Source organism: Calonectris borealis, chromosome Z (genome assembly GCF_964195595.1).
Source record: "Calonectris borealis chromosome Z, bCalBor7.hap1.2, whole genome shotgun sequence".
Classification (NCBI taxonomy): domain Eukaryota; kingdom Metazoa; phylum Chordata; class Aves; order Procellariiformes; family Procellariidae; genus Calonectris; species Calonectris borealis.
The window spans coordinates 45,894,275-46,038,453 of record NC_134352.1 but is presented as its reverse complement, the minus strand read 5'-3'; the positions used below and the strand labels follow the sequence as shown (position 1 = coordinate 46,038,453).

At 40.9% G+C, this 144,179-nt stretch overlaps 2 protein-coding genes across 3 annotated transcripts; one reads left to right on the top strand and one right to left on the bottom strand.

The window, feature by feature from the left end:
- The first annotated feature begins 62,271 nt into the window (after positions 1 to 62,271).
- On the top strand, positions 62,272 to 99,094 carry APBA1 (amyloid beta precursor protein binding family A member 1). Of its 2 annotated transcripts, XM_075136578.1 has the most exons (12): positions 62,272 to 63,495; positions 73,226 to 73,327; positions 76,776 to 76,815; positions 79,829 to 79,974; positions 85,239 to 85,271; positions 86,382 to 86,468; positions 87,065 to 87,250; positions 90,689 to 90,868; positions 92,305 to 92,517; positions 96,319 to 96,438; positions 97,102 to 97,242; positions 98,749 to 99,094. In XM_075136578.1, the coding sequence occupies exons 1-12, from the start codon at positions 62,344 to 62,346 to the stop codon at positions 98,818 to 98,820; spliced, it is 2,472 nt and encodes an 823-aa protein (XP_074992679.1). In that variant the 5' UTR covers positions 62,272 to 62,343; the 3' UTR covers positions 98,821 to 99,094. The 2 variants fall into 2 exon arrangements, with proteins under 2 accessions (XP_074992679.1, XP_074992680.1); XM_075136579.1 differs by lacking the exon at positions 85,239 to 85,271.
- A 9,462-nt stretch (positions 99,095 to 108,556) lies between these two features.
- ENTREP1 (endosomal transmembrane epsin interactor 1) lies at positions 108,557 to 138,539 on the bottom strand. Its single transcript, XM_075136714.1, has 11 exons — positions 138,159 to 138,539; positions 135,515 to 135,571; positions 125,429 to 125,539; positions 123,442 to 123,573; positions 122,579 to 122,686; positions 122,341 to 122,459; positions 117,660 to 117,789; positions 116,962 to 117,034; positions 113,026 to 113,175; positions 110,908 to 111,197; positions 108,557 to 109,797 (listed from the first exon to the last, which is right to left on the bottom strand). Exons 1-11 carry the CDS (start codon positions 138,537 to 138,539, stop codon positions 109,591 to 109,593), a joined length of 1,758 nt encoding a protein of 585 aa, XP_074992815.1. The 3' UTR covers positions 108,557 to 109,590.
- Between the last annotated feature and the right edge of the window lie 5,640 nt (positions 138,540 to 144,179).

Below are 144,179 nucleotides of genomic sequence, written 5' to 3'. Positions count from 1 at the left end.
GGTAAATTAATTAAATATTTAGTATAGAGCCCCTCAGGGAAAGTAAATGCTTCAAAGCATAACCAGGGGTATACTGTCCCCTCAGTATCCCCCGATTGTTGTAACCTTAGAAAAGGGACAACCTGTTTTTAAAGGGTATGGGTGGGCAAGCTACAATAATTGCAACCCAACAGAAGTGAAGTTTTCTATTCTAATACATGGGATGCCTGCTCCAAAGCTTGCCCAATGGGATGATGGGAATCATCAGAAAATAAGATTTGTAGAAAACTGCACTGAACTTTTTGGGAGCAATGACCAATGCTTGAAACAGCACTAGGAGACTTCAAGGGATGTTGAATCCCAATTAACTAGAGGCTATCTTGCTGATGTGTCATAAGATATAATCAAAGAAAAAGGAGAAGAAGCATTTACAGAATAAAGCCTTTGAGATCTTCCAGTACTACCTACTTCCAGTATGCCTATTCAGGTGTTAAGGAAAATGCCAGGCATCCTCCTTGTGCACTTGTCTAGTGTGCAGGAGTACTTGAAGATATGTTAAGGTATCATTCTCTGACACGGGAAATCACTTTATGAAGGAAAATGCCTGTGGAACCTAAGTGTTTGTTGTGCTGCTAATGACTTACAGACCAGATGCAGAAACACATGGTGAAATTTTACAGGTATGTTATATGGGAAGTTGGGATAGTTGACAATACTGGTGACTTCTAGGCTTGAAAACCGTAGATCTGACTCCATACTCTTGACTTAGCTATTTCAGACCAAGCTAATCAAGAAGATAAGCTGGTTGAGTCTAGGAGATTTTATTCATAAAACTGCCTTCCTTCAGTTCATCGGTCCGGTATTGGAACTTGAAAACATTTCAATTTCTGAAAGCCACCTACTTCAGTACCAGCAAGCACCTCTGAAACAGCCCGCACTCTTCTAGCAACAGATAATTCACACACCACTAGAGTCAGAGATTAATGCTTTTTGACATATGAAAGCTGTAATCCCAAGTTTTCAGACAGTAAAAAGCATTCATTTCTGTCCCTCATGGATCTTGAGCTATCTGACCTTAAAACTATGTCAAGCTTGCACTCGTCTTTTCAGCCTGCGTGAGCTGCTTTGCCTTTGGCCCAAGGCTGAAAGTAGCAAGTATCAGACCTAAGACCATTGTAATGTCCCATTCCTGAAAATACATACAAGCTGACTAAATTAGTAGACTAGTGTCGTAAAAAGTGTCTGAGCTGCCATGGCCAAGGCTTTTATCTAGGCTAATGGGTATATAAATAGAGATGGAATGTAGACATGCTGAATCCAATTAATGTACTTTACAGAGCGTAGGTTTTTTCCTGAAAAGAGAAACCTTCAGCATAACTTCTTCCCCTTTGAAATAACCAGGCCCAGCTAACGAGATGTCCGTCTGAAACCTGGGCCAGGCTCTTCCCCATGAGATAGATGCTTTGCCGACACTCACACAGCAGCTTGTGCCAAATGACCCTAAAATATTACCAGAACAAAGGCAGACTGTGGCGTTGTGGAGTAGATTTAGAAACCCCGTACGACTCTGTCCACGAAGCCCAGAGGAGCTCTGTGTGTACGCAGGAACCGAGGGGAATGAGGGCTCTCTAAAACCTGACAATTTCCATCTGCCTTTCTACCTTGACGGCAGCGCTGAGCGGCAAGCATAATCAAAGCCCTGTGTGAGGCAGCGAGGCTGGTCTCAGCTGGTGCAGGACTTCTGGGACACCCATTTTCCCCTAAGGTAAGCATGTCTTGGTCACGGGGGGGCCACCGAGCCTTAAAAGCCATTGACACACGGGATGATGCAAATGCTTGTCTTTAAATTGAAATGGGGGGGGGGGGGGGACGGAATGGGACTATATACAATGAAAAATTGGTTCAGTGTAAATAGCGCTATTTACATAGCAAGTGTGTCTGAATATGCCAGAAGCTGGCTGATTTGCACTCGTTCCAGATTACCACAATGACATAGAAAACTGCCACCCTCACAAAGTTATCACTTAATGTCCAACAGATTGCATAGATTCATCCACAGCATTACTTCATTTTATAAATGTTACAGATTAGTCTTGGTGCTTTTGATACTAGTCTTTCAGTCAGGTTTTACTTACTGTATTTGAATGTGAACTGGTCAGTTTTAAAAAGGCAGTTTACATTTGTCCAGGAGGTTAATTTCACATAAGTGTGGTTTTACAAAACCCAAAATTGTTTCTACATTTTCAGAAAGAGCTAGAACAAAACTGCGTTGCATAAATGAAAGCTTTGCCTTGAAAACAAACAGACTGCAATTTCCAGCATTTTAATTGCAAAAATCGAAAGAGAAAAAAATTGACCGAATAATAATGATCAGATTGAAAACATGTGAGAGCCTGAAGGTCAATGCTAGTGCAGCATAGTAATACGCATTAGCAGTAGCATCTCTTCAGGTTCACGGACAACTTGTGCACTAGAAGACCTGTCATGATGAGCTGGGGTAAAATGGAGCTCTGGAAGAAAAATGCAGTTAGGATATGGAACTTTTCTTGGATATAATTTAGCAGTCATGAAGACTGCTATTATTAATCCTTTGAAATTGTAAGTATCTAACAGAATAAGGTAGATCGGGAGGGACCTCTAGAGGCCATCTGGTCAAATCTCCCTCTTGAAGCAGGGCAAATTTAGATCACTTTCAGGCCTAACTGCTTCATTATTTTGAGAGGGAAGAGAGAAAAAGGAATTTAATCACAAGTAAAGTGTTTTACCTAATGTAACTATCCAAGAATTAATAGCTTTGCAAGTCTCTCACACGCATTCTGTACACCCTAAATCATGGCACCAGGGCCATATATCCAGGCCACAGAAAAGAAAAAGGGAACAGAGCTCTCCTCCAGGGTTTGTTATTTTTGCTACAAAAGTTATCAGGTTGGAAGATGTCTCCAGGATAGGAAAGAAAAATGTCAATGAATAAAAACTATTAGCAAAGGAGGAAAAAAAATGAAGTGTCGCAATGTATTAAAAATAGAGGAAAGGACTTTGGCAGCAGTTGTCTAAGCAACAAAAGTCACTCATGTTTTCTTAACTTCTTCCTTCTTTTTCAACAATATTTTTTTCATACTCTCATTTTCGAAGTCTTCATTTGCAGACTACTGCAGCATTTGGCTAGGATATAAAAGTACAGCAGTGCTTACAGAGTGGCTGAACCATATCATAATAGGGTAATAGGTGCTACCCTATGTCGTGGTTTAACCCCAGCCGGCCACTGAGCACCACGCAGCCGCTCGCTCACCCCCCCCCCCGCCGGGTGGGATGGGGGAGAGAATCAGAAGGGTAAAAGTGAGAAAACTCGTGGGTTGAGATAAAGACAGTTTAATAGGGAAAGCAAAAGCCGTGCACACAAGCAAAGCAAAACAAGGAATTCATTCACTACTTCCCATCGGCAGGCAGGTGTTCAGCCATCTCCAGGAAAGCAGGGCTCCATCACATGTAACGGTTACTCGGGAAGACAAACGCCATCGCTCCGAACGCCCCCCCTCCTTCTTCTTCACCCAGCCTTATATGCTGAGCATGATGTCATATGGTATGGAATAGCCCGTTGGCCAGCTGGGCCAGCCGTCCTGGCCACGCTCCCTCCCAGCCCCCTGCACATCTGGCAGGGCATGGGAAGATGAAAAGTCCTTGACTAGCATAAACATTACCTAGCAACAACCAAAACATCAGTGTGTCATCAACATTATTCTCATACTACATCCAAAACACAGCACTACACCAGTTAATAGGAAGAAAATCAACTTCACCCAAGCCAAAACCAGGACACCCTATTACCAAGAACCAGAGAGAGTCTTTCAGGTATGTTTTTGGAAGGGGAAAAACAGAATTATATTCCAAACTAACACTATGTTATCATAGTAATTAATTACAAGCCTTTATATGTACAGATTACTTATGGGAGTTTGCAGTGGGGTATGCCTAAACACTTTACAGATGTTTACCACATTCTCTGAAGAGACAAATTCACAATACTGTCAAAATGTACCAGTTTAGGTTACAAATACTACGATTTTGCAGTAGTTGTTAGGTATCTTAAAGTCTGTTTCCCCTTTTTAAATGGAAAACTGATTTCCAATCTGTCTGTGGAAAAAAAAAGTGTATTTCTTCTGATAGTTTATTTTAGTTATGATTGTCCAGTCATATCGGTTTAAATATCATAAAATACAAGACACTATCTTGAGGAATTCAGGATTTTGTTTGTACGTGCCGAATCACTGAGGCAGTGATGTACGGGGAGCAGCAGCTTGGAGAAGCAGTAACAAGATACAATAGCTACTATAGCCTGGGCTACGGATGCAACTAATGCTAGTAAGGACTAATGCTATGTTTATATATGTGAACATGAAGTAAGCCTCCATACAGGCTGCTCGTGCACTTGAGTTAGGTGTGCAGCACCACGGTCTCTGCAGCTTCTTCGCAGCTGTGGAGGGTGCCCAAGGCCGGCTGGCAGCTGCAAAGAGGATGCGCTGCCTTGTCACGGCCACCCTTACACCTTGCAGCTCCATGGTGGGAGCCTGCTCCTCTCGCCTGGGGCAAGCCAAGGCTTTGGGCCCGTGGAAGGGAAGGTCCGTGCCCTGCTGGGCCTCCCTCGCTGTGCACGACCCACGCGAGAGCTGGCGTGTCAGAGTGCTGAGCGTTTTTTCAGGGGCCACTTCTGCGCCGCCCGAAAAGCCGCGCCCCTGGGTGCCGGGCACTCTCCGGGAGGAGACGAGCCGCTCCCCCCGCCGGCCGCAGCTCTGCCTCCCCGCGAGGCCGCCCCGCAGCCTGCCGGGGCAGCTCGGGCCTTCACCCGCCTCTGCGCCGCCGCCGTCCCGCGCCCCTGCCCGCCCCGGCTCCCCGCGGCGTGCGGGGCGGAGGCCGCCGGGCAGCGGGGGGGAGCGGGCGGCCGGGCGGGCGGGCGCGCTGACGCGGGGAGGGCGGCGCGGCGCGGCAGGAGGGGCCGGGCCGGGCGGTGCTGGCGGCGGCAGGAGGAAGATGGTGGCCGCGGGAGGAGCGGCTGGCTGCCGGGCTTTCCGCCCCGCGCTGCGCTGCCACCCCCGCCGGAGCCGCCCTGCCTGCTGAGGAGGCGGCGCGGACCCGCACCAGGTGCGGAGGGGCCGGGAGCGGGAGTCGGGGCCCGCCCCCCCCCCCCCGCCGTTGGGTGGCGGGGAGGCCGGCGGGCCCGCGGGCGGCGCGGGGTGGGTGCCCGGCCGGGGGGGCGACCGGCCCGCTCCCGCCCTGGCGGCGCCTCCCGGCCCCGGGGGGCTTCGGGCGGGGGAGGGCGGGCTGCGGCGCTCCGTGTGCGCCTGCACGGGCGTGCGCGCATCGCCGGGCGGAGGGGCGGTCTGCACCTGCCCCGGGCGGCGGGGAGCGGCATCGGCACGTACATGGGTCCCTCGATTCCAGCCCCCGGCGGGCAGTTACGCTTATTTTAGCTATTTAATTATTTTATTGAACGTTGGTGGGATATGCGTGGAATAATACTGCGTGGAGCTGGGCATACCCTAATGCACTGGTTTGCTGGTTTTGATTTTTTAGGGTTGTTTTTTTTTCCTACCCCACATCTTTTCTGTGGTGAAAAGGGAAGGGAGAAATGGGGGGATGTGGAGATTTTACAGTCGCCGATCGAGTGGTCACGGTCGCAGCAGGACGGGGAGCAAAGCCCACTCTCGCAGGAGGTGCTGCCGGCCTCTCTGGCTGCGTCCCCGTTTGCAGAAGGGAACCCAATGGGGCCTGGGTCTTCCCATCCTCTCTGTGGGGTGCAGCGAGTTGCCTGTTCTGCTCTCCATCCCTGGGATGGGAGGGAGGTGACATCTGCTACCATCACGTACGGGTTTCAGGAAAGGAAAGGCGTCTTGATCTTTTCATCCCACAAAAGCAGTTTGATACAATTGCCTAAATCACAGTTGTGGTCAGTGCAGCCGTATGTGCTGCATCTGCTTTCTGGAAAGATCAGTGTTAATAGGAGCAATTTACCAAGACTTGTTTTATTGCCAGCATCTATAAATTTGCCTTTTAAGAGAGATGGGAACTTGGGCCTAGGCTGGAAAACTACAACATCTTTTTGCTTTCCCCTGTTGTAGCTTTTTTGGGCTGTGAAATTGCAGTTTGCTTTAGAGAGCGCGTTGCAGATCCGGCTGTTTTGATAGCTGCTGGGGAGCTAGAAGGCAGAGATGTTTGCCTGACTCTGCATGTATTAAGAGTGAGCTAGTGTGGGTGTAGGGCAGATCGGGCATGTAGCATTTTTCTTGTCTTTGACGTGCATCATGTTACGCCAGCTGATAAGAGTACATCCAGGTGGCTGCAATTTTGCATCTGCCTCTGCGACTGTGGCCCGTGGGGTCCCAACCAGCTTGCCCTGGAAAATATTCCAGTCACAGTACTCCAGGTTCTGCTGCATTGCTGTTAAAATCCAGACCGGCTGCACCTGCCTTTGCAGCCTGTGGCTGGAACAAGCACGTGATGCCTGATTTTCCCAAACACTGACGGTGACATAGAATGTGTTTATTCTCTAGGTGCTACGTTTCAGTGGTATGCAGATAACCAAAAGTGAGGTGCATGTTTACCTTTTACTCTAATGGTTTGGGGGGAAGGGGAGACTGCCCAGAAACGCTGTTTGGGAGTGAAGGAGAACAGTTACTGTTGAATTCTGTGTGTTTGTGTGTATTTATACTGAAAAATTAAGTGCCCAGTAAATAATAATGGAAGGCCACAGGAAACTGCAAAAGCAGAAAATTTAGAGTTCTAATGTACCTTAGGATGGATGTTGTGGATGTCTAATGAGTGAAAAGTAAACCTGACTGAAAGACTAGCTTGCCTTCATTGGAAAATGTGATATGAGATTGAGAGATCTATGAGCTTTTAGGCCACACTGATTTCTACAAAGTAATGGCAGTTCAAGGTTGGCTGTGTAGTATGAATCATATAATTCACTGGTCTAAGTTTTCTTGGCCGTTTTTAGTTGTAGCTTGAAGCGATACTTTTATCTTAATGCATTGTCCTCACTTAAAATAGCAAATTTCCTGGCTACTGTGCTGTCTTCTAACAGATGCAAGGCCAGCCTTTTGGAAGGCTATTAAAATAAAGGTATTCCCAGATTAGCCCTTTGGTTATAAAATGTAAAAATGCTGGGAAGGTGATTTGGTATATCTAGGTAGAAAGGATAGTTTTGGTGTGTTGGAGAGGAGGGAGAGGCACCAAAGCTTTTTAGTATAACTTTTTTTTATTACTTTTCACGATTTCTTTGAGTTAGTAATTTAATTCTCAATCATTTGTTTATGGTAAGTTTGCAATTCCTTACGTGTTGGGAAGAGTGTAAATGCATTCCCAATTTTTTATTTGTTAAAACTGTCTTCATGTGTTTAAACCATAGGAAGTAATGCTTTGGAAGAAATTTTGTGATGCTGGATGTGGTGGCATGGATGACAGAGGTGAAAATCTTGGTGTAGTCCATCGTGCCCTTATCCTTGTGGGGCAGGGAAAGTGGGTGTGGACTTTTGGAGATAAGCCTGAACATCCTGTTTGCTCTGTGTGGATGTAAAGACTGCATAATGCTTTGAAATCAGAGACTACTAATTTTGAGGCTAAAGTTTGTGTCATCTGTCTAATAAGCAACACTAATCAGAAACCTGAATTCTTTGCGTGTGAGATTTGAATGGATTTTAATTGGGCCAGGAGTTGGTTTCTGACTTTTTTTATACCATTTTAAGCCACAGTCATATACAATGCTTATGTTCTTAAACTTAAAAAGCCTGCAATATGAGGATTATGTGCATCTTTGAAACGTAGTTAACCTTTTCTTTTTATAAGCACTGCCTTTATAAGCACTGGCGCTAGAGCTGACATGAAAGGTATGCGGGTGCAAAGAAATGGAATCTACTGTTCAGCTGCTTATTTTGTATTTTTAACAGGCCAACGTGGGTAGTCATTTGCAGTGGTTTTGTTGTTTGCCTTTGGGTTGTCTCAGTGTGTGGTAGTGTTTATGGCAAACAAAATCAGGAAGAACTAATAGTAAATTCAGAAAAGGTGGGTGGAAAAATACACACTACGTGGTTCTGTGGTGTTACTGCATGTGTGTGAGTTCACATACAGGGTTAGTATGCAAAACTATCATGTTAAAGAAAAAATTATAAAATAAACTTCAGAGTCATCAAATAGACAAAACGAAGGAAAAATCAAACAGAGAGCTAAAACTTTTAACATGCATCTCATGGCCTAGATACTTCAGACCAGATTCGGCATTTTTTCCCTCTCAATTATCTCCTATTGATCATAACTGTTCTGGATTTATATGAGGTTATGAATTAGAAGAATCAGACCTTTTCTCTTATGCTCAGAAAAAAAGAAAATTAAAAAAAAAAACCTTAGAGGTGCTTCAGATAGTTTAATACATGTTGTCCATAGGCAGTGCAGCTTAATTAATTGAAGCTTAACTTTGAACAAGATCCTATTACTGCAGGTTTAAGTCAAGCCTTGATGTTCCAGTAATGCATTTTTAAATGTGTTTTTCTGGTTTCACAGAAGGTGAAGATTCCTGCTTAATGAGAGATCTAGCAAACAACCCTCTGCTCATTTATTTCTGATAGATTGTGTGTAATACATATTGTATAGGGGTTAAAGGTTTCTGAAAAAGAGATTGATTTTTTTTGCTTCATAGTATTGATTGATTTGATAAGCCAGCTGCTCAGAGCACTGTGATAGTATTTTCCTGTTTCCACTGCATGAGATTGTGTTCTTCTAAAAAAGCTGTATGTTTGTTGCTTTGCTGAAGGGGCCTAGGGAAACATCTTTATTTGCTGCTTTCACATATGTGGGCAAATAATGATGACAATACCAGTCCTAATTCTGAAGAAATAAATACAGGAGCAGTGTAATGGGTACATGACAGCTGTGGATGGCAGAGGACTTAGCTAAGGATACTCTAGGACCATAGGATGGTATTTTTCCACGAGACCCTTTCTGCTGGAGAGGGTCCATCTAGACATGGGAGGAGGAGTGGGAATGGGAGTGCAAATCTGTTTCCAAGGAGTTAATAGGGAGATGCTGCTGGCAAAGTGGCATCTCACTTGGTCCGTCATATTGTCCTTACAGGATCATGTCCAACAAGATGTTTCCTGTGCTGTGTTCTGTCTAATTGCAAATACTTACTGGGAGAAGTTTCCATTATCCAATAAGCCTGTATAAGCAACTGTTTTTGGATAAGCAGTACGGTTTTGTACATCATCAAGGAAACTAGTTAAAGAAATGGATTAGAAGTGTTTAAAACAATAAATAGTCTAGGTGAGGTAGACCACATTGGGAGCCTCTGTTTTTCCCATTGCCTAGCGAAAGGAGGAATGTCACATTCTGTGACATTTAGCCAATTATTTCAGAACGTTTAAAAAATCTAGTGTTTAAATTTTTTTTTTTTTTTAAAGACATATACCCTCCCCCCATGCTGTCCAACATGTTCTTGGATTATCTATTTGGTTTGTCAAATCTTGCTCGTAAGCCAGTGATTAGGCATTACTTGCTTCATTCTTTTTAATGAGCATTTCAATAAAAATTACTCTCCGTAAGAAGATGACCACTTTGTCACCCATCTGAGGAAAATGTGAGAGTAGGAAGTGAGAGACTTTATTAGTAGTCTGTAGTTGAATGTGACAGATGAGCAGCACATCCTTGGAATTTGAGCTGAATCTTTTTAGTGGTGATTTCCTTTTTCAACTAATTAAACTCTTCTGAACCTCCGTGGCACCCTTTTTGTGCAACAAGAGCATCCCTGCTGAATTTGATATCAGACTTTCAACTCTAAAAGATGAGCACAGATCAGGAAAACACGAGGACAGCAGAACCATGGAATCTGCAAAACTTGGCCATTTGCTACCAAGATCGATTGAGCAACTACCCTACATTAACTCACTGTTGCTTTACTTTTGCCGTGCTGGGGACGTATACGAGGGGAAGAACTGCCTTTCTGTATACATGTGGTTGAGATACTGATTCGATATCTAGGAGATAGAGGTTTGGTGCCCTATATTGATCTGGATAAAGAATTTTGTTTCTCTGCAATTATTTTCATTTTTGTACGTAAGAGAAAAAGTTTCTGATCGTTCCTCTTCTGGTGATCATTCAGATTTTTTTTTTTTTACAAGAAACATTTTGCTCAAAAATTGGTGGGTATTTGGGTGGGCAAGAGCTTAGGGGCTGGGTAGAAGAAGGTACTTTTAAACAGAAGGAGGAGGAAAAAAAATCAGAACGTAATGGAAGATTTAAAACATACATGAATATGACTTTTTTTTCCCTAACATATGCTTAGGTTTTATTTGTGGATTTTTTATTTATTTATTCTAATATATGAGTTGCAATTCTTGCTGACAGTGTTGCCGTTGCCATGTATTTATATAGTGTCTATTCCGATGGGACTTTGATCATGTTTGAAATCTTGGTGCTTTGGAAATCTTAAATATAACTCTTCTTTAGACTAAATAAATTCAAATTAGAAAAACATTTTTAAAAGAACAAGTGAAAGTAGGATCTGAAAAAGCTCCTGCCAGAGCAGGGGGAGGAAGCAGAGGGTAGACGCTCTTGCTCTAGGTCTTCCCCAGGCTAACGTATGCAGAACGCTTTAACTAACACTCTTCAAATCCAAAGAACAGGCAAAACCAGTAGTTTTCTATATGTTGGCTGGTGAATTTTGGGAGGGTGGGTACTGCCTCCACTGTTGGAAGAGGAAATTGGTACGCTTTTTGTGGTGTGTGTGGGGAGCCGAGAGGTTTTTTCTTCTCTTTTCTTAACAGCTTTCTCACACCAGCTTTTTTATGATCACAGAGTAACTTGAGTTGGAAAGGATCCCTAAATGCCATCTGATCTAAGCTCTGCCCAAATCGGGTGACTAAGGCGAGGGCTGCATATGCCATGTTTGTAGCTCTTGGCTTAACTAAAGCATGAAGCTCTGAAGCCGAAGCGCTGTGCTTCTCGTGGGTTTCAAACACAAGAGTGTGCAGAAGGTTTTGCTTACCGCCCGGGCGGGATGGGGCACGGCTGCGGGAGGCAAGCCTTCCTCCGACCTGCCCTCCTCCTCTGCCGGCCGAGCCGCCATGCAGAGGGCTGCTGGCTCTGCCGCTGGGGCGATGGGAGCGTTGGGGGGAAGAGCGTCTACCGTGTGAGGGAAACGGCGATTACCTCCTGATGGGAGCTGGATTTTAAGTTCGTCTTACTGTAGTCATTCCACCCAGGAGAGGGCTGAAATACGGGTGTATTTGCTGTATTAGCTTATCCAGTGACCTGACAATTGTTTTCTTTTGTTTTTTTTTTTTTTTTAATTGGATTTTTAAGATGATCAAAATGAAGAAAAGTAACGTCCAGAGGTTTAGAAAACATTTTTTTTGTGTTAAATTATATGCAACAGTTTAAAAATTAGAGCGCTATTTTTAAAAAATGAAAGATTTATTAAGTGGCATTCCTACTAATGAGATGCTGTGCCGTTACCTTTTACCTAATGAAGAAAATCTCCCCCGGTAACTTTGTGGTGAGCTGACAGAAACTTGTATTAAATAAAAGAGTCAATGTAAAAGCAGTCTGTAGCTTTGTAATTCCATTGCATTTTCAGTGGACATTTTATATACCCTTTCCACAAACTTCACGTGTATTTCCGATATCCACAGCTGTTGTACCTTTTGTCTCAGAGTGATAAATAGGGATGAACTTAGGGTTCTGCTCTTGCTCAAGAATTATCTTCACTTGCTGATAAATGATTAATGTAATCCACTTATGAGCTTGCCATGACATCACTCAGATTTTGGCATGCTTAATTTTATTTCATAACAGTGAGAAAATCCCAAAGTCCTTGAGAGCTTCTTCGTGCAGGACGATGCTAGGGCTGCGAGGAGCGTGGGAGAGATGTTTGAGCTCGATGCCTTCTTGGCAAGGCGTTGGGCATCGGCCTGAGGGGACAGCGCTGTACTTCATAACGTTGGCTCTGTGTTAGCTTCAGCATCCGGGCTTTAAACTTTTAACTACAGCTTTATGATAATTAGTCTGATTGCTTAGCCCTAGTTTAAAGTCTTGTCCAAGTCAGGCAGTTTTAATAGGTTGTATTTTGAGTGCGGTACCCTTTGGACCACACCAATTTTGGAATTAGCAGATTTAGTTGCAGTTAAGTTGAGTTAGGGACTTAGCACACTCTCACATATCTTTATGTAAGAAGAAACTGTAAAGACTGAATGTCTTTATTTCAGCTTAGGTCAGGCTGCTTTTGAATGCAAATTTAAAGGTAATTGAGGCTACGGAAAACACATGTATATTTTAGGAGTTACACACATTTAATGCTTCGATATACAATACATCGAAACGTGTTCTGGATTCAAATCTAACTACTTTATTAAAAAGAACTAGTATTTCTAGGTAGCTACTCACTTGATTATTTCTGGTTTTGGAGCCAAGATATCCCAGCCTCTTGAACAAAATTTTTGTCCCAAGGAAAGCCAAATAAGTAAGCTGGAAGGAGAAGAGAAGAATAAATTGATTAGGATGTCTATAAGCTGCACATCTCACTGCTTATTTTAGATACAAAGTAGCCTCAGTAATGTATCAGGTAAGTCTTTGCGTTAAGTTGGTTATCACAGGTGACATGGAGCATCATCTGATGTCGTCTGCTGCACTGGTTATGAGAGTGCCTGTGTCACTGGGCTCCAGTTGTTAGCTGTCGTCGACCAGGAATAACAAAACACTTCTCAGAGGAGATCTGGTTCTCTGTCAGACCCCCCTCAGGATAAATTACCTCCTGATAGCCAATAGAAGAATTTTGAACTGAATGGCAGTGTGGAAATACAGCTGCATGAAAAGTAAATACTAAAAGTTATTAAAGCAATACAGTTAATATTCATATAGTCAATTTTCAAAAAAGTAGTAAGTTCTCTGCTCCGAAAATGATTGCCTTTTGGTGATCCTCTAGGAATTAAAACTATAATGTGCTTTTTTGTGCATGGAGCAAAGGCAATTTTTATATCACATTTCTGGTATGCAAATTCATATTTTATTGAAGATACTTCTTCTTCAGCATCTTTATCCATGAAGATAATCACTTCTTAGGTAGAGGTCCAAAGATATTTTTGATTTTTTTTCCCCTTCCAGTATATAACTGTGTTGAAATCTGAGCAGTTCACAACTCAGTTTTGACCTGCGGTGTTAAACTCTGTGTTAAGGTCTTATAAGCAGTGGCATCCTGTGGTGCAGGTTTATATATCCAGATACGCTCTGGATAACAGAATAGCACAAACAGCAGTAAGGTAAGTGTTCCTTTTTTATTAAGAAACAGCACTTCGTTTATTTGGAAAAAAAAGACTTTTTCAGCTGCCTGCCCAAGAGCCTTGTGTTTTCAAATGGCAGAGTGTGTAGAACACTGACTTTAGGGCCATTGGACATTGGAAACACCGCGGGATATGTACTGTACTTTTGCAGGTGTCTTACACCTGAAACCAGAGGGTGAAATTACTGGGAAGGAATTCACAGGGTGGGGTTGAATAATTCAGGGCTTCTTGTGATGCGAGGAAGAGGAAGATATTTTTTCAGTCAGTTAAGATACTTTTAAAGTCGGTTTGAAGGTTTAGTAATCATATGAACTGCAAGGACTTAATGACAGTACACAGAAAAGCTGTTATTCTTCCATTTTTATAATATTCTGTATCTCGGTTATTAATGCTTAGTGTGTCAAAAAATCAGGCACACCCCTCCCCCCCCTTAAAGACTAATCTCCTCCAACTAGGTGCACATGTACTGTCACTTTATTTACTGTGCCTGGTGAAGACTTTCCCTCTCTCCAATGTATGACAGGAATCCTGCGGCTTCATGGCCTTTTGCAATATCTCACACAGTTATTATTGCATAGTAGTGTACCAACCTTGGGGCATGCTTTTTGTGTTGGCTTTTCAGGTGTAGTGAGGTGCTGAATAGTGGGCATACCTGATAATCCAGGTAAAACTCACTGCTTTAGTGTCTCTGAGAAGAATCCAAGGAAGTCTTTGTGTGGATTTCATTGGTCTTCACCTGGCACCTGTGGGGGCTCTTGCTAGGGAGAGAAGACAGGTTTGCAAATACAAAGGTATCAAATCTTTCAAGTATGAAGTCGTGTGGTGTGAAGTCACTTATAATTATTCATACTTAGTTTGAACAGCATGGGAGACCCAGCTGAAATGCCGGTGGGTTTTTGGAAGGAAGATCCTTCTTGCAGAGAAGAGTCGCTCAACGCGAGGCAGCGGTCTGTCGCTGCAGCTTCACTGGAAACCTGCCCGTTTTCCACTGGTGCCACCCGAAGAAGAAGAGGCCTTACACGACTCTTGTGGTCGGTTTGTCCTGCAGCAGCAGTCTACAGATGACCTGTGCGTAAAGGGGAGAATACAGGAAAGGGAGGAGTCTAGTTAATTTTTTTTTCCCCTAAGAAGACAAATTCGGATGTTGAAGGTGCAAAAAAGTATCAGTCATCTGTTAAGGCAGTATCAGGGGAGCTTGCATGGGGTTGGTGGCAGGAATGGATTATTTAGGAAAAAATCTAACTTGCCTGAGAGTTTCAGTTGTGCATAGTTCTGTGTTCACCATGGTCAAACTTGCCCTTCCTGAGGAAACCTCGCAAGCACGGGGGCAGTACAGCTTTGTAAATGGTTTCAAGATCAGGATCAAATTTTACCATTAGTTTTGACTGAAGTAATTGGAGCAGTGAGTACACTTTGGTAGGTAAGTAATTATCACATAGGATTTTCCATGTTGGTGCCTGTCATTGCTCTTTGAAAGTTACATCCTGTTTGGAGGAGAGGAGTGGGGAAGCGAAGAGACTTTGTGTACTTGGAGCATCCATCTGGTGCGTTTTGATGACACAGCATGTTAGTGAGTTTAATTATCTCATCCTTGCTGTAACCAAGCCAATGCCAAATACATAACGAGGACTTAGCACGCAGTATAAAAAGCACCTGCTGTTGTGCCCGAATATTATATATTCAGACTGTTACAATTTCTGAAGTCTGTTTATTCTTGTATGCTTGTTTATTAACTGAATCCTTTGAAGACATCCTAAGATCCCATGACCACAACTGTTTAAGATACAACATTCATGAAATACAAACTTTTTTTACCAAGAGGAAGGAATCCCCCTAAAGATCTCCACTATGCTCTTATTATCCAAAGAGCAAATCTCCTGGCTGCAGTCCTGTCTAAAGAGAAAATGTATGGATCAACACGTTAAGCTTCAAGAGTGCAAATCTGGAAGACATTTTCTGCTGAGGAGAGACTAAAGCCTTAGAAGTTTCGTCTTTTGTTCTGTTGCTCATCAGCTGTGATACGATTTCCCCACAGGCAGTGGTTTCTGAATTCTCTTTTAGTGACTCCCAGATCTGTTCTTGATGATGTTTGTAGCTTACCCAGCACTGAGACAGAGAACTGATGAGATTTTTGACACTTTCACTTGTGAGGAGGCATTTGAGTGTCAGAAGCAAACATGGAGTAAAAATATACCAATTTCAATTTGCATTTTATGAGATGGCGGTGGTATTGTTGCCAGGTTTTGTCTGGGAACTCAGGATGGTAGCAGTGCTTTTATTTGTATTTCCAGGATTATCCTTCTGATCGCAGATTCTTTAGTCTCAGCCCCAGCTACCTCAGAGGAAACATTCCTGTGTGTTAGTTATAATTTTATTTTTCCTGTCCCTAAGTGTAGCATGTGAAAATTGAATTCCTTCTTGTAAGGCATAGCATTGTCACCCTTCAGCACCATCTGCATGTGCACGGCGCTTGTGACAAGGTCTGGAAGGTAGTCTCACGTACACACTTTATTTTGCATCTGGTGTGTATTTGTTCTAGTTTTGCTGTGGGTACTTTGTATTTTAAATGCATTTGAATTGTATGTGGTGAGGATTTAATCCTTTTTTCTCTTCCCTCCCATCTGTATCTGGTTTGTAAGTTACGTCATCATGTTTTCCACTTGTTCTTCTTTGCCCTGAGGAGGCTAATTCTTCTGCTTCTAAATGTAGCCCCATTCATGAGTTCCCAGTACATGTGACATATTCACCAAGAAAAAGCAATGATGTAATAGTGGATTTTTATCTGTGAGGGGTGGAGAAAAAATGCCTTTGCAAAGCATCTGATGAACCTGTGGAGGACACATGGGGAGAGAGTTGAGTGAGTGCGTGTCTGGATGTGTATTTAGTCTAGAAACATATGTTTCAGGAAGAAATAACTTTATCTCTTGGAAATTATAGGAGCGTCACGGACTGGGTTAATGGAAAAACCTTAGAGCTTAAAAATTGGCAGATGCTTCACCATTGTGATAGAAACAGCTTCACAGTCCACAGTTTGGAGCCAGTGGCCCACAGCATCTAAATAGATCTTTGCCTCTTCATGCTAAAGACTTGGCAGTGGGTGTTTACCATTCTGCATAGCTCTGATACTCCAGACTTGGGGAAAGCCTTTCCATTTTCTGTGGCCTAGTGAATTTACGGTCAAAGAAATAAATTTTTCTCAATTTTACTTTTTTTTTTTTATTAATGCTGAATATATTGTTGGGATGGTATCTGTACGTATATGAGTAAGATGGTGTCTGGTGTTCTTCTACCACACTAATAAAGGTGCTCAGTGAATTACAGAAATGGAAGACCTCATTGTGACAGACGTGGACACAGTTTCTCTTGTTATCATCTGCATATCAAGTACATGGCACTTCTGTAGTGTTCAGTTAGCCAAGGAAGTTACCCCATTGTTGCTGCTGTGATTGTACGCTGCTTTATACAAGGGTTTGCGTGGTTTTATCGATTCATTAGGAACAAATGCATTCCTGGGTTGCAGAAGCAAACTTTCTCCATTGTACTTGGTAAACCTTATGCTGTCAAGAAAAGAAGTACAGTAATTTTGAGCAGAAATTGGGTTATTAATCTACCCTGTGAAAATTACATTTTGTTTCTATATCAATAAAACAGATTTCTTTTTTTGTTCAACTCTTTGAATTGAGACATGACAGAAGTCCAAGGTTAGTGGTTTCTAATGTCTCTTGTGAGAAAAAGATTTCACTCTGCCAATTTTTGACCTATTGAAGAGAGACAGCAAGGAATACAGGAACTGAGTTAAGGGTAAGTTTAGAATCTTAATAGCAAGTTGCCAGTGTTGGAGCTTAACTTGCCATTAAAGCCCTTTGCTTTAAAAGAACTTACAAACTTTTGATCTCTGCCTTAGCTGTGTGTCTCTTACAACGTGGGTTGTTGGTCTTGAAATAAATAACACAAGGATATTCAAAGGGTAGGAATGATTCTTAATAATTGGAGAGGACTGAAATGGTATCTCCCTTTTTTTAATAAAGGGGAATAATCTTACCTCCTAACTGAAAAGCCCTGGCAAAAGCAGCAGGAAACAAAGCTATGTGTGGTAAGGAGAAATTAACTGTGAACGATGGGATGAGATACAGAAAGGAGAACTAAGCGTTGGAAAAAACATCTCAACACTGAGGTCTACTATACTGTGAAATAGTATCCCAGGGAGTGAGGGAAGATACATTTTTGGAGAAGTGAATGCAAGGGCTTCAACAACACTGTAGGGAGCAATCCCAACTTGAATAATCTCTTTCCGAGGCATTTTGATGTGGCTTTGCTTTTCATGATCAGGGATGACTTCATCCTTGAAACTGATATAAGCAGATTTTCTTTTGTTCTTTTGTTTGTTTGTCACCTGGTGTAGTTTTCTCATACTGTTTTTTTCCCATGAGAACAACCATTTGGTATGTGGTAAATTATTTTCCATTTTAATTTTGGCCTTGAAGCAGCATTCCATGACTCTTTTGGTGGTCAGCTGCTTCAGGTTGATATTTAAAGTTTGATTAAAATACAGTAAAGGTTAGGAATGAACATTAGTATGTTTGATCCTTGTGAAAGAAGATCAGAAGTTATTGGTGAGCCAGTATCACTTGTCTCACAGGTGATCATAATGTAATTGCATATGGTTATGCTTTGCAGCGATTTTTTTTATTCCTTTGCAAGTGAGTGCAATGCTTCTAACAAGTGTGCCCTGTACCAATGGGTGTATCTTTGATGTAATTCCAAACATTACCACAATTTGTGCTGCTTGCCTTTCCCCCTTAAAAAATACAGGAAAAGTAAAATCTGTAGAAAAATTAACTTAAATTGTAAGGATCAGATAGATGCACAGTGAGTGGCAGAGGAAGCACAATACAGGTGTTGGGTAAAAAGAGATTAAAAGAAAAATGGTAACACTGTACAAGTACCCTCAATGAAATAATGGTCATTGTGGGAAGGGGGTTAATTAATTTTTTTGAAAGTGGTAAAACAAAGAAGAATGTTAAAGGTGTTGGGAAAAAAAAGGGAGTTAAAGGTGTTGGAAAAAGTAATTATAAATGTTAGGAGAAATCATGATAATAGTGCTGGATTAACTGAAACACGGCTAGGGAATATATTTGGAAATTATTTATAGGATCTGGGAGTTAATATAGATCAACAAAGAGTTTTTTCGGTCCTGATTGTTAGATTTTCTTTCCAGGAAGAGTATCATATCTAGCTGAGGTGTTTTTGGCTGCCACAACTGGCTATCAAAAGAAGGTGCTGTGTGTTTGTACATAAACTTTTTTTGCTAGAAAGATGAAGTACATGCTATAATTTCAAGATGCCCTGAGCTATTTCAGAACATCTCTCCTCACTTCCCCACAGACCATTCGAGCAGTGCCACTGAGGATTCTTATTGTTGCTTCTCTCCAAATCTTGCTCTTAAAATTTGGCATTGTGGCAAATGCTTGTTAGTAATTGAAGACTAACGTTATTTCTGTAGACTATTGCTGTCTCTGTAATCATCCTGGATTTCATGATGTTCTTTATCATATTCCTACATTTACACATTTTACCCATCACTGTAATACCTTCATCATGCAAAGCAGGCAGTGCTGCCTGTTGAGCAACAACCCGTACTTGCACAGGACCGAAAAACAATAATTAGGCTTCAAGCCTGACTCCATTGAGTGGTGAGGTTTTGATTGCAAATGGTGTGATTGCTATTGTGTAGAACTGGTGTTGTGGCTTCAGTGCTACTCAGAATTGAGAAAATTATTGTATAGCATGTCATTGAATTAGCTGATTCCTTGGATGTATTTTCCTTGCAAGTATTTAATGGTCTAGCAGGTTGTAGTTGTACATATTGTTTCTGCTTCCCTTCCTCCCTCAACTTTTTTGCCAAAGAAGAGGTTCTGTTTTGAGTCAGAGCTGAAAAACTCTACAATCTCCAATAAAGCAGCTTGTATAAGAGGAATACAGCAGATACTGATATATTTTATCTCTTCAAGATCTTTTTCCTGCTTGTGAAAGCTGTGTGAAATCCATTAATTTGCCAGACCTTTCCAGATCTTTAGAATTGGAACAACGGTGAAGTAGGGTGGAGAAGGTAGCGTGGTCCTCAGCCATGTGCTGCCCGTGGGTTGCTCACTCTGGTGAGGTGACCCAGAAGACTGCTGCAGCGATGGCTGCTGAAGTGGAAGCCTGTTGAGTGAAACAGAGAAGTTACCTGCTGTACTGGTGATCTGCCTGTCAGTTGTGCGTCACGACTGCTGTGCTTTTCCTGTGTTGTCTTAGTAATTTGAGGAGTTTGAAGACATACTGTAGCTTTGAGGAGTTTGAAGGCACACCAGAAAATCTGCTAGGGAACTGTCAACATTTGTTTTTAGTTTTTGTTTATAAGTTTGATAATAAATTGTTGATGTTGTTGTTGTTGTTGCTGCGTATGTAACCCAGATCAGAAGTCATTGAGAGAGTTGTGGAATGGTAGGGCAGCTCAGGTGCAGAGATTGTGACTTCCAGGAACCTACTAAGGTTTAGAATAACATTAACTTTATCTTTTCAATAAATACAAAACATGTAATTAAACGACTACTGCCTGATGCCTGGGGCTCGTTATTAAGGCAATTCACAGTCTTCCATGACTTTTGGCTAACTTCACCGAAGCTTGTGCAAAGGCTTAACTTGTACGTGTATCGTGTGGAAAGTGCTACAAATACCTGGAAGTGAAAAATATTTCCAAGTTCCCTTCTACTTATTTCTTTCTATGTAGAGTAACCGAAAAAAAAATTAAGGTGACATTGCTGCTTCAGTGTTGGGGGTGTAAGGGTAGAAGTAGTGAATTGATAATCCTCTCTACGCGTGGGAGATACCTTTTTTGTTTAAAGTAGCACTTAGTTTATTTTCATAGTAGTTATTATGTTGCGTGCTTCTGTTTACATTTTCACTAACTGCTTGCTCTAGAATAGCTCCTAGAAATGCCCCATAGAGGTGAGCACGCTAGCGTTTTCCAAGCAATGAATAGGCTAGCAGAGCGTGGCATTGTGGAAGCCCTGGATAGCAGCTGAGGCTATGCTTTTGAGCCATGACATCCAAAATCTCTGAGGTGGAAATTAATGAAAGTGAAGGGTATTATCAACAGCGTTCTTTTTGAGTTTAACTATATCTTCCCGAAGTGGGATTTTCTTCCTGGGGAGATCTCAGAATTGCAAATCCTTGGGAATTTGAAAAAGTACATGAGTAGGAAATAGAAAATACCTGAGAGTCTCAAAGACCCTTTAACTTAGCAGGTCTCATAGATCTACTTCTAGCCAAGTCCCAAACAATGATTTTCACTTGCTCCAGGAAGGTAGAAAAAACAATGTTTTTCATGAGGAAAAAACAGTCTAGAGGCATCTGATTTAAATCTCCGTAGCTCTGCTATAATCCTGTCAGTGACACAAAGCTGTATTAAATTTTGTGGAGTACATTTATTTAGAATAAACTGGAGGTCTATCCTTAGTATTTAATCCATGTGTTTGTTACTGGCAAAGGCTTACTTGGGAACTGAGCTGAGGTGGCACTGAGGTGTTGTGGACATCTCTGGAGGATATGCCCATAGTCTATTTGGAAGCAATTTTACTACATAGGTTTCCACATTTCTTTTTTTTTGCACTGCTCTCAAACAAAATCTGTTTAAGTAACTCTTTTTTTCTCATTGTAAGCTGTATAGCATACTCTTGTCATGCTTGCACCCTTTTAAATTCAGAATGGCTTAGTTAATGGCTTTTTCAAGTTTTTGTTGAGCTCAAAAGCAAAGATAAGTTTTTAAAATTTTGTACACTTGCTTTTAGCTGGGGAAAAAGTGCACCCAAAGAAATCTGTAAGAGAACAAACATGCTGAATAAGTAGACTGTTTCCTAAATAGTACTCTTATCCAAACCTTTCTTCAGGCAAAATGACTTTATTACTCTTCTGTCTCTTTTCCTCACATTGGTAGTTTTGATTCTGTTCTTGCTGGAAGAATTTGCTTCTTTGGTTTTGGTTTGTTTGTTTGTTTGGGTTTTTTTGGTTAGGAGATCAATTGGGCAATATAGTAAAAACAAACAAACAAAACCCACCAACAGAAAAAAAAACCCCACACCCCAAACCCAGAAACTAGTCAATTTGGACTCTGGGCAGCTGTTTTAAGGCAATTTTTTGTGTTAATAACGTATTTTTTATTATAAGCAACTAAAAATTGTTCTCCTCTAATGAACAGGTTTATGAAGCTTGAGGGAATTAAAAAAAAAAAAAATTGTTTCCTAGTCAGATCATATTTATGGGAATGTAGATAGGGTGAAAAAAGTATTCTAAACTAATAGTTGTATAGTAGTTTCCGCATAAAAGACTGAGGTGTTTTAAATTGCCTGCCTTAAATAATGTGGATGCATTTCTTTAGGTGATGTACAGAACCTTCCAAAAGCTTTTAATTATTGTTTTGTTTGTTTATCTCTAAGTTTCCACACAATTTAGCCAGTGGTTTTGGCATTAATAAGCATCGTGAGCGTTTCTTGTGCAGGATTCTTCAGTCATTTGTCCACAGTGACAAAATGTATAGATTAATACAGAAGCCAGTAAAGTAGTCCTGCATATGCTTTTGGGATGGAAGAGGCACCATTTAGCCTTGTTTTCTGGCTATACTTTTAACTTTTCCTTGGAACTATTAGGTGGAAAATGCCCTTTCAAGGAATTGCCACTACTAGATCTGCATTTCTGTATTTGAGAAGTGCTCTTGTGCAGTTACTTCTATGCTTAATCTTTTGCTTTCTGTCATAGTTTGTCCTTATTTGATGGTCTTGTCAGAACCCAGCGAAGTTCAATACGCAAAATTTAGAAGAAATCAGTCCTGGAGTAAAGCCAAGCAGGAGGATCATTTATCAAAGAAATGATTGCTAAGTAGGTGGATTCTGTACACTGGGAAGGAGCTAAACTTTTGGGTAGTATGGTGTTTGGACGTTTTTATAGAATCTCTTCTATTAAACCTGCAGTTGATAAGGTTACAACGGACAAACGGAATATCTTCCCTTGTATGACCTGTAACTGTGTTGCATACCTCCTCCACTGCCCCAGCATCAGCACCTGGCAGGCGAAGCTGGGACGCCTTCTGATCCCTGCTACACTGGTGTAAAACTGCGTCAGCTCCAGATGTTTTAAAATGTAAAGCCTTTTCAGTTTCTTGTATAATTCAAAGCAGTAGGCTGTCTGGACTACTCACTTTCACAATACAGTTAGTTTACGTTCGGAGATGATTGAAAGCGAATTTAGGAAACCTGGCACAAGAGTAGCTAGCACAGCTTTTCTCAGGGAATGGGCACAATCCCCTCCCCGTTCCCCCGCCAGAGACCAAATGGCTTTTCTATGTCCTGTGCATGTCCCATGCAGAACCCTTGTGTGGCTCTTGAATATGGCTTCCTCATGGCTTTTCCCGTGGGATTTTGGGGTGTGTTTTGTAATCTGTAGCAGGTTTATTGTGTAGCATCATGGGGAAGCTGGGGAAGGGATGGGCAGGTCTTCTGATCGGCATCAGGGCCACCCTATAAGTGACAGGTGGGTGCAAGGTTTTAAGTATCACTGTGAAAGTGCTGCTATGGGGAAGAGCTTCCATGAGAGGATCTGGGAGCTGGGTCTGGTCCAAAGCCAGGACAGTTAAATGAAGAGAGTCTGGCATTGGGGGTCTGTGGGATGCACTAAAGACAGCCACAGGACTGCGATTCCCCTGGTGCATTGGAGAAGAAAACCCGTAAGGAATTACACAGGCACAAGGACACATGGAACCTGATTTTCATAAGATTCATAAGGATTTCATAAGGCTGCCTTTCTTTTACTGCTCTGTTGCTTTCTTGTCCCACTCCCTATAGCCTTACAACACATCTCCCAAGAAAGCCAGGAAATTGGTCAAGAAGCAGAAGAGGGTGAGGATAATGTCAGGCCGAAAACCTGCTGAACTGCTGGCCCGGTCATGCCCGCAGGTCTGCCAGCCACTGCCAGACTTCTGCTCGCCTTTCCCCTACTGGGAGGATGAACCAGGATTGCCCGAGAAGCTTAGAGGAAGTCCATTATCTTTGAGACGCTTATAAAATAAATTTAAAATTGGCCGGTGGCTAGAAAGTTAAGGATGAGAAATAAAGAAATGTTTAATCACTTTAAAGTACTGTTTGTGGATTATCAGCCTAATAAAAGAGCCTACCTTCCAGGCTGTTTAATCATGGGGGGGCGGGTTCAGTGTAATAGTATGCATAGGTTGTAAATCTTATAAGCTTGTGTGGTTCTTTGTTTTCTTTTTGGTAAGTGGTAATTAAAAATCAGCAACATAATATATTATATCTTTAATGAAGCTTTAATTATGTCTATGCAGTTTTGTTTGAGTAATATCAACTTGTATAAAAACATTATGTATACTTCATATATGTGATAGACTCTCCACAAAACTGCTCACATATAGATAAAATAACATTCATCTGTTTTTTATGAACAGATTAATCTGATTAATCTTAATTGAACCTGAGTTATGATTAATTGAATAAACAATTACTGAAGGAGATTATTAGAAACCTTATGTGGCTTTTCTTAGTTTCAGCACTTGTCATTTTGCAGTTGCAGTGGTCTTTCATAAAAAGATCATGCAGTTAAGAGTAATACTTTTATTTGCACAAGCACGTTTTTACAAATGAATGAGCTCCTCAGGAGAGTATTTTCTGTTAGTTTAGAAGAAATATAGAACTTTGTGATAATCGGACTTTTGGTTTTTTGAAGTATTTTCTTTTGACATTTTTCAATAAACATTTGAAATAATTTTGAATCAGTAGTGGTTGTGCCACTATTGCTGTACAATGAAAAAGAGTGGGTTATGGAGAGGAAAACTCATCAGTTAGAAATAGGTTTGCTAGACAGTAGGCTGATTTCATGTACAACCTTTTCACTGCCATGAAACAGAATTTAAGCTATCAAAATTAATGTATTAGCATAGCTTAGTGGAAAGGGATAGCATTTAGACTTCTTTTTTGTATTTTGTTTTCTATGTTGGATATTATTATCTGAATTGACAGATGAAAATACAGTGGACGTTTTTTATTCTCAGCAGTATGATGATAACTGGGTGTGTCTCTCGCCAGCATTTTTATCCACCTTACAACAATAAGCCAGCACAATTTTCCCATATTATCCTTTTTGTACAATACCATGGTGTTTTTGCTCTCTATGTCTGATTACTCAGGTAGAGTCTGAAAGAACTCTGCCATATTGAAAAGTATGCAGTTGCTATGGAGGCTATTTAATTTTGGGGGGGTTGTTTGTTTTGGATTTTTTTTGATAGGAGTTTAATGCTAAACTTTAGATTGAATACTAAGCTTGTTTGGATCTCAGAAGATTTGAATTTCTTTAATTTTCTAGCCTGTGCTTTGACCGTCTACTCAATTTCCCATTATTCTTTCCCAGTCAATAAATTTTCATTCAGAAGTTAATTCCATGTAAGCAGGAGACGTAGGAGTGCCAAACAATAATCTCACTCCATCTTTGTAGGAACAGATAACGATTTGCCTTCAAAAGTATACCACCTTCTGTTAGTGTTAGTGTTGCAATTCCTGTCTGATTTGAAGAATGACTTGCTGGTTTCTTCGATGCCTCTCTCAGTATCGTTCATGGAGGAGGTGGTACGTCATTACCGCTCAGAAGTCAGGAAGGCCCTTTGGTGTATCGCACGCTAGCACTCTCTAAGTTCCAGGGTTTTACTGCTGGGGCGCAGAACCAGGTACGTACGCTATGGCGGAGTTTACTGGCTGAACCTGAACTGAGGCATTTTGTCCTTGTTTTCTCACATCTGTCATGGGTGAAAACTTGTTGGTTAGTGGCAGAAGGAGGGATTTTTAGCCCGCCGCTAGTTATTATAAATGAGTGTTTGTTCTTCTGTGAAGTGCCTGCCTACTAAAGTAGTGGGAACTCTGTGTGTTGTTTTAGCGAAAGAGCGATTCTGTAGGAGTTTTAGAACAGGATGCATCACATTCTGTCACGTTTAGCATTGTGCAAAACTACATGGGCCTTACGTTGGTATGACACAGTGCTTTCAGAGGTTGTGAACTGTGGAACAGGGTTAAGTAGCTTAAGGAGATGTATGTGTTCTTTGTCAACGCTGAATCAAGATGTTTACTTTGAAAAGCAGGTTAAAAATGTAAGAAAGAATCTAATCATAGTAAGTTACTCTTTTTTGCTTTTTTAAGAATTTTAAAGATTGATTTTTATTTTATCAGTGAATGATTTTATTAATCTGTTGCCTTCCACGTTTTTAATGCCTCTTCCTGAGGGAGAATTGTTCAAAGACTATGACTGTTTTGATGATTGATTATTTCGACAATGTTTTTAATTTTTTTTTTCTCTGGTAAGTGTGAGGTACAAAGGTATCCTTGTCCTACAAGTCAAGTCAATTTTTTTGGGGTGATTTTTGTAAAAAATTTTAAATACAGTATTTTTCTTCTCTTTGCAGAAGGTTTCCTGATACGCTTCTGGTCTAGATTTATTTATTTGTTTCAGTGGCAGTGGGAAGAGGCTGGGTGAATTCCACTTTGTGCTTCCTGTGAGATTTATTTTAATCTCGGCTGTAAAACATATTATGCAAACCACAGAGAGGAATCTAGTAACTCATTGTTGAAATGGAAACCTGCATCAAGGTGGATTTTGCAGGGTTTTGTCAGTAGTAATCCATGTTTTCATTAGAGGGATGAAAACTAGAGTAGAGAGGTGGCAGCCTGGGCGGGACCCACCAGGGTATTGGAGGAACAACAATCGCGATAGTCTTCAGAGGGGACAGGGAGAGGGAGGTGCTCTTCAGCAGGGACCAGAGCAAGGTGCATCGTACCGCAGTGAGGGAGCAGCTGGCTAAGTAGCAGGTCTGCAGAGACCTCTGTGGGGATGCAGCTAATGACAGCCTAAGATGAGTTGTCAGTGACTTACTGTTACTGAAAGGCAGTTGTTGTACTGAGAGAACAGGAATATAGGAGAGGCATGAAGCGTGCTCGGTGAAGGCTCGGATGGTGTGTCCTGTTTGGCAGACGTTGGAGAGAGCTGGAAAGAGTTTGAAGGAGAGTACTGGAAGTCTACAGGTGGACAGGCAAGACCATGAAGAGTGAATCCCCACTGTCAAGTGGGGATTGCTTAGGCCAAAGAAGAGAGGATCTGTACAGGGCACTGAAAATAGCTGCGGTAAAGAGGTGGTGGGCAATCTGTGCTTGGTTTGACAGGACTGGGTATAACTAACCAGCTTACACCGAAACGGTAAGGAGTCAGATGAGATCTTGGGAGAACTTTATCAACAGTAAGAATATTGAAACACTCAAATCTGACCAAGCAACCATGGATGCTTGAAGGCCTTTCTGATATGTGTAAATACACATTATCAGAAATGTCATCAGTGTCACTGATGCCCACTTCAGGGACAGGGACATTGATATGATTGTGTCAGATGGCATCTCAAGATACGACTCAGTGATTGCAGAGGTTTTGGTACGCTGTCACGTAACTGTGCAGTTTGGTTGTTTTCATAGACACGGGTAAAATCAATGCACTGGAGGGGGTTTAAATATGACCCCTCTTTTTTTTTTTTTTTGTTTTTTCCCAATTTGGTATTACAAAGAAGTAGAGAAATTTGCACAAGCCTCCATTTTCCTTTTTTCTCCCAGCCGTATGCTTACTGGTTAGTTCCAGCCAAATTTGGAAGAAGAGTAGAGATCTCAAAAATAAATAAAGCCATTCATTTTTAATGAAGCTGATGATCAGATAGTGGGAAAATGCATTGGCTTTCTCCTCTGAGAAGAAGACAAGCTGAACTCATTTATATATAAATTTGGCAGTCGCCAATTGACTAGGCAGTTGTGTGTATTGGACAACCATTGCTTGTGTAGCTCTGGATTCATTGTAGATTGTTCTATTTCTTGTCTGATCAGGATTTCTTCAGGTGTTAGAATTAACTTTGTCATAGTAGTAATAGAAAGTGGTTTAGAAGACAAAGAATAGAAAGCCATAGGGATTTGAGCTTCTTTGGAGTTGTCTGAGCAACAGAATTTTTTTAATTTATGAAGCAGTAATCCCAAGTGTTCACAGAAAGAGTACCTCCATCACAATACTCATATATATCATTTTATGACTACCTTTATAGCTCTTGACTCCATCCATTATTTTTTCCTTTGTACTGATTAGATTTCATACGTAATCTGTAGCAGGCAAGATAAGAACCATGTATGTGTTTGAGAGAATACCAGTTGCTATGGCAAAATTGTAACCAGTGATTTCCAATATATACTTTAGATGCTGAGCTGAAATCTTATGACATATACCCATGAGGCATCTGAAAAGGGGGCTTGTTTACAGTTCATGGTTTTAAGTGAGGGCTGTAATGTAATGGCTGCCTGTTTACTAGAGTTTTAAACCTGTTAATTTGTATTCTATATTAAATGCTAGCTCCCGTGTTGGTTAGAAATTGTAACACATCTGAGCATCCTCTTTACATGGGTAATCTGTAGGCCGAGTGGAAGGAGTCTGGCTTTCAAGTAGATGTGAAATCCCAGAAAGCTCATATCAGCTGAGCCTCTCTCTGTCAGAATCTGAAGCCTGACACGGATCCTGTGTGGTTGGTAGTCTGACAGGAAGCTTTGATTTACGATGGAGCATGGATCGGTTTAGGACACAGCCAGGTCTAAAACTCATGAAAACAACCTGTTGTGCACCAAAACCTCAGCCAGTCAGGGAAGCACATGGCATTGCTGCTCAGAGTCACTTAAGAGACTGGCTGCTGGAAGGGAGGAGAAACGGAGGAGACGTGGCTGGAGGTGCACTGTTGGAGGGAGATAACCCACACTGGACCAACGTCACTCCCAAGGGAGTGCAGCTCCAAGCAACCCGGGCTGGGGCAGGTTACCCCAAGAGATCACAGGTCTTGGAGGACCCACACCAGTGCAGGGACACCCCTGACAGACTGCAGCCAATGGAGAAACTCAAGCTGGAGTGGAGGAAATGAGTTAGAAGCAAGCAGCAGTGGAGGAAGACAAGTAGGTAGCAAGGAGCAGCAGAAAGAAACCATACAACCCTGGCTCCAACCTCCTGCATTGCCTGTTGCTTGACCATAGGAATGGAGAGGGACTGAGTGTAATGTGGTGAAAGCAAGAGAAGTTGAGACTGGGAAGGGGGAGGAAAAGGTGTTGGACTGAAGTTGAGCCTGGAGAAAGGAGAGGAAAAGTGTTTCCCTAAGTGTTTAATTGTTTGTGTTTTTTTTCTCAATACCTGAATCAGTAATCAGAAGTTTGTGTTAATTGGCAATAGGTGAAATGAAGTAAAATTCCCTGAGTCAAGATTGTTTTGCCTGCGACAGTGCCATAGCTGTTGTGTGATGCAACTGCTGAAAAGCCAGCTTGTGATATGCCTTTTTGTTAGTGGAGAACTAAGTTGCATGTTGTGAAAATGTTGATCAGCTAAATGCCATTCAGTTAAGTGTAAGCTATATACAACTATACTGCATTACTGTAGCATTTTTGAAAAAATCTAACAAAACTGCATTGATTAAAAAAAGCCCACAAGAATAGTTCTACAGTGTTAGTAAGGTCCATTATCCAAGTGTCCTGTTTCTAGCTATGAATGCTTAGGAAGAAGAATAAAACCAGAGAGAGTGTGTTGTGCTTTCTCAACCTCACAGCATTTCAAAAACTTCCTCATTCAGAAGTACAGAGTTATCTTTTTAAAACAAGAAGAGAGGGAAACTTACATAGAAATACCATGCTGCAGCAATTTGGTGTGTTTTCACCAGTTTCTGATGTCTCCCTTACATGAAATTTTGGTGTTTTAAGAACAGCTATGGTTGAAGGTTTTTTGTTGCTTCCACTAGATCTCCCATTTGAAAGCTGCTGCAGAACCAACTTGTTATTTCCTGTCTAGATTTTGTTGATGCTTATTTGTCCGTTTACCAACATCATCCTTCACTTTAAAAAGGTTGGGTTCTTTTACTGCTAACTTTTCAGGTTTTTATTTTGTAAGGATCAAGTTCGACTCTTCTAGACTCTTCTTGTAAGGAACTAGAAAGCTTGTCCTAATTATATCCTTGTGCATTGCCTCTGTGCCTGTTTGTTGTTTCTGACTGTGAGATTCCAGCTGAGGTCTGAATGAGGTCTTGTGGTTTGGTTGCGAGTTTGTTTGGTTTGCAGCTTGAATTCTGATCTCGATTCCTGGGAACTCCAAACAGAAGCAATCCTGAGCTATGCAGACCGAGAGAGCCCTCTGTATTGAGTATATGTAACTATTTCCCTTCGGCTAATACGTGAGGGAGTGTATTTACTGCCCTCTTGGCCCATGAAGGTGTGTTTACAGCATTTAAAACTGTTCTCGAGCAGTAAATCTTAAGATGCGCTAGTCTACAGGGCATTAGAAGTATTTTAAAATATGCAAAACCCAAGCAGTCTAAATGATGAAATCAATGCAATTAGATATTTCATTCCTCTAAATTGTATCTTTACCTTGATTATCCTGACCTTATAGGTCCTTATAGGTTTTCCCATTTCATTAATTTTTTTGCAGATTCTGTATTTCTCTTCTCTTTGTGCCTGGTAACCTTTATCTGAAATTTAAACTTTGATCCTTTGGGGGTTTTGTTCAATGCTGAACTTGTGCATAAAATATGGAACAGAATGGCAAAACAACACTTGCATTCAGAAAAACAGTCCTCAGTGTATTTCTGAAGTTAGAGCCAAGGAGGAGAAAGCAAGAAACTTTGACAGCGTTTTTCACAATGGTATGTTTAAGCTGCTTTACATTAAAAGTATTTCATACTAAACCCCTGGTGTTCAACTATCTTTTCAGTCTTCCCAGGACACCTCTGAAAAGTATGTTGGGAAGGCATACTTAAAATTAGCTGAAAAAAATGAGAATTTGTTTTTCCCAATATGTTTGTATTTGCCTCGTGTAGAGCTAGATGCTGTACAGTATAAGGTTCATAACTTGTTGGACTCCTGAATCAAAGGGAGGACTACAAGAACAGATCCTTCCGTGCATACACGGAGTTTGCTTGTTTGTAGCATGGGCTGTGGTGTCCACTTGCATGACTGATGTCATTGGGGCTGGAGTTTGCAGATTGAGGTTATTTTGTCACTCAGCTGCATTTGAGAAACATGAAATGGGTAAACTTGACCTTTTAAGTTTTTCCATACAGCATGGTTGTCTATACACTGCACTCATTCAGCCTGCTAGTGCGCCTGCAACTTTTGAGCCTAAATAATTAAAATACAAGTTGTTTTCCGTATCTCCATGTGCATTTGGGTCTGGGGTTGTCTGCTGAGAAAGCAAACGTGTGGATGACAACTTGTTTGTAGCTTGAATACTCGTATGCCATCACTGGGGATGGTGCACAAGTTTGCATGGTGAAATAGTGTGTTTCAGGAAGCCAGCTGTTATGCTGCCCGTTATGGTTCCACCAAAATCCAATCCCTTGGGATTACGTAGTTAGCTGAGAAGCTGTGGCGGGTATCTGTGATTACTGTTTGGAAGGAAAGATCTGATCCTTTTTTCCAGGAACAAACTCTCTTCAGCTTGCCTCCCCCACTGTCCATGGAATTAGAAAATCAATTGCTTAAAGCAGGTGACGTTAATCCCTGATAAAATTCAACAAAGTTGAATTGGGCCATTGTTTTGAGGCCAGTGTCTGTGAGATTGTAGGTTTTTAAATCCCATGTCTTGAAAACTATGTAATCTTTTTTAATGGGTTGTAAGGTGGCACTGCTAATGCAAAACTTAGGTTTGGAAGGTTTTCCAGCCTTTTCTCTTTGTCACCCCACTCTGCTGAGTGGAGTGGGCTTAATAAAATGCCATTATTGAATTCTACCACAAGAAGGATTTGCCATTTTCATGTCATTTTTTCAAGCAATTTTTTAAAGGAACAAGAACTGGGATTTTAAATATTTTGTAGCCGGTGACAAAGCCTACGGTCACTCCTAGAGCTCTCATTGAAACCATTGGCAGTTTTCCTTGCAAAGTAGTTTCAAGATTAGATAGGCAGCATACGTGGATTAAGGGGATCAGTCTGTGACTTGGCCTGTGAGCCTTCTGAAGAGAATCTGGGTCTGCCCTGCAGTGGGAGTGGAACTGCCGTGATGTGAAACTGCTGAATTGCTCTCTGCCGTTAGAAATGTTTCCCGTGATATGTAGAGACATTTACAAAGAATCTGACCTCTTCCTGATGCCCATTCACTTCAGCGAGGCTACAGCAAATAGGACTGCCCAAGCAGTCCTAAACCATATAAACTGAGAAATTCTGTACTTTTGCTGAAAAATTTAGCATCAATTTCAAACAAAACGCTGTACCGCTTCAGCTTGCCACCAGCTATTTAATACTTGGAGGACCTTACGATCTTGCATCACGAAGAGTAACTCAACTCACTCCATTTGTGACATCTCTTCACTATCTTACAAGCATACCTGATTTAAAGTGCTGCCTAGTTTGATTTAAAAAAATAAAATAATCCTATTCGTAACCTCCTGCATTTTGTCACGGTGCATAGAGAATTTGGTGATACATTTTACAGTTAAATTCACAAGTCCCTATTTATAGATGTTTAAATCTCAGTCAGCTGCACTATGCCTGGTTTAACTTGCAGTGAAAAATTCACATCACATATAATTAATGTACTTGAGATATGTTTGATTTAATTACTGCTGTTGCATGCGCTTATGTAGCAAGTACACATTTCTCATAAATTCTCCCAGATTATTGTCTTCAGGAGATTTGTTTCAGGATGACATCGTTTCTGTATTTATAAACTGAGTGTTTAAGTAGACGGGCCTTGTTTTAAGCTTTATTTCTGTCCCTGCTACAAAAATAAAACAGATGAAGGAAGTAGGGTGTAACTGTTCCCTATGCTTGTAGAAATTGTATTTCAAAAAAATTGTTTCTCTTCCTGACTCTATTTCATATTGCCAGTGCTGTGTCATTTTAGGACTCCTCGCTAATGCAAATTGTCCTTTTCACTTCCAGAATTCACTACAAATAAGCACTGATTAATTTTCACTGCAGCCTAGTAGACACATGCACGCAGCATCCATGAACACCACGTGTATACATATACACACAGCCGGATCAGACAGACACACAGAGCAATCACACAAGAACAAACAGCACCAGGGGCCTCATCCTGCTCCTCTCTCTCGCAGGGAAGGACTGGGTCTCCTAGTGAGAGACCTAGTGAGTATATATATATCTCTCTCTCTGAACTGTGGATCCCGTCAGCAGCTGAGGTCACTCAGTCTGCCCTGTAGCTGCCCGAGAGTCCCAGTTGCTGGCATCAGGACCTATGAGTGCGGCCACAGCCCTGCTCCTGTTGCTGGTACTGACCATGTTGCTTGCAGGGACACACATGCACACACACACAGCGTTGACCAGGACTCCCCTGGTCCCGTAGCTGACCCCACTGTGCTCTCACCCTTGGAGACGCACAGGATCTCTCCCACCCAGAGCTGGCTGTTAGAGGTCCCTTTGGCCTTGGCTCTGAGGTCCCGTCCCCTGCTCACCAGCTAGTCCAGCTTCATCTTTGCTCGTGATCACACGCTCACTCACACGTGCCGCAGTGCTGGCGCCACAGACACACGCGCCCTCCAGCTGCTGATCTGACTCCAGTGGCTGCACCCAGACCCCCATAAACACACACACATCAAGTGGACAGTCCCTCACACAGGAACGAGTTAGAAAGGCATTGAACAAGAAAATAGGACAGACTAGCCCTCTATTCACACGCGATCAGCCGTTTTTATCCCCTTACTCCTCTATCTTCCCACAATCGTTCCTCATCAAATCACCTAAATCCATCCCTTTTCCTGTCTTTGGTTCCTCCCCTAAATTTCCTGCAATGAGTCCTGTGCAATCCCCAAATGTTCTTCCCCTGCATCCCATAATGTGTCCCACACCCCTGGACAGCAGCCCCACTTAGTCCAAAAGGTGATCCAGAGGGCTGCTGCCAATGGCTCATCTTGGTGGGTTTCACAGCTGGACACGGGGGCTGAGGCTCTCCTGGGTCAGCTCTGGGAGGGGCCCAGACAGGGTGTTTCCTTCCTCAGGAGTCTGTAGTTTGGGTTCCTGTCTGCAATTACGTACTGCCCGCCCCCACCCCCTCCCCCCCGCCCCGTGCTCCTTTGGGCTTTTGGAGATGGGTCTTTGATGGGCTGATGGCTTCTGGGATGGGCCTGGGGGTAGTTGGGGCAGGGTATTATTTGAGCTTCGCCCCTCCGTGCTGCTTTGTGGGTGAGATTTTATCACATAACCTCACTCATACATCCTATAAGAACGTCAGAAATAATTGCTATATAGGCACATTTCTGTTACTGCCTGGGTTTGATGCTCCCCCCCTTTAGAATGGAGACTTGAGAGACTTAGCTGATGTGAACTATTAAGATGTTTGTTGATTAATGAACACTTTAAGAGAAAACAGGTAGAGCAGCAAAATAGTCTATGCAAAATGATCTATATGCTATGCAATTAAAGATACCAATTTAAAATTTTATAATGGTACAGAATGAAGATTCTAAGGAATCACGTATATGATTACTACTAAATTACAGTTTGCTAAGTACTAAGGTATAAATCTGTTTCCTGCCTCTACCACCACCCCCCTCCCCAATCTTAGGAACATAAACCTGATGGAGAGTTCAGCATGTCATCCAAGGGGATCTCCTCCAGCCTCCTCATGGACTTGCATCCGCATGTCAGCATTACTACCATCTATAGGTGTCCACACACCTACCATTGGAAGACACACCTTCCTTCTTACTGCACTCGATTTGGCATTTTATTCTCTACTTGGTATTTTATTCTCCATTTTTTTCTGAGTTTGGGCCCAGCTTTTCATTAGCCTTGCACCTCCGTGTCTCTGCCAAAACTCCTCCCAAGTAAACAGCCCTCTTCTAATTACTTCTTTGACATTGGTCCCAGCTATATCCAAACCCAGAATTCATATTTCATATTGTTATACAGGCAATGTAAGCCTTATGTAGTGTTATCAACAGGATTGCCTTAGCCTGAGTGGCTTGGCAGCACAAAATTCACCTATTATTACCAGCTTAGAGTGTTTGGATTTGGTTTACATTTTTCAATTACTAGGTACAGTTACTTTATTTTAGCCCTAGATCTCTGCCTAGATCCAATTCATTGTGATCAGGTTCTTACCGTGTGTGCTGGAGCACATGCCAGAGCAGCAGGCTAGCTTGTTTCTCACACTTAGGCTGTGGGCTGTCATGGTTCCTCACTAGGACCTTCACTATTGTGAGGCCTTGTGCTCCAGTTTTACCTCTTACTCACTCTTTCCGTTACATACAGTGCATTTTTTACTGAAGTCTTTCTGTTTAATTTACTTGGAAATGAATTGGTGAAAGACATAGAGCTGAATCTCTTGATTTTCTTGCCTTAAAGAAGCCTATAAATGTTTCAGTAAGTAAGAAAAGCTTACTGCTGTGAAATCTGTGTTTCACTGATGTGGAAGTATAGGGCCAGAAGGTTTTTCCAGACATGAATCTAATTCATTCCTCTGTGTATAGGTATGATGAATCACTTAAATCATCCTTGATTAGATATTTTTCTAATCTCTTCTTAGGTCTCCAGATAAGGGGACAGGAGATTCCACAGCCTCCAGAAGTAATCAGTTTTAAAACTTCATTATCCTTTAAAGTTCCAATTGTATGTTTGTTTTGTTTGTTTGCTTTTTTTGTTTTGGGGTTGGTTTTTTTTTTCTGTTCCCTGAAATCTGATCTCAGTATTTTTAGTTGCCTTTTTAGGCTGATTTTTCTTTTTTCCCAGGGGACTAAACAAACTCATTTCCTTCAGTCTTTTCTCAGAGGCCTTGTATTCTAAGCATCATGTAATTATTTGTTTTTCTGTGGTGCTTCTCCCAAGGCCATTATCCTTATCCTGTCACACTCAGAATCCTGCTGTTCTTACAATGCTAAACTTCACTGTTTTGTGATTGTGACACAATTATCTATCACATCTCGATTTTCAATTCCTCCATATTTAGCCAGAATAAAATGTCCTTTCCTGGTAACCTCAATTTTTTTAAGTAACAAAGATCCTTGCATACTTCTAGTAACTATGTTGTATCGCTTCCTCTCACCCCCTGCCTGAGTCAATGAATTCTTGTATTTTACCATCATAGGTTGTCTTTTGGGTGGTTGAGATAACTAGTTAAGAAAAAACGTCCGTATTTGCTTCAAAATTTGAGAATCTCTTTCACCTATAATATTGCCTTTGTTGTTTTCCCTGCCTTCCATGTTAACTTCAGTCTACTCTTTTATCTTTTCTTGAATTTCAGAATAAATGCACTATTCCTGAAGTATGGTATAGAACCTTGTTACTCTTTTCTCCTTGCCATGTTGTCCTTCATGAACAAGCCGTCACCTTCTATGTTACTATTCCAGTTGGTTTTAGTTGTCCCACGGAGTTTAATGGTGCTGAGTAGGACATGCTGCAGAACTTCTGAGATGGTTTGGTATTTTTGGCATTTGTGTTGGTGTTTAGGGAACTGTCTTCTGACATTCTTTGTTCCTTCATAATCCTATTGTAATTTCCAACTGCTTCCTAGAGTCTAGTTCTGAGACAGTTACTGTTGACTTAATCTGTAAGGGCTTTTCCCATTAGTTCCCTCAAAAACTAGTTTAATGCCTTTCTGCTGTTGCTGAGCTCGTCTTCTGAACAGCTCCTCCATCTCTGCATTTTTGGGCCATCCGTCATTTCCCAAACAGGCTCTCTCAGTCGAGAAGATTAAAACCCTTCTGCTGATGCTGTTTGTGCAGCCATGTGTTCATTTCCAATTATGCATCTGCCCCTACCTGGGTATTCACACCTGACTAGGGGATTGAAGAGGGAGCCACCCGTGTCTCTGACTACTTCAGCAGTCTCCTAGAAACTGAATATTCCTGATCTGTTACAGCCATATCTGGCAATGTCATTAGTACCAGGTGACTAGGTAGCATAGGGCAGGAGGGTCCCCAAAGGGGACAGTAGAAAGGTAATTAAACTCTTTGAAGCAAATAGTCTTTTAATATTACGGAACAGAATGCTGCAGGTTTGTTTGGAAGCGTGTACTGTCTTAAAGTCATGCAGTATTTAAGCTTCCTAAATCGCTTCTGAAAGTGAGCCTTAGGCAGTAGTGTTCGCATGGGTGCTTCAGCCATATTTCAGAGCGTGAGTGCAGAGGAAATTCTGTTACCTGTATATTCTCAGTCTGTGCTCTGCAGATTAGTTGGGTGGTCGCTGCAGTTTCTTTTTTTGTCCACCTGCTTGAATTGCAGAGACCTGAGACAGAGGTCTCTATTCTATAGAATCATATGCAGGGACCTGTCAATCTATTTGGTGCAAGAGTTACTGGCATGTTACTCTGAGGTGTCCTAGAAACCATACTTTACCAACTGAAGCTTTTCGGAAGTGCTTTGTTTGTTTGTTTGTTTGTTTTTGTTGTTTGTTTTTCCTCATGCTGAAATAATGTGTAGTCACAGAATAAGTACTTCTTGTTTAAAGAAATGCCAAAACATAGAACTGTTTAGGAATGGATTTGAAGGAGAAGCTGATTTCATCTTGCAAACCGGGTAACATTTATTTCTGAAAATTTAGTATACTGACTTAACTTCAGTGCACCAGATACTACATATTGGAATAAGGACAAGTATGTGGGTTTTAGTCAAGAAGAGTGTTAGTTTGCTCCAGTTGCATGAATATATCAATGATTTGCAAGTTGCACCAGTGATTCTTTACACTGTTAATGGAAAAACACTCAAAACATAACAACATAACAATTTACGTGAAAATAATTCTTAAGCATGTTGGCCTTTACAAACTGTAAATTGGTTTTGGACATCAAATCAGATTTGGAGATCAGCTTGGTATTTTGTATAATCTGATGTTCCTTACAGAAAAAACTGAACTAATGTTAGGACTTTGGACTTATGTGGAATTCTATGCCTAGCTTAGAGGATGTCAAAAAACTTTTACTCAGTAGTCAGTATGTTAACTCTAGCTTGAGTGTAAGCTGTTAGTTTTATCAGTATTAACTTCCTGGGACAAAACCAACATCTTTGGTATTCTCAGTAATGCAGTCTATTTTTAAAAAATCCTGTCAGTAAGAAATTAGTAAGTGTCTGTATTGCTGATGATGTCTATTTTTAGCACAGTGTATGATGCCTGCAGTTAAGCAGTTTACTTAACTAATATAAGACACTATAATACTTACAGAAGGAAAGCATAAATCTGGACTTAAAATTATTATTTTATTTTGAATTCTGAAAGTTCTTTCCTGATCTTTTGACTTCTTTTTGCAATTCTATTAAGGTATCGCCATATGTTGCCATCTGAGGCAGCTGAAGGTCACTGGTACCATAGAGCAGCCCCAAAAGATTTTGAGAGTATTAAAGATCATGGTATTTGTGTTTTGCTGCATAAAAAAATCTAGAGAAACTTTCTATTAAAAAAACACAAAGCAATTCTGCATGGAAGTACTCCCACCTATGATAAAATGGCCTGGAGGAGAGAATGGTCACGAAACTTGCGAGAACCACAGGAGTTTGTGGCTGTTCATTTATGCTGTGTTTGAATATAGTAAGAAGGCACAATGGCTTTACTTTTTTCATAGTCCTACACTGGGTAGAAAGGTGTCACACTTTGCATTTGAGTCTTGTGACAGAAGCTGTCTTCAGAGCTGAAAGTATACAAAAGTATAAGCAAACTGTACTCCATTTAGATTTTAAGACAAGACTTAGCCTTCAGAAAAACAGGCGAGTGTAGACAAGGATTTTGAGAATTTAAATCACTGATGTTGCTGTTGTATAATAAGCTAGGTGAGGCGATTTCAGCAGGTTTTTTAAATTTTTTCCTGCAGTGCAGTCTGTAAAATGGGCTTTTCAGTGCCAAGATAGTTGGAGGATTGAAATAAAACAACACACCTCTCCAATCTCAATTCTGTTGATATTTTTGTATAATTTTTACAGATACCACCTGTGTTTACTAGTACTGGAAGAACTTAGAAGGCGAAAAAAAAATATTTTGAGTATTTTCCCCACCCTACCACCCTTTCCCATAATTTTAAGTTGTGTACCTCTTAGCAGTCTCTAATCTAGAGTATGTTTTCTTCTGCATTGAACAAAGAGTTGCGAAGGCTTGGTCTTGAGTACACTGAAGAGAAGAGCCTGGTTACCTACTCATGTGAAGTTGGTTCTCCCCATATCTGTATTGAATTAAAGAGAGTTGAATATACATTAATACTTTTTTCTTAATAATTTTTTTCTTCTGGTGAGCATGTCGTGGGTTGACCTTGGCTGGCTGCCACCCCCACCCCCCCCAGCCTCTCTCTCACTCCCCCTCCTCAACAGGACAGTGGGGAGAAAATAAGATGGAGAAGCTTGTAAGTTGACATAAAGGTTGCCAGTTGCTGTCGTGGGCAAAACAGACTTGACTTGGGGAGAATTAATTTATTGCCAATTAAAATAGAGCTGCATGGTGAGGAACAAAGACCAAAACTAAAAACACTTTCCCTGCCCTCCCCCCTCGCTTCTTCCCAGGCTCAACTTCACTCCTTCATTTCTGACTCTTCTACCTCCTCCCCCCGAGCGGCGCAGGGGCCTGGGGAATGAGGGTTGTGGTCAGTCCGTAACAGCTCCTCTGCCGCTCCTTCCTCCTCACGCTGTTCCCCTGCTTCAGCGTGGGGACCCTCCCATGGGCTGCAGTCCTTCATGAGCTGCTCCACCATGGGTCCTTCCCATGGGCTGCAGTCCTTCATGAGCTGCTCCACCATGGGTCCTTCCAACGGGCTGCAGTCCTTCACGAACTGCTCCACCATGGGTCCCTCCCATGGGGTATAGTCCTTCAGGAGTGGACTGCTCCAGCGTGGGTCTCCCACAGGCCGCAGCTCCTGCGTGGGCTCCTCTTCACGGGCTGCAGGGGAATCTCGGCTCCAGTGCCTGGAGCACCTCCTCCCCTCTCCGCCACCGACCTTGATGTCTGCAGGGCTGTCTCTCACACACTTTGCTTCACTCCTCTCTGCCGTGCAGCGTTCTTCACCCGTTCCTAAATACACTTCCCCCGAGGCGCCGCCATCTCGGCTGCGGGGCTCAGCCGTGCGCTGCGGCGGGTCGGCTGGAGCCGGCTGCAACCGGCTGTGCCCGGCACGGGGCAGCCCCGGCCTCTCTGCCCAGGGGCCGCCGCGCAGCCCCCGGTGCCGGCGCTGGGCCCTGCACCCCGTACAGAGCAACTGCCGTTAGTTCCCTCAGCGGGGAAAGTGAGGTGGTTTCTTCTTCTAAATTGTGACTCCGATTTTGCAAGCGCTGGGAAGCTTAGAGCCTAGAAGCAGTTACGGCAGCGCGTAGGTGAAGAGTTGTGGGTAGCCTGGGGTTCGCGCAGGGGACGCAGGGTGGGTGGGTTTGGGGTTTGCCAGGAGAGAGCAGTGCAGCTGCCTGGGGCTCCAGGCGGGGGCTTCCTGTGTGGTGGCAGGAGAATTGCAGGCCTTGGGACAAAAAGGATAGAAAGTGTGATCTATTGAAAAAAATACAACAAAAAACCCACCTTGGTAGGAAATCTGGGTGAGCTACTGTGCTTGCAGATGGTCCTTCGATACCATTATCTGAGTGCTTAGGTTTATGGTTGGCAATGCCCCGACGCCAGCCGGTGCTGCAGGTGTCCGGACATGGGCTTCTCCTGTCCCCGCTGCCCAGCTAAGCGCTCACAGAAGGGACCCATCTTTCCCCGTACGTGTACATGCATAGGAAGAATTGCCTGGCATATGACCAAAAGAATTATTTTTTTTTTTGGGGGGGGGGGTAAACAGAAAGAGTTTGTTTCCACATTTCTTTAATACTGTTATTTTGAGGAGTTCAGTTTCTCTGGGCAAGACAGGCAGCAAAGGGTTAGAGCCACAGCTGCATTTTCTAAAATGCAGGAATGAGGTGAGGAAAACCTGGGTGGTGATGCTACAGAGCCTGATACCGGCAAAGACGACTCCTCTGGGACCTATGGGGGACATGTTAGGGTGGGATTTAGCTGGCTGAGAGCCAAGGGAGCCGTCATATTTTTGCTGCTCGGCAGCCTTCGGCTGCTGTGTTTTGTAGTCACTCAAATGCTCTTGTTCCCTGTGTGGTCCCAACCAACACCCTCTTGCTTATTTTCCTTTAATGTTTTCTGTTGGTTTAGTTCTTCGCAGTTTAACCTGGCAGGCAGCTAAACACCACACACCCACTTGCTCACTGCCCCCCATAGTGGGATGGAGGAGAGAATCAGGAGGAAAAAAAGGTAAGATTCGTGGGTTGCAATAAAGACAGTTTAATAGGACAGAAAAGGAAGGGAAAATAATAATAGTAATAATAATGATAAAAGAATACACAAAATAAGTGATGCACAATGCACTTTGTCACCCCCTACCAACTGATGCCCAGCCAGTTCCCAAGCAGCAGCCCGCCGGACAGCTTTCCCCTAGTTTATATACCGAGCATGACATCATATGGTATGAAATATCCTTTTGGCCAGTTTGGGTCAGCTGTCCTGGCTGTGCCCTCTTCCAGCTTCTTGTGCATCTCTAGCTTTCGCAGTAGGTAGAGCATGAGAAGCTGAAAAGTCCTTGACTTAGTGTAAGCACTGCTCAGCAGTAACTAAAACATCAGCGTGTTACCAACATTATTCTCATACTAAATCCAAAACACAGCACTATACCAGCTGTTAGAAAGAAAATTAACTCTATCCCAGCTGAAACCAGGACAGTATCCACCCCTTATTCTACACCATCTATGTCAAGTATCCACCCCTTATCCTATACCATCTGTGTCATGCCCACATCTCACACTTTCCAATACATTCCAGTTAATCACCACCACTTTTCCTGTCTTTTCATATATACACACAGGTATCAATCCCTATAAAATGTTCATTGGGTTCATTTAGTCCATGACTTTGGGCTCTATCTGTCGTAACAGTCCTTCAGGGCAGGAGAGATGGTGTGTGGTGTTGGATTGTTGCATGCTGAGGCCAGTTCTGGTTCCGTTATCGCTGCGCTTTGCTTGGTTTTCATCAAAGTTCAGTCTTTATTAATCTGGGTGATTCTTGCTGTAATACCATTGATATGGCATGTAGCCACCATAGAAGTGATGATATACAATGTCATACAGCAATTAACATCATACAATTTAATTTATTGGCTATTCTCATCCAAAATCAAATCCCCTTGAGGTACACACGGGACTTCCCCATCCTTCCACATTACCCACCAAGTGCACCCAGGTCCTTCAGCAAAAGCAATCCCACGAATGGTTTTGCCTTTGCCCAAGACAGGAGTAATCCTGACTGTTCCCCCAGCATATTTTTTATGAGCATGACAGGGACTTTGTCCCCTTCTACAGTACATAAAAGTTTTGATTGGGCAGGGCCAGCTCGATGAACAGATCCCCTAGTGTTGACTAACCAGGTGGCTTTTGCTAAGTGTGTATCCCAATGCTTGAATGTCCCACCACCCATTGCCCTCAATGTACTCTTCAGCAGTCCATTGTATCATTCGATTTTCCCGGAGGCTGGTGCATGGCAGGGGATGTGATATCCCCACTCAATGCCGTGCTCTTTGGCCCAGGTGTTTATGAGGGTGTTTCGGAAATGAGTCTCGTTGTCTGACTGAATTCTTTCTGGGGTGCCATGTCACCATAAGACTTGCTTTTCAAGGCCCAGGATGGTGTTCTGGCGGTGGCATGGGGCACAGGATATGTTTCCAGCCATCCGGTGGTTGCTTCCACCATTGTAAGCTCATGGCACTTGCCTTGGGGGGTTTGTGAGAACGTGATATGATCAACCTGCCAGGCCTCTCCATATTTATATTTCAGCCATTGTCCTCCATACCAGAGAGGCTTTACTCGCTTGGCCTGTTTGATTGCAGTGCGCGTTTCACATTCATGGATAACCTGTGCAATAGTGTCCATGGTCAAGTCCACCCCTTGATCACAAGCCCATCTATATGTTGCGTCTCTTCCTTGATGGCCCGAGATGTTGTGGGCTCACCGAGCTATAATAATTCACCCTTATGTTGCCAGATCATGGTTCCCGAAGTACAGAGATGATGGCAATGCTGAGTATAATACCGGTTTAGTCTCATGACCAGCCATTTTATCATATCATAGGCCAGTATTACACAGTACAGCAAAATGGTAACCTTGACCCAGCTCCCAGAGGTGATAAACAGCACAACAGGGAACATATACAGCAAGTAAGGTGCTACATAACGCAACTCTGAGAACAAGCACAACAACTTTGAGAGCGAATTAATTGACATAGTGACCAGTGACTATCAAATTAACGTAATGAATGTTTATAATAAATTTGTTCTAATGCACTCAGATTTGTCATTATCTCAACCCGTCGTGCCCCACGTTGGACGCCAGACGTTGGGAATCTTGCTTTACTGCTGTTATTTAGGTCCATTTCTATTGCTGACCTTTTTCTAGCTTTCAATATTTCCATTTATGGTTACACATTGTCCCCTTGAGAAAATAATCAGCCTAATATGTGCTAATTTGCTTTCTCCTTGATGACTTTGCACACTAGTATAATTGATGCAGAATGTTTGCTGCTTGCTTCCAGGCTGTCTGATTTAAATACTTGGTATTTTTTTTATATACTCTGGCATCATACCTGGGGGTACAAAAAACTATTGCCAGACTCTCCAGTCCGGTTTGAGCTATGTGAAGAAAAGTTATTTTTACCCTTTGGATTTTTTGTAACCTGCTTTTAAGAGGAAGGTTTTGAATGTTTGTCTTTGCCTTGGTGAGGCTATGTTTCTTCTGTAGTATTTCTCATGTTTGTGGCCATGAGTAGCTTACAGTTAAATATGCTGGGTTTGCAAAGACATGCCCAGAGAGCAGTATGGCAGGGCATTGTGTGAGATTCCTTTCCGTGTGAATGTTAGAGGTTTTGTGATGTTGGAGTTTGTTCCTCTGTTGCATCTTTCCTCTGTGAAATCCCTATTTGGAAGGTTTGCAGGAAAATCTGAACAGTCTGTTCCACTTCAGTGGAACTGCTTTCAAGGAGTCAGGACATGACATGATTTGATTCATTCCCAGTCTGTGATCCATAGTGTCCTGCAACTTTTCCTGTATGTCTTGGAATGCCTGTCTCATTGGATTAAAATAACCTTCTGATGTCGAATGGTTTGACCAGTGCCTTCCAAACGCCTGTTATGCACTTGTTGTCTTTTGGTTTGTATATTTACCTTCCAGCCTGATCTGAGGTTTGCACGTGTATGCTTTGATTAGAGTAGATTGGACCTGCTGGTTATCTCTATTTTGGGGCTGATAATCTCTTACAGTGTGTGAAGTGGTTGGTGTATAGATGTTTGAACCAAATTTCATACTGAGCTTTAAAATAGCTGAATATTAGTAAGTCAAAGAGTAAAAAATTCAGTTTTATATGGAACATCTTATTTTCTTTGCTGCTGGAGATAATTCTGAAAGTACAACTCAGAAGGGAATAGGTCCCATAAGTTTTGGGATTTAGTTTTTCTTGTGGTAAATATAATTCTACAAACAAATTACATCAGAAATGTCTGTATTTGCAAGGGTCATTCCTACATATTAGCAGAAATTATAGGCAAATCTTGTGCTGGCTGTTCCTAGTCTGAATACAGATTCATACATTTCTCCATTTTCTCCTGAAAGAGGTTTACGCATTTAACAATCCCTCTTGTGATGCAGCTGACTATAGAAAATATGTTTCCAGTGGATGGAAAAGCCAATCTGCAGGCTTGAAAACAGGGATAGAGATATAGAAGCTACATCTTCAGCACTGAGCTTAGTTTTAGCTCATTTTTAATAGAATCATAGAATGGTTGGGTTGGAAGGGACCTTTAAAGATCATCTAGTCCAACTCCCCATGTTGTCTCAAGGATCATAGAACCTGGAGACTTGACCTGGGGACAGTGTTACCTTGTTCATATTGCTGGATGACACACTACTGTAGTCTTGGTTGACAGAAAGTGAGATCTGCTTAGCTTAAAGCAGCTATCCTTGTGCGTTTCTTAGCTCAAAACCACGTACAAAGGAGAAAAAGGATTTGAACACTGCTTTAAAAAAGTGCTATTAAAAAAGACAGGCATCTTTGTCGAATCTTAAGTAATATTGAAAGAAAATACTGTCATTAGCCCTAATCTGCTTCGTGGACAAGTCTTTTTTACTTGTGCCTTTTCTGTTTTTGTTTGGTTGTTGTTTTTTTTTTTCTTCAATGTTTGGTCTTTTTGCAAAGCTACTTGGGATAAATTGTATGGCAAAGTATGTTGCTTTTAAGCATTCATCTAGTGGTGGATGTTTTCCTTTTGGAAAGGTGCAGCCTGTAGTCTGATATCCTGTTAGATTATTTTGGTAGGACCTGAAGTAGAATTTCTGACGCTGTCTTCATGCAAGAAGTACCACAGTAAGAATAAGAGATGCAAAAGTTGAAACTCAGAGGAAAACGTTTTTGAACATTAAATGTTTTTCAAAATCCATTGATGTCCATCAGTGATTGTTAAGCCAGAATAACTCTGGCAGGTAAAAGAAGAAAGAGTTTTGAGAAGGAGGTTTGAGTGGCATAGTTTCGTCTTATGGCAAAGCATCATAAATTGTTTCAATTTCTGTACAACGAGCCATGCTCCTTCATTCTGCCTAAAGATGTGTGTCTGTGTGTGTGAGAGTGACAGAGCAATTGGTGCACTTGGTTCAGAGGTGAATTTTGTCTATCAGACATTACTGAATTTCCTTAGTTTTATGGTTCCTTGCAGCAGTTTTCCTCTAGTGGTTCAGAGGTAAATTTACTTACAGAAGTGCAGTGTTGAGAGGTGTTAGATCACACCCTTTTGGCAAAGTCCAAATTCCAATTAAGGCTTGTAGGTGTTTTTTTGAGAATTGCCCCGAGGTTGCTCTGAAGGCCGCAATTTTGTGCTTGTACAAGTGAAAGAGTCATTAGACTATGCTGCAGCCTCATCTTGCCAGCACCATTAGTCATTTTAGGGAATAATGGAGTACAGTTAGGAGCCTGTAAACAAACCAACATGTAGACAGAGATGCTCTAGAATTACAGGATTAATTTTTTTTGGCCTGTAGTATATAGGAGGTCAGGCAAGATGGTTTACTGGTCCACTTGGTCCTAAGAAAAAATCTGTGTGCAGGTATGCAGACTAGCGCTTACCTTTCAGGAATGACAGCATAAGAGAATTAACTGTTTTGTTCTTCAAGTAGTGAAAAGTGCCTTCTTGACCATAACTGGTACGCTATACTCTTGTACCCTGTGTGTTTGCATGGCAAGGTTTTGGTAGGAGGGGGCTACAAGGGTGCCTTCTGTGAGAAGATGCCAGAAGCTTCTCCCATGTCTGATAGAACCAGTGCCAGCCGCTCCAAGATGGACCCACTGCTGGCCAAGGCTGATCCCATCAGCGACAGTGGTAGCGCCTCTGGGGTAACATATTTAAGAAGGGGGAAAAAGCTGCTGTGCAACAGCAGCCGGAGGAGAGAAGTGGGAATACGTGAGAGAAACAGCCCTGCAGACACCAGTGCCAGTGGAGAAGGAGGGGAGGAGGTGCTCCAGGCGCCGGAGCAGAGATTCCCCTGCAGCCCACGGTGAAGACCATGGTGAGGCAGGCTGTCCCCCTGCAGCTCATGAAGGTCCATGGTGGAGCAGATATCCACCTGCAGCCCCTGGAGGACCCCACGCCTCCCAAAGAAGGTTGTGACCCCATGGGAAGCCCACGCTGGAGCAGGGTCCTGGCAGGACCTGTGGACTTGTGGAAGGAGGAGCCCAGGCTGGAGCAGGTTTGCTGACCTGACTTGTGATCCTGTGGAGGACCCACGCTGGAGCAGTCTGTTCCTGAAGGACTGCGCCCCATGGAAGGGACCCACACTGGAGCAGTTCGTGAAGAACTGCAACCAGTGGGAAGGACCCACATTGGAGAAGTTCATGGAGGACTGTCTCCCATGGGAGGGACCCCACGCTGGAGCAGGGGAAGAGAGTGAGGAGGAAGGAGCAGCAGAGACGTGTGATGAACCGACCGCAACCCCCATCCCACATCCCCCTGTGCCACTCAGAGGGAGGAGGTAGAGAAAATCGGGAGTGATTTTCTGGGAAGAGCCTGGGAAGAAGGGAGGGGTGGGGGGAAAGTGTTTTAAGATTTTGTTTTATTTCTTATTATCCTACTCTCTTTTGATTGGCAGTAGATTAATTAATTTCCCAGAGTCCAGTCTGGTTTGCCTATGATGGTAACTGGTGAGTGATCTCCCTGTCCTTGTCTCTACCCGGGAGCCTTTCCTTACATTTTTCTACCCCTGCCCAGCTGAGGAGGGGGAGTGAGAGGGCAGCTTTGATGGGCACCTTTGATGACCAGCCAAGGTCAACCCACCACGCCCTGGTACATAAAAGAAGAAACTGTTAATAGCGCCTTCAAATGTGGTTACATGAAAGTTATAACCTTTTGGTTAGGAAACATTGTATGCATGTGCAAAGATACTGGAACTGTGATTTCATTTACCAATTCCAGCCTAAAATAACAGACATTCAGAAGTCTGTTTTTAACTGAATTAGGTTAATGTGATTCTTTGAAATTTTTCAGTGCCACCAGATAAATCTTAGCCAATGTCTAATGATCCCATACAATGAAATTCACAATATATTCAGGAGTAAAAAATGGAATTTTTAAATACCCTTTAAAAAAGTTAGATGCCAATTTTTCCTCCTTTTTTTGTCCCCAAGACTTCCTATTTTTCTTTATAGCTTATGTAGTTTTGTTATGATTCTTAGTGCATTTTTTAAAAACATTTTTAAAGGCGAAAAATACCAGGACACATGTAAAGAAAATGAAAGGAAAACATGGCCATGGATTTAATAATAAGCAAGTGTCATTGACTTGTCATGTCTTTTCTTTTTTTTCCAAGAGTGAGGAGTCCAAACACAAGAGTAAAGAAGAATTTAAATTAAACAGTCAAAAAATATACCACTGGCAAGGTTTTGAAACTGAATGCCAGATCTTCAGCTAGATTATTTGCAACTATTTGAACGAGAGATAATTGCAGAAGGTACTATTATGAAGTAGTTCTTGCCTTGTTAATATACCTTCCGTGTCGTATTCCCCTTCTTTTCTGCTGCCCCTCCCTTTTTGCCTTAAGTTATTCTGTCTCCTGGTCCTCTGGATACTTTTTCCCAAGCTCATATTTACTCTTATGAACAAGGCACATGAACAAGTGAGGAATTTGTTGGTAAGGTCAATTCTGATGTTTCAGCTGCACCAAGTTATTATAGTAATGCATATTTAGAATGATCATAATAGAAAAATTCTTCCCTGTAAGGCTAGTGCAAAACCAGAACAGGTTGCCCAGAGAGATGGTGGAATAATCCATCTGCAGAGGGTTTCAAGGTTTGGCCAGACAAAGCTGTGACCAACATGGTCTGGTATTGGCATTAGTTCCACTTTGAGGAGCTGGTAGCTCTGGATGATCTGCAGTGGTCACTTCCAATCAACATTTTTCTGACTCTCTGAGTTTGTAGGAACCATCTGAGTATGCAAACAGGTACCAGAATATACTGCTTTCTCAAATATTTAATCTGTGTCCATAATGTTTTTATCTTTCATTTTCTTTATCTTCCCCGTCCCACTAGTGAAAAAGCATCTGAGAGAAAATATTCCTGTGTAATTAAAAGAGTGAACATAAGTTAGAAATGATGATTGATATTATCAAACAAATGTTTCTGTGGAACTGCTCTGGGGCTGTCCCTGATTCAGCTACAGCGTGAGCAGATCTGTAGGACAAAACGTTTGATACCAAGGACCTAATGTACAGCCTTAACGCACATTTGACGAGTCTCATATCATGTTTGCTCTGGACTGGTCCTGTGCCTGGATGCTCACCAGCAGATTGAACAAACTAGGTGCACTCTTGGATCTCTGTTCTGCCAATTGATTGTTATTTAAAAGAAATCCATTATGTTATCCTCAAGTCTGCTCTGCAGTATGCACTGAAGTGCGGTGTGTGTGGACCGTCAGAAGTTGCCCTTCAAAAGTGTACTTCGGATCCAAACGAAAACACAAGTGTAGACACCCTGTCAGAAACTGCCTCTAACAAGTGTAGATGACAATCTATTCACTCTTGCGAGCTGCAGATTTTTTTTTTTGTGCTCCTTTCCTCCCTTCCCCTGCCCTTCCTCTCTCTTCCCTTTTTCCCAGACTTTTTTTCCCCTAGAATTGATGAGAGTCAGAAATACAGAGACTTTCAGAAAAGCCAAAACCCTAGTCATAGAGCTGAAAGAGCAAACAGGGTTTTCCCAGGACTGACGGTGATTTTTTTAATCATGTGCCTGCTTTAGTCAAATTTTTGAAACATTACTTCAGCTTGTAGTGAGTCACTTTTAGTTCCAGAGCTTGGATGTTGTGTATTTGAGCTCAGGATCTGCACGAATAACTGTCTGCAGAAACTGGCCCGTTCGAAAGTCTTGAAACTTGGCCATGATAAATTCCTACTGTAGGCTGGCTGCTTTTGTACATAAAAATCATTCTATTCAGGTACGGATTTAACATCTTTAGAAGGGTGTGGCAGAAGAGCCTTTTGGACTCTTAGTTTTCAAAGCTATTATAACAATGCCAGAGTCCCAGAAGACTGTAAGGAAGTTTATGTTGTGCTGATATTTTAAAAGGTAAAGTGAATGACTGGGTAATTGTAGTGTGGCAGCTTAACATCAGTCCTGTGTAGGATAGTGGAATGGATGTTGTGGGTTGACAAACTTTAAAAATTGCAGCTCTTTCTAAATGGTTTATGCTGCAGTTCAAGCAAGCAAGAGCTTAGGGGGTCATAATGGTTTGTGCTTTTGGGGAGGTTGGATTTACTGATCACCAGGGGTTTTTACAACTTTTATAGAGCTAAAAGCTTTACTTGTTCAGAGAAGACCATGTAACAACACCGACAGTAGCCATCTGCCTGACTGATTCGAAACACAGTGTCGAAGTCTGTAGTAAAATGGTAATCTTAATATAATCCAACAGCAACCTACAGAGCCATGAGAAATACATAGTTCTTTATTATTTTCATCGCTTTTTTAATCCACGTCTATATTTAAAGTTAATTCAGTGGCTTTCTACCTTCATTTTAAAGCACGTTTCCATGAGAGAAATCACATCCTTATTACTTTTTGTCCTGAATTTAAGATATTAAAAACAAAATTGTGCTGCAGTATAAGAAAAGGGAGATTAGTATGTGCATGCTTATAAGGTCACTTATGCAAAGATCAGATATTTGAAAAGAGGTCCAAACCATTCCTTTGCCTGATGGATAGCAGAGACCAGACCAGCATGGCTTTTAATTTGAGTTAAATACCACTAGAGAATAGAGCCTTAAATACCACACTTAAGCTTGGATGTCAGAAGAGAAAGACATTCTGTTGTAGGAAGGATGATCCTTCCTTGGAAAGGAATAAAAAGATAAAGCAGAATAACTTTAAATATACCATTCACTGGCATTATAGAATCCCTCTTATCTAACTTCCGTGGAACATTTAAAAGGCATCTTATTTTCTCTTTATAAAACATAATAAAGCAAAATAATTAGGGCTTCCATTTCCTGGAGAGAAAGGGTCATGAGTGTCTTTGAAATACATTGCCTTAATAATAACTTCTGAGGATAAGTGAAAAGAGCCATTGACTCTCAGATTGTCTGCAAGCAAAAAGGAGAAAAATGTTAATAGATGAATACCTGAATATTTTAATTACTTCAAGTATTGAAACATTTCAGGATTGTACTGTTCTTCCTGTAAGTAAAAAACGTGTGAAACGTATTACAACTGCCCTTCTTAGTTGCTGCTTTCTTCTGCTATAATTCCACTGCTTGGATGTGTTAATAATACAAAAAGATCTGATAAGGTTAAGAATGCATAATAAAAATACTTTAAATGGAATATACTCTTTTACTAAAATCTAAGTATTGCTATATAAAAAGAGAAGACAAAGTAACCTACTTTTACAGAAATGTGAGCCAGCTGAAGTTTTTTTGAAGTCAGTTCTGTTTGGAAGGGAGACAAAAGCACTGCAGGGATGGGGGGGAACCAAATAATTTTAATAAGAAGACAACTGCCACTCTACATATGTTTAGAAAATCTTTTATTTATGTTCTGTTTTGCTTATGACTGCATCTTTAAATGCCGTTACACTATGTCCTTTTTTCCCATTGTCTGTATGTATTACTTGACTTGGACTGGTTTGCATGAAGGTTCTAGCTGTAAATGTTGCATAGGGATGTGAAAAGTGTGTTTGGTTGACTCCCCTCAGTTTCTTTGTTTTCTTCTGAACTCTCTCCTGTGTAATTGTGTTCTGCTAAGTTTGTTTTCTTGGTGGGTAGAGACTGGCAAGTGTATGGAAAGCTTTGTGGTTTTGACAGAATGCATCTGGTTTTGATTTTCATGATCTGGCTGTAATGTGTGATCTGGTTAACTTGATTAGCGTCAACAGATTTTTTTTTTTCTTAACCTGATGGGACCGCTGTGGCTGTAGCCAGGCATTGCTCCCTTGCTCAGACTGTAATTTCTGAGCATGCTGCTTTTTGAGAGACAGATCTGAGGTCTCTGACCTGTGTACAATGCAATTACTAAAACTCTTCAAGTTCTGTTCTGAGCTGCAGATGTGGAGAATTGCCAGCTTTCATTAGGGTTTAATTATGCCTGGGGAACAGATTTCATGTGTAGTCACCTTGGAGCAGCTAGTTCCACTACCAGAAATGTGCTTGTGCTGAAAAGTAGGTCTCAGTCAAGGTCTGCCTCAGTGCCGAGAAAAAAGTGATGTTGATGTCCTCCCTGTCGGAATAACTAACCCTTCTCTCATCAGCTCTGGGGAGGAGCACAGGGTGTATCTTGCTTCCTAAGTCACTGAAGGTGCAGAAATTGTTAATGAGCTAGAAAACACTTTGCTGTTGGGGAGCCTGGAACAGGCAGACAGGTCTGGTGAGGCCAGTCAAATACAGGTGGGTGCTGGTCTAGCCAGACAGGCCTCTTGCAGCTGAAAATCTGGTGTGTAGTGCCTAGTGGTGCATCTACTCTGGTGCTGACGAGCGGCCACAGCATTTCAGGAAGGCCCTAACAGTGGAAGGTGTGCTTGAGAATTTCTTCTCTAATCACTCAGGACTATGCTTGGAAGTAAATGTATGACTTCCTTCCATGTGGTTTTGGAGAGGACCGTGGGACTGTCTTTACAGTATAGCACTGTAACACAGTTGCAATTCTGAGAGAAAATGCAAGTGGCAGATCAGTTTTCCTTCAAGCGTTCAGAAACTCTTGAGCTGGTCTGTGCAGCTTTGGGGTTTTTTTTGATGTGGAATCAGCAGCTTGTTCTTGAAATAGAAGAAGTAAAAGGATCTGCAGGTGTTATTAGAACTTGGTGGTTGGAGATGAGATTGGGCTTACTATGTGGGCTAAAATGGTAACAGAAAGTGCAGTAGAAGAGAGAGCTGTCCATGTAGGGGAGAGAAAAAAGTTAATTTTAATCTCCTGTAACCTACATCTGTGCATTCCTACTTCCTCCTCCTTTGCATCTGTTGTTTTGTTCCATAGGTTGTTTCTTGTGATTTTTTTTTTTTTCCCTGAGAATTAAAGTTTTATAGATGCAAGCTCAAATGTGTTGAAGTAGCATTTAATTCCAGGAATATTGCTGCTTGAAACCACTAAGATTTTCTTTTTTTGTGTTTTGTTTTTGTTTTTTTTTTTCGGTAACTTGTTAAGTTTTCAGCTGTCATTATACCTTTAAATGAAGTCTCTTTGTTAGTGGGATTTCACTGTTTCTTCATGAGGATTTGATAGCCTGCAGCTCTTACTTGCTCTTGCTTACCTAATTTCTGTGGAGGGAAGCAAATATGGGCTGTGATGTCTTGCTGTCACTCAGAAAGAAGAGACAAATTAGGTAATACGTAAAACCTTCTTCTCAATCCAGGCATACATCAGGTCCTTGAAAAGGAGCTTATGGTATGGCAGCTAGAAAGTGTTAATTCAATTGTTTTGAATGGTGAGAAGTGGATGGAAAAGAGCTGGTATGCCCACCATAATCAAATACTTTGGAGTTTTAGTTACTTCGTCTCTCCTTCTTCCTCATTATTCTCCAGTCTGAATAACATCACCACATCTTACATATTGCCTTTTTTAAGCCTTTGTAGAAAAAGTCATTGTCAAAAACCATGCAGTAAAGTGTAAGTCTAATCGAAATAATAATAAAATTTGAGGCTTTTATTTTTTTAGGATGAAAGCAGGGAGGGTGGGGAGGGATTGTAAAATCTAGTGTTTTCAATAGCTAGGTGATACAGTTGCCAGGCAGTGCTACATTTTTAAGTACATGTTATACTGTGAAAGGTAAGCAAGTTCTTATCCCATCTCTCCCATTTTTCCAGCTTAACTCAGGTATAGTTCCTTTGAAACTTGTGAAATAAAATGAATTAAAGGAGGATCAAGTCTCTTACTTTTATGCTGTCTGAGCCATGGTTGCTTTTCATGAGGGAGTATCCTTAGCTTGAAGCTCTCAGGTGATAACGAGAACGTCGGAACAAATCCTTTTACTGATTGTATGACAGCATCTAGGAAGTTACTGGGGTTTCAGCACTATTCCTGTACCATTTCAGTGAGTTGATCCTGTACTTTTGGATTTGGGTTTGGGAAGATAGGAAACAGATTTTTAGATCAAGATGCGGTGCTCAGTTGTCTTGCTAACTGCTAGATTTGTTACAGATGCATTTAAGAAGTAAAAAAGTTACTGCGTAGGTGTCCTAGAGACTTAGGCTTTTTTTCCCTCCACATATGTACTATTCCACTACTTCAGCCTTTTTTTCTTTGAAACAATCTCTTCTGGAAGCAATATTCTGCAGCTTGCTTCTCCCAGCTGAAGGAAACTAATTAGACTAACAGACTAACTAGCTGGACTTTACTGTCTGTTGTTTAACTTGGTTTTCCTGAAAGCTGCATATTTGCTGAAGAGTCTTCTCTCACATTCTAGCAGATCCTTCTTGTTTTTTTGAAGTGGTCTCAACACCATCCAAATGTTTCTGTGTACCTGCACAACCTGTGGCTTGATTGCATTAAAGAATTAAAAAACATAGAGTTTAACTCACTTGAAAACTTTGCTTTCCATAACAAAATTGATAAACTTGGTTTTCCCCTCACAGTATCATTTCAGGTTATTAAATCAGGAGGACTAAGTGACTGAAAAGTTTCAACAGATGCAGAGTGTTCTCAATCTTGATTCTCAGCTGGTATGTCTTCTGTCTCGCTTATATCAAAGTTGTGTTGCATCAAGACTGTGCAACACCGGCCAAGAATACAGCTGAGTAAGATTGTCTCAACCGGAAAGGTTGGATGAAGTTTTTATGTGTAGGCAGAGGAGGAAAATCCAAGGGCTTTTTGGACATACTAGTTCTTACTCTCTCTGTGAGTGAAGCTTGAGGAGTTCTTACTCACCCTGAAGATAGCCATGCGCTGCAGCTTACTGAATCATATTTTTTAGCTCTGTCTACAGTTGTTCTGTATGACACTATTAATGGCATCTGAAAGGAGATGGAAAGGGTATTGGGCTTGCTGGGTCGATCTGGGTTTTTTCTTTTTTTGTAGCATAGATCTAATCCCTCTTTGTTTAAATAGAGAGAAATACATAGTTTTCATTGCTGTAAAAATGTCACTAGTGTAAAGGTAACATCATTTGCATTCAGAATTCATCACTGGAGAGTCAGCATTTTCCACTGTGCTCTCTGAGACAGTTCTGCCCTTTTACAGAGGAGAAAAAATGGTAAATTACAAACAACCATACGCTCAGATTTAGTAAAGATTAATTTTTAATAATTGTACTTATAACAGAGATTGAAGCCAGTCTCACATTGTAATATTGATCTTAAATGTTGTTCTGCTTTGACATTGCTTATGTACTATTTCAATTTCTCTTTCTTCTTTGGAAATGGATTTTATTGGTAGCCATGATTTAAATAGCAAAATAACAATTCCAGTTGCCAAAATTTTAGGTTATCTGAAATAGGCCGCTAATTAAAGATGCAATCCATAAGGATCCAGGAATAAAAGCAGAAGTAACCTGTCAGAGAATCACAGCAGAGTGAAAGAAAACCCCAAATTTCCTTAGCTTAGCTGTTACAGGACTTATACTTATGATACTTAATCATTCTGGTTGGTGAGAGCAGTCAGATTTATTCCTTCAACAAATTACAATCTGGGATTTGTGATTCCTTTTTTTTAAGCGTCTTTGGTCTAGTGCATCTCATTGTTGTACTTTACTGCAGAGGTTGCCTGTGGATCCTTGTCAAGATTTTTCTCTACTGCTTTTGGTTCCTCTCTTCTGTTTGGGCCATAATATCAGTTAGTCTTCCTCTGGCAGCAGATGGATGGCTTCAGATACTCCTGGAGTCCATTGCCTGTTTCTTGTGTAGGCAGGACGTCAGTATTAAAAGGTGGTGGGAGAGGTCTGTTCCTTTTCTGATCAGGGCACTCTCTTTCTCCAGTGCCCTAAAGCATTACGAGATCTGGCCTGTCTCCATAGAGGGTTACTGAATGGTGTTTCTTGCTCAAGTTTAAATTTTAGTTTTGAATAAGATGATAATTGGAAGGGGAGAAAAGTTAAATGGGTTTTGAGAGCTCATTAACTCTGGTAATTCTAGATCTATTTACTACTAATGAAAGTTTGGGGTTCTTTTATGTCAGGTGCAGGTTTCTCTTGGTTCCCCTTTCTTTTCATGGGGGCAGGCATGGGCCTGGAGGAAGAAGGCCCATGGCCAGGAAATGAAGGAGCTGTTTGGTTTTTTTTTAATCCTGAGTCTGTTAATGTTGGCTTCATCGACTGCATACTGGTCATCAGCTCTTCAGTGTTCTCAGGTTCAATGGAACTGGGAACTGATGGGTTTTTTCCAGATGTTCGGTTTAATAATTAGGATGCCTAAAGCTAATTATTACTTTTCTAAAAAAATTTCTCATTAATTGAAAACTTGCAAAATGCTGCTTCTTACCTGTTTTAAACCCATATTAAAAACAGGTAGAGGTGATTTGCATAGGCAGTGAATAATTTCTGTTTTCAATAAGCTGTTAAATTTGTAAGTATAATAATTTACCTTTTTATTCCTAAAGTGCTTTTCAAATCTTATGAAAAGTTGTGAAGACATTTATCAGATAAATTGTCATTTTTTAAACTGGTCTTCTGTAGTTTCACTAGTTTATGTGCTGCAGTAGATGAAATGGGAATGTGCTTTCGAAGACTTGCAGCAAGGGTGAAGTTGTGTTACCAAAACAAAAAGTTCAAAACCAAAAGTAGGTACATAGAATTAAAAAATGGAGAGTTAAAAATGCTGTTGAGCAAAAACATGGTATGGTCCTAGTACTCTGTTATGTGTTATCTGGGGAGTGATGACATTTCCAGACTCCACAATAGAGTTGACTGACTTGTTCAGGTTTCTTTAGTTATGATGTCAATTCAATTTGAAGAGATATTTAGGAGCTGATGTAAACAATTTCTAAATTGGAAGCAGAAATTCAAATTAATTCCCTGTAATCACAGGGTGAGTCTGAGATGATATGGTGTAGGAAGTCTGATGTATGTTCACCCTTTCCACAGCGGAATTTTATCCCCTAGTGAGAGCCAAAGTAGATTTAGAAACAGTGGGAAACTGAAATCTGGTGTATGATTTGCCTTTGAGTTACTCAGGTGCACACTGCGGCTTAATCCAATTCACTTCCATTCCAGTGTGACTTGTGTACTCTGTTCACTGTTGTTCCATATGGATCTCTGGAGTTAATAACATAATGTTTAATTGTGTTATATATGGGGAAGTTTATAACTACTCATCTCTAAACAATTGATGTAATTATGTCTTCCCAAGAATTTGCAGGTTTTGTTTCTTTTTCTGCTGCAGACTTAAATCCTGTGACGGTCCTGTTCTAGTAGCTCAGTGGTTCTTTGGTCATAAATTCGTGGGTTTGCGTTTTTTCCTCTGTTGTGCCCAAAATTTAGCTTCTTGTATGCTTTCAGTCCTTGTTAGGCACAGGACTTCTTTTAGGTGCCGTGGCCAAGCTGATGTTGTAAGCATGGGCCGGTGTACAGCTCTCTTTTATTTTAATAACAGTATTTCCTTACTTTTTGTTAGGAATCTGTGTACCCTTCTAGGCTAGTTGTTGTCAGAAAAGAATGATGCAGGTAGAAGCTACCCCTTTTTGAAATTTACATGCCTTACTAGAAAACAGAAGGCTTTTCTGTTGAACACCTAATAGTGTGTGTTTTAAACTTCACTCCTGCTAAGTTCAGAAGCAGACCTGGAACTCAGAAGTAGAAGCTTCCAAGGTTGTTATGACCAAAGTTGGAGTAAAAAACTTGGCAGAAAATATTAAAGGCAAATTATAGTGTTGATACTAATGTGTTTAACTTGTTTAAAATATTACAGTGGTACAACGATTCCACAAGCACTTGTAGAAAATTTTGTGTGCAGAGCAATATTGTGCATGCAGCTTTTCTGCTTTACAATTACAATATTATGAGTGTTCATCGTCGTTCAGCCTCATCAGCATGAAGTAATGTGTGTATGTGCGTGAACGTGGTGTCACTTTCCAGGTGCTGCTTTCGCTGACTGGCAAGAAACATACGTTTCACAGCTTTTTTTGTTTAAAGCACTTTCGGTTGAGCTTGCTTAGCATATGGCAGCAGAAGCAATCAGGTTTCCCAAGCAGGTTACAGTTCAGAAAAGGGAGTGTCGTCTAACATATGAGAGGTGGGGAATTCTCTTTAAGGGGGCATTGCATATCCTGTTAAATTCTTAGCCATTTTATATCATAGGGGCTCTTTTTAAAAAAAAAGACAAGACTTTGAAGATGTGTCTCAAAGACATATGTTTACTAAAAGACTATGTTGGTTTTTTGAAAGGTAGCTTGTATTCATACATCTTGTCGAGATAACTGTATCTGTACAAGTGAAACATTGGTGTGTTGCTGGAGTCTGGAAAAACATAGGTGCTTTGTGAAATTCCTCAGAGAATGTGCCAAGGCAACTTGCACTTGGGGTGGGGTGCCTTTGCAAATTCAGTGAGAGGTCTCTCTGCTTCTAGTGTGACTTGGAGTTATGGGTAAATATGTTCAAAGACTAGCTATTTTTTATGGAAGACTAGCTATTTTTTATGGGTAAGGACGTCCAAAGTTTTTTAGGGAAGACAAAACTATTTTTGCTTTCACGCTCAACTGGCATACTAACTTTTCTCTTGCAAAAGTTCTACAAAATGAGAGGAAGCACTTATGCTTCTTATAAATGAAAAGATTAATTAAAAAAATTTACGTGTGTAAATACCCCTCGCAATGATACAGACTGGGGCTGGTGGGGCCGAGGACCAGCTCTGGGGCACGGCTCAGGCAGCAAAAAAAGGGTCAGCGGGGCCTGCGGCAGTGTGAGCAGGACATGGCCCTGAGAGCCGGGGGGGGCAGGGACCGTCCCCTCTGCTCAGCGCCTGCCAGACCCCACCTGGGTACTGCCTTTGCTTTGGGTCCCCGGTACAGGAATGACACTGACAAACTGATGGGAGGTGAGGGGAGGCCACCGAGATGGTGGGGCTGGAGCCCTTGCCCTGCGAGGGGAGGCTGCAGGACTGGGGCTGGTTTAGCTGGGAGGAGGGATGGCTTTAGAGTCACCCAACAACAGCCCAGGGGATGGAGGAGATGGAGCCAGGCTCTTCACAGTAGTATGCGGCGGGAAGGTGGGTTAGAGGCAGCTGGCACGGGCTGAAACAGGGGAAATTCAAACTGACTGTAAGGAAGAAAGGTTTTCCCCACAAGGACAGCCCAGCAGCGCAGCCAGGGCCCAGACAGGGTGTGCCAGGTCCTTGTGCCAGCCTTGGAGGTGTTGAAGCCCCAACTGGGTAAGGCCCTGAGCAGCCTGATCTGAGCTCAGAGCTGGCTGTGCTTTGGGCAAGGCTTGGAGTGGAGACCTCCTGTGGTCCCTTCCTAACCGAGTTATCTTGTTATCCTATATGTGACAAAAACAGTGCGTGTATGTGTGTGTGAAGGTGTAGTCTTGGTTCCACATGGCACATAGCTTTGTTTTGAGACAGACAGCAATAGTATACAGACCTATTCAGAGTGTGAGCCTTTATTCCAAAAAGTCAGGATTAGACTGTGGAAATACGATGCATACTGCTCTTATAAAGTAAACTCTAAAAGGCATATTTGGAATAATAATTTTAAAAAGCTTCCTTTCTGCCTGCATGCACAAGAAAGCAAACAATTAAACATCTGGACTTGGGAACAAATAACAAACCAAATTGGAATCTGAACATGCAGATTTTCACCTTTTCTTATTTCATGTCTTTTCCTGAGTAGCACTGGGCATGGATGTTGTGGTCTTCTCTGAGATGATACCACCCTTTGGTGGTGTTTTAAATACTACTTTTTTTAATATAAAGTAGCAGAGAAAAATTGAGAAATATGTGGAGATGTTTAATTTTTCTTCTTTACAGGCAGGAAGATAGTTTAACCTTCAGTAAAGAGCTAGCTGCAGTAGTAATCAACCTCTGATTTCTCTGTTTTGGCGACAGATTCATCCATCAAGTTCTGAGTGCAAAGCCAAGAGTGCTTACAGAGCACTTTCCCATATATGTTTGATTACTGGAGCACAGCTGCTGTTCCAGATAATTAATGTGAGGGTATAATATCTTTCAGATGGGTGCTGTGTCTTTATTTCCAAGGACAGATGACCTCTCTTGCTTATATTCTCTTCTGTCTATGGAATTTTATGTAGGCTATTGATTTTTGGAAGTAAAGTGCTTTTCGAAGGCTTGGTGAGAAAAATCAGGCGGACCTTGTATTTTGTTGAGGGAAATGCTACTAAGAATAAAAAAAATTTGTTTTTTAGTAGTCTTCCAGCTACCATGTATGAAAAGGAATTTAGTGCTTCTAACCCCCGACCTTAATAGATGGTTCTTTAAATTACTGTCCTAAAGACTGATTGTTAAACAGTCAAATAAATGTACTTAACTTAGAAGCTTACTTTTCATTGAAAGTTATTGGGGCTTACGTGACTTAAGGGCATTTATTCAGCTCTACAATTTTATAAGTAAACTTACCTTCTTTTCTAACGATTAAAATTTTTCTTTTTTTGAAAATTTGAAAATACATTTGAAAATAATATTTTATTGTTTGCAAAATTAAAAAGTGAAATTAAATTGAAATTATCGGAGGAAGGGCAAACAGAAGAGGACCTTCTTCAGTAAAAAGCTTTAAGTAAAGCTTAAAGTTTCCTCCTCATTCCCTCAAAAGACACAACCTTGAAAATCTCAGGATATCAATATTTGAAATTAACCTGAGATCATTCTTCAAATGAGGGCAATTTCACAAGTGGAACTTTGGAAACTTTCAGTTTGCAGAAGGAAAATGTTGGGGCTCTCAGGTGGTTTTTGGCAATATTTTGTATGGTTTGTAATCCCTATAATTTGTTTCTCACAGTTAGACACATCAGCAATGCCGTCTGTCCATAGTATGCATTATGTTGCAAGCCTATATTAAGACTTCTAAAACAGTATCACATATTTTCAGATATTATCAGAACTTTCGTTGTCATAAATACTGTGGCATTTGATACCTTATTTGACTTGAGGTATAGATCTTCATGCAGCTGAGTTTTGCCTTCTTTTCTAACTTAACATAATTCAGTTAAAGAAGTGGCAGGATACATGTGATAAAGATTTCAGAAAGTTGGTCATCATCCTGTGTTTATGTGTAACTTCATTTCTTTCAACTAGTACTACCCTTTTTCTGTGGGTGACCAATGACAGCTGTGACTCAGAGGCTACTTTGAATGCAACAGATTTAAGGTAGAATTTTTAAACAGTCCTCTATTTTAGCCTAATTCTGTCTATGAGCAAAGCAATGGAAATTTTGTAACTGACTTCAGTGGAAGCAGGAGATCCTGCTTGGGATGGACTTTTCAAAGGGCTCTTATGCCATCTCTATGGCATCTTCACCCTTCTTTTTGTGGCCCTAAAATGGAAAGCTCTCCAATATTGTTGTTCTTGTTTACTTAAATAATATGTCATATGCTGCGGAGAGGGGAGTGTTTGGTTTGTTAGTTCTGGCACACACCTGCATACACACCTGTATTCTGCCCATTCTTTCCTGATTTCTCAGAAGTCTTAGCTGGAAAAGACCTTACCTTGTCACTGAAGGCTTCTTACTAACATACCTTCTTTAGCTGGAAAAAACAAACTGAGTTTTTTCATAGGTACAAAAGGATTAGTTTGTGTAGAACATCTGTATCTGTTCAGTTAATGTGATTTATTAGCTATTATTTTACAACTGCGTTTTTGATATACTGTATGATATACTATACATTTTCCTCCCTTGTGATGAGGGTAGGAAAGGGAAGTCTTAGAGGTTAAGCACAGCGTGCTAGGTTTGCAAAAGTTATGTATGAGCTGTTCCTGAAAATGAAAAGATCTGGCTGGAACACAGGCCAAGATGTATTTTATTTTCTTTTTTTTTTAAGGATTACTAAGTTTTAAAGGCTAAAACATTAGGTATGACAAAGACAAGGTGTGTTTGATGAGCTGGAAGCTGCACCCACTAGATTTCCCATGGAGGTATAGCGCAAGTAACTCCCACCTAGCCTTGCCTGCCTGTCAGCTTTTCTAATAGAGGGCAAGTGAAGCTACTGCTGCTTTCTTGTCACAGGAAGTTGTTCCCATCTCTTTTGCACAGAGCTCATTTAGTCAGCAAAGTGTCACCTGAGCCTCCTTGCCTTAATTCAGTAGATTTGGTTCAAGTTCTATTTTACATTCACGTTCACTTTTTTAATTGGTAATTGACACATGCTGTTATAGATCCTGCAAGTTAGAAGTCTTCTAACAGGTACCTTTTCTTTTAGTACTTATCAGTAAGTCACAGGCTAGAGCTGTATTTTACTTATGGATATGTGTTTTGACTTAGGGACCCAACAGGACATAAAATGTCCTTTTTATGACACTACATTTTAAAAATGTGGGGCAAGGTTCAAAATAGCTGAAGCTGTTACATAAAAATGAAACCTCCTGAGCTAGATAGGCCTGTATGCTCTGTGAAACTTATAGAAGCTAATCTGTATTCTTACGGAGTTTTCCTGTTTCTATGGCCTGCATATTTACCATTATTGGCAGACCTCTCTAGTAATTATATCATCTTTTGAGATTTTTACACTAAGTCAGCAGGGCTGAGATGCCTCACTAGTCTCAATGTGGTCATGGTTATGAATATTAGTAATGTCTTCTCCGTGTTTTAGGAAAGATGTTTGGTACAGAAGCCATCTTAAGTGATTATAGATACCTTCCACGAAGGTAACTATGTTGTATCTGGCTGTCATGTGCTTTTCCAGGGGGAAGGAACAGGTGCTTCAGACACCCTGAAAGTGCATTTTTATTTCTAATGATTGTTTAAAAGTGTACAGGGTGACTAGCTCAGCTGAAGATACCATGCATAGCTGTCATGTATCTGAGCAATTGCAGACTCCTGTGATGGGACTAAATCTGTCATTTATACATTACAGCATCCTTCCTCTGCACTGAGTTAGTGAGCTGTAGGGAGAGCAGTGGAGCAAAGGTGGAATATTTCTGTCATATCGCTACCATGGTTGAACCCCTGGCAAAAGTTGGCTTTGCTAACATGCGCCTGCCAACGTCATTGAAATGCCACAGCAGTCCAAAGAAGCATCTCCAAGGAGTTGCTTGGAAATTATTCTTCTACAAAGAATTTGTACATAGAAGTGAGAAGTGCAGTCCCCAAGGGGATCGTTGTTGGTTGCTGCTGTTGGAGATCATTTGCCTGGGAGGTCATACTGTTGTGCTGGCTGTCGCCTGATTTCAGAGCTGATGAAGTCAAACGTTTGTCCGCTGGGGAAGGAAGGGTGCCTTTTGTTGCTTCTGTTTATTGACTCCACTTTTTTTTAAGAGTAACGTCAGAGGTTTTTTTTATTTCTTTCCAGCTGCGATAGACAAAATGTCAATAGAATAAGTGACCTACCCACCAGAACTTGCCATGAACCATTTGGTTGGACCGCCTGAGAGGGAGGTAAGTGAAGAGCCAGCAAATGGAGCAGTGAACGAGTCAGTGGAGGCTGACCTGGAGCACTCAGAGGTGGAAGAGGAACAGCGGTATGCAACTCGCTACCTAAGGCATACAAACAGCAGCCAAGGGGGCCTGTCTGGGCAGGAGGAGGAAGGGATGTTAGCTCGGTCAGCCAGCACTGAGAGTGGTTTCCACAACCACACGGATACTGCAGAAGGGGACGTGATAGCCACAGTGGAGGACAGTTACGACACAGAGAGAGTTCAGGAAAATGAGGATGAGAGCGCATATGCAGTGCAGTACAGGCCTGAGTCTGAGGAGTACACAGAGAATGCCGAGGCTGAGCATGGCGAGGCCATTCATAATCGAACATTGCCCAATCATTTACATTTCCATTCCATCGAACACGAGGAAGCCATGAATGCAGCCTACTCGGGTTATGTCTACACACATCGCCTCTTCCACCGAGGAGAGGATGAACAGTATGCTGAGCCTTACGCCGACTACGGACTGCAGGAGCATGTGTATGAGGAGATAGGAGATACACCAGACCTCGATGTTAGGGAGGGGATCCAACAGTATGAGCGGGAAAGAGAGGAAGCCGACAATTACCGCAAGGAAGCACTTGGTGCCCGCCTTCACCATTATGATGAACGGTCTGACGGAGAGTCTGACAGCCCTGAGAAGGAGGCAGAGTTTGCGCCCTACCCAAGAATGGATAGTTATGAACAAGAGGAGGACATTGATCAGATTGTAGCAGAGGTGAAGCAGAGCATGAGCTCCCAGAGCTTAGACAAGGCAGCTGAAGACATGCCAGAGGCGGAGCAGAGTATGGAGCATGGTCATGCTCTTGCCGGTGGTGAGCATGAAAGTAATGGCCAGCTCCCAGCTGGCTCTCGAGTTACATCCAGCTCGGGAGAATCTGTACAGAGGTACAGCAAGGAAAAGAGAGATGCAATTTCACTGGCCATCAAGGATATTAAAGAGGCTATTGAGGAAGTGAAGACAAGGACAATCCGTTCTCCTTATACCCCTGATGAACCTAAGGAGCCTATCTGGGTGATGAGGCAGGACATCAGTCCAACCAGGGACTGTGACGACCAGAGGCCACTAGATGGAGATGTGAGTATACAAAGCTTTCAGCTCTCGGGTTATGTATGTCTTGTTCCTTTAATTGTGACATACATGGCAGTGAAGGAGGGAGCATTTTCTTCTTGTTCTGTGACTCATCCTTCAGTAAAATATGTAGTGCTTTGTCTATTTTAAATTTGTACTCTAGAGAGCATGTAAGAGGTAAGCATGTGCATTATTAGTAGGCCAAATTTTTCTTCATGAAGAACTGCTGACCCCAGTTACACTATACAAGAATTTGTCACACGAAGCTCTTTACTTGCTTTTTCTGAAACAAATGCTTTTACATTTTTTACTGCCATGGGATATTTTAGAATAGCTACTGAACACTTTGTCGTCTGTTAGCTATCCTTGTGTGTTTCTGTTAATTTTAGGTTTCTAAGTTTCATTTTCTGTCACATAACAATCCTAACAGTTCCATCAGAAATCTATTAATATTCTTTATGATGGTATCATAGATCAGATTCATATTCCTGAAAAGTTGCAGGCTTTTCTCGACTTGCAGGCTCTAGAAACGTGTTATGAACCTTAGTATATTACATTATCACTGTAAAGTGTATTCACTGTCCAGCAACTTGAATATCAAAGGCCATCGTTCAGTTTTACAGCATCAGCATTTCTGAAATTCTGTATTTTTTGCATGAGGCTTGACTTGGATCAGAATCCGTTCCCAGTTTGTGGTTCCAGCTGCCTGTATGATAATCTTTATTTGAAGTTTTATGGGTTTTCTGCATTTCTAATAAAATAAACTCATAAACAACTGTTAACTGCATTAAATTTATGCCTGATACGAAAAGAGCTGGTAGGCTAAATTTGCTAGCCAAAAATAGTCTATCATATGGACCCATGTTATTACTTCAAGGATAACTGCACTGCAAACATCTGTTCCATCCTCTTTATTGCAGTGGAATGTTTTTTGTGACCTTTGGTTTTTTGGAAGAACACCGAAAACAGAACTTTTTGTGTGTTGTTTGGTGTTTTAAACTGAATTATTGTAACGTTCTAGGAATGCATCAGAACTATCCAAAACACCTCAGCCTTTGCAAAGGGAATTCAGATGGTGAAAAAAGATCACATGCCGTGTAGATCTATGACAGCCTTCTGAATTTTTTATCTGCCCTCAAAACGATGAAGGCTAGTATTCCACAAATGGGAAAGGACTTTCTTTAACAAAGCATTCCTAGAATTGCTTAGCAGTAAATTGGGCAAAATTAGGTTGTGTTGACCAATGACCATGAGTGGTCAATTGTAACAAAAATATAGTTGAAGCCCATTCATCTAAATGTAGATTTTTCTTCTATCTCCCTTAAGAAAGAAACAGGATCTCAGACAGGAGCTTTTCACTGTAACCAGTATATGCCAGAGACGTTAATTCAGTCTGATTTGTAACATTGGCCTTGGAATAAGAAGGAATTACATAAAGAGAGTGTTTTACCTTCAGGCAGACACCCCTTTCTTCCCCCAGCAATACCAAGGAGTGCAGATAAGTGGTGCAAATTGGGTGCTTTTATTACCTTCAGTTATTTTGCAGGTCTACTTTGAAAATTGTCCCCACATTGTTTTTTAAGAAAACCATTTTGCTTTTAGAGATAGAACTTACTTGAAAATATTTGTAATCATTCTGTGTTGTTAATCATGATATTGAAACTGGTAAGACCTCTTTAGATCCAAATAGCAGTCACTTTTTATTTAGCTAGGAGCTCTCCACGAGAGAGCAACGAAGCCAGGGAGTCAGAAGAATGATTTGCAGTTGAGACTCATTAAATACGACAACCTCTTTTGCCTTTTTTCACAAGAAAGTGACTGTTATTCCTCAGTGCTGAGCATTTGGATGATACATTCACAACACAATGTTTGGTAGAATACCAGTTGGAAGTGTCCAGAGACTATTTTGAGCAGCTAACAATACAGAAGTGGTCAGCTAGCCTGCAGCTTGGGTACAGTTTGGGACTGTTAGGAAAGACATGCAATGACTGTGATTGTAAGAAAGCTAAAGATCACTGTATCTGCTTGTTTTTAAGGTGCCCTGTTTCCAGGTTTATTCACAGTTTAATCTACCTGGAATTTCAGTCATTCCTATGTATTTCTCCTCAAAAGAAATGTTTGGTAAATATATAAAAAAGCAAAATTGCCCATGGACAATTCTACTGTAATAAACTCTGGTAGTCCTGTGATGTAGGAGGCAGGTAGCAGATTTCTGTGAATAAGTAAATAGTGCACTGAAGTACCTGCTTAATGTTTAACAATGGAGAATATTTGCTGGCGTGTGCCTTGTGCACCCTGGTTTAGTGATGCATGCTTACACTTGAATGAGAGATCGTCTGGACATCTAGTTTGTGGGGAAGGTGTTGTACTTCTGTATTTGATAAAAGCTGAAAAATTCTCTCAGTGTTCTTTGAATAAATGCGGTAAGATTTTTTTAAAGTTTGCCACACATATGACATAGGAACAATTGACATATATTTCCAAAATCTGTTTATCAAACTTTTTAAACCAAAGCAGACCATCACTTGCATATGGCCTCGTGAGGATATCTTTTCCAAATATAATAGCAGTTAGAGCTGCACAACTGCAAGAAATGTGACAACAGGAAACTGACTCATGATAGAAAAGACTGTGGAACTGCAGTTAGGTTGTGTTTTCTGAGCGTGAAATGGGAGAGAATGTATTCACATCGTACTGAATAATGTTCATAGCTGGAGACCAGCATGGAGCTTATGGTATTCACGTGTCTGAGAGTGATGGAGGGGGATACCCTTTAGGAAAAGGTGTTCTTCTAGATGCACAGTTCTCTCACTAGAAGGGAGGGGCCCATCTTCCATTTAGGTAGCTCTTGCCTGTCATTCTTCTCTGTCAGATTCTCCACCAGAAACCTGCTGTGAATGTGCCTAGCCAAGCACAGAAATATCATGTTTAAAGGTCTAAATAGAAGACATCTGCAGTGCATCAATCTGGACCTACGGATGAACACATGTTCAAGTGGAAAAGGGAATAGTTTTGTGTAGTAGAGATCTCAGAACACAATTAAATATTCTGGTGTATAAACTGTACGGAAGGTCTGAAAAATCGTCTTTAAAATGTCATAGAGCTTTGAGAATAGTGGCTTGCTTAGTTGTGGAAGTAGAGAGACCTGCTGAGAAAAGCACCGAAAGGCACAAAAGCTCAAGTAGATTTTTTTGGCTGGGATTTAAAGAGCATTTCTCTCCTCTCATGTCCAGAGAAGAGAGGCAGGCTGCCTGCCTCATTTCTGCCATAATCAGGAGAAAATGGTGGTTTGGATGGAGAAATTCTCTATTTCAGAACTAAATACCATGACCTTTTTCTGAGGTCCATTCAGTTATCCATGGGGTTATAGATCTGAAAGCCAAGTTTTGTTGACCTGCAGAGCATGGTTTGTTGCTGCGTGCCAAGACTTTGGTTTTGCAAAGCCCTTTCATTGGTGTTCACAGTCTCTATTCCTCTGCAGACACTTGAGGTAGTGCAATGTTAGAATAAATCCTAATATAAAGTAAAATCACGTACATGGGTGGTTTGGATTTGTGAAGTAGAAATTCAGAACTGGAGACAAGCCTTTCAGGTAGAACAGAACTGCATTGTTTTGTTTCTCTGTTCCTTTTGCTTACGTATATTTTATTTCAACCTTTGAGTTCTCAGTTGCAGGATTTTCTCAATTCTGATAACTCCAGAAGTGAAGTGTTTTCATGGAGATGAATTTGCTTCACTTTTTCCACAGCAGGAGTAATGTATTATTAACAAGGCAATAGAGAAGTCTGTTTTAAATAATTAAGCAGGTTTCAGTAATAGATGAACTAAGAGGGGGAAAAGAGAAAGAAAAGAAATGAAATAAAGATGAGTTTATATTGACAGGATATTGTTTTCTTTTTCTGAGCAGACCTTTTAAAACTGTTGATTGAGCGCACACAATACAGGTCACCTTTCCGTCATCTTTCCGTCATCTATGCAAAACGACAGTCTTGAAATTATACAGAAAAAAAAAGCCCAAAAAGCCCCAAACTAAAAATCATTTAATAAAAAAACAGACAAAAATCATTTTAATATCCAGGGCAGAAAGCTTATGCTGACTCATCAGTCACACAGAAGAAAGCTTAAATTTATCAATTAGCTGCTTGCAGACAAACACTCTCCAGATGAGTGCTTTTAAATTACAGAGAGCACTGGATACATAATCCCTTGAATATTTTTTTGTTTATTATATTTTTTAATTATTGAAAGATGAAAGCAATTTCAGGTGATTTTTCTGTGCTGTTGAAAACTAGAACAGCACTTGTTACAGTTAAAGTCTTTTGAAAACACAGGAGGCATCCACACTAATTTTTTCAGACTGATACATGGAGCTGCATTTGAACTACAAGTTCAAGTGAAAGTACAGCTAAGGAGGTCCATACTTGCGAGAGAGAAACAGCCAACACTGAACCAGCTTCCAGGAGCCCTGCTGCACTGGTAGCCTGCCATCCAGCGTGCGTGCTGCTGGACAGACCCTACCCGCACAGCGTGTGTGTGTGATCTGACGGGCAGTCAGAGTCCGAACAGCCTAAGATTTTATTCAAAGAGAAGTTACCAGCTCACGAAGTGTGACTGTGGTACTACGTGGGTACTGCTACTGACTCATGTGGCCAAGAGACTCTTTGAAATGGACAAAATAAAGGGCCATCTTGCCCTAACAGGCTCAGTTCCATTTATTGTTTGCTCACTTGGACTTCTCTGTGTCAGATCTAAACTTCTATGTATTCTTAGGTATGTTTTTATTTTGTATTTGAGTCTTAGTAATATAACAGTAACAGGTGGGAGTCTTTTTTCAAAGACTTTGACAGAGGTACACAGTTAGGTCTAAATCTCTGGTTTTGTATCTTCAATGGATTTTACTGAAGAATTACCACTCAGTAATGTGCAGACACTCATGGACAGTGTGTTTGTTTTAAAAAAGCTAGTTTATTCAGAGCTTTTGCATAGTGTAACATGTGGGGACAGTCAGATCTCTCAAGTGGGATTGTCAATCATTGTCCAGATGGTGCTAAGTGGCAGGAGGCTCCGTCCTTGCAGGGCATTGTCAGCTGGATCAGGCGAGATTCGCCATACTAAGTCTCCCCAAACTGCATTTGTTCTCAGGCCTTACATACAGCTGGTCTGTGATCCTACATGACCACGCTAGCACGTGTGATCCATTGCTATAGTTCACCTTAAGCTGCGTACAAAACACCTCCTATGTTAATTGTGTACATAAGACTGTCATACATGACCTTATCTGCATCTGCAGGAATAGTTTCAGTTGGCTGCCAACACATATCTTATCCATGTACTGTTTGGTCGTTTTTGCAGCAGAAATGGTGCGTGGGAGCTGTTGGGTCAGCCAGAGTCCCTTACCCAGGATGGTAGTTAGCAGTGAATTGTGCCTCTCACTTGCCACGTGCACAGGAGGAGCCTGCTGGGGGAATCTCTGAGGCTGCCTGAACTTCCTGTATGGAGAGGTCCATAGTAATTAGTCAAATGCTTTATTCTGAAGTGAGCATTTCAGTCAGTTACTTTGTCTCAAGTCAACTTGTCGTATCATCTGTGCACAAACTGGTAGGGTGTCGGTGCTGGACCACCCAGCAAACTGATGGGTAAGTGCACTGGGTATGTGCCGAGGCAGTTACACCACAATTACAATTATACCACAACTACAGTACAAACTTAAGTTTCATCTTTATGTCACAGTTATAAAGTAACTTGCATAGATTGTGCCACAGTATGCATGTATGTCTACAATAGTTCTAAGCTGGTTTTATTTTTTCAAACCCTCAATTTTTAACACTATAGTTAAAGCAAATTTAAACAAAAACAACCAATAATGATGATTAGTTATATTGTAAGGAAATTTAGCTTTCAGCTCCATTCTTTATGGGTACTTTGTGCCATCTAAAAGCTATGAACATATGTTGATGGTCTCAGTCTACATTTTAGTGAGTAGAATTTGAACTGTTTAAATCACAGTAGATATTCTGCCACAAAATAGCTGTACTGAAACCTAAGAGATTTACTGTCATAGTTGTGCTGTACTGGGCGGTGCTTGTGAAATTAAGCATCTGACCTGAGCGTTGGACCTGAATATTTCATAGTGCTTTGACTTTTGCCTAATGTGTATGAGTACCTCTCAGAAGACTTTTTATCACTGAAATCAAATAAATTTAAAAGCCTTGCTTGTCTCCTCTGAACTAATGTACAAGAAGACTATATTTGCCATTCCTCTGCCCAGAAGCCTGTAGGTGGACTGTGTTTGACTGTTTGCCATTAGTGATGAACTGTTAAGCTGGCAAAGCTAGGACGAAAGGCTATATAGGTAATGGCCTTTTGTTTACGTGAATCTTGCATTGCTGAAGTATTTGTTGATTTCAACCCCTCTGTCCCAGCCTTGTCTGTGACAATGTGACCCACTAGGTTATATTCTTTTCAGATAAGCTGCTGCTTAAAAACATGCTGCTGCATGTAAAACAACACTGCTTTTATAAAGAAAGAGCAGGTGGTTGTATCTGACGATGTTTCAGTCTCAGTTATGTTTGTCTTGCTGAGCTATTCAGTAGCTGGCTGGGTTGACCTAGATAGCTTAGATGCAACACAATCCTTTCCTGTTACAAGTTCTGTAACTAAATCCCTCTGCACCATAGCACGGAAGGTTTCTCAGTTGGAATGGGTTTCATGTTAGTTAGAGTCAAACAAAGCCAAAATTAAGATGGAGAATTTTTGGATGTACCAGGTTGAGTATCGTAAGAAAAATGTAAGTAGATTTTCAAGAGGAGAAATGGGGTAACTAGTACCTTTTTGTTGCTGTACTTAAGAAAATACTTTGTAATTCCATTGATGGACCTCTCTATGTAATAACAGCATGCTTCACATGAACTGACTATGTTTGTTCTGACAGCATTTTTGTTAGGCTCCTAAAATTTGTTTTGTTGACAGACAATGAAGCAGTCACTAAGCATTTATTTTGGACTTAAGTTGTAGTGTTTTGAGCAGCTATGCAAGCTGTCTACCCACTATGATGTATCAAAATATTTCTTGTTATTGCTGTGACTGCATTCTTTCCTTATGCATTGTATATGGTACTTCTAAAAATGCATTTTGATGCAGAAGAAAACCGAGTTTATTCTTCAAAGACTGAACTTTTTTGTACAAATGTTTTTGGGGACAGCTCTCATGTCATGTCATGTAGCAAACTTTATAGGATGTTTGATATTTGGGTTTGGTAGTTTTGGTTTTGGGCTTTTTTTCCCAGAAAAATTTGAGCAGACATTCAAACAGAGCACATGGAAAACTGTGTGATCAGTTTGATGGTTGCTTAATTCTGATACTTAGTAGATGAAAACAGCTGAGTAAAGGTATTTGTTGTGCTACTAGAGTAACTGTTAATACATTTTAAATGGTGCAAAATTTCTTAATGTGAGCAGCCAACAGGTTTAAATGAAATAATTTATTGTAATCACTTTAGTGTGTGAGTATCAGAACTTTCAGGCATTTTAACAAACTTTTTTTTTTTGAAACATTTGGTGCTAAAGTATGATATGCTTTACTTTGTTTCTTTGTTTACTATTTAAAACTCAATGCTACAATATCCCCACGCCATTATTAGGTTGATAGTATTGTGCACCTTTTATATTTAATCCTAATACAGAAATACTATTTGGGAATGTGAGCACTCTGAGGGTGCTTCCTTAAGTAAATACGAGGTGCTATTTGTGCAGTTGAGTCACAGTGCCACTGTGCTGTGGTAGTTACACAGCAAGTCAGGGGAGGCTGTATCTCTCCCACAGCCCCTGCATGAATGCTGGCGGTGCAATGAGCAATCCTTCAGTCTGACGACACAAGGACACACCAGCATTCTAGGGACCGTTTCACAGCTGCATCTCCTTTTTGCCCTTTTTGCAGTTGTATCTCAAAATATAGGGAGATGCAAGGACTGCTCTTTTACCCAGGAGATATCTGTAAAAGGAATTGCTTCTTAACTCTTTGGAAGCCTTTATTAGTTAACTATAATTCTAGTATTTAGTAATAGGTCAAGGTAGACCTTTTAAATGAATGAGGGTAATTAGCCAAGGTAGACCTTCTAAAGGAATGAGGTTAAAGAGAAAGAGGAGGAGAAGGGAATTTTATTTTCTTGTTTTGTTCCATATCTGTGAAGCTAAGCTTGCAAAACTTAGATTTTTTGGGTTTTTTTTTTTTGCACACTGTTTCACAGAACTCGATGTTTTAGCTGGAGTGGAGGCATAGTAGGAGGGCATTCCTAGATTGAAGCTGCTGCCATCTCAGAGCACTGGAAGTGTAGCCCTTTTCTGGTATGGCTCATGGGCTTAGAGAAAAGCCGTGTCATGTAATTGTTTATGAAACCAGAAGAGTAGTATTTGACATCAGTGATGAACTGTTAAGCTGGCAAAGCTAGGGCCAAACCCCCTGTTTCAAAGGAGAGTGTAGAATGCCAGGGCTGCTGGGCTGAACACCCAGCTTGCATAGCTAAATGCTAAACCTCCCGGAGGATTCACATTTTGGCATGCACAATGACACATTTTGCAGGTATCTCCTTAAGATCTGCCTTTAAAAATGCTGGCTGGGTTGAAGCTTTTACTCTCTTTCATTTTGGTCACCTTCATTAATTCCACACTCTGTGTTATTGTGTCATACCCCCATACCAGTCCCCTCTGCTCTGGACTTTAAATACCTTGCTATAGCTTTTTAGTGTCGCCAGCATTCATTAGGAATTGCCTATGATTAGAATATCCTTTCCCAAAGTGTTCTTTTCCTTTACCAAGATACTTGCTGACGGATCACATAGATCTAGATATTCCATGATGCTGCTTTTCTATGCTGTTCCCTTTGTTTTTCTGCTGTGACATTCTTGATGATCATGAATGACTAGGACATGATTGGAAAGACAGTTTCTCCACTGCATTGTTTACGGTGAAGGGAGAAAAATGAGGAGATCTGATCTAGAGAGCACATATGATACTAAGATCATAGCTTGAACTGTGAAAGGTTTTCCAAGTTTGCACTGTATCTAGGATGAGGAGTCATAGTCCTTGATTACACTGGTATTGAGTAGTCCTCGAATGTATTCGTAATGCATTAGTATTACTCTGTACAGTTTATAAAAGTTGTTTTCAAAGATGATGGAATAACATTTATGGATAACCACTGCAGCCTACCTCTGCTCAGATTAGGTTAGTTTAGCACTTCAGGTTAATTATACCTGAAAGTATGTGTGCTTATGGGGAAATTGCAGTCTTTTCTTCACTCCCCCCCAGTTTGACAATTAAGTAATCTTTAGCTGAATCCCTGTGGTCTGGTCAGGGTCAATTCACCTGTCTCCCGTCACAGCTTACTTTTTAGTGACTTTATCTTTTCTTTCCTAGAATGTCAGAGCTTAGGGCATCGGTCTGCATTGCCTGCAGCCTTCAATAAGCTCACTGTCATTAGCCTGCTTCATTTCATACATTACTGACAAATAAACACAGGTGTTTTTAAAAAGACTAGCTGTTCAGAATAAGTCCACTGAGATACTGATATGTGATCATTATGGTAAAAAGCAAGAGTTGCAACATTTTTAAAGTGTTTGTCTTGTTTTTTCTTTCCCCATCTCATCCCTTATTTCCACTGCCAAGTTAGAGGAAAATATGAAAGAACAGTTTCTACATTGGTCACTCAGATTATTATTTAATTTTCTTGCCATGTCTAGTCTCCATCTCCAGATTCCTCTTCACCTCGGGGTGCTGAATCGTCAAGTAGGCAACATCACCAGGATGTCTGCAGTACAGCAGAGGCCTCCACTAATAAAGAGGTAGAGTGAAATCTTTTTAAAAGCCACAGTCGCATTCATGCTGCTTATACTTTTTTATTTTCCTTGCCCCCTTGTACCTGTGCAATCCCTTCTCTTCTTCCGAAATTGCAACAGACTTGAAAAGCTGATTTGTAACTCTTTTCCCTTATGCCTGCCCGGCTGTCTGACTGAATTTCTAACATACTTAAGACTGTTGATCATGGCATTTCTAACTTTGTGTTCAGCTGCCACTAAATTTATTTAATAGGCTGGGAGGTATTGATTTACCAAACAGCCAACATCACCTCTGTATTAGAGGCAAAAGGAAGAAGGCCTTTTCTTTTTTCCATGCAGAATGTCTTTCTGCAAAGAAAAGAATGTTTCTCAGGAAGATGAAAAAGCTTGCTTAAGTAAAATTAATTAGGTAGTAATTTATGCTGCTTAATATTTCGTCTTTTTAGAAACTGACCTGCCAGTGATTCACAGTCAGAGTACAGTTCCTGACTCCAGGCTCCTCTACATAAAGCTAAATACTTAAGTAGGGTTTTTTTTTCTTTTCTTTTTTTTTCCCCCCTCACTTGGCAGCTTTTTACACAGCAGTAGTTCCACCAACACAAAACGAGAAGTGTGAGTAGAACTTCTCGCAGTGTGAAAAGAAAATCATTTGGCATAAAGAGTATTTGGATTAGTATAGAACTGCTGGCTCTGTAAACAGAAAAATCTACAAATATTTCATTTATTTGCTGTTTGTTTTTTAAACTTCAAAAAAATCTAGAATCTGTAGTCTAACAAGATACCATATTGTTACTGATAGCAATGCATGACTTATCTTCCATAATGGAAAAAACTGATCTACTATAACTGGAAATACTGATTAAAATTGAAACACTAATTAGTAATCCATTATTTCTTTTGTTATTAATAAGAGATAAAAAAACCTTGTAACATGTATGTATTTTGCCAGTCTGTATTTGCATTTAGAAAATAATGAAAGGTTTCCAAAGACTTAAGAAGCTCGTAATTTCTCATGTACTAAAGCCTTCAACGGTAGATTGTGCTATTAAATTTTCATCTACTATGTTGTTAGCTTGTTAAAGCCTTTAGCATTCTTCAGAACAGATTTTGTCACTTCATATATATTCTAACTTCTAGCAGTTTTCAGATATCAATAAACTTACCCAAAGGAAGAAAACAAACAAGATGCTACTCATTTCAGTTTTCGGCATGTGCTCACATGTAACGTCAGAGGTGGTAAACCAGGTTTCACAGTAGGATGTATCAGGCTGTTTGTTTCCCTCAGATGAGCAATAATGCCTGCTTTAGTACTTCCAGTGCAAGAACAACAGTGATAAAGCAGCCTTATCATTTTTGGGAATGACTTCTAGGTCTTAGTAAAACCTTTTTTTAAAATACAAATTTTATAATACTAGGTGGCAACGAGATTAACACAAGTAATGAAACATTAATGACCTTGATATTTCATTATTCATGGATATGTAAAATTAAAAGGTGTAGGTTTCTTCCTGTTGGTAACTTTACCTGTTACTTTACTATTCCTGTGGTCTTAGTAGAATGTCTTTCAACCTGGGTAATGAACAAAAAACTTAATTTTGTGTGTTTTGCAATAAAGCATATATGATGACAGTTTACACCACGCAATCCTGAAAAGAAGTTGTATCAGCTAGTCAAATTGCTGAATAGTTGCCAAATCTGTAATTACAGACTTTGTTCACTCTGTTTAAAACAAATAAAAAGGGCGTTTATACGCATAAGCTGTCTCTGGTGTGTAGGGGATTTGTCCTCTAGGCCTGTCAGAGCCCAGTGGTTGAATCTCCCTCTTAGCACTACACCAGCAGCAATTACAAACAATTGTTGAAGTCTGTATGGGTAGGTGGTCCAGTAGATGAAGAGATGAAAGAGCCACAGATCTGAAAAGGCATGTCGGTGTCCTCACAGCAGCTTAAATGCTTTGACAGTGGGAGATCGTTGTTTATTGACATCTTTATTTATGCTAGTACAGTCTCTAATGGAGAGCTTTCTTGTCTTTGCAGTACAGCTTAGTCATTTTCATAAGGAACAGCAAGTACTTAAAGGCTGCGCAGGCTCTGCTGTCTGTGTCGTGCACCTTTTGTTTTGATTTTATGAGTCATTTTATTTTATAGCAAGACAAGCATCATTTGTTGAAAAATATTACTTGTTACATCCATTTTCTATTTGTTACAGTGGAAAACACTCCCTGGGGTTAGTCACTCGACCTGTCACGTAACTGTGACCTTCCTAGTTTACCTGGTTTTTCCACTAATACACAGAACCTAGTAAGTTGTCCGTCATAAAGGAACATAATTCGGCATATATTTCAATGGATATTATATGGAAATATACTCGATATTATCTAAGATACTATGCATTATTCTGGTCATACATAGATTTTTTTTTAACAGAAGTATATTAAGCAGTCATTGGAGGAGTTACTGCTAATACAATCGGTTGTAGATTCATTAAAGTTTTGTAATCCCTGGACTATCCAAAATTCTTACCTGCAACACATATGATAGCAGCAGAAATACCTATTACCATCTATATATTGGCACACAGAATTTTCTTGGATAAATTTTCCTATGTGTTTTATGTTACTGATTATAACAGAATGGTGAGTCTTACTCACTGAAGGTTGTAGCTTTCAGGTGTTTCAAGTGTTAGCCACAGATTCTTTCATGTAAAATTGCAGCTGGAAGTAAGGTCTTAACTTTAGACTGTGTATTTACAACACAAGTCAGGATTTTTTTTGTTTGTTCACCTTTTACAAAATCGAAGCTACGAGATGTGTTTTTGTGCTTGATACAGTGTAAACATAGTTGGTGGTGAAGTGTTAGTGAATTCAGTTACTCCACAGAATACAGGTTGCTACCTAACCTGTTAAAATTTAGGAAGCTTTTTGTAGGCTGTATTAATGTGAGGGATACATCTAAGAACAGTCCTAATGAGTAACAGAATCTGGTTAATGAATAACAGCATTTTGTTAATGAATAACTGACTGGGCTGATGGTTTCAGTCATGAATAACAACAGTATAGCGTAATTTTATATATTCCTGCATGTATTTATTTGTAGTTGGAAGATCCAGTGTCTTTGAGATACGATGTATTTTCCTGCATACTTCTTGATTAGTAAAAGTAGAGCACCTATTGGTAGACAGTTAATATACTATTGAACACCAACAAGCGACCAAAAACTAGGCCTAGCATGTTGCCTGATAGGTAACGACACAAATGGAATATGTTGAATTTAACTCTAGTAGGTGCTTAGAGTTTGAAAATACTAAATATAATAATAAATCTTAATAAATGGTGATCATCCTTTGCTAATAACTATGACTGATTTACTTTTTTATTATTTTGGCATGGAGAAATTTTTAATGCATATTTTTGCATGCTCTGTTCTGTTTGAAATCCTTTTTGTCTTAATTACAGTCCAGAAAAAGCTTGGCTTCGTTTCCAACCTATGTTGAAGGTAAGATAGTTCTACGATTTCTAAATGTTTTTTCATATCAAAAAACCTCCAATATTTATAATGTATAAAATTTTATTTTTATTTGCTGAATAGAAAAGCTGCTAGGGTTGGGTATACTGATTTAGATTAAACTGTGCCTAATCTGGAACCTAAGCTAAATTCTACTGGGCTCTTTCAGAAGTTCAGAAGCATGGAGCTTTTATTTTTTTAGTGTTTCATTCATAGTTTCTGCTGGTTTTTTATCAGTATCACTTAAAACACTACTAATTTTTTTATAGTATTTACACAACACATGTGAATGTGTGTGGACAAGGAAAATAGGTTAGGCAAGAAGAGTGTAGTGCTTTTTCCAGCACTGATTTCAACTGGCAGGCTCAATCCAATCTCAGTTGGATTAATTAGCAGAACTGAATTAATTGGATTAATTGGCAGGCCTGCCACAGGAAATCTGTACTGCTTTACAGCTGCTTGTCCTCTAATTAAATAGTGCTTCCTGTCTTAGAGTTAAGGTTGTGCTTGTACTAGTGCTGAATTTATTCAGAACAATGTGAAAAAGCAGGTTACTGCTACATGAGCTGCTGTTACCTTTTGTATGAGTCTGCATCCTGTGTATTTAGGAAGACTGCATGCTGTAAAACCCCGTTATTTTGTTATGAGAGCATGACAGAAGCAGAAAATTCAAAGTTTCATTTGTTTTTTTTTCTCCTGACAGCAGTTGTTCCATATGCTTGATGAAATGCCAGAAATACAGTTGATGTGATACATCATTTGAACTGTCTTGGAACTCTTTGGATTGCTTTACAGTGTTCTGTGTTTAAACAATTATGCAATCGTTCTCTTTAGACTACAAATTGATCATTGGTTTAGTCTTCAGTGTATGAGCTGCATATTTTGGAGTCTGTGGCCAGAATGTCAACTAATGTAAATTTCATGTATTGTTTTGAAACTAGCTAAGCTTTGGAATTTTGTAGCAATGAAGGATCTCTCTTAGAACTGAAATTCATCTCCTAGTGGTAGCCCTGTCTGTCAGGGGCTATTTTAAATAACCCTCCCCTCCTTAAGAAAAAAAATTATAAAGTAAAATTTTCTTAGATGTTGATCCAGTGCAAAATTCCGTAGAAAAACAAATTTTCCATTTTTATGCACTAGCAGTCAAGAAAAACTTATTAGAATCTATGCTACACTTTTGATCAGATAATAATTTCATTGTCAGAGGGAATAAATGAAGGGAGTCTTATAAAAAGCATTGCTGTCTGTGTGTTCATCTCTGACAAACATAGAGCACATACCTTTTTTGGATTTAATATGGTTCCTTCTGGGAATCTTATCTACACCTTTGTCAGTCTATATTTATGTTTTTTGTGTTTTGATTAGAAATTGTACTATAAAGGGTTTTGTACCCTTTATAGTAAAGTGGTGGAACTAGTGAAAAGGCCTTGACATGCAGAGTAACAAATAGCAATGTTTAAAATGCTGTATGATTTCAGGACTGGAAGAGTGTGCAAATACGTAGTACTTACAGATGCGTGAATTTCCCTAAGGAAAAAATTCCATTTCTTTGGGTCATGTACTTTAAGTGACTTGTTCATTTTGAGAGTTTTCCAGATACATAGTATCTAAACAAATTCTGCACATTGGAGATGAGCATCTTAAAATTACTAGTCATAAATTTTCGTATTTAAAGAAACCATAAAGGAGACAAGCTTGCTCATAAGATGTATACATCTTCTGTCTGTGAGTGTAGTTTCAGTGTGATACTTATCTCCAGCTCTTTCTTCTGTTATTTTAATCTCAATAATGATTTGCCTTTTTTTGGGCCAAAGTTACCTATGCTCATTCTGAGTGGTTGTTAAACTCTTCTGTTATAATTACAACAAAATTGGCATTCTGAGACATATTAAACTTTAAGCCTCATCACCTTATATCTCAAGATACCCCTTGAACTAATAAAAATTCCATTCTGATATTGTAGGGTTTTTGCTTTGTTCTTAAAAACAGGGGGTTTTTTTGGTGATAAAATGTGGACACTTTTACCATTAGCATGCTTTAAGATTATTTTCATTTTCAAATTGAATATCAATTGTTTTTCCTTTCTTGTAAGAAAACAAGAAGCTGCTTAGGTTAACCAGCCTCCCTTTTGGATCATGACAATTTTAACATGTAGTAAGGTGTTAAAATAGAACATTTTTACGTATACAATTTTAAAATATGATCTAAAACATCAAAACACTTACAGATCATAAATGCTGCTTTGTAAGGATTTGCATTGTTAGGCACTAAACACTTCACCACCCTCTAACTTTCCACAGAAGTTGATGAGAGTCAGATCGTTAAGAATCTGTGGGACTAAGAGAGTTGTTTTGCCGTCAGGAGAGCCCGTGCTCTCTCTATTTAACAACGTTTTTATTTAACTCTGTACTTTAACTCAATATCCTCGATGAGTCTAAGAATGATTTTTAAAGGTCTATGGCATAAAAGTACTTTGCTTAATTGAGCAATCAGTCCTCTTGGTAAGGGGAGACCTGTTGTACCTGTAAAGCATTCCTGGGGAGGTTCTGCTGCCTGTTGTACTAACTGCAGCCACACACAAGTGAGCAAGCGGCTGATGGCTGTTATTAAATTGCACCCTTCCTTTTTCTGTTTGTGACTGTTGGTCTTAGAATTGCAAGGCTGGTTTTGGTGGTGAGGGGCGAGCTGAGTAACTGTGTTTGCCCCTTTATAACAGTAAAAACTCACAGAGATTATTTTGCTCCAGGGCGATCCCTGCTCACAAAAGAATGAGCTGTTGTGAGAGACAGGCTGGATTAATGATTACAGCTTTTGCTGGAGAGATGTTGAGAGCATTTGCTTAGTGTTTTGTACCTTTGAAAGTACTGGTTGCCATATCATCATGCTAAACTGAAGTATTTTAGAGGATTTGCAGCCATCAGGCGCAGGCTCAAGTTGTCAGAGTGCTGCTGCTTTGCCATGGTTCAGCATGATTTTCTTCAGTGATTGCTTTCCTGTGTTACAGTTCCTGGACCTTGCGATCCTGAAGACTTAATCGATGGAATCATTTTTGCTGCCAATTACCTTGGCTCGACTCAACTCCTTTCTGATAAAACTCCCTCAAAGAATGTGAGAATGATGCAAGCTCAGGAAGCTGTCAGCAGGATCAAGGTGAGGAATAATTCCTGCTGCGTCTCGTATGGGTGCTTTAAGGTTGTGGATATGAACTTCTTACGTATGCAGTAGCTTTTTCAAGTGGGGTTATCTGTGGTTTCAGAAAGGTTAAGTGCCTCATCTTTCTTTCTGCAAAATAAATCACGTTTAATGCTTTTGGAACAAGACAGATACGGAAACGTTACCAGATCATTTTAGTTCCCTATAGTAATACTTGTGCTGTGTACTCTAAGCCAGAATCTGAAGTGAGTGGTGGTCTAAGTTATATATTACCTGGGTGTTGAGGGAAAACAGGTTTAGAGTATAACTAGTAGCAGCTGCTTCTGGCTTGGCACTTGATGGAACTGGTACCGTGGTAACATCTGCAGTTATTTTTGACTCTGCTGTGGCTACTAGTTTCAGCTATGAGCTGATTTAAGAAGAAAAAGAAAAGCCTGTGATGGTACAGCGATGTATGGAAAAAATAATTTATCCTGGAATCTAGTATGTTTGCTTTGTTTGTTTGGAAAAAAGAAATGCCCACCGATTTCTGTACGGGCCGCGACAAGCAATGGGCATGCTGCTGTATTATAAGTTACAATGATGACATTGTCAACTGAAAGTAAGGTGTGTGGATGAAGTATTGCAGGGTTGTAGAGGATGCTGCAGTATTCCCGCTACCCATACATGACTGGGTGGTAGACACACAGCTTCATTTTCTGCTAATTCAGCTAACCAACACAATCTTATCTGGAAGTTTTCCTTAGTTTAATATTTGTGTGTTCTTCTTTTGTGTAGTTTATTTTGGATTCCAGCTCAGACTCTGTGTGCAATTGTATAAAAGAGAGAGGAAGAGAGACAGCATGTTATCAGCAAGGCCGATAGCACTGTCTATTAAGGTCGGCTGATGCTTCCTACTGTTATTATTCCTTCTAATGTTTTCCGTGCCAGGTGTTCAGTTTGGTCTATATATGAAACTTTCACAGGGAAACTCCAACTAGAAGCATTGAGACACTTCCAGAAATTGTAATTTTGCTGACATTCAAATACCTAAGTTTGTGTAACCTTGTGTCTGAAAATCACTAACACACTAGCATTTTAGAGGAGGCAGGAATGTAGCCTTCCTGTTACAGATAAGTCATCTTCTGCCATCTCTGTAGAAGTTTCCACAAACTTAAGCAACTGCTGAGCCTTTTGAAAAAGAATGATTTATCTGTGTTCATTGGAGACTGGTTTAGTGACATTTTTTAAAAAGATTTTTCATTCAGCTTTCTCAACCCTGGCAGGTCTTGGTGGGTTCTTCCCAAAGCTACAGTGGCGACTTTTCCTTACAGAGTCTGCTTCTTCCCTGCTCTGGGTGCAAGTAAGGCTGTGCCTGTCTGTTTAGTAGTCCCCATGTGTTCTTTCCCGACTCTTGGCCGCATGGTAGAAAAGTTACCTGATTTGAATGCACAGGAAACTGAAGGTAAGATAGAGAAGGGAGAGAAATAAGGGCTTCATTGAGGCTGGATCTAGGAGGGATGTATCACTGGAGGTTGAAAGGAAAGATTAGCATCAGCTGTCATAGGAAACTGGTATCAGGAGTTGAACTTGAGCCTGGGAAGTTTGCACCTAGGAGGTAAAGCTTGCATGGGAGTACACAATAGACAAAGATTGAAGGGATGTGTTAGAGAACACGGGAACAGAATTGATTCAAAGCAGGTCTATGAGATATAAGAGTGTAGAATCTTGCTCTGATACTAAATGTATTTCTCAGAAATTCATTAACAAAATAAAGTTCTTTCTGAGGATTCTGTTATGCCTCAGCACTGCTATGCCTCAAAACAGAAGAAATCTGTTTAGCTCATTTCACTCATAAAACCCATAATTTATACATCTGTATAAATCAGCAGGCATGCATATTCTTTGTTGTAGTAAATTTGTCTCAGGGTGGAGGCCCAAGTAGTTGCATTGTTGACCTGATAAAACCCTAGTTTGTCCATGTAATTTTCTGAAACTCTAAGTGTATTTTGAAAATATTCACAAAATTGTTGGCTTACTGCATGGCACACAACACCATTGTACACTTCTTTGACAGTTACTACTTTTCTGCTGCTAGGTGAAGCTCAGGCAATGTAGATATACCTTCCTGATATATTTACATTGGGTCGTTGGTTTATTAGGGTTGGTTTTGGCTGGTTTTGTTGCTGATTGCCATTAAAGCTAAACTTTTTTAGTGAGAAACTCATTACAGATGGGAGTTCCTGCTGCCAGATTCATGACTGCATAAGATAGCCTTTAGCCCAAATGTGTAAAAATATTGCTCGCACAATGACTATGATACTTGTGCCCTACTCATGTTTGTTTACAGAGTGTGTTAGGTGTCGCATGTGAAACATTTCTCTATAGTTAAAGAAAACAGAGGTTATGAATTAAAGAATGAACTTTTAAAAATTGGCAGTTGAAGTTAAGAGCATTAAAAGAGGGGGGAAGAGCTTTGTTTAAGGCCCACTGTTGTACATATGCCTTCCATATGAGTATGTTCCTTTTGAATTTAATAATACCTATAATGCTCCCTTTTAGCAGAGCCTTCAGACCACATACTCATTCATTTAAAATATGAACAGATTTTGAAAACAATTCTCTATGCTGCTTCTTTAAGCAAATATCTCTTCAGTTAAAAGTACAAGAGTTGGGGGGTTTCTTGCTTGGGCATTCATCTCTGTGAAGTCAACTAAGTTGAAAACAGATACACTGCTTTGAAGGCATTCGTCAAACGTAGTTATTTCATATTTCCACTAGGAGGTAGTTTTAGTAATAGAAAAGGTATTTCACCATTTGGAGACTGTCGTCTCATTTCTTCAAATAGCATAGAAAGAAATATCTTTTCAAATTTTACTTGGAGTGGATCCATAATACTAAATATAGTAGATAGATCCATAATAGTAAAAAAGTTGGTGTTCATGGTTACAATTCACAGCTGATCTGTGCTGTTACGTTTCAGATGTGAACTAACAACTTTTGTTTTTATTTTTCATCAGCAGATTTGAGCTGTGTGGCAGTTTTGAAAATTTTTAGGTAACAACTGATTTAATTACTGAATGTAATTTAAGATAGAACCCATATGTGGAAGTAGTTTAATATTCTGCACATTTTGTTTACTCGGTGTTATCTGAGTGTTCACTGAGTTGCAGTACATTTTTTTGTAGAGGTTAAATGCGTTGAGTGTATTTAAGACATCCCTGTAGCAAAAGTGGAAGCTTGCTGGTTTTTAACAATTTATTATTTTGGAAGTTGCTACTAGATACATAGTTACATTTCGTTTACCTTAAATGAAAAGCCTGGACTTGTGTATTTAAAAAAAAAAGTATTTTGTTTAGATTAGGTAGTTTCTGGTTTTTATAAGAATGCAAAAAGCATCTTTTGATCTAAATTAGCAAAATAACATGGTCATAAAGAGGATTTGTCTGATAAAGTGTCTTCCATAGAATTATCCTAATTTGTTTTTTTTCATGGACCATAACTTCTTTTATGACGTTTCTGTGCAGTGTTAAATCACTTATTAAAATTGGTTGTTCCATATCATTACCTTAGTTTTATGAAATATTTTGAAAGTCGTTCTTCAAAAAATTAAAATACCACTAAGACCAGATGCTTCCATTGCAAGAGCAGAATTTTCAATAAATTGAATGATAGTGTATTTCGATTAATCTTTGATTCTGCATTGCATACCTCTAGCTCAAGGATTTTTTTCCCCCTTTTTCTTCTTCTTGGCCTGTGCTTTTCTTCTTTTGTGAGGTCCATCACTCTGTAAAGTTTGGGAAGGGGGGGAAATTGTGTGAAGGGGAGCTTGATTTTGGAAAGCAATTTAAATGCTCTATCTCATGAGTGTCTCCTGCTTGCCCAGTGTATGGCGGGCAGCTGTTATTCAAGATGAGTATATTATTTCTGAGTACCAATGTAAATTAATGTAATGAAGAGCCTGCAGCATGAGGCAGTTCTAATTGCTTTTGCGATAGTTTGCTATCAAATATTTCTTAGTTTGAAAAAAGTGACTAAAAGCTGGTGTGAGAATGTTTACATTTGTAAATAAGCAGCATGATCTAAAGTTTCAGTAGCTGCTTTCAGATTTGTTTGGATGAAACCTGACAGATTTAAGTTGTGAGCATCAGTATAAAACATTTGATGTGTCTTGTGATTCTGGTCTCCTGTTCTTCGTAAAAGTGGTTAGCCATGAATCTCTATGAAGCCTGTAACAGTTAAGCCTCCTTCCCACCACAAGAACACTGGTTAATTTAATTAGATAAAAGGCTGTTACTGTTGGAAATAAAAGGATATCTGCCAGCCTGGTGAGTGTTGCATTTCTTTAGTAAGCAGGTCTGTAAATTCAGCTCACCTTGGTTTGAATTAATGATTGCAAGACTGTAAGAATGATGCTTATTTGTGTTGTTATTGTTGCCACAGTAGTAGCACATGAAGAATCAGTTTGTTGCAATGTTGATATATCTCTGGATGTAAATCAATTAAACTACTTAGTGACAAGACACCTGTTTTCAGGTGTTTGTGGAACTGAAGTACATGCTCCACTGCCTTCTTGAAAAAATGTGGTAGTATGGACATATCTTTGTGCAGGTGTCACAGGAGAACCTGTTGTCCAGATATGCAATGCTAACATTGGTATGGGTATATTTGCACAGAAGGTGGAGAAAATGGAGGTGAAATTTACCTTCTGTCATTTTGTTTCTCCAGGAAAAAGTAGCGTAGTTTTAGGGAAGTTATTTTTTGAAGACTAGTTAAGTTTGAGAGCATTAGAAAACTTGAATCTAAATTCTTTACATCTGAAAAAGCTGGAATAATAATGGTTAAGATTCTTCTCTCACCTTTTACACTGGTGTTGCTTCAAAAGAAGTAACGTCATGGTTTACACTGCTGTAAATGAGGGGAAACTCTGTTTTTTTTCTTTAAAAAAAGAAAACAAGAAAACCCCCCCACACACACACCCCTTGTTTATTGCAAGTAACGTTTTAAATGAAAACAAACAAAAAAAAATCTTTTTGTGTTCTTCCTGACTCTTTTGGTGCGGTTCCTTTTCATTTTTTAAAGTAATTGTGCAAAACATGAAATTTTTAATTTTTTTTTTAAGCCAAAAAGTAAAGAAGGAAATTAATCTGAGCAGAGACTAATTTAGAACAGCTAGTAGTCTGTGAGCCCTGGCACTAGCATGCAGATTCCTGCTTGACTTGGAGTCTCTGAAAGTTCTTCTCTAACTATTCTCCTGTCTCTGTTTGTTCCATGCTAAGCAGATGGCCCAGAAATTAGCCAAAAGCAGGAAGAAGGTGCAGTACAAACTCCATCAGCTTGATGTTATGCCTGTTGTTTTGTTTTCTGGGAGGGTTTTTTGCCTTTCTTTTTGTTTTGTGGTTTTATTTTCTGCATCCAGCAAGTTTTTTTTAAGATTTATTTCTGAGCCACCATACAAGTTGACATTTCTCAGAAATCAGTTGCCTGATTGGCCATTTTTTGTTGCTTATCATTAGCCATTTCATGTTAGAAATAGAGTAAAGATTGGATTTATCAAATGGTTACAGGCAGTACCCAAAATGCATACTAAAGAAACAGGACTGACATGGCAAAGGTTTTAACTCTTTAAAATTATATTAAAATTAAGTCTTTTTTTATTTTATTTTATCTTTCTATAAGAGTGCTTTGTTTGATTCACAGATGTGTCAAATTGCTGGATGCAAAAAAAAAAAAATGTCTTTATATACACACAGTAATATGCTGGCATTGACTCATCTTAGTAATAAGTTTCGTTTATGGAGTTTTTAAGTATCTTTTAACAAATCTAATTTTTTAAAAAAATACAAGCGTTTGCTTTCTGTTAACAAAATATGACTTCTAAAGTAGCTTAGTGCTTGAATAGTATGTTGTCCGACTGTGAAGGTCTTCTTACCAGAACTGCATTACGAATTGCTTAAACTGTACCTGCCTGTGGTACAGGTTTTTCCCATTGATCTTGGCAGTCACTGTTAGCCCACATAGAAATTCCTCAGGCAAGAGATGCTGTTAGGCCTTTCTATGGCTTGTGTGAAAAACCTTCCTTAAAGTGGGATTCGTAGTGTGGAGAAAATGGGAGAATCATTTTGATTTTCATGAAATCTTTTCATTGTTGGTGTTGCAGTCAGGTATAATTTTACTGAATCAGGAAAAATATCAGGGAAGCTTTTATGGGGTTAACAATTTTTCAAATAATATTCAATTCACTTTCACATATATGTATCTAGTTTCCATATCTTTGTGTTTATCTTTAGCTTCTGCAGTCTAATACTCTATCTTGCATTGCTGTTCTGGTGACTGTGTCTTAGTGCGCCCCTGTTCGTGAGCTAACATCATTAGTAAGTATGTTACCCTATGTGTTTGTTTGACTCTAATCCATTTATTTGCAGGCGCCAGAAGGTGAATCTCAACCCATGACTGAAGTGGACCTCTTCATTTCTACACAGAGAATAAAAGTACTGAATGCAGACACACAGGTATAGACAAAGACACCTTTGTCAGTATTGTGGTAGTAGGCTTCTGAAATAGACTTTCACCTACCTGCCAAAATTTTTCTTCAAAAAGTGCTGGCTCTTGTATTTCTCTCCAGGATTTCCTAATAAGAAATCCATGCTCAAGACCGTGTCATACATGCAGTTAGTCTGGTGAGTCTGACTGTAGAAATGATCAGAATTTGCGGGTAAGCTAATTGCAGTCAGCTCATTTCTTACAAGCCATGATGCGTCAAGTATTGATTGTGCCTAGAGTAGCCCAAAATGTTTAGTTGTGATAATTTGAAGTTCATAGTCCTTTGCACCATAGTTCTATGCCCAGCGTATTCAGATTCTGATACTGAGGTCTTTATGTGCTTTTCCACAGAAAATACATCTTTAATTTGTAAAACTTGCTTTTTGCTTTACTTTTGGAAAGTGAATCTCTTCTTTTCTGTTGGCATCTCCCTTCATGCATGACAGGTATTACAGACTTCACTTAACAAAGGTCTTATATTGCCATTTGTTTGTTTTCATAATACTAGGTGTGCATTAAGAACTTCGTTGAAACAGCTGCTCATGTTGGTTTTTGTATTCCCCAGGAAACCATGATGGATCATCCCCTGCGGACCATTTCTTACATTGCAGATATAGGAAATATAGTTGTCTTGATGGCTCGTAGGCGAATGCCCCGGTCTAACTCCCAGGATAATGTGGAAGCATCTCACCCTTCTCAAGATGGAAAGAGGCAGTACAAAATGATTTGCCATGTCTTTGAGTCTGAGGATGTAAGGAATTACTCTGTCTTGTAATTTTCTAGCGGTGGAAATGTAAGCACATTTTGGTAGGCTTGAAGTCCATTGCAAGTCGTCCTGTTCATTAACTGCAACCAAATATTTCATCTAAGCAGAGGAACTTGCCTTCTGTTTGACATTTTACTCACAAAATTGATGTTTATAGAAATGCTTCCCATTCTTAAGCTCCTTCAGTGCCTTCCAGTAACAATGAGAGGAGGGTCCAGTTGCCACAGCTTACAAATACCAGCTCAGATTCTGCATGTGAAAGTGAAAGTCTATCAGGGATGCTGATTTTCTTAGGGAAATTCTAATACCAAGTATTGCATCGAGGATTTTTTTGTTTTGAGAAGGAGGAGACTTGTGTTGGGAAGTAGTTGCTGACATCATATCAAAAAGCCAGCAAAGTAAGTTGGTAATTCCAACAATCCCAAAGTATGCTGAATAGAGACACAGCTGAGTAAATTTTAGTCTGTGGTGCAGGTTACTAAGTTACCTTATGTAAGACTTGGTATCCTGTCTTCACAATCAATGTGCATAACTTGCTGATTTTATGCACTTTTTAAAGCTCAGTAACTGAAAGGTAAAATGAAACATATCATATTGAATTGGCTGGATGTGTAGTTGTCAGAATCGTAATCGAGCTGGCCCTAATAATTTGGGAAAATAAAAAATCTCAGTTCTAAGCCTTCCAAATAGCAGAGTATTACTTAAGAGAAGTAAGGTGAAAATACCAGTTTCTTATAAAATCCTCATATGTCTTCCACTCTACAGTGTATCAGCAAGGACTTTGAGAAGGGAAGCTGAATAAGCAGCTGATTTTATGTAATGATGAATCTATTCTAAACCATGTGTGGATAAATTATCTGGTTGCAGATGAATGTACATTTACGACCCATTGCTGAGGTTAAAAACTAAGGACAAGAGCACTGATAGTAGTAATCCTCTACCAAGATTTTGACAGAGAGCATAAAAAATTGTGGATTTTTTTCCCCAAAATAACATGTACGCCAGTTTTGCAAAGCCTTTCAAGAAACTGATGTGAAAATAAAGAGTAGCCAATGTTTTTTTGGCTTAGTATCACTTGATATGCTGCCCGCTTTGAGGCTGCTGTTCCTGGATTTCTAGTTACAAGTTTGGACGCTGCCAGCTCTCTTACTGGCCAGTTGAAAAAGCAAAAATCAAACTGTCAGATGCCAGAGGCTGGGGCTTATTTTCCTTCAGCATGTGGTGGTCTGACTATGATCCAAACTTCCTGGATCTGTTTCCCAGGTTGCTATTAATGCCTTGGCTGGCTGGAATCTGTGCTTCTTTTTGGGGATCACTGACACTACTTTCTGTGGTTTGTTTGGATCAGCCCGTGTTTGTGTCAGATGTGATCCTCCCTATGCCACTAGATACTGGCCTGGAAAGTACATGCCTGTAGATCCAATAAAAGCATTGCTCAGTGATGTGAAAATATGGTGAGAAATTGCAGGATATTATATTAGGTCCCCTTAGTTATGGTATAGTTCAGAAATAACTTGCAAAATTTATCTTAAATACCCAAGTGACTAAGAAAGAGTTAGAATGGAAACATTGCAGCACCTATTAGCAGCAAGCAGATGGCAGCTTCAAAGATTTTGTACATCCGGTGGAGTAGTACAGCCTGTTTATGTTGTAAAACTCATGTATGTATCATTGTCACCCTTTCTTCTTCTGGAACAGCTGGGTATTTAGAAGAATTTACCCAGTAACTGACACAGAAGCTGTAAGCCCTCGAGCGGGTGTTGGCCAGAATGTGTCTCTGCTTGGAAGAGTCCGTATCTAAGGAGGACAGCAGCAGATTTTCAACAGTATTTAGAGCTGGATCTTCAAATGAGCTGAACCCTAGTGATGTGTCCAAATGCTGGGTGTCTAAATGGGAGTTGATCTCTTCTTAGAGAGAAGATACATGTGTATGAATGTAAAGTCTGCATTTATCTCCTCACCTAGGTTACTGAATTATGGAGGTGTAGTTTTCCCATTTTCTTGCTGTCTTGTTCTTGCTGTCAAAACTGGGTTGATCTGAGCATTGGTAAAATACAGTCTAGATAGCGGCCTTTTCAGCAACAGCAATCATGCTATTCTCATCAGCAGGTTTAGTGCTAGTTTGAGTTGTTTTAAGATACAATCAACTCTTTATTTCAGGGTTGGGAACCTTTCCTTTATTAGGAACCAAACTGGACTTTAAGTACAGCTGGTGGGCTCTATAAAAATACACCTCAGCAGTGTTCATTCATCACCAGCGCTCCCTCAGGCCTACCTTGTCAGCTGTGGAGCGCTCCTCTTCTCTTCCCTCCCTTCGCCACAGCCAGCACTGTGCTCCAAGGGACTGTTTCAGTACACATCGTGGCCAACTCCTGTGCACTACACAGTGCTTACTGCATGTATCGCTCCAGTTATGCACAGCAGTACTCTGCACCGTGCTGCGCTGCTTTCCTCTCCTCTCCGTTACCTGTCTCATAGTAACTATGGTCAGTACCTCAAAGAGAGGCATCCCTCTGGTTTGCTGTTTCCAGCTACATCCCCCACCTTGCATGACACAGAGCTTTCCCCGTGTCTGCCTTGTGCCCAATTTCTCTCCCACTGCTGCAGATGTAGAACAGCTCACGGTGGGAGCAATGCAGTGTCGAGAGTGGCACATTTGGTGGCTTTAGGTGCAGAGAAGGGTATGGGAAGCTGCAGGTGCAAGAGGGTGCACACGAAGGACAGACTGAGAGGGAAAGGGGCAGGGAACTGGCAGAGTCATGGGAGCTGGAGGGAGTGAAACAAGAAATTTAGGGGAGAGAGGTTGAAGGAGGTAGCAGGGTAGAGAAGGAGATGTGTGTGACCATTTCCAGTCACTTCAAGGCCTGGATCTGGTCACTTAGTTGCTGCCCTTTTTCTGTTTCATCTGAGACTGAGGTGGGAGCAGCCAATACAGATGTGATGGTTTTAAAGGAGGGTCAGAAAAGGAGGAAATATCCTCTTAAATGTGGTTGTGTGTTTTCTAGTAGACATTTTCATTTTCACTGCTGGCTTGTCAGAGGATGGCATTGCCTCTGCTAGAAGGCAGAGCCACCTGGGAGCTGCACGTGTGGGAAGAATTGTAGGTGCGAACTACAGTCACTGCAGCGGGTATACCTTTGCATTTATATTAGCAGTTCTTACCTGTGAAAGGATGGCTTTATTTATATTTCTCATTTATAATTGCTTACCAAGCTGGATTTGTGGCACAGTTGAATGTGTTGACATATTGTGGGTCTTTTAAATTAATTTTTAATGCACAAATATTTTTTAAACTGGATTGCAGTAACTTGACTGGACTTGATGATCCATTTTACAGTGTGATTGTAACAGAGAAAGTGTCAATGGACAAGACCGTCAGAATGTTTCACCTTTTTCTTTTCTCTTCTCTGGGAACTGCTACAGGCACAGCTGATTGCACAGTCCATAGGTCAAGCCTTTAGTGTGGCCTACCAGGAATTTCTGAGGGCAAACGGAATCAACCCAGAAGACCTTAGCCAGAAGGAATATAGTGACTTGCTCAATACCCAGGACATGTACAATGATGACCTGATTCACTTCTCCAAATCTGAAAACTGCAAAGATGTATGTCTCATTTTTTTCCATAACAGCATTAAGCTGCTCTGTACCAGTTGCAGGCCCATGCTGGCAGAAATCAGAAAACCATTAATACTTCCTATAAATGACCTCAGTGAGCCTAGAATATCATAGAATCATAGAATCATACAGGTTGGAAAAGACCTCTAAGATCATCGTGTCCAACCATCAACCCAACACACCATGCCTACTACACCATGTCCCTAAGGGCCTCATCTACACATCTTTTAAATACCTCCAGGAATGGTGACTCCACCACTTCCCTGGGCAGCCTGTTCCAAGGCCTGACCACTCTTTCAGTAAAGAAATTTCTCCTAATGTTCAATCTAAACCTCCCTTGGTGCAACTTGAGGCCATTTCCTCTCGTCCTATCACTAGTTACTTGGCAGAAGAGACCAACACCCACCTCACTACAACCTCCTTTCAGGTAGTTGTAGAGCGTGATGAGGTCTCCCCTCAGCCTCCTCTTCTCCAGGCTAAACAACCCCAGTTCCCTCAGCCGCTCCTCATAAGACTTGTGCTCCAGGCCCTTCACCAGCTTCGTTGCCCTCCTCTGGACACGCTCCAGCACCTCCATGTCCTTCTTGTAGTGAGGGGCCCAAAACTGAACACTGTATTCGAGGTGCGGCCTCACCAGTGCCGAGTACAGGGGCACGATCACCTCCCTACTCCTGCTGGCCACACTATTTCTGATACAGAAATCCGATACAGATATCCTCCCGAGTAGGACACCCTGTCATCAGTTCTGTTTCAAAGGCAAATAATGAACCCAAAATTTATCAGCAGTGGAATGATTTACCATCTGTTTGTGTTCTTTTTACCAAACAATTTTCAGACATGTTTGACATTGTATGTTAATGAAATGAATTTAAAACAGATGAACAGAGTAATATAATTTAACAGATTACAGTAAACAATACAAATTTTATAGAGGCACGGGTGTTTGTAAAAGTGGCTGATTCCAGATTTTAAAGGATTGTATTTGCTGAAAGGATTTGCATCTTGATTAATAAAGATGAACCAGTGCACCACTGCAACACACAGGTAGTGGTTTTCCAATCCACAGTCATAAACTCTTGCAGACTCTTCCTGTTTAGCTTTGTTCACCAAAGCCCGTGGCACCAGGGTTTCTTCCACTCCAGTTTCCTTGACTCATATGCAGAAATAAGTTGTGAGGGGTGTTTTGCACTAAGCAGTAAGCAAAATCTATGTTATGTAGTGTTGATTATTTCATGTTTGAATACAAATGAAATGTAGAAAAATGTGTACCCTGTTTTGTTTTGCCTTTGAATTAGAAACTCAGGTTGCAAATAGGGAGAGGTATGTGTTGGCGGGTTATGTGAATGTTTGGGAGGGGAGGTGTTAGTCAGTTCCATAGGTGTGAAGAAGCTTTTTTTTTTTAAATGTTTTTTCTTATGATACAGGTTTACATTGAAAAACAAAAGGGAGAAATCCTAGGTGTAGTGATTGTGGAGTCTGGCTGGGGATCCATTTTGCCTACAGTTATCATAGCCAACATGATGCATGGAGGACCAGCAGAGAAGTCTGGGAAGCTGAATATAGGGGACCAGATTATGTCTATCAATGGGACCAGTTTGGTTGGTTTACCACTCTCAACATGTCAGAGCATTATAAAGGTACGGAGAATGTTTCTGGAAGTTACACATTTTAGAAGGGTGATATAATAGGAGAGCAGAAAGTATAGAACTCTGAAGTAAATTCTTACCAAATGTTTGTATAGCGCTTCATTTCATGATCTTTAAACTACAGTGGGAATTATGCTACACCAATTTTCTGACTCCCAGAAAGTGAGCTGTGTCATTCACTTGTATAGACAAGGACTCTGCAGAACTTCACTCCACAAGACAATATTTTGTTCAGAAGGAAGGTATTACCAGATATACATCTGAAGACACTTAAAATTTTACGTGACAAATGGAGGCACAGCTGCCTAATATTAGCTGTTTAAATGCCTCTTAGTATCTGGCTGAAGTAGAGTGGATGCTTTTTGTTTGTTTGTTTATAACTATTTTTAAAACTTTAAAACTTTGAATTAAAGACATACTTATCCTCTGTAGAAACTTTGCCCAAATTATTTGAAAGTGTGATGCTTCTCTTCACTTGGCTAAATGGGATATTTTGATTAGAAGAGCTTTCTTCTAGTTGTCAGAAAAGTATGTGACTGCAAAAAGCATGCAGGTCAACTGGAACTGAACAGTGTCTGGGGTAGCTGTGGTGTACAAGGAAATAGGTATTTAAACATCAAAGTTTCAAGAGCTGGAAAGACACATCACTAGGGAATGTTTGAGGTGAAGCTATATAGACTTTGTTATTTATCGAAATAGCCCCTCCTGCAAATCATAACATGTAGACACGTAATGTAATGCTGGTGGTGTACTATACAGAAATCCTTCTCTGATTTCTAGGAATATGCCTGTTAAACTTACTTACTTATTTATTTAGGCAACTTTCTGGTAACAAGTTGTATTATGTGCTATGGTTTTTTGCATTTTGTACTTTTTTAAATTGCAAAGTACATTTTGAATTTACAAAGTAAATTTACAAAGTAAAAAAAAATTTACAAAGTAAATTTTTATCTTTTGTCCATGGATTAGTTTCTTAATACTTGAACTTAGATCTTTGCTATAAAGACTTCCCATTCTGGTTTCCAAAAATAATAATGCTGAATTGTGATGAGTAATAGATGCATAAGTCACTGAATCAGCCATTTTAGATTCAGTGAGTAGAAATGATAGCGTGGAAGTGTAGCATGCTAAAAACTTGGCAAAAACAGTCATATTTGTGAAGAAAGGAAAAACCATCTTATTAAATGTCTTTGTGCCAGCTTCAGTGGAACAAAACTCCCTGGAAATGTAGGCTTTTCATGTTAACCATACTTGTTTCCTATCTCACATCGGTTTTATTTCTAAAACTGTGATGAGTTACGCTTCTGTGATTCAGAGCGTTTTCAGGTGGAGTTCCGTTGTGCTCATCTGTACTTTCTCAAAACAGAAACAACTGGCTTTGCTGTTTCCAGCTTCTGCAGACCTTTCTCTTCCTCACTGATACTTACTGCTGTTGCCATAGGAACTGCTAACCATTTATTTTGTCTTTCTGAAGAGAAGACAGTCTGTATGTTTGCAAGTCTTCATAACCATGTATCTGGAGCTGTTCATATAGCACTTCTGGCGACAAGTATATATATCACTGAATGACCTAAGCACACGTTTAAATGTGGCAGAAATATCTCAGGATTTCAGATTTCTTTAACCTGCTATAAGGACTCCTATGAAAAGATGAGAATATTATGTAGATAAGAAGAATATCTTGCAAGCATTTCAGATAAGATAATTTCAGTATTATTGATGTAACCTCTGCTACTAATTGACCATAAATCAATTGCAAACTGAGGGAGCTTGGAAGAAGCTTTCCATATGTGGTGGTTATTCCCTTGTATCTTTTTCAGAAGCATCTGGTGCTGGCTACTATCAGAAGCAGACTCAGGGACTAGATAAGCAAATAAATTGGTCAAATGGTACAATTGTTTTGTTTCTGATCAGCATATATCACCAGTCTGCATAATACTGGAAATTAGCCACTTTTGAAATATATGTGTTTTCTGTAAAATTAGAAAATTATTTGTTGGGGACCACATTACTTTTTTCTTAAGGAATAAATGTAAATTTGCACATTTGTCAGGGAAGTAAGAGTGCGATGATATCAGCTCAGCTGAGGGCATGTAACCTGAGTGAACTCGGATGACTGAAGTTAGACACCTAAATTCCTCATAGAAATGGGCATCTCCGGTACTCTGCATGACTCCTACCCTCCTGGATTTAGAAGGCTGAGGCAAAAGCCCCTCAGACTTTTGAGTAAACATTGTACCCACAGATTAGTATGGGTTGATTAGTTCCTGACTTCTCCTGTGTGTGTTGTTGTAAAGACCTGCATATAGAAGATGAATGGCCCTTGAGCATGTGTGGTGTGCTGCTAACTCCTCACCAGAGTGGAGGAGTCCATAGTCATGGAAGAGGTGGAGTCCAGACCTTCATTCTGCTGGGAGTGGAGTAGAGGCAGTTCCCACAGCCACATGCTTTGTTGTTTTGTGTTCACACGCCCATTCTCTTGGAGCCACTTTCAATAATGAGCCAAGCTGGGCTCAGCACTGTGTGCAAGCGAGGGCAGCTGTTTCCCATATGACGATTGCATCCAGTTTAAGGGCAGGATGGCAGCCTAGTTATTCAAGGCACTGCTGAATCTGGAGTTTAGCTTAACAGAATCAGTAGCAGTAGACTGGATGTAAAGACTTCAGTGTATTACCTTAGTTACAGTAGGATTTATTTTTCAGAATTAACCTTTTGAAGTCAGTGTCAGACACCTGTTAGTTGCAGTGGGACCCAGATTTCAATTGTACATATAAAAGGAATTCAGAAGTAGGTACTGGAATTGGTAGGTGTTGTATTAAATAAAGTGGAAGTTGCTGTATTCTTTATAAAGTATTTCATTCTTGATGTGGATTTTTTTTATGTATTTATTTATGGCTAATCCTTTGTATGAATGAAGCATTTCAGAAAAACATCTTAACAATCTCCAAGAGCTCTGAATACTTGAAGTTATACAAGGGGTCAGATGGCAGTTATCTGCATTTTTACATTTGAGTTTTCATGGAGCTATACAATCACAGAGTCTCTGTGGCTGGCAGAGGCTGGCAGTCACTGCTGAAGCAGGTCTAGACCAGCACTTTGGTTCAAAGTAGAGCAAGCTGCTTAGGGCTGTGCCCACTAGGGTTTGAATAACTCCAAGGCTGGATACTCCACAACCTCTCTGGGTAATCTGTTCCAGTGCTTTACCACCCTGACAGTAAAAATAAATTTTCCTACTTCAGTTTTCTTCTGGTAGCAAAGAGTTCATGATGAATGTGATATAACTCATTTAGAAGGGAGGAGGAATGGAAATTAGGAGCACTGCTTATAGAAGCATGATATGAGCAGGACCTGCCGTTTGCTTGACAGAATTGAATATATCCCATTAGGGAAGCCACTTATTTGTAACTATCTTAGCTACTTATTTAAAATTTTATTTTGCATCCATAGTCATTAGCTTTTTTGATGAGCTGCATAGAGATGTTTAATATTCTTTTTATTCATTATTTATGTTATCTAATGAAGAAATTGCCGACAGGAAGCTAGTTTTCTTAAAACAACTGTGGCAGCTTCTTGGCAAGAAAAATTTGATATTTTATCACTCAATTCACTGAATATTCTGATGCTTGTGTCTGGCATTCAGTGATCAGATTCTGTTACAATGCATATAAAGAACTGTTTATCAGGGCTGTTCCCATGTCAGTATTTTAACACTTTTTTTTTCCCTCACTGTGTTTATGTTAAATGTTTCACTCTCTCTTTGCCAGTATTTTTCATGGTGATTTCTTTTTGCAGGGTTTGAAAAACCAGGCCCGGGTTAAACTGAACATAGTTAGGTGTCCTCCAGTAACCACAGTCTTGATCAGAAGACCGGACCTCAGATATCAATTGGGCTTCAGTGTGCAGAATGGGATTGTAAGTAGCTTCCACACTCTCTGGTTAAGCTTTAATATACATGAAATTTCTTATCCATTTGGGGTAAGTTTCAGTGTGGGAAGAGGGAAGCTGCCATTTTCTCCCTTACAGCATGCAGGACTCTGCACATGTGTAAGTCTAAGATATAAAAGCTGAGTTAATCAGAATTATTTTTTGTCTTTGACTCTACTTACTTCACAACTTTAAAGTCAGCCAGAGGAAGAGAAAAGCTGTGTTAGGTTAGAGAAATAAAAATGTGTAGCAGAGGCTGCTTTCAATCTGCATCATTCATGTCTCCAACCAAGCCATTGGATGATCTTAAAAGAAAAAGACTGTCCTTGATCCTTTTTTGTTGTAAGGCATCTGCATCCTGAACATTGTTAAACTGTGGTCCTTCATACACTCTTAAATTTCCAAACCATAGCACATGTGACATACAACACAGACAGGCTTTTCTGATGGTTTGTTCTGCTCTTGGAATAGAATATCCGGTAGTTATTTGTCACTAACAAATTTTACTCTGAATCAGTGATCGATTACATTTTAGAATTTGTTGCAAGCCTGTGTGTTTCAATGCTGATTTACAGTTTACAGGCAAAAATGGGTAATCTAAAGCCTCTGTTGCTTATCCAGACCCTGATAAATTTGTCCTTTCCTTTCCAGATCTGTAGCCTTATGAGAGGAGGTATAGCAGAGCGAGGAGGTGTGCGTGTTGGCCATCGGATCATTGAAATCAATGGACAGAGTGTTGTAGCAACACCCCATGAGAAAATTGTTCACATTCTCTCAAATGCTGTTGGTGAGGTAAGAGCAGGCAGTGTGTCTAGGCAATATAACATAGTTCATCACGGTTACCAGTAACAACCAGTGGAAACCAGTAACAAGTGGTGTCCCTCAAGGGACCATACTGGGACCAATACTTTTTAGTATCTTCATCAGTGACGTAGACAGTGGGATGGAGTGCACCTTCAGCAAGTTTGCAGGTGACACTAAGCTGAGTGGTGCGGTTGATAAGCTTGAGGAAAGGGATGCCATTAGAGCGACCTTGACAGGCTTGAAAAGAAGGCCCATGTGACCCTCATGAGGTTCAACAAGGCCAAGTGCAAGGTCCTGCACCTGGGTCTGGGCAATCTCCAGCATCAATACAAACTGTGGAATGAATGGATTGAGCGCAGCCCTGCGGAGAAGGACTTGGGGATACTGGTGGGTGAAAAATTGGACATGAGCTGGTGATGTGCACTTGCAGCCCAGAAAGCCAGTCATATCCTGGGCTGCATCAAAAGAAGCGTGGCCAGAAGGTCGAGGGAGGTGATTCTGCCCCTCTACTCGGCTCTGGTGAGACCCCACCTGCAGTACTGCGTCCAGCTCTGGGGTTCCCAGCACAAGAAAGTCGTGGATGTGTTGGAGTGGGTCCAGAGGAGGGCCAGAAAAATGATCAGGGGGATGGAACGCCTCTCCTATGAAGAAAGGCTGAGAGAGTTGGCGTTGTTCAGCCTGGAGAAGAGAAGGCTTCGGGGAGACCTTCCTGTGGCCTTTCAATATGTAAAGGGGGCTTCTAAGAAAGACGGAGAGAGACTTTTTACCAGGGTCTGTAGTGACAGGACAAGGGACAACAGTTTTAAAGTGAAAGAGAGTAGATTTGGATTGGACATAAGGAAGAAAGTCTTTACTAGAAGGGTGGTGGGGCACTGGAGCAAGTTGCCCAAAGAAGTCGTGGATGCCCCATCCTGGAAATGTTCAAAGTCAGGTTGGACGGGGCTCTGAGCAACCGTGGCAGGACGGTTTGGACTAGATGATCTTCAAAGGTCCCTTCCAAGTCAAAATGTTCCATAATTCTGTGATTCTCCCTCTATTAGCCTGTCGCTATTCAAATCTAAAAAGTGGAAGTGAGAGCAAGCCGGCATATAATTTCTTTTATTTATATTATTATTATTTATCTTATATTATTTATAATTATTATATAAATATAATATGTATAATAATTATGTATTATAATATAATTATTTATATTATTTAATTTATTGCTATTACTATATTTTATTTATATTATCTACTATTTACCCATAGTTCTCCTATGTTTTAGAAGAACCCTAATCTGAAAATATGAAGTGTCCACAACTTTAGATGGTTCATTGATACTAAACATACTGTTTCATAAAATCACCACCTGCAATACTTTAATAAGGGTATGAAAACTCTGGGGTTTTACCTTTCCCTTCTGTCCTGTATGACCTTAGCTAGTTCCTTCACCAATGCTGTGTTGTACTATGCATGTTAGGGAGATCGATTAACTTGTCGTGTTTCCTCTAGATTCATATGAAGACTATGCCAGCTGCCATGTACAGACTGTTGACTGCGCAAGAACAACCAGTTTACATCTAAAGCCGACACCTCACCATCACAATGTGCATGGAGGATGTTTTTCCTCATTAGTGCTTGTCTCTCTAGTGCTGCATTTCTGTGTCTGCAGAGACATTTCTTTCTCTCTCTCCTTCACAGACACAAACACAGTCTCTCTCTCCCCTCCCTCCCTTTTTCCTCTTCTCACCACAGAGGAAAATACATTTTCCTGTATTTTGGGAAGGGGCAAAGTATATCTATGGGACTATTTTGGTTGCATCTTTTTACAAGTGAAACTTCATGCAGTTCCACATTCAAAACAGGAAAATAACAGCAGCATTCTTCACAGCAGGATTCACAAGGAAGATTGACTCTGCTTCATGCTACATAATCAGTTTTATTTTTGTGGCTATAATTTGACAAACTGAGTAAATTAAATGTTGCTGAATGAAAGATGTCTTTACCAAACAGATAAAAGTATAGGGTGCAAAGTGTTTTCTTGGATATCCTGCATATGACTTTGCTTTTCCTGCCCTATTTTCCCACAGGCACTGAGCTCAGTATTAAAGATTTATGTCTGTAGGGAAAGTAGAATATCAAAAGCATAGTTTTGCCCTCAGGAAGAATTACCTGCTTATGAAGACTCAGTAAATGCTGCTGTTGTAAAATGGACTGTCCAAATACATACCTTTTTGATTCCCCTCTGTCATCTGTTCTTCTTGATAGTAGGACTCCAAAAGATACTCTGTGAGTTGCTGAAACATGTTACACTTGCATTACTTACACTTAGTAATTTGGGAGGCATTTTTTACAGCTGCCTCCCCCACTCTGCCCCCAGGTTTCTAACTCTTTGTTTTCTTCTACTTTGTTTTTAAATGCAACATGTCTTTTATAGTCCCTTGCCTATTTTAGAGGTTAAAGGAGGGGGGGAGGATCTTTAAATATTTACAAGAGAAATAGTGAGGGGCTTTCCTGAATAGCTACACTTTTTCTAGGCTCTTAATTCTGAATTCGATGCACACAGCCATGTGTGCCAGTGTATATAGACATTTTTAAAATTGTGCTTGCTGTTTATGAAGTTTGAATATAAGAGATCTGCAGATTATTCTAAGTAATTTTGTTCTCTGAGCCAGTTTTAACATATATATTTGTCCAAAGACCTGTCTAATTTTATTGACTTCTCTTTAGTTCATGATATAGATAACAGTGGAAGGGATGAGGTGGGGATAAACTTAATTTATTTTGTTATATAATTTAACTTGTGATTTTTTTCCATATGTATGGCACTTAAAGGAGATAGGTGTGTACCATATGCACTTGTATGAGGATGATAAACTGTAGGGATGTATGAAAACTAGGATTTGATTGGCCTTTAACTTGCATACTAGAGACAAAAGGGGAAAAAGGGATTGGGTTGGGTTCTTTTTTTCAGAGGGGGGAAAAAAAAGCAGCAGTGGCTTTTCTTCCTAGTGAGAGGAAAATTCCCCGTTCTCTGTAGTTACTTTTTACCAGAACTGCATACTGGTGTTTATGCTGAAATTGAACCATGCCTTCAGTCCAGGCTAATATGTTGATTTCTTTTAAAGAAACAGTTTCTGCTGTGTTTTACTGTCATAGAAAGGCTCAATGAGATGAAAACAAGAGCAGGCCACACACAACCACACACCACTTCTGCTTTGTACACGTGCTGTCGGTCATAGTCACTTGTTTCTCAATTATTGTGGGGTGGACTGTGCAATGTAAGCGTTGTTTGCAGTCCAGTAATGATACCTAGACAATACTATGGAGGTTCGTGGAAGTGGATGTGTGTGTGTATGCGTGCCTACGCACACTTGGGCCAAACACTGCTGAGAGCCATTGAGCCCTCTTGCCGGAGGTCCATTTTTGGCTTTCAAAAATCATGGATATCCATGGACTGATCAGAGGTAGAGAATAAATTTTGTGTTTCAGTGGGCAGTAAATATGTAAGGGAGATAATGAAGTGGTTCATAAACTATTTGTAGTAAGTGAATATGTTTTAGTGTTGAGATTAACGTATAATGACTTGATTTTACTGCAGTTCTTGTTGTTATATAATTTAATCCCGATCTCCAGTATAGCAGATTGCACAAGAGAGTGGTGTTAGTATTCCAGGTTGGTACTTCCCTCTGCTACCTGACTGATGCAACTAGATAGTGAATGAATTGTGAGTATATTGTTTAACTGTAGACATCTGGTTTATGATCATTTGAACTTTTTTCCAGAACTTTCCATATATATAGTAATATATGTAAATATGATATATAACCATGTACAATTTAGAAGATTATATACAGTGCAGCCTTTCCTTAAGTTGCCTGAGGAAACTCAGTGAACTCTTGAAGACACAGTTATCATGCTTCTGGTTCCTGCTATGTTTACGCCCTCAGCTTCACTTGTTTCTTTGGTTCTGTCCAGCTCACGTGGTGGGGTTTTTAACTCGCTTCACAGGGAAATGATGAGGACCTGAACATGCAAATGTGTTTTGGAATGAAACAACTGTTTCTTTGAAAATCTTGCAGCCAAGATTCTGTGAAGTTACTGCACTTGAGTGCTTGCACAGTTCATGGTAAATAGGTGCTTAACATTAAGCAAGTGAATGCTTGCAGGATCTAGCAAAAAATCTTAGTTTTTCCAATTACAGTGTGTGCGTAAGATTTCTAAACTGGGAGGTCCATAGTGGGTGCACACACTTCTGATAACAGTCTTGTAAACAATCCCATTTTACTTTGTAAAGGGAAAGAGTTTCAAGAAAAAGGAGCTCAAAGGGGAAAGCTGGCAGTTCTCTAGACTGTCGCAGCAGTTTGTTAGATTACATATGTGAATTTTTAACAGATTCAGAGGAACAAACTGCTGGTTTACATTCCTTCTTCGGTGATAGACCTGAATTCTTTTTCATCCTTGCTGCTTCATATAATCTAATTAACTCTTCAGTGTTTACATTAAGGATGAAACATCCCTTATATTTTTTTTTATTGGCAAGTTTCACACATTTGTTTTGAATCTTGTTTGAATTTGAGACTCAGTTGGGATTTCCAGATTTGCTTGCTTTCCTTGTTTTCTGAATGAAATGTATTTCTGAAGACAGCAATGTGGTTGAGATCTCTTGTACATATTTAGCGCAGTACCTAGACTATGAAGTTGTACTATTGTTCTGTAAAGAGGGTGAATAGAAATTATTGTAAAGCGTTGGGAAAAGTATAGTATTGTATTTGTAACAATATTGTTCTTTGTAAACACTTAATGATCTCTATATATAAATATAAATATATATATAAATATATGTGAGCCTGGAATGTTGATACTGCACATCTACTGAATGTAATTCCTCTGATGTTTTTTGCCACAGGTCTCTGACCTCTATAATGAATCTGCAGTGGTTTGATTTGGGGGGGAGGGCAGGGGGGAGAGGAGTGGGCTTTTTGTTTTGGGTGGGGCAGGGTGGGGGGTTTCTGGCCAGCTATTTTGTTGTGGTGTATTTACTGTGCTACATTCCTTTATTTAACAGAGCGCTAATGTCTGTAACATTTTGCAACAATAAAATACAAAACAAAAATACCTCAGACAAGGCTGAAAGTTTGCTCATACTCATCTAGGGGTTGGCTTGCCAATACTGAATGCATGAATGCTTGGAGGGTGTCTGAACTTCTCTTTTGCCACTTAGTCTGAGTAATGCTGTATGTGTTTCTGCAGATGTGAACCAATGCTATTAACTTCATTTTTAAAACAGCATTATTTTCAGGTAGTAGATGAGACTAGTGCTCCTAAATGAAGCTGATGCCTTATTTAAGGCTGCATGCCAGTTTTTACCATGTGAAATGTCACCATGTTTGAATCTTCCACAGATATACGTTATTTCGCCATGCCTTTTATGTGACAGAAATATTATTTCATTGTCTGAATAACTTTAAATATGCTTTTTTCATAAATGAGGCCTTGCTAAAAATTCTTTAGACTTACTATCGTTTCTGAAACTACTATTTTTCTTCAAAGGTCATCAGCGTGGTTTATTCTTAAAGACCTATTACCATTTGAATAAATAAAAAGTGGAATTGTAATATGTCTGTCCTTAGAATAAATCCGGGAACTGCCTGTGCTAAGATTAAAAAATATTGGTATAATGAGAGATTGTTTATGAAAAATGTGATGATGGTGTTTGAAAGTCAACCAGCAAAAGCCAACAAAGGAGCATTTCTTCAGGTGAGGCGTCATAGGATTTTCTGTGCTTCATGGGTCGTCATGAGTACTTTGAAACTACAGAATTGAACACATACGCCACAGCTGATTCAGAAGGAAACTAAACGCGGGCCTTCAGGCATTGAGTGGCTATTCATAACATGAAATACAAATATTGCCAACATGGGAGAATGAAGTAGGTCACCTTATTTGCTTAAATGATAGATTGGAGCAATTGTGAAGTCTTTGGTCGCTGGTGGAGCAGACAGGCCGAGGTTGCTTCCTGTGTTTCCCTGCACGCCGCCCTCCATCCTGTTGGTTACCATTCTTGTTACAGCTTTACATTCCCATTTCTAGGTTACTAACTTCTTTGCATTTCAGTGGATAAACCTAAGTCTGACTTCTCCTTTAGCAGTACAGATATAAATCTCACAGATTTGCTGTCTTCACGGGATATTTTTCTTGCCCTCCCCTCCAGTGTTTTAATGGTTTGGGTCCACACTGGGAGGATGAGCAGATGCCACCCCCCCCCCAGTTCCAGCACCCTGTATGTAGTGCCTTGCGGGCTGGAGAGGCGGTGCTGATACTCTGTCTGCGGACTGACAGTGTCTGAGGACAGGGCTGGGATTGTGATTTAAATAACTGTTCAGTGCGGGAGCATATGGTAGCCATCCTAACCTGAAGAACGTGGCACATGGAGGAGTTGGTGATCCACGAGTCAGTTAACCCGAGCAGGCCCAGGCTTGTGCTGTTCTGCTGTGTGCTGCTCGTACAGGGTGGCCTTCAGGGATGTCCCTCAGCCACAGCATAAATTTATCTGGTTGCTTATAAGAGAGGAGCCTGCAGGCAGCCCCTGTGTGGTGATGCCACTTGTGTGTCCTTACCTTTGTCTAGAAACGCAGTAAGAAGTTCTCATGTGAACATCTTTTTTTTTTGACAGTTGGAGTTGTTTTCTTCTACGAAAATCTTGTAATAGCTCAAGTGACCAAATGGGGTAACCCTTGCACGGATGGGAACTGCAGAACTTGTTGCACCCTGATCATAGGCCTGTTGATGCTGCACAACGTGGGGTTCCCAGCATCTGAAGGGGTATAAAATTATCTATACTATCATCTTTCTTTATAGCATTAGCTCTAATAAACAGCATTTTAAATGAGACTTTACAGAGTCCGTGTGTCTTTCCTACGGGGATGATAACAAACCAGCACCTCCTAGTGCAAAACACATACGCTTTGGAGTTTTGGAATAATGTCCTACCGTTAAGTGAGAAGGTCACTGAGCCAAAAGAGAACTTCTTTCAGACAGTTTGTATTTTAATTACAGTTTGCAAATTAACAACCTTCTTTTATAAAGGATGGCATTAGAACTCTGAACACCAGTTTTTACTGAAAGCCTGCTTTTTATCTGAAGTTCTGCATTTTATGACTGGAGCTTTTAATTTAAACCATAATACTGATAATTTGCAAGGTTCTTTGGTACTGCTTTTGACAGCTGCTTCCACAAGAATGGTGTATAATCGTACCCCATAACTGCACAGGTTACTGAACTTCAGAGCCAAGAAAATGTTTCCGGTTTGTAACTTCAAATAAGGTGGCACATAAAATGCCCAGATTGCGAATGTGCATCCTGGTAGATTTTCTTCCTGGCTTTTCATCAACGTGACAACCACTGAACAGTGATTTTCATTGGCCTCCACAATGAAGTCGTCAGTTATCTATAATAGTCACAGCTCATTAAAGAAACTGTTAGACATTGATGAGCTTGGTGTATAAGAATAAGGTGTGTGTGTGTATATATATATACGCACACATAAATACGTGTTGTGTATATATATACACACACACTTAGTGTGTATACATAGAGTGTGTGTGTATATATATATACACACACGCATATATTTAGCAAACAATTATGTATAAGGACATGATCCATGAATCTGCATGCTGACTTTTTTGAGGGTGGGCAGCAGCAACCAAAGAATTTTAACAGCATGTTAATTAAGAGAGATTATTCTCAAACCTAGTGCAAAGTAAGTGTCATGGTTTAACTCTGCAGGCAGCCAAACGCCATGCAGCTGCTCGCTCACTCCCCTCACCCCCACCCCAGTGGGACGGGGAGAGAATTGGAAGGATAAGATTGAGGAAAACTTGTGGGTTGAGATAAAGACAGTTTAATAGAACAGAAAAGGGAAAATAATAATGATGATAATGATAGAGTATACAAAATGAGTGATGCACAATGCAACTGCTCACCACCCGCACTGACCGATAACCAAGTAGCTATCGGTACTTCCTAGAACACACCTACCATTCATACACTGAGCATGACGTCACATGGTACGGAATACCCCGTTGGCCAGCTGGGCCAGCTGTGCCGGCTGTGCTCCCTCCCAGCCTCTTGTGCACTTGGTAGAGCATGGGAGCTGTCCTTGATTAGCAGGGTACCTGGCAACAACTGAAAACATCAGTGTGTTATCAACATCCTTCTCATACTAAATCCAAAACACAGCACTAGGAAGAAATTTAACTCTATCCCAGCCGAAACCAGGAGAGTAAGTAACTGCAGCACATATAGGAAGGGAGCTGTGGTTCATTCTTAAACAGGTTGATTTTTGCTGTAAATGTCAATCCTAACTACTTTTGTTTCTGTAAAGCACTGTAGAAGGGACATTTTTTTCCTTCTCCAGTGCAAAGTTTTTGGATATCCTTATTTTCTCTGCCACTGACCACCTGGCATGACTGCTCTCCTGGAAGTCTCCCCTCCCTTGAAACCTAATGTCTATTTTAAATGTTTATATTCCAACTCAGTCAGGCAACATATCATTTATGCTAATTCTCATGCTTTCACAGCAGCGATTTTGTGCAGAATTTTCCCCCACCAGATGATTTTACTGATGAGCAAACTAAGATGGCAGAAAAAATGTCTCTCTGAATCCTAAGCAATTGGCTAACAGGCTTGTGCCCTCTCCCTCCACCAGCCTGTCATTTCTGATAGTCTGTGTGTATGGGGTGGGGGGACAGGGGAGGACATATGAATGACTTTCAGAGAAGTAAACTGAAACCAGGTGCAATTTTTTTTCCACTTTTAAATTCATCTTTTATGAGTATCCTTATGATAAGCATCTACTTATCACTTACCCACTTATGCTTCTTCCTACCATCTTTACCCTGTCGCAGTCTGCATGTACTCTGCCTTTCCTCCCTATTCCATCCCATGCAGCATTTCCATGGCTTCAGTGAATTTCCCCACTGAGTGAGGAGATGTGTATGCCGCTCCTTCTCCAGAAAAGCATCTTCAAGCAAGACCACGGAACTTCAGGAGATGTATCCTGGCAGCAGTGGGAAGAGAGACAGTATGACAGATTGCACTGATTTTTGTGCCCCCCTGTTTTAGAATGAGAAGGTGTGGGACTAAGGGAGCAGCATCTCGCCCGCTAACAAACTCCCATTGCTTTAACTGGTGGCTTTTCCATTGGCTGAGAGTTGCAGGAGGAGTGGTGAAGGCATCTGTGTTTGAGAGAGTGCTGTTGATGAAGGGAGACTTTTTCATTAGTTCTGAAGGCTGCCTGGGCAGGAAATGAGACCGCATTTGCAAATGGGAATGGGTGTGAGAAGTTTGTCTTTTGAATGTATGATAGCTCATGAAGCTGGCAGGTTTTTTTTTTTTTAAAAAAAAAAAAAAAAAGAAAGAAACTGCTGGTGGGAGACTGGTTCTGATGAAAGAGATTTGCATAAACTTTTCCTTGAGGGATTAAAAAACACTTTAGGAAATGAAAATGATTCTTCTGTTGCTCAGGGCTGCACTGCCCCTGGAATTGTGGTGATTAAAGTTAACCGCTAGACACCTTGTAGCTGTTGCAACCTTTGCATGTTTTAAACGTGTTGAAATAGCATTAAGTGTGGGAAGTGTCCTTTACGTTATCTCTTGCTGAGGTTCTGACTAAGGAAAAGAAACTGGCTATGCTACTGTGTCTCTCAGTGCTTGGCGATAATTAAATTAAAACTTGCTACATTGTTTGGGCATATGAGTAACTCATTTTTTTAAAACTTGCAATGTTATTTTAATACTTGCAGAGAAACTTAACCTGTATCTTGGAAAACTACTCAGTTTACGAGAGCATTATTTTGCAGTAGATTTGCTTCCTATCTAGAAAGTATTTCATCTTTTCTGGATTGGTGTGCCACGGTCAGAGAGGTGTGTGGGGCAGGCTGTAAATTCACGGCCATCAAGGTGCGGTATTAGATGTAGTGGCTGAAGGGGCTGGGTGCTAGTGGACAAAACAGACTCCTGAATGACACATAGAAGGACCTGCCTGTCCAGTCCACAGCCAGGAAGGTTGTCAAGTCACTGGTGCAGAACAGAGCACAGCCTGGCTACAGAAACTAGCCTGTTTGGTGTTCAGGACAGCCTCCAAGTAATACGGGAATTCCAGTATTTTTTGCACACTGATTTAGCTACAAAATTTGCAGGTGTGTTACATGAGAGAACAGAAAGGCTCCTACCCTGACAAGAAGAGCCTCAGCTTGTGCGTTCTCCATGTGAAGCGAGACTGGTTACGCGTCGTGCACCCTGGGCATAGACCTGCCTGTCGCCTCTCTGAAACACTCCTCTGGGACAGGGAACAGCCCTTCCAGAGAGGCCTGTGATGGCAGAAAGGTGAGTATTGCTCACAAGAGTGGATGACTCTGAATATTTTTTTTTTTTTTTTTGTCTCTTTTCCTCTGGTGGAAGAGCTGCTGTTGCCACATTGTTTCTCTTAGTGTCTGTTAAAGCATGACTGGCTGAAAAACATGTTTTGTGCAGGTCACTAAGGAAATAGCTTACCTGGGTAATAACTTGAACAATAGGTTTTATAAATAATTGTGGCACTCCTCTGGAGTTACTTGGTCAATTACAAATTAAGAGCTTTGGTAAGTAGATAATTTACTGAAATCAGATTTTTTCCTCTCCTGTTATCTGAAACGACCTGCCTTTTGAAGCACTGTCCAGTGGCTGATAACTTCAGCTCAGGTTAGTCCCATTTCACTGGGATAATGAGCAATTAACTGAATTGTGATCAAGTCTTCTGAAGCACAAGCTTACGTTGCATCCTGGCCTAGAACCCAGGGACTTTTGCAGATTTTTCTCCCAGTAGGGTTGCAGGGAGTTTATATAGAGAGCGCGACAGCGAGGGAAGAGCTGTCAAGAGCTACTGGAAGTACACCTTGCACTGATGGGGTGCGCATGATGTTCCTCTTCCACAACCTAGTTTTGGAAGGGCAGTGATTAACTGGGAAAAGAAAGCTAATACTGAAGATCTGAAAGAACTCCCACTTAAGACGATGCATGTAACAAGAAAAGTTGGAGTTTTAAATGTGATGGAATTGCAAACTATGTAACAGACCTGAGGTAAAAGCTAGCATAACGAAGCAGTGTGTTCTTGTGGTGTTTTCTTTCTTCTCCAAGACAAAACCCCTCAATTTTTGCTTCCTGTGCTCTTACTTCTGAGAGCAAAATCTACCAATATGCCAGTGCTCCAGCAAACTCAATACCCCTAATGGATTTCCTCTACTAAACAGGAAAAATAAGACACCAATTCCAGTGTAGAGATAAGCATTTTATTTTATTCAAGTTACCATCTTTAGTGAGTCAAGCCATACTGCACAGTTTCAACTTCTGAACAAGCTTAATTAAAACTCACTTTAAAGCTTTTTGGTTTTCAGTGGGAAAGCTGTTGAATAATTTTTAAATGAAGCTTTATCATTAAAATAGCAACAGGAATATTTAGCCATCCTGCTGAGACACAGAAGGCTACAACTACCCTTGCAAATAAAATTGGTGTGCCTGATCCCAGCCTCTGGAAATACTTAGTGTATTCCGCGTTAGCAGCATACCTACAGAACAGAGTTTAACAAACTATCTGCAGTCAACAGCTTGAGCCAACTGGCGTATACATTTGTTTATTAGCCAGAGGGTGTCAACTCATGGGTCACTGTGGCCTAGTGGTTAAGATTGCCAAAACAATGTTAGGTAGTCACCTGCATGTCTGCGGAGGATTTGAGATGGCTGCATACGTGCTTCCAGCATGGATGTCAGCTGGTACATAACAAGCACCTCGAGTAGGAAGTAAATTGCTATATGCCAGCAAAAGAAAACAAAACAACAAAACAAAAAAATCAGTGGAGCTACAGCAACACACACCAGATGAACACAGGCGTTGACACTGGCCCTGTTCTCCGATGAGATACAAAGTGCACACATGCATTAACTGTCCTTGCCTCACCCTGGCAAGCCAAGGCATAGAGCCATTCTGCTGTCTCTCTTGTAAGTGGAGTAAAAAAAGCAAATCTGTCCTAAGTGGCGATAGACTAGGGAGATGCAACAAGACAGTACCGCATCACAAACAGACTAGTTGCACCTGAGTAGCCCAATAAAGGCCAGCTTGCAATCTGCTTAATAGGCTTTGTAGAACAAGCTTCCCCTTAGGAGTCTGAGCAGGAGGGTATAAAAAAAATGGATTATCGACACACTCTTCCACCCACTTGTCAGAGATGATTTACCTGTGCAGTATGTACGTCTGACAAAAGTGCTCTACTGAGGAATAAACAGAAATCAGCTCAAAGAAAGACAGAAACCAGCTCAAAGTACAGTTTCCCTGACAACGCCAATAAGACTGTGAGGCCGTTCAGGCTCTGCCCTCTGGATCCTCCTCTCTGCTAGCTGATCTTCATCTGTGGTGAAAGAACTCAGGTCACCACAGCCGTCCAGGTGCAGCAATCCAGGATGCTGTCTGCGAGGTAACACATGGGCACTCAATGACATGGCTTGCTGGGCAGGTGTCATCACCTTTAAAAAGAAAAAAAAATATAAATCAGATTTGTTTTCACGCTCTTGTCCCATTAAAATAGTTTCTTACCCAACTAGGAAGAAGCTAGTTGTAGCGCTGAGACTAAAACTACTATTTGTCAAGGAGGCATGGGAAAAGCAATCCCAATCAGGAAAAGGAGCCAGTGCTGGTGGGGGGGTTTTTTGCTGTGTGGGTCTTTTTTTGTTTGTTTTTTTTTTTTTTTTAAAAGCTGCACAAGAATTAGCTCACCCCAAACCATGGCATGTCAGGTGTTGCTTAACAGGAATCTAAGTGTTGCTTCCTGCAGAAGCCACTGGACTGTGATAAGCTTCAGGCCATTGTAATAAATTGAATTCTCATAAGGAATTTTTTTTTCAGCTGTTTCTGTCAAGTTTGTTGAGGCTTTTGTTGCCTGTAGGCTGCAGTGGGAAATCTCACTTTACCAGCAGAGCTTAAATTAAAATCTTTGATGTGTTTTGCGTGAGAACTCAAACCAAAATCAGTAGTCACAGCAAAACACTTGTACTGTGCATGAATCAACCCATCTATCCAAATGGTCTGCAAGCTACCAAAACATTTATTTGATGAAGTCTGTAATGTCTGAAACTTCTGAATATTTATTCCATGAATGTAAGCACATATTTTCTACTTTCTGCTTTTTTTCCCTTTAATAGTCTTATTTTTATCCTGGGAGCCAATTACAAAAAGTTGCTTCTAGTGGGTTTACATAAAAACTTCCTTGTCAGCCTCCATTCCTTCCAGTTTAGAATAGTAAATGCTTTATAACATCTCTCCCCTGCCACGCTCAGTATAAAACACTGTTATGTTATTTACAGTTCATGATCCTACCACAGAAGACCATCTCCTTCAGCTTTTAAATACGCACGTATTCAGTCTTCTGAAAACCTTCCTGGCTGTGTGGTTGATAGAGCAAGAGACACCACAGCTGCACAGCCTCTCACACACCCTCTAAATAAAACTACCGGAGGAGCTAATTGGGTCCAAAAACTTTGACACACAAAGCAGAGTGGCAAATATAAACCTATACTCCCAAGCCAAGGCCAGCTTGGGTTTCCACATCACCCGATAAATACAAGTAATAAAACTACCTGCTCAAGGATGGTGGCACTGGTGATAGCTTCTGCCATATGTTTCTCATCTGATTTTAAAACAGACTTGATATTTTCCACTAATTCATGTATGTCAGGGCTCATGCTGCAGGAGGACTGCTCTAGGATCCACGCCACAAGCCGTTTAGTGTCTGTGTAAGACCTGTAGTCTATTAAAGATAGGGGTCTTCCCCTCAAAGCTCTCGCTCTCGAACTCTTCCGCAAGGTGACAGCGCAGAGTTGTGGTTTTACTTCAGTCTGCGTTGCAGCTTCACAGCTGATCACTGCTCCTGAAGACAAAGGTCAAAGAAAGCAAACAATCCACTTGGTTCACAGCACTGTTCAACAAGTATCCCCTGAGATTTCAATCCTGATTCAGTGATGATGCACTGCACATCATTTACATTTAACCACGTAAAACTTAAGTCTGGCATGGTCAGGGCAGCCCACGAGGCTCACTCTGTATTGGATTTACACTAGAGAAAACGCTTGTAAAATAGAGCAGAACATAGCCACGGTTGAGTGCATATCACATGTCAAAGGGTCTGGAGGGACATTTCTGGGAAAGCTGTTTGCCATTTTGCGTACATCGGTTCCTTTCCCTTTTGCTTCTGTTCTGAATAGACCTGAAATGAGCGTTGAGTGTTAATGTTAACAAACAGTTATACAAAGCAGGTTAAGCAAAGCTTGAAGGCTTTTATGATCTCTCCTAAATGTTTTGTAACTTTCAATTATTACCAGTCAAGAGGGCTAGTTACAAAATATCTGAAAATAATTGCTTGTCAAGCTGGAAGCTAATAATAGTACAAAGTGGAAATTTAATGGGGAAAAAAAAAAAAAAACAAAATTACCTTGCAAGGACTGAACAAGGGGCAGCAGGGAATCAATTCCACTGCCTTTGGTTCAAATAAAAATCCGCTGCCTTTGGACTAAATAACAATCATCAATTTTTGGCCCTGTTAAAAAAAATAAATAAGAGCCACCTACAGGTTGTTCAAGAAGCACTTTAATGTTGGCTTTACGCCAAACACAACAATACCAGGAGGAGATCCAAAAGTTTCCAGCTAGAAGACCACTAACTAACTTGAAGCAACTTCCATTTTCTGTTGCAGCCGAATTCCCTTTCTGTAGCACTCATGTATCTAAGTCTCAGGCCCAGTGCTGAACAGACCTAACCTCAGTTACACCGAGCCTAAGGCACCCAAATGCTTCTGACTGATGGAGTCTCTCTACAAGAGGAAGGCTCTGCTCTGCTTTCACAGCTATGAATAGGCTCTGTGTCATGTAACTACTGCTTCGGCAGCAGATTCTCCGGGGTGCTGTGGTGGAAGTTGATAGGAGGAAAAGAGAAAACACATGGTGTAGCAGAGACATAAAAACATTCCACAAAATAGTATAGGCATGCTCCCAATATTCAAAATAAATGGTTGTTACTAACATGCCTCCTCCCCGCTTACCTTTTGTGAGTGCTAATATGTATCAGCAGCTACGATGGGGATTCCAATATCCTCTAATAAAAACCGCAGGACTCTTGACCAGTGGATTTTCAAGACTGTCAACAGAATCAAGGGCTCTGCAGCCACACTAGCAGTTTTCCCACAGCAACTGAATTGGATCACTGACACCAAAGTAGCCGTGACAGACTCCATCGGCTCTTCACTGTGGGTTTTTTATGTTGAGTTTTGAGGGGTTTAGATGCTATAAGGAGCGAGAAAAGGGGTGCAAATGTGTAGGCTAATACCAAATACCCAAGCTGACTTTGCTTTCAATCGCTCACATTGACAACTGCCCTTGCAAGCTTTTAGATGCCAGTGTACGAATAACACTGAGAAATCCTATGTGCTTCCTCCTCCTCGTCTTCCACCATCCCTCCCTCCTCCCCAAACTAGCAATGCCTGCTAGAGACCCTGTTCCTAGATGTGAAAGCCTAAAGAGCAGCAAGACTAAAGTGTTGGGTGGAGAAGGTTTGGCAAAGCACAAACTGTTTGCTGTAATGTAGGCACTCTGTTGGGAGACAGTAGCTGATTTCTGCAGGTATTAAGTTCAAGGTACTAACCTTCTGACAAATGTTCTTTTAAGGACTCATTACATAAGCACTTATAGAGAAAATCAAGTCACCTTGAAGCAACCGGCAGTGCAGCACAGGGTCACTTTTAGACCGTTTTCGCAAGGGATTGAAGGCTCTCCTACGAGCTCCTTCTGCAGGCACCAGGCTTGCAATTGAAGGTGAAAGGCTCACTCTGCTGGAAGACTCAGGAATTTGTTCACCTGAGTAATCAGGAGCAGTAAAGGTGAAGGAAAAGTAGTCAGAACAAAGCAGATCTGTAGAAGCCGTTATTAGAGATTATTACCGATTTTTTTTGTGCCCCCCCCCCAAGCTGTAATGATTGGACACAGGAACGTAGGGATGCAGTATGTGTGCATCACTTACCAGTAACACTGGTCTAAAGCCTGCTTAAACATTTGCAGAAACCTGTTCAGCCTTATACAACTGGTGTAGCAAAAAAATACAGCTTTGCCTAGTATAAATATGACCTTCAACTACCTGATCAGAGAGAAGGGACCTACAGCTTTCTTGGAGAGAAAACTAAATCTCAGAGTGCCTGAAATCCTCCTGCATATAAACAGTTGTACCAAGGTATGACAGCATATGGTCACAGAGGTTAGTCACTGTTTGCTGCACTGTATGCAGCTCATAAATCAGTCACCAGTCCCTATAAGGGAATTAAAAGTCTTGTTTCACGAGGTTCTTTATTAAAATATAGATTTTCCTGAATTCTTGTGATGTGTTTCATCTTTCCAATTAATCAACATTCCTCCTTTTCCTTAGGGTGAAATTATATGCTGTGATTCCCGCAACTGCCTTTTAGTGAACAGGACAGGATGAAGCTATGTATTTCCCACCAGAGCTGGTTCTGTACCTCCACCTGATCACATCTGGCATATTACAGGAAACAATGTTCTTGCTCATGCAAGAGCAAAAAGCCAAATTAATGTGAACAGTCTCTTATTCAGAAGATGGCAAATGTTTGTGCTGCTACTCTAACAGAAATGTACCAGTGACTGGAGCATTTGAGAAAATTAAGGCTTGGATGATACGTACTTGTTGAGCATAGCACCTTATCTCCTACACAAATGCAACCTAGAATCTCTAAAGAGAAGAAACAGTGACACAACCTACATAAACCAGATACCAGCCTGGAAAGTCAGGAGGTAGGACCCAGCAACAAAGCATGGCAGACCAAGAATCAGACAGCATTAAAGAATCCACCACCAACATAAACTTTTTAACATAAGTGCAGTTGTGCTAGCAGTCAGTCCTTGAGGTACAGTGCGGCTGGTACTCAGCAGAAGTGTTTTTTTTTTAAATACTAAACAGATGAATGAACCAATTCCATGATCTTATGATAATTCTTCATAATATTAATGTTTCAGATGTCAGAGATAACTGGCTTAAGCTGGTGCGTACTGGAAATGCATATACCTAGTATGTGATGATATAGACCAGCTGCCAAGCATACGCAGCCATCAGTAGAAGGTTGCATGTCTTCCTGCTACAGTGAGCAGGTAAAGTCCCATTTTGCTTGACAGGAGTGCTTTTAAAGTCAGTAAAACCATGTTAGCTGGCACAGAGAAGCTTACAGCTCCTCCTGCAGCCGGCAGACAGGAGTCCCCTGGTTCTGCTGGCAGAGAGCAGTGTGTAGCTTTAACTTCCATCGGGAGCTACGCTGAGTCAATCAGTCCTGATGGAGCCGAAGGAATCATGGCATCATACACTGGCACAACAGACTACCAGCATAAACCAAAAGTTCAGCTTTTATTTATAGACTGTTACTCTACATCAGCTGAGACAGCCCATGGAGTTACTCTGCCACAATTCCAACATATCCCCCCATTTTGTATTTTGCTTCTGCTGTGGTTTAACCCCAGTGGGCGGCTCAGCCCCACACAGCCACTCACTCACTTCCCCCAGTGGGATGGGGAGGAGAACTGAAAGGGCAGAAGTGAGAGAACTCTGGGGTTGAGATAAAGACAGTTTAATTGGGGGGGGGGGGGGGGAGAAAAAAACAACAAAACAAACTGAAGAAAAACAAGTGATGCAAACCAATCGCTCACCAGCAGCTGACTGATGCCCAGCCACGCCCTGACCAATGGCAGCCCTGGAAAACTCCCCCCAAGTCTTCATTGCTGAGCATGACGTCATGTGGTATGGGACACCCCTTCGGTCAGCTGGGGTCAGCTGTCCCAGCTACGTCCCCTCCCAACTTCTTGTGCACCCCCAGCCTGCTCACCATGGGGGGCAGAGTAAGAGGTGGAGCCAGCCTCAATGCCGCGCAAGCACTGCTTAGCCAGAGCTAAAGCACTGGTGTGTTACGAACACTGTTGTGGTCACAAATCCAAAACAGCACCATATGGGCTGCTATGAAGAACATTAACTCCATTCCAGCCAGACCCAGTACACCTCCCCAAATATAAATAAAGGGAGAGATACTGCTCAGCATACTTCCTTTTCTTAAATTCACTGCCCCTAGGAAGCCTTGGCATCTAGAAGTGGCAGTGTTAACTTTCTTCATTAAGATGCTCACCTTCTTCTTTATCTGAATTTAACAGCCAGGCTGAGATGTAAATGTCTCTTTACAGGCCTTTTTATTAAAAAAAAAAAAAAAAAAGATGGACAAAACAGTTAAAAAGATGGGGAGGAGGGTGCAATTTATCACATGTGCTCAGGTCTGCTTGCAGGTCTGCTTGCTTGCAAAGGAAGTTTTTAAATACAAACTCATATATTTAACAGTGCCTCATCATGGCGCCTTTTTTTTTTTTTAAACTTTCATGACTCTCCTTCACAACAGTTGCATTTTCTATAGTATTCTTTTTCTTTTTCTGTTCTCATAACTTTAAGCAGTCACCATGCAGCCCTATGTTATATCCTATTTTCATTTGTGCTCAAAATGCCCAGAGAAAGGAACAGCAGTTTATCAGTAAGAACTCTTCAAGAATTAAACTTTTTGCTACAACTCTTATGAATTTCTTTCTGGCTATCACAACTGATGAGATATCAGAAGCATCCAAGTACTTGTTTTCAGAGGTCTCAGGTAGACTGCCGGAGTGTAAGGGAACTCTGAAAGACTTGTTATTTCATTAAAGTATTGTTTTATGTAAACAATGCTTTTTTTCCTGCCACCACTTAGCAGGGACAATTTCAACGATAAACTTTACACCAAAGTTTTCCTACAGCTTGAGAAGTAGATTGGCAGAAGAGAAGCCACAGTCAAATAAAAGATTTGGGGCTTCCCCCCCCTCAAGTGTCTTCACTCTCTATATTCTTGTGGTGTCAACATTGTGCGGATAGGCACATAGCCATCTGTTGCACAAAAGACAGTCTGTCCCGTAATGGCAAGTTCAAATGAAAAGTATTTTCATTTCAGGAAAAGAACACATTTTCACCAGGGCTGTGACTTATTTGGGAGCCAATAATGTTTAACTGCAAGCGTACACTGCAACAAAGATTAGGCTGAAAACAACTTGGAACCATTTACATGATTTTTTAAACCAATGCTGAGCAAAGCTTGATGTGGCCTCTATGCGTAGTCTAGCTATGTCCTGTAGCAGGATGCAGAAACTATTTAGTAATTCTTCCAGTGCAGGCTGAATAACAGAGTAATTCCCACATTTATCTGAACACAGTACAGCATTATTTTATCCTTTTTCTATTTTCATCAGCAACAAAATGTCAACAGGCACCATCGTGTACAAAACAAATGGAAGCACTGGAGCTGGACATCATTTCTTACAACGTATGGACATAGAGTAACAACTAACTTGTAGATTAAGAAAAAGGAAATATATTTTTCTTTTTGTATCTTAAGAGCAAACAATTTTGTACGTATTTTAAATGTTAATCCCTGTTCCTACTGCCCAAAACAATCACGACTTTGTATCTCTGGCTTGTAATATGGTGGCTGTCTTTCAAAGAAATAATAATGCTGCTGCTACATTAAGTCATCTGCGTTGGGTAGAACTGTTCTAGAACAAATTTTAAAATGTATTTTTTACCTTGAGAGGCCTGCCCGTCACTCACTTCCCCCGAATCAACAACTTCCATGACACTTATTTGTAGTGCACCTTCCTGGAATAAAACAGAAAAAAATCACAAGCCACCATCTTTTTTCTGGCACTTTCTAAGAACTGCAACATCCACCTTAGAAAGCAAACACTTTTGCTTAACTGCATAGTGACTGTGTGATATGTGTTTAATTCCACTGCAACACCAAGACTAGTGAATGTCTAAAATCAGTGTTCATCATCCAGGTTGGCTGATTTTATCCTGCTGAGTACTTTCTGGGAAAAAGCACCTGTCTTCTGAAAACACCTGTGAAAAGGGACCAGTGAGCATGGCAAAACCCTGACCTAGTCCCATGTGGGAGGAGCGCAGGTGTGGAAGGGAAGTAAAGCAAGGCGGCCGCACAGGGGTCCTCTAGAATAACCAGCAACAGGTGTGCTCCACAGTGTATTTTGCTCCTTCTCCCACGCTCGGACACAGTTTTCCAACTGGGGAAAACTTTTCAACTGTAAAGGTAAGCGACTAATTAAAATCTTCCATGAAATTTACAGCAAGCCACATTTGTAACCAAACACATTCTCCTGCTATTCTGAAATGAAAAGCTACCTAGGTCATGGTTACCGTGCCTCAGTGCAACCTTACCTTTATAGCGGAAAAAACAAGTTATGCTTTAAACTCCTGTGGGCCATACCTGCTCAGAGCTGTTCTGGCTCCACACAGCTTCGTAAGGAGGAGGTGGGTCCAGAGGGCAGAACACTTCAACGCCTTTGATTCGCGCTCCATAAATATGGGGCAATGGAATCACATCAGAGCCAAGCATCCTGCAACAAACAACACCGAGCCATTCCATCAGGACAGCTTCCCAGCTGCAGAAAAACATAATCAGCTACCAAACTCCACTGGCTTTCCCATGCCGGCTCAGATTTTGGGATCTCAGTCACGGCTAATGAACTCGCCAAGAGCTGCAAGAGATTTTCGCAGAAGATGTCAGGAAATTGCTCCTTAGGAGGTGCCTCTCCAAAGTGTTCACCAGAGCTACAAACCTCTTTGGGCAGTACCGCGCCTGGGAGCTCGTTTCAGTTTTACTTCACAGAGACTCACTTTTGTTTCAGGAGATTCAAATACAGGTGGCAATTCAAAATGTGATAGCCTAGCTCTGATTTTTGTGAACTACTAAATTCTTAATTACAACTGAAATTCAAGATACTTCCGATGTGATGTCTTATGTTCAGATACAGCTGTACGGAAAAAGGCAAACTCAAACTAAAGCCTATTTTTATGATGATGCTTGGCTAAGAATATTAGAGTTGATCAGTTCGTGAAGGCTTGTATGAGGCCAATGTACCTCATGGTTAAACTTCTCAGTTTTCAAAGAGCTCTCTGAAACCTGCAATACAGCAGAAATCCCAAAGACATTTTGCTGTATCATCTTCCTCTTAAGAGGTAGCTCTGAGAGAGAAGAAATCAGAACAGTGCCTCGAGAAACTCTTTTTGGCAAATGCTGATTTTGATAACATAAGCTTATGTTACCCCATTAACACTGGAACGAAGTGTCGTGGTCGACAGCAGAGCTGCCAAGGGGACCTTCTCTACACCATCTTCAGAGAAGTCTGTGACCCAAAGCGTTTCAATTTTCCTCTGCTTTTTAGTACGTTTCAAATTGCTTTTTTGGTACTGAACAAGAACCTCAAGCACAGACAGAAGCCCACATGTTTTGCTCTCTGGACCCACGTCAGGCTTACAGCTATCACTAGCAGATGCGTTCTCTCTGCAAAGAAATGTTACACAAGAGCAAGTCCTTCTTCCCACAGTTTAGGGCTTCTCTAGACACTGGTTGGAAGAAACAAAGACGACTATGAAAATGCTTTTCTTGCAACCTGAGAGGAAAGGGCAGAGTGAATAGAAATGTCTACAGAAGGCTGCTTACGGAAGAAAAGAATCAAACTTCCAAAAAGAGAACTGGGGAGCACTTTTGGGAAAGGCTTCTGTCAAGGTAATGGAAGTAATGCATGGAGAAATTTGAGGAAAAGAAAGAAAATATTTTGATAACTGGTCATTGCTTTTTTAATCTTAAAAATGGGGGAAATGTAACATGTTAAAATAGTTTTTAATTTCAGCCTATTGCATCTGTCCCTCAAAGCTTCAGAATAGTTTTGGGGTATGATGGAGATTGATGCTCCGTTGACATTACTTCTTCACATTTTTTCAGTACGTTCAAGGTAGGCTACAAAATTATACACTTCTTGACCTTAGTTTTGTTCTTAAACATGCCTGATCTGGCCTACTCAGCTCAGTCACACCTTGAAAATTAATGTTGCATCCAAGAACTACATCATGTTAAAACTTATTACAGAACATGCAACTAGAAAAGCATTCCTTTAAGTCCCTTAATATAAAAGCCATTTCCAGGATGTGCACCTTTGTCAATCTGTTCTTTATTTCTTAATTTCCACTCTCTTTTTATGTAAGCAAGGTGAATTCTTGTGTTAGTCAAAAAGCCAGCAGCTTTCTGAAGCGATGATACAGGAAGTTTTTTCAGGGACCGCTGCTGCCAAGAGCCTGCCCCGGACCACGAGGAGGCTCTGCACTGCTGCTGGTAAGCAGGACACTGAGGGGGGAAGGCGCAACCTCGGTCACCTCTCGCCCACCAGAGGTCTGCCCTCACACCTCAGCTGAACAGCAGTGTCAGGGGCTTTGGCCTCCCGGAAACTTTGTGTTTCAATAGCAGGAACACATTCGTGGTTAAGAAACAACTGTCAGCAGCATATGGGTCAAATTCCAGACACATACCGAATTTGAGAATACACGACTTGGATAAGCAGTGGCCAAAACTTGGATAAGTTTTGCAAATACCTCTAGTCCCCAAATGGTACTTTAAACTGGACTGAGGTAGATTTCTAGACCCCAGGTGATTGGTTTGCTGCCGCACGTGGATCGACTCTTCCCTTAAATTCACATGCCTTACAACACTTTGTATTTTATTCTTCACGTGGGAACTCAGCTGTAACCGTTAATGTTGTTGTGCCGATCCTGAATAATAACTTAATTGCTATTTCCTTATTTATGAAATAACAAGATTAGAGGTAGGAGTTGACCAGACATTTGTAATGCTAGTTTGTTTTGTCTACCACTAAATAAGACAAATGTAAAAGTTTTCCCACGAACAAGTGAACAAACAAATTAATTGGCTTTGCTAGCAGTGCCGCTGGCTCTGCCATTTAAAGGGTGGAGGAGAATGGCTACCCGTTCCAAACATGTCCTTGGCACATGTTTTGATCACCGCAGTGTTTCCTTCCTCAAAGGGCTGTATCTGTTTTGGAGTCACCCCAGGTGCAGCTTGCAGATGGTGGCTCGCCACCCTGGATGCAGCTCATGTTACCCCCCCTTTCGCACAAAGGTTTTGGATGGGGGGTCCGTGGGAGCTCGGCACAGAAAGCCGGGCCACGGACGCAGCATGGTGTTCAGGGTGCAGACCAGGCAGGGAGGGGAGGGAGAAGCGCGAGGAGGCTGACTGAGAAAAGGCCAGGTCCCTTCTCAGCCGCTCTGATGGACACCCTGGATCCAGCCTGGGGTGAGTCATATTTCCTCATCTGCCAAGAACGGAAATTAAGTCTGTCTGTTGCTTTAACTTCTGCACTGCTGCATAACTACCCTGAGCACCTTGAAACAAGCAGCCTGATTTCAGAAAGATGTCACCATCACTTAAACGTTACTATCAACAAGTTTTAATTCAGTCGCAGGCAAAGTAGCTACGCAATATTAGACTGCAGAAGCCTTAAATATTGTTCAGTGGCCCCTACTGTGCTGAAAATAGACAAAGAGAAATACTGCTGCTGGGAAGGAGATAACCATCTAGAATGACGAGCCAGATAAAGAACGACAGCCCCATTTTAAAGCAGGGGAACTGTGACAAGCATATTTCAATAAATACCTAATCTTCCAAAGAGATCATTATGCACACGATTCTGTTCTCGTAACTAGCTTGAACCAAGACTCACATGGGAGGTTTTTAGTAACGTTTGGAATTCAGCCCCGGTCTTTGGTGTTTTAGATGAGTTTTTCATTCTAAAATCTATTCCTGTGCCACGTTACTGTTTTCTAGGTAATCCCAGGATCTGTAATTACCTCTGCAAGGACCACAGTCTTGAAAAGTCATGCACGCTATTCCTGATGAAACAGTGAAATAAACAAAACAGTCCCGTACACTGCAAAAAGCAGGAGCTTTAAACAAGAGTACAGTGATACAATCTGCTTGAGCATCACTATATTTTATGTATAAACATGGTGTGTTCACAGCAGAATAATGCAGACTCACCTGAGTCATAAACTAATAAACAAATCTAACCTGCAAGTTACTGTGAAGAGTGTATAACCACCTGCAGAATGAAGGATAACAAAACCCACAAGTCACCACTGAATTGCAAGAAATATAGACGCTAGTAAGTCCCGGTACAGCAAAACAACAGAGTTGATGCTTAATGGACAAGCTACACGATTTTTAGCCCTATTCTTCAAAACAACACAAAAACAGCCCCCACCAAATTTACATTTTAATGTTTCACAAGACTAATTATACCACAGAAGGCAGACTTCTGCAACATAAAAGTTTTCTGCACGTTTCCTCTTACTCACAAGAAAATTCATACAGCTATTATTTTATCCTCCTCCGAATCCTTCTTCCCTCCCCTTTGTAGTAATGAATTAAAAAAAAAAGGGGAGGGGGGGAAGAGATTACAGTGACTTGCGGCTATCCCCCTTTTCTTTCTGGTACGTGAACCCATCCTCCCACCTTCACTCTCACTCCTCCTCCATCCCGCAGCTGCCGCTGCAGAGAAGCCCAGCGATAACGCCAGGTGCAAACCCCGCCTGACCCCTCACACCCGAGCACCGAGACAAGGGTAGTGATTACCTGGCCTGGCAGAACAATCAAAACATACCCTTCAGTCAGCTCTATTGCCAACGAGGGAGAGGGGGAGTCACTCTGGCAGGAAGGTCTGCGGGGGGCCAGGCCGCCGTTCAGGGCTCTCTCGCACAAGCCTTGCCAAGAGGTTGCGCCCGGCTTTCCGTCGCGGCCCTGACCTGCTCCTGCCAGCATCGTAGAAGTTTTCAGCCATGTCAAACTGCGGTATTTCTTTTACCCAGAAACAGTTCCTACAGAATCTAAAGTGAAAACTGCAAAATTATACCCCTCACCCACACTGTATTTATGCTGCCTCCTACTCAACAGTTTTTCTTCTTCCTCCCCGCCCCCCCTGCCTAAAGTCACCAATCTTTTTCAGTTAATAACAGAGAAAATGTTCTTAAAAAAAAAAGGACGATTATGCAGTGTTTCCAAAGACACTAAAAGAAAGGAAGAGAGTATAGAGGTTTACCTGCGACTCGTTCGTGGAGTACAAGAGTGAAAAGTTGCAAAATAGGAGGGAGGCGGCACAGGTGGGACAAAATCATCAGGATCCAAAACATGATCTTGGTCTTCAATCTGAGATTCATCCTAATCAAATGAAACTTCTGTTAAAAACCTTCTGAGATATAAAAAATTGTTGAACTGTGTAATCTAGTGATATTGTTAGTACCATTGTTTATGGCAGGCAACGCCTTGCACTAACTTACTATGCAGGATCTTCTTGTTGTAAAAATCTGTAAGTAACGCAGGGCAGCCGCTACCAAGCAAACTGTGGTGGTGAGAGCATTCAGGGCACAAAGAGCAAAGAGAACTTTCTGAAGAACATGAAGATTATGGAAATTAAAAGATTAAATCAAGGTATTTGTAAATGTCAAAATAATAATAAAAAACTAAACCAAAAACAAACACAGAAAACACAAGGATGACAATTACTTCTTAGAAACATATGTAATGAAGTCTTTAGGACAGGTAATCTCCAAGATCGGAGCAATCTGCAAAAGCTTGTTTTGCCCTACTGTGTGTCCTGACAGAAAAATCCAGAAGGGTTTAATACCGCTCAGATTTACAGTCCATCTATTCATCCAAGAATTATAACCTTCCTCTTAACTTCTCTGTGGGAAATGAAGATGTGAGATAATCACCATTAAAGAAATGTTAAAGCACTTTTATATTTTAAAATGATGCTGTTTGAAAGTTGTATTTTAGCAGTCTGTAAGCCAAGAAAGGCTGAGAAGATCAGAAGACCAGTGAAGGTATGAAATCACTAGCTAAAATTTACACCATATTTACCCATGCAATCTTGTCTGAATTCAGCTTGCATAAAACACAGGAAGGACAAGAACTGCATATTGGATCAGCAATGCACTGGTCAAAACCCGGACATGAGTAAAAAAAAAAAAAAAAAAGAAAAACAACTGTTACAGAACCATAAAGAGCTTCTGACCAGTGTGGAAGACCAGAAAAATAACAGAATTTTTCACAGTAAACACAGCAGTCACCTCAGCACCACACTGTCGCACAAGCGTGGACATTATCAGAGCAGTCATGTTAAGCAGTGTGCGCAGGGTACCTTGAGAAGAAGGTGAGCAGCACTGCACGACTTCATGTGGTGGTACAGCTTCAGTGCAGTCTCTTCTTCTGTGCATTTAGTGAGATGAAATTCTTCACAGCAGAAACAAATCTTGTTTTCACCTACATCCACCTTTAAAACCACAAAACGCCATTTTTTAATTTATTCGCTGTTTTATGCAACATTTTTACCTGCTTAATATAGAGCCTGTGTGTTAAACTATACCTCTGATCGCAAAGCAGACCAGAAATACAGGCTTGTAAAATGAAATTTGTACCGTTTGGTACACCAGTGATTCATGCATTGTAAAGCTATGTTATGCATACTTCTTATTTGAAAGGAAGCTTTACTGATAAGTTCAAGACATTTAAATATAACTTAGTTGTAATCAAAGCTGCACTGATTACTAAGAAAATTTAGTATCCACACTCCTTTAAATGCATAGCAACCTGGAAATTCTTTCTTTGACTGATGTGTAAGCCACTGTATGTGGACTGTACACTTTTTCTTTGATTCATATTTTGCATCTCTATGGATGGAATGAAACCCACAATTATAATCTCAACCCAGTCAAATCAGTAATAGTTACATCTGTACACCACTGTTGTTTGTAACTTTCAAATTGATGTTGTCATCTTAGTTTTCAAGTAGAAATTCAATGTTTCCGTATCTAGGGATAATTGGTTTTTTTAGCTGTCAAACTCTCTAGAGTCATAGCATCAAAGGTCTTCCACCTACATAAACCACTCTACAGGATAATTTATGATTTCAGGAACGCCTTTCAGCTGTACCAACCACAGAGGGCTCCGAAATTCCTGAAACGTTTAACCGTCTGGAATAACAGTAACAGTTCTCAGCATTGCTTCGGTACATTGATATTGGGTGAATCTAGATTGCCAAGTGCTTGTAATCTTGGATTCTCACTGCAATACACCTACTGGCATGTTAAGGAACCAACAATAGCTTTCTTGAAGCCATAAATGAATGAAAATAAATATTCAAAGATCTTTCCATTAACCCTTAAAGTCCTTCAAGCCTTTACACACGATCCTCTTTATCATCAAGTAAGCCTGTATGCTTCAATTTCAACTATTCCACAGTTTCTGGTTCATAAACAGACATTCTTCTACTTCTTATGACACGCATTTGAGAAAAATCTTTTGCATTCTGTCCTTTCATGTGCAGATTGCTTTTTCCTCAAGTAGAAGTGTTCTGAAAAGCTAGTATGATTTGATCTACCTTAATTTTTTTCCTCACAGTTCTTGCTGTAAGATATCAACACAAATTATCCTCACCAGTGAGGCAAACCAGGAAAAACAATGCCAGCCACGGATTATACTGACGGAGCTTTTTGTAAGTAGCTCACCAGTACCCACTCAGGCTTTTTTCAAGTGTGTGTCACAATCTGTGTCACAGTACTATAAAAATCCTTTATGCTAGTTCTTAAATGACTATAATATTAAAATTGTGTATAATGCTGGCAAGAGGGATCCCCTCAAGATATATTTGGGATTCCCTCTTACATGGCCCCACCAAATTGTCTAGAAATCCTTGTACCGAGTCAGCTGTGTCTTCAGATCCTGAAGACAGAGGCCAGCTCTCAATGAAGTCAAGCAAAACCTTTTCTGGTCTAAGTATAAATTTTATAAAATTTATAAATAAATTTTACTCTAATGAAGAGTAAAACCTTTCAGAACATATACTTTTGGGGTCTTCAGCTTTAGGAGCTGAACACCGTATGAAGACTCCACCTCAAAAAAAACAGGTGTTTAGGAACACAGACAATAAAAATATCATTGTGGATTTCAGTGAGCCTGTTCACAATTTGAATGCAATCAAGGCCTGAAACAGAGAGTTTTCTTTTTTCCCCCACCATGCTGTAGCTGCATTACTTGCATCTCTACATTAGCACATTTTGTGATCCCAGCATGGCAAGCTTACATGGCATGCCATGAGGAAACACATGTAAATCAGTATGTCTGCTCACCAAATCGCATCTGGGTACACTGGACACAAACTGAACGCCTTGACATCCTAATATAAATCCAGCCAGGTTCAGCAGAACACAGATGATAGACAGCAGAACAAATAGGTTAGCCTGGAACAGCAAAACAAAGTTAACATCAGTGGGAACAGGATCACGAACCCAACTCAAGGAACCCGTGGCAGTGCAAATCCCACTCCTAAACTGAAGCTGGGAAAAACACTCCTTTTCAAAATTCCCCGTGATTTCAGTGCCCCAGGGTATCTTATCTTAAGCCAGTAGATGGTTACTCCAAACACCTTTGTCTTCTCTCTCTCCTTATTCTGCACTAGCTGTGCAGAATAAATAAATAAATAAATGAAATACATGCCACTATTGAAAAGTACAGGCAGCTAAAGGTTTTTTGGAGTGCAAAGTATGATTTGCAAGCCTTCCACTGTATGTCAAACCCTTCCACTGAGTTTACCTCTCAACACATTTAGATCAGTAAGAAACCTGAAGAGGAAACATCTTAAGATGACATTCATTCTGCATAGAATTTCCAAAACTATTTTGCAGAACAAATAAATGAAAAATATTTGTCCCAGTTCAGTGAGGACAGAGACACTTAAGGGACTTTGGTTATATGATTTTATTTCCTCCTGGCTACTAAAACCAGAAACACCTCCATTGATAAATCGGACAATACCTTCAGTTCTATAAACCATCTGAAAGACCAGCAATGGCAGGAGTAGTAGAGTACTTGAAAAAGGACAAGCAGAAGCAGTGGATAAGATGGAATCCTACTTTCATGCATGCCGTTACAATCTGCAATCTGTGCTTATATGAGACCGGATACAGATTTAAACACATGTAAGAACTTTTCCTGTCCCAATTCATACATGCAAAATTCTTCTGTACGGCAGGAGGGAATACTATGGGCAAGACTACTACTTTAAAGACAAATAAAAATAACAGGTTCCTCTCCTGACATGTTTAAATTTTAAGCACTCAATTCTACAAAGCAAGTATCAGGTCTTTTATGTCCAAAAGAATCCTTGTTAATAACAGTCTGCTCACTCGGACTCCTTTGTATCAAAATAGCCTAAATTAAAAATCCAGGAGATGACAAAAAGCTGAGGAAGAGAAGGAAATCATGAAGGACATAGGCTCAGTTCTGCTCCAGATCGCTTTACAGCAAATCCAGCAACAAGGACTTCCTAAACATGCACAAAGACAGCGATCGCCTTCCAAATTAATTTAGCTGATGTACCACAGTTAGCTACCTAGGAAGCTGGTCCAAAAATAAATCAGAGCTGTGTTTCACAAATTATGATCCCGTTTACTGAGGTTCAGGGAAAAATAATTAGCCCTGAATGGACAAGAGCCAAAGAGCATTACTGTGCAAGCTCATTCCTTAAATTACAACATCTCATTACTAGTAGGTTTTACAGAAGCTTGACCATAACATTATCACATAAGGCAGGTTCTAATGTCAAAAAAAAAAAAATTAAAGTAGCTATTAGTACTTCTCTGAAGAGGATTGGGACTATTTTGTGTTCGACATACTGAGAACAATCAATATTAAGAGGAACAGTAATTTCTCCTAGCTTTATAAATATCATAAAACCACAGATAAGAGGTTTTTAATGTTAGTAAGGACTTTGAGTGCCATTTGTTTTTCTGTACGAACACAGAATTTAATAATTTTTTTGAAATTAACTCCTTGTTCGGCACTCAAATGAATCAATACCATTTCTTATGCTTTTATCTAGATTATCTCAGTTACCCTTTTGATTAAAACTACTTTGAGAGAAAGAAAATTGGTAGACAGGTATTTCATAAAAAAAAAAGCTTTTCATCTGTGTTCAACACAGGGCACTGTAAACTAGAAATCAGCCAGTTGTATAAGTGAAATAGAAGCTGTTTCAACATAAAACATCTTTATAGTACAAATCTCAAGAAATGATATTAAGGAAAACAAGAAGTGCATTTGTCCTGTTTCAACTGATGAAGAAATGGAGGTTCTGAGCAAAGAAGTTACTTGGCCAAAGTAATAAGTCAAGAAAGATTTAAAAAAAAAAAAAAGGAGGTAAATTCACATATTAATTTTCTCCTTTCTAACAGAAGCTGCAATAGAAACAATCCAGTACACAGCTATATAAAAAGTTATATATAAAATCCAGACTCCTAATGTAATTGTTTACAAAAAACTGAATAAAAAACACATAGGTTTTTCTAAAGAAACATGTTAAAATTAAAGAAGAAAAAGGAAGAGAAGGAACATTATTACAAAAATGCAAACCAAGAATGATAATTTCTACATTTATGTTCTAATAAATTCCACCATACAAAAATGAAATCTTGATCTGTTTTTTATTATATGTATAGTCTATTTTTGGCTGCATAACATAATATTCAGATAATCCCATTGAAGAGGCAGAAGATAAAAATAATTCTTCTACACACAATCTAAAACACTACCATGATCTGAACCATAACATTCGCTACTACATACCCAATAGTGGACAAGAGAATATATTGTCCTTCAGCATCGAGAGAAAAAATCCTTTTTTTTTTCTGCTTCATCACTGGTCAGCATTTTCACAGAATCATCGAGGTTGAAAGGGACCTCTTGAGACCTTCTAGCCCAATCCCCTGCTCAAGCAGGGTCATCTACAGCAGGCTGCCGAAGACCATGTCTTGTTGGATTTGAGTATCTCTACAGATGGATACTTCACAACCCCTCTGGGTAACCTACACCAGTTTTTGACCATCCTCACAGTAAAAAAGTTGTCTTTTGCATTCAGATGGAATTTCCTATTTTTTCAGTTGTGCTCATAGCCTCTTGTCCTGTCAGTGGGCACTGCTGAGAAAGGTTTAGCTCCCTCTTCTTCATTCCCACCCATTAGCTATTTATAGAGATGGAGAAGATCCCCCCTGAGCCTTCTCTTCTCCAGGCTGAACAGTCCCAGCTCTCTCAGACTCTCCTCAGAGGAGAGATGCTGCAGTCCTTTCATCATCTTTGTGGCCGTTCACTGGACTTGCTCCAGTATGTCCATGTCTCTCTTGTGCCAGGGAGCCCAGAAATGGACACAGCACTCCAGGTCTGGCCTCACCAGTGCTAGGAGAGCAGAAGGATCCCTCCACCTGCAGGCAAGTCTCTGCCTAATGCAGCCCAGGACACCATTAGCCTTCTTTGCCACAAGAGCACTTCGCTGTCTCGTGGTCAGTTCGTTGTCCACCAGGATCCCCGGGTTCTTCTCTGCAGAGCTGCTTTCCAGCAAGTTATTCCCCGGTGTGTACCAGTGCCTGGGGTCACTTCCCTGCACAGGCAGGACTTTGCATTTCCCCGTGTTGAACTTCATGAGATTTCTCTCAGCCCAGCCTGTCCAGGTCCCCCTGAATGGCAACATTTCTGCCCCGTTTTGTATCTCCTCTGACCTTGCTGAGAGTGCACCCTGTCCTATTGTACAGACCATTCACTAAGATATTAAGCAGTACTGGCCCCAGTATCCACCCCTGGGGCACAACACTGCTGACTGGCCTCTGGTTGGGCTTTGTGCCACTGATCACAACCCTCTGGGCCCGGTTGTTCAGCCAGTTTTCAATCCACACTGTCCACTTATCTAACATGTACTCTGTCAGCTTATTTTATAAGATATATTCTCCTGCAGATGCAAATTTAAACATCTTCTCCATCACTACTCACCTACAAGTAAAAACAGGTGTTCCACTTTATCCCAGTGAAAGATCCCACCCACAGGTAAACCAGGAGAAAAGTACTCCTCAACTTAGAATAAACAGGCAAAGGCAAACATGCTATTTTAAAAGCCAAAACAGAGGTAAATAGTCTTAACTGCAGTGATAAAAATGGAAACAACTCCAATTATGACTTTAGTTTGGCTCACAGCCCTTGTCTTTTGAGTATTAGATACACATGGACTGTGAACAACTGCAGAAAGTCTTGAGGAACGTTATATGAATTAAACTATAGGAAAGCAAACTTTATTCTAATGTTAGACACAGTATTTGCTAATGTCTTGCATGGATGATCTCTTCCAGGTAAAAAATCATCATGCACTTTGAGGGCTCTGCAGCAGCATAAACTTGCATGATAAGGCTCTGATCATTCATTCTGCATGGGCAGACTGCTTGTGCTCCCGCTGCTGCTGCCATTGAAGCTAATATCTAATGCCAGAGAGGAATTGCTTTCACTTCAATATGCACACACAAGACTGATGCTTGAGCAGACACTTAAAAAATAGATGAAAGAAAAACATTTGCTCTACAATCATCAACTCTTATATGCGTTTACATCCTACATATATACTTTATAAACATCCTTCTAGGAAAAGGCAAGTCAATGGATTAATTTTCCATATATACAGCAGCAATAGCAATAACTAAGCATTAATTATGGGACATTACTAATTTTCTATCAGTTGTGACAGCTATTTATTGCACCATATGGAGACCTGCAACAGTTACAACTGGCAATGAAAAAAGCCACACAGAAGTAAAAGACAAACTAATTCATTTAATAAAAAAGTCATATACTTCAAATGCAGCATTAAAACACCCCATATGAATGAGAGAAAAGCTTTTTCAGCATAAAAATAGATGATTAAAAAAATGAGAGGAGACCTGACTTTGACCTGATCATAAAGACTAAAAGCCTCTCTTAAAGGCTTTTCATAGTCTTACACTTAAAAGCATATTTCTTTTTATTTGCTTAGACTGACTTTAAAACCTTTGTATGAATACCATTTATTGACTTAGTGGTGGAGACCTGCATGCGAGCCAAGATGTTAACATTGAGCTACTTTACTTCTAAAATCTAGACAAACAGGCACTACTACAGTAATTCTCACTAAAGCCAAATGACTTTGCTTATTATGAAGCACATAGATAGGGAGAGATTTTTTTTGCAGGGTTAGGGTCATGACCTTCAGCTTCTGTTCACAGTGCTTTATGTTGTTACTAGCAGGCTTAAAATTTAAGAACGTCACTTCACTAGCACCAGAACTAAGCATCTTGTTCTAAACATTAAATTTTGGTTAAATCTATGCAAATTAGTCAAGGTGCAGATATCAAGAAGGCAGTAGCTAGCCCTAAAAATCTTTATTTTAAAGCTGCTGGAACATAGTTGTCTTCTGATAAAATTTTTCAATTAAATAAAAGGTTTACTACAAATTTATTCTTCAAAAATTTACAACGTTTTAAATAAATACCTCAGTTCCATAAACTTTTCTGTTTTCCGATGAAGATCTGTAAGTTTTTGTCATGAAACCAAAAAATGTTAACACTTTCGAATTAAAAAAAGGCAGTGTTTGTAACAAAAATTTCACTGCAAAACATGACAAGAATCCAGACTGAATGACTCATGCTGAACACGCAACTTGGACTTTTCTGAGTCAAACCCCACAAACCTTTACATGAAAGCTAACGACACGTAGCTGGCATGCTAGCTAACAGCGGAACCATAAAGCACTTGATGTAGCTGAAAGCCAGAGCCACATTCACCCAGCCTGCATCCACTCCGTTAATTTCTTGATCCCACGCATCTGCGGGTACCGAACAGGTCCCCAGTGCTGGCAGCCGCCACAGTTACGCTCTACCCAGCATAACAGCCTGTGTCTTCCTGCGCGCTTGCACTCCTGTCACTTTTCATGCAATCACAGCTAAATCTTCTCTTTAGCAGCAGAACCCAAGCACCAAGCAGCCACCAGAGATATGCTTAACTTGAAGTCTTTGTTACAGTCGGTGAAAAAAAAAAACCAAACCCACAACCAGAACGCCTCCTAAAAAGCACACTCTACAGGATTGTAACTGGAACGTGACTGGAAAGGAAAGGATGCTTCACTAGCAGAACGATTCTGCATTCAGCAAAGCACGTGTGGCTGCAGGCAACACCTGGGAATACAACATCAACTCACAGTGCGTTGGCTAGTCCAAACTGGCATACAAGCAAGGACAGAGGCTAATATAGCAAGCATGGCCTATGGGAGACGTGAATTGCCCTCAATGCATATGCAATCAAACAAATAATGCAGAATTGATATACCTTCAGAAAAGAAGTTAGGTTCCTTCAGTTAAAAATAAGCTCTAAAGCCCTATGAAAGGAAGGAGTTTAGGAGCAGAGAGGAAGGAACCAGCTTCTATACAAGTAGAGAGTAACATCGAGCCCAGAACGGTTGAGAGTCAGTACCCAAACAACTTTGTGGGGGGAAAAGTTTCCCTTTCTCTACAGGAAGAAGCTTCTTCTCTGGAAGAAATATCAGGTTCAGAGCGCAAGCGTTACAAGCTGACTTCCAATGTCAATTGACAACTGATACCCAGAACAGAAAAGCTGCAGACAACTAAAAGCAAGGTGAGATTTCAGAGCCAGGCTTTTCAGCAGCTGTATTGCTGAAGGCCAAACCTCCCCTGCAAGAACGTCCTTCAAAAGATATGATTGTAATTTGATTTTGCCTTGCAGTAGCCTGTCTCTGGGACCTATTGGTTACCTAGTATCTTCCCATGCTGTAATACAGCCTGGGTGGCAAAAAACAACAAATGTGGCTCTCAATTTTATTTACTAACAGGTCTTATCACAGCCATCCCTCTTCAAGACTGGTTTCCTCTCAGAGATGGTGCTACTAAAGGTCCACTACAGCTGTAACTAATAGGTTTCCCTTCCTTTCTCCCCTCTGGGGGAAAAACATGAGCGACCGAAACGCAGCAGCCCTCTCTGCCTTCAACGCCACAGCCTGTCCCCAGCTCTTTCTCACGACATCGCAGCCCCGCGCTTTCTCCAAGCCACAGCAGCAGCACCAGAGCCTTGCCATCACGGGAAAAGGCCACAGTTGGGTTGTTTTTCGCCATGACCAAGGCCTCGGATTGAAGTGGCAGCCACAGGATAGCCTGGCCGTTCACAAAGAAACAAACCCAGGCAGTGAGAAATCATCTCCTAAAGGGGGAAGATGGAGAGAAACATTTTGTGGGCCAGGACACCAACCACCCTTTTACTGGAGGAGCTAGACTGCTGCCATGCAGAGGAGCTGCAGGCAAAAAGCGTACTCCAGCAGTTTTCAGAGACGAAAATGCTGAATCCTGAAATCCTGAATCAGAGTAGCAAACAGGTTTCTTTTAGAAAGAATTAGTATTTTTAAAGGGGGAAAAGATAAATGTGAATTGCATTATAAAATTCCTTAAGTACCAGAAACTGACCATCAAAACCAAAAATAAGTAATACAGGAAGCCACCAGAAACAGCATTACCATGTTCTTAAGCACATAAACCCTACCACACACTGCTCTGAGGAACGGCACCTCCTCATGAATAAATTCTGTCACCATAATTCTGTTCAAGACCCAGCTCTGGGAAGGACAGAGGGCTAAATGATGGAGCTCAACCATCTACTCTTAATTACAGCCTAATTGCTACATCTGAGAGCTTTCAGTACACACCACGATAAATTAAAATCTAGATATAATTATCCAACTTGGGCAGAAAACAAAGCTATTTTGCGAGGTTTGGATGCATATGAAGAATTCCAGGAGCTATCTGCACAAGTTGAAGAAAGTATGAAACTGAATTGAGTGACTGAAAACAGCTCTGCATAAAAAGAAAGATGAGAAGAGGCCCTTCCTTATGATCAAGAGAGCACTTGTAGATTGAGACATGACTATATATGAAAAAGAATAATGACCACTTAATCCCATAAGCATTCCACCAACTGTTGAGCACAGTCCAAAGTCTCTGCATAAAGACAACTAAATTCTGACATAAATTGCTGCAATGTAAACCACAGTAATTGATATCACTCCTCAGATTTCTGGCATGGCTCTAGCACAGGTACCCAACGTGCTCAATATTTGGGTTCAATAGCAATCTTATAAAGCCGCCTTCATGTGCAATCAATCCTTTCCACAAAGCTCACTTGCCGCATAAAGGCATTTCTACACTTGGCACCTGCTTGAGTTAAGGGCTGTCAGGGAGAGAGCTGTGCGGTCTCTGCTTCCTTCACAGCAGGGAGGTGGCTCTGTGCAGGCAAGGGGAAAAGGGATTCAGTCCAAAAGTCGGGAGAGAGGAATCCATTAGAAGTGTATTTACAAGAAATAAGTGCAAAGGGCCTTGCATAAGGAGTAAAAAGCGGAGGGCAGTCACAGCTGGAAAAGGGATATGGTTTAGATCTGAATGCATTTTATAATTTTAGTTAATGAATGTCATAACTCTAAGCCATGGCTGTAAAAGGAGGCTCATTGCTTAGGTATTTAGGAAACTTGCTTTTACAATTCATACAACTCCTCATAACTCCCAAGAGAAAATGTTCAAGTTACTAGAGGGTAGTAGAAATTTAGTGCTAAATAAATATGCTCACAGACACTAACAATCTATCCTTGATAGACCATAGCTAGTTCAATGCATTATGTCCTTAGCCTCATGAAATGTTTAACGCTAATTTCCTTTTTTGCACATAGAATAGAAAAGAATATTTCAATTGGAAGGAACCTACAACGATCATCTAGTCCAACTGCCTGACCACTTCAGGGCTGACCAAAAGTTAAAGCATATTATTAAGGGCACTGTCCAAATGCCTCTTAAACACTGACAGGCTTGGGGCATCAACCACCTCTCTAGGAAGCCTGTTCCAGTGTCTGACCACCCTCTCGGTACAGAAACATTTCCCAATGTCAAGTCTGATCTAATCTGGCTTTCAAAAATCAGACCTCTATAAAATACACATACAAATAAGAAAAAAAATACAGGTTCATAGAATCACATAATCATAGAATAACTGGCTGCAAGGGAGCTCAGGAAGACTCTACTATATCCTCCTGCTCAAAGCAGGGTCAGCTATGGATCATAGCAGGCTGCTCAGGGCTTTCATCAGTCTCATCTCAGGAACTTCCCCATCTGCTGCTCCCCTGAGCAACCTGCTCCAGCACTCGACCGTCCCAAAGATTATTTGATATAAATGAAAGGACCAGGAAGAGTTTGGTGCTTTCATATTTAAGTAAAACTAGGAAGGGCCCATAAAGTTTATACAAAGGAGAATATGAAAGGGTGAAAGAGCAACAACAGACAAAAGGAAACTACAGCAACAACTTGCTGTAGAAACAGCACAGAACACAGGCAATATAGAAACAGAGAGCACTGTGCAAGCCTCAGGCATTTTGAGACAGATGGCATTTATATTTATTTTCATGAAAATATGGTCCTTCCAGATTGGGAGCCCCAGACACCAAGCTCCTCTTTCTATCCACAGAACTGGTAAAAAACTTGCTTTGCTCTGCCTGTGCTAACCAATGCACCACTGAGAAACAGCAATTTATCCACAGCTCACACATCTGATCCTTGCTACTCCTCACTGATGACCATGACCGAAGCGCTGTATAAAAATAAAACAACTGCTTTGGCCCGGAAATAGTCTTCAGAAGTGACAGTAAGACTGGGGAAAAAAACAAAAACAAATCCCAAAAAAAACCCAAAGCAACCAACTAACCAAAAAACCACTTCAAAATCTTTTTTTCAAATCCCAACTCTGAGACACTGAGAGCCACGCAGCTTCAGACCTCACTCACAAACAGAAACAGCTTACACACCCTGTACACCAATGTACTTCTCTCAGAGCAATGTAATGTCATCTGTATTTGAAACAGTAACACTGGATACTTACTGTAAGACAGCAATACTTAGGTTAGCTCTCAAACTGCTATCAGACACTGAAACAAACAGTACAACTGAGCTAAGCTTTAAGACCAACTCCTCTGTGTGAGCTTAAGCAGCACTGCCTCAGAGAGCTAAATTATTTATACTAAACCAGCACTTTCTTATACCTACACAAACACAAAAAGTGCTCTGTAAACAACATTAACACTTCCTGCAGACGTGGTCCACGCTTGCCCTTATGGGAACTCCATCCTGCAGCAAAGAATACAGCCTTTCACGGGCTTTGACTCCTCTTTCAATAGTTATGATTCTACTGTTTAAAAAAAAGAGACTCAACAGCATAGTCTATTTTTTCAAGGAGAAAGAAGTGATGATTTTTTTTTTTTTACCAATGACTATTAAATCAGCATCATCTTCTGATGGTGCTTACAACAAGTTTTAATCCATACTTACCAAAAGCATCATCGGCCTCTTCCATGTTGTTAAGCCTAAGATTCCAGATAAGATTACCTACAACATCAAAAGACATAGCATTACCAAGAAGTTAACAACTCTTCACAAAATGCCATTTTCATGGTATTTATCACTGCTCTGATGAAAGATTCTTTGGAACACTACAACAATGCTGGGAAGACACGAAGATGCACTTTAAAACAAAGAATCAGAGCCTGTGCTGATAAGGTTCTTCACTCCTAAGAGCATCCTGTGAAATAACACAACCAAATTTTAATCTGCTCTTTTCTTATTTTTTCCTCCCAGAAAATGTGCATGGGGACAAGAAGTTATGCCAGGAACTCCGACCTCAACAACTGCCTAAAAAATTACTTTCACCCAACTGAGTACTTGTTTTATGCAACATGGCTAAGCAAATCTAAAAACTGGCTATCTCTTGTCCACCTTCGGTCACCACTCCATCGTTTCACTAAGTGCCTGTGAGCACCCAGTCTTGCCTCTTCCCTTGTGCTGACTCTGGCCCTCTTCTGACTATTTCAGTAAACTAACTCCCAGAGCATGAACCCTACCAAAAACACTGAAGAGCACCAAAACTATCTCCCTTGAACTGACTAGCTGTTTAGTCGGATGAATGCCAGTATCAGCACAAGGAAAAGAAGAGAAAGTAAAAGCATCCCCTTCTGCAGCAGTAGTCGTTAGACCAAACTTGCTGAATCACAGAACTGAACCCTATGACTCTTCACCTCAGAGGGCAAAACAATTAAGGAAGGAGAAAGCATTGCTGTAGAACTGAAGCAAACAGCATACCCAAATACTCTCTCACAGTAAGGAGGGGAACCCTCATAAAGAAAGGCAAATCAGTTTTTCAGCAGGTCCCGCAAACAAGCGGGTATATTTTTAATTCATGGGACTTTGTGACTAAGCCAAGTCACACCAAACTCCTACCCTAAAAAGAAACAAGAAAACTAGAACAAACAGGAAGTTGCCCACTAGCATTTTTAATAAATCCCTTCTGTAACTTCATTCACTTGACATGATCAATCTGATTTAGCGTAACGTGCATATATGACTCGGCCAAAACACCTACTGATATCATCACTGGTGTTGCAAAACCACATACGTAACTCTGTAGTTTCATAACAAATTATTTTTTGAATTATGTGAGTGCAAAATACTCCCATGATTTTATAACAAAGCACATCAATACTGTGTTTTGCCCTGAGGGCAACAAGACGTATTTCATTACATTTGTTAAAGCTTTAAGATACATGAAAATAAAGTCTTTCTCAAAGTTTTCCTGACCTGCACTTAACCAGTGCATCATAATCAGCATGTTGCATCTAAAATGAAAAAACCCAGACACATCCTCAACTCCAGCTTTTAATTTCCTCTACCTTTCCAGGTTGCTTCTGGGCTAAAGTTTTCACTCGTGCTGTTACACCCGAAAGGCATTTTTGGTAACTTTTCTGACTGAATATACCATTGTTTCAGAGCTAGTATTAAAAAAGTAAATGCCTTAAAGTTAATGCCTTCTTCCTTATAAAGAGACTGAATACTTTACACCTGCAATTTTAAAACATTCTAAAAGCATAAGCATGATTCGTGAGCAGGATTTAAACTTCTTTTAATCTAGAGTAAGAAAAAAAAAGAGATGAAAGATCACAAGAGAGATGCCAAACATACACATTTGGATGGCCTGGGTTCCCTCCCCTCCCCCCATAAAGGCTGTCTGTACTCTCAGAGATGAGCATTGCATTATACACACAAATAGGAACTACTTGATCCCCAAACCGCAGATCACTGAGCACATTTCTACAGGTCGTGAACAACATTGGAAACGTAATTTAGACGTTTAAACCGAGGGACAGGCTGACGCTGTTCACACCAGCAGCAGGAGCAGAGCATGCCAGCCACAGAATGTGACTTGCCCATTGCTCAAGGGCCCACAAACTGGGCACAGTCTACCTGACTATCTCCTACTCCTATTAACTTCTGCTTACTACTGCCTGGCTTCTGCAATACCAACTATTATATATTCTGTAAAGGTGCAGTTTAAAGCAGGGCTCAATAGGAGACGGAATAACTTCTCTCACTACTCTTTACAAAACTGTCATAAGCCCATCCATTTTTTTCCCAGGAACATCGCTGTATTACCTCTCTCTCACTAGGGTAACGGTATACAACGCACAAAAGCAATATACGACACCTACATACACCACGACTTGAGAAAATCCTGTTTCTAATTACATGTAATAATTGAGTACCTTTTTTAGGCTAAAATGCACACCAGGAAACAAACCCCCAGTCTAGTCACGTTATCCTGTTGGGGTTCACGCTGCCACCCGGGTAAAACTGGTAGCAAAAGCGTTACAGTTTATTACTTCCAAGTAGGAGGAGGCTCGCTCTTTGCTCCCGGAGAAGCGGGAGCGGACGCCTCTCGGTGACAGACAGGCGCTCTGCCTCGGAGGCTCCAAGGCGTACTCCAAGCTCCGCGCTCGCCCCGCGCACAGAGCCGGCGGGTCTCCCGGCGCTGGGCGAGCGCCGGCAACGGCGGCTGCCGCGCCCCCACGCCGCGCCCCGGCACCGTGCCGGCCCGGGCGGCCGCGGGTCGGTGCCCGGCTGCGGGTCCGCGGCGGGCACTTACCGAGGAGCCGGCCCAGAAGGGACAGGCGTTCTTCACCTGCGGGGCGCTGCTCAGCGACAGCGCCCCGAAGTTCAGCGCCACCAGGGAGCAGCCCAGGACGATCTGCAGCAGCCCCAGGGAGAGCAGCGGTCGGGCCGGCAGCAAGCCGGCGCCCGGGGCCGGCGCGGCGGAGAGGGCGGCGGGGCGCGGGTTGCGGTGTGGCGGCAAGCCGGGGCGGCAGCCGCGAGAACGGAGGGGCGGCAGCGAGGGGTCGGCGGCCGCGGCGGACAGCGAGCCCGCCGCCGCCGCCGTGCCGGCGGGGGTGGCCGCCGCCGCCTGGGGCAGCGGGGCGAGCCCCGGGACGGGGCAGCAGGAGCCCGGCAGCACCACCGGCAGGGACATGGGGGCGGCGGCGGCTGCTCTCCGCGGACGGCCGCTGCGGACGCCGGGCCGGGCCGGGCCGGGCGGGGCTGGCCCTCCGCCGCCCCTGTGCCGGCCCACCCGGGTGCCGACTTCCTGTGGCGCTCCCCTCCCCGCACCTCCTCGCCGCCGGGGGAGACACCGCCGCGCCGGCCCCGGCCCTGGCCGCCGGCTGCCCCCGGGACAAGCGGCCGCCCGCCCGCCCCGCTGCCCCCTGCCTCCGGCGACCCCGCCAGGCCGTGCCGGGGCCACCCCCGCCGCCGGCATCACGCCCGCCGCGAGGTGCCTCGCCTGACCCCCGGTCCCCGCCGCATCCCGGACTCTCTCGGCCGCAGAGCCACGCCACCCCGCCCCGTCCCGGCATGGGTGTCCCTGCCATGTAGCTGCTGCCACACGGACCGCTTTGTAACAGCCTTGGCGGGTTTTCCCCCTGCCTTTGTCAACGCGCTCCCTCCCACCCCTCCTCCCTTGCCCTTTTTCCTTTGGTCACTGTCGTTACCGAGCGGTAAGCCTGAAGTTTTAAAATAACTCTTCCTGGGAGGAGGGTGGGGGAAGCCAATGGATTGCATTTCGCATTGTTGGCGCCCTTCCCAACAAGAGGAGGTTTGGCAGGCAAAACGATGTGTGTGTACATATGTGCATGTGTGCCTGCGCGCATGCACCGTGCCATGTTGGCTGAGCAAAGATAGGGGCAGAGAAATCTCTTTACCCGGCAGAGTTTCGTTTCCTTCCTTTTTCCTCCCCAACATTTTTCCTGGGAAAAGCTTGCCGTGACCGTGGCCTTCTCTTCCACTTGACACGCTCTAAGGAAAGAGGCTCAGGAATTTATTTCGGCTGTGTGTGCTGCTCTCTCCAGTTCAGCCAAGGCAATTTTATACCTGTTGGGCTTGTCTGGATGTGACTTTGAAAAATAGAGAATCTCGGATATGAAAAATAGAGCTTTTACTACTATAGGGAAATAAGCCATGTTAAAGGTGTCATTGGCACAGGTGGCAGCACTCGCTCCTCTGCAGAGAAAGGTGCAGGTCCAGCACTGGGGAAAGGATTTTGAAACTGTGTTACAATAACACATAAGGTCTTATACAAAGAAAGGAAAAGATTCATCATTAGAGACGCTGCTTTTGGAGTTACATCCTTCGTGCATCTCTGTTGATTTTTAACCTGAAGATTCAGGATTTAGAGCACTCCGTACCAAGAAAAAATCATCTGCCACCCTGAACCACCAAGTTGCAATCAAGCCCTCACAAATCAACCTTTATACCAGGGTTTATGGACCAGGGTTTGGAGCAATAGATTTTAACACACCGAGATTTTAAGACCCGAGCCCAGCATAAGAGAGCTGCCCCAGTGCTACTGCCCTTGCATATGACTATATGCCGTTCCCAGCCTTTAACTTAGCCATTAATTAGTAAACATGTAACTTTAACCATATTCATAAGACTGAAGAATATCACGCACATGCTAACTTACATGACACTTTCTATGATTTTGCCTTTTATTCTGTTGAATGAAAGTAGAATTGCAGATACTGTAAATATGCTGAAAGCTCACTAATACTGATCCACTGGAAAATGCTATGTCCATATATTTCAGGGCTTCAGAGTAGATGCCCCAATCTTAGCTTGCCAAATCCACAAAACGCAGCCAGAGATAAAAGGTGCTCCATGAAAGGACAGATTTCAGCCCTATCCAACTAGCAGCTTGCTTGTAACAAGTAAAAACAGGGTATCTGCACTTCATCTAGTGAAAGGGATCTTGTAAATCTTGACATTTATTTCCAATTTCTTCAGACATGCTCTTCTTTTTAACTTCAAAAAATACAAGCTGAAAAAAAGCACATCAGAACAAAAAGTTATTTTCAATCTAAAGCAACGAGTTGTTACTTCATGTCTCAATGCAAACCTACAATGTACTAGTTTATGAGCTCAAAGTTCTCAGTGTTTTGGATCTGCACATTGCTTTCTCTGTAGCCTCTTACTGTCTTGTCTTAATCTGGGAAGCAGAAAAAATATCTAGATTCTTTTTTATCACATGCTCCGTGTCACTCCAAGTACCTGAAACTCCATAGAATCATAGAATGGTTTGGGTTGGAAAGGACCTTTAAAGGTCATCTAGTCCAACCGCCCTGCAATGAGAAGGAACAACTTCAACTAGATCAGGTTGCTCAGAGCCCCGTCCAGCCTGACCTTGAACACTTCCAGAGATGGGGCATCTACCACCTCTCTGGGCAACCTGTTCCAGTGTTTCACCACCCTCGTTGTAAAAAATTTCTTCCTCATATCTAGTCTAAGTCTACCCTCTTTTAATTTAAAACCATTCCCCCTTGTCCTGTCGCTACAAGCTCTATTAAAAAGTCTGTCCCCATCTTTCTTATAAGCCCCCTTTAAGGACTGAAAGGCTGCAATAAGGTCTTCCCAAAGCCTTCTCTTCTCCAGGCTGAATAATCCCAACTCTCTCAGCCTTTTTTCATAGGAGAGGTGTTCCATCCCCCTGATCATTTTCATGTCCCTCCTCTGGACCCGCTCCAGCAGGTCCATGTCTTTCTTGTGCTGAGGGCTCCAGAGCTGGACGCAGTACTGCAGGTGGGGTCTCACCAGAGCCGAGTAGAGGGGCAGAATCACCTCCCTCGACCTGCTGGCCACGCTTCTTTTGATGCAGCCCAGGATACAGTTGGCCTTCTAGGCTGCGAGCGCATATTGTCGACTCATGTCCAGCTTTTGACCCACCAGTACCCCAAGTCCTTCTCGGCAGGGCTGCTCTCAATCCCTTCATCCCCCAGCCTGCATTGCTACTGGGGGTTGCCCCTACACGGGTGCAGGACCCTGCACTTGGCCATGTTAGGTAGCTTCCCAGTCTGTGCAATGGTGATTGTAGTTACTTTTCTCTCTCATACAGAGCATTAGGTTCCTTGAAGTCAAGAGGCAGGTACTGTCATACATCTGCTCAGAAGCCAGCAGAAATGTTTGCAAAATACTTTACATATGATTATCTCCTGTGTAAATATGTGTACATCCCCCCCCCCCCAAATTATCCAAGATATTTGAGCATTAGATTTAACATCTGACTTGTTACTTACATGCTCATGTATAAACAGCTATGACAGTTGCAAATAAATGGAAAAAAAACAAATGCCTGGTGGGAAAATTTCATATTTATGCTTGAAAATATATACACCTAAGAAAAAATAGAATTGTAAGAAATAAACTGATTTGTCTTGATCGGAAAAAGGATATTGCTGCTCATACAGTTGCTCCAAGTGAACCGGTGGGATTTCTAATTGGTGAAAGCAGCATGCTTTTCTCATTCCTACTTTTATATTTTATATATATAAGGTGAAGTCATTTAAGATTTATACTGACCTGTTCTCCTTTAACACTTTACCACTCTCTACAGATTTCTGTTGATTCATGACATAACTTGTCTCTTTAATGTTATTCTTTACTCTGGTTTATCCTGGTTTAGGTTTTTAAAAGGTTGATGATTTACTCTAGCAGAGGGAGGTAGTATTTCTAACGCAATCACTGTTAGTAATTCTATGCATTTGCAGCCACTAGACTCACTTGTCAGCTGGTGCTATTTGCGTCATCAACCCTAAGACATAAAAGTATGTCTAGTATAAAACTTTGAATCAGCTTTTATACTTTTAATAGTGAAAGTCCAAGGCAGTGGTGTTTATTTCTCCTTAAACATATGGAAATACACATGTTCAAATTCAGTGAAGAATTCATCTTCATGCTATCTAAAAATTTTGAATTTTTTTAAATCAAAAAGCTATTGTGAAAAGAAGTCTTATGACTGTAAGAGAATTTTCTATAATGATTTTTGTTTTTTCTCTAAACACTGCGTCTGAGCAGGGATATGTCCACTTTATTCATATGCAGACAATATTGACCTCCACAAAATCATAACGTGCCCCACAGTTGTTCCTTCTTTGTTTACTCAATGCATCGGCTTTAAGACCTCATTTATTTTTCAAAAATAACCACAGTCAAACAAAGTTAAAAAATACTTTTTAGTTAATGCAGTTTTATAGTTTTAAGTATCTGAATAGACAAGGAGAAAAAGAACAGTAAGGTTTTTTTTATAACCCATCATGGACCCTGCTATCCATAAGCATGTCACATTAGAACACAGTTCACTGAAACTGTGGTTTTAAAGATAACCATTATTTTATATGACTCGTAGTCTTAAAAAGCAGTCCCTTTAACAATTACCAAAAGCTGAGATGCTATCCTGGATAGACATACTGAAGTACCAAAAAGAAAGTTAATGGCCACATATAAAGATCTTATATTAGGTTTTAAACAGTTCTGCATGTCTACCCTTCAAGAATCTGCTCTGAAGATCTTCCAAATCTGTTTGAAATATTTATATATTTTACATAAACTTCAACAGGGGGAACATATCAGCAACTTTTCAAATTACTGCTGTTACGTCCTGTTTTCAGCATTGTGGCTTTGCTGAGTCTCTGCTGGGGATTGCATTGCAAAGTAGTGACAGTAAACATAAAGGTATTATGTTATGAGACCAGGACAGCACAATCTTGCTTCAGAAAAAAAACCAAGAAGACAGAGCACTACGCATTTTGCAGGACCACATTCGGGACAAGAGACCCAAAGTTTCCGCAATGTGGAAATATGAAAACTCAAAACCAGCAAGTGGCAAAACCAGGAGTATGACTTAGTCTTTAAACACTGAAACATCCCTTTGAATACCTTAGTGGTTCTTTTTCATGCTGTGTCAGCCACATGGTAGTAATGACATTTAACTCCAACGTGTGTGTGGTGGCAATATAGGATTTTAGTTGTTAAGAGTTTTCTGCAGAAGATTCTGTCAGGACCTTTGCTGTCTGCCTTAAGCATCCCTTGAAGCCATCACCAAAGGGCACCTTGTAATCTTGCTTTTTTGATCTTTTGACACAGAAAACCCTTCCTGAATGCACGCCTCTACAAAAAAACCATGAAACCCTACATTAGCACTCTTTCTCTCTTCCCACACCTCTTTTTTGTGGTGAGTTGGAAAGGAAGCAAAGCAGCTCTGCAGTTGGTTACAGCTAAGCAATGTAATGCCTTCAGAATAAAACCTTACTTATTAGCCACCCGAGGGCCTAGAGGCCCTCAAATCAGCATACCTATGACAAACTTAGCAAAATCCCTGTCAGCAAGGAAGCAAACCAAATAGACATTTACTTTATGGAATCTCTGAGGGCAAGATTTAAAACTCCTTTATAGCCATCAAGGACTTGGGCACAAGTGTTGACATTGACCAGAGGAATTACAAAACTTTCCCATATTTGCCCCAGGACAGAGAGGGAACCAGCTTGCTTCCTTCCAGCTTCCATCAGAGTATTTTTTCTCCCATGTGAGGAAGTTCGAGCTGTCCTGCTGTTGCAAGGTTGGCTGAATGTCAAACTTGGAGGATGGTATTAACTTTTATGTAGTCATCATCCTAAGTAAATCTTGCACTTCAGAAATGCAAAGATAGGATTCTGTCCCAATGAGTTAACAATGCAATCCAGAAAATGGCAGTGACTATTATAAATGACTGGTAGCCGGAGAGCACAGGAAAAAAGGCTACAATGACAACATGTCATCCACATACTTTTGATAGAGCATGTAAAAC

Coding starts and splice junctions, on each gene's coding strand:
- ENTREP1 (XM_075136714.1), bottom strand. CDS start 138,539: ATGTCCCTGCCGGTGGTGCTGCCGGGCTCCTGCTGCCCCGTCCCGGGG. Junction 135,572..138,158: donor CCTTCTGGGCCGGCTCCTCG/GTAAGTGCCCGC, acceptor TTGATGTTGTAG/GTAATCTTATCTGGAATCTT. Junction 111,198..113,025: donor GCACTGCCGGTTGCTTCAAG/GTGACTTGATTT, acceptor CTTTGTCTTCAG/GAGCAGTGATCAGCTGTGAA.
- APBA1 (XM_075136578.1), top strand. CDS start 62,344: ATGAACCATTTGGTTGGACCGCCTGAGAGGGAGGTAAGTGAAGAGCCA. Junction 85,272..86,381: donor TAGCCAAAAGCAGGAAGAAG/GTGCAGTACAAA, acceptor ATTTATTTGCAG/GCGCCAGAAGGTGAATCTCA. Junction 90,869..92,304: donor AATCTGAAAACTGCAAAGAT/GTATGTCTCATT, acceptor CTTATGATACAG/GTTTACATTGAAAAACAAAA.